The following is a 144,179-nucleotide window of genomic DNA, read 5'->3' on the forward strand; positions in this document are numbered from 1 at the left end:
AAACATAGTACCCAATAAGTAGTTTTTCAGTCCTCACCCTTCTCTCACACTCCCACCTCAAGAAGACCCCGGTGTCTATTATTCCCTTCTTTGTGTTCATGTGTACTCAATGTTTAGTTCCCACTTATAAGTGAAGACATGTGATATTTGGCTTTTGTTCCTGTGATAATTTGCTTAGGATAATGGTTAAACATAGAGTTACCATATGACAGCATTTCTCCCCAAGCAAATGAATATCTCCCCAAGAAAAATGAAAACATATGTCAACACAAAACATGTACGTGAATGTTTAAAGCAGCTATTCATAATAGCCAAAATGTAGAAACAACCAAAATAGCCATCAACAGATGGATAAATACACAGAATATCCTAACAGTGGGATACTATTCAGTCATAACTAGGAATGTATTGATACATGCTACAACATGGATGGACTTTGAAAACATGCTAAGTGAAAGAAGGCAGTCACAAAAGACCACGTATTACATAACTCCATTGATATAAAATGTCCAGATTAGGCAAATAGAATAGAGACCGAAAGGAGATTGGTGGTTGACTGGGGTGAGGTGTGGGAGGAGGAGAAACAGAGAATGACTGCTAATGGCATGAGTGATGAAAAAGGCCTGGAAGTAGATAGTGGTGATGATTGCACAACCTTGTGAATATACTAAAACCCACTGAAGTGTATGCTATAAAATGGTGAACTACATGGTATGTGAATTATAGCTCAATAAATCTGTTTAAAAAATAATAAATGGGAAATGAGAAGGAAAGAAAGAAAAGCAAAGGCTATGAAAAACTATGAAAAGAAAAGTATGCTTTTCGCTTTTGCCCTGAGGAATGCACACTGGCTGGCTCTAGTGGGAGAAGGGGCCTCTTCTGTCCCTCATCCAGACATTCAACTTAGTTCAATCTTCTTTGTCTTTGGAGAAGCCCTGGGTCTGGCTGAGGACAGCAGTTCACATAATTCCCTCTACAGTTCCCTCTACAGGCTGGCTGGCCACTAAGTAAATGGAGGGGTGTGTGTGTACAAGCCTGTGTCTAGTGTTTCCGTGGCCACATATCCTTTGGGACTCACCCTTATCTTTCCTGAACTCCAATGTAGCACTAATGTGACATATAGTGCCCATCTCTTTTCCCAGCTGTCTGCATGGCGCCTTCTCCAAGAGTGAAGGGGGGAGCATGCTTATTATACAGATAGAGTCGATTGATTTCCGTTCAGTGTGAGTCATGTTCACTTTAATTGGTACATAATCAATGTCTGTTCTACTAAGATAGTCAGTATGCTCTTTTGATGAATTGCTTTTAATTTTTCTCTGGCAGTTTGTGGATAGATTCTCAAAGGTGATATGACCTTGTTCATCTAAAACTGAAATTCCAGATTCATAGCCACATGGCAATGTTCTGACATTAAATTAAACTCATTTGAAGATGTATAATACTGATGTTTGAAATTCTCTATGCCAGTTTCTGTATTTCTCTAATTAAAGAAGGTAATACGTAGAAAGATACTAATAAAACACAGAGTCAGGGGAAATGACCATTCAATTGATAAATGAGTTTGTATCTAAGGTTGAATTATAGTGGTTAGAATTGAATTACTAAGAGAAGATTTAAGAGTGGGTTTTAAGGCGCCATTTGTAGTTGAGACAAATTGTTTTCCACTACAATTTTATTTAAGAATTAAATTTTTCATTCAGTAGCATAATCACAAAAACAAACCAATTTATCAGGATAGTATGAAAAATATTAGTCAAACATTGATGGCTTACAAAGATATTTTTTTCTCCCACTTTTGTTTTAAACAACTGAATAGAAGTAAGTAAACTATATTGTTAATTATTTGTCTGGGAAACATTTGTAACTTAAGTAGATTCTATCTACAATCAATTTTATTATCTGATTAGAGGATTTTAAATTTGAAAGAAATATTAAAATTATCTAACTTAACAGCACAGCAAGTAAGAAAGATGTAACTAATATTGGATCTCTTGAATCCCACAATTTCCACTATGTAATTTATAAAGCTATTTATTACATATTTTAAATTAATGCTATTATAATATTTTACTTGATTATTGAGCTTTTGCATTTCTTTAGAAACCTGATATATTCTCTAAACAAGAAAGCCAAATACTGTTATACATTAATTCAACATATATTTATCACATTACTACAAAACAAATCCCTAGCTTTACAGAATTTATGCACACTAGGGAGCAAGACCAAAAAGAAAAGAAAAGAAAAAATGCATTATATGCCTGTATCAAAGTATCTTATGAAAAAGAAAAGAAAAGAGAAAAGCAAGCACTTACAGTGGACCATGATAGGTGATAAAATATAAAGATCATCATATAGCATTTTGATTGCAAAGAAAGGGCACAGATCAAACTTTGGATGTGGTGGGTGCCATATAACGGGGTTAATTTTAACTTGAGTTCTAAATGATTAGTTGTTACCATAGTGAAGAAGGATGGAAATATGTTCCAGAATTAGTAAAGGAAGTGTGGAACAGAGTATGCAAAGGCTCAGAAGCAAACTGTGCAGTACTTTTGTTTCCATGGGGTGCTAGAAGACTGATTTTGCTGAAGCTGAGTTTGTTAAAGCTGGGTGAATAGGAAGATACATGAATAGAGAAGTAAGCAGGGGTCAGATAATACTTGGACTTAAAACTGAGGGAAACAGAGATCTGTTGAAGGGTATTAAGTAGAATGTACAAAATTTACTCTGATTTGGAGGGCAGGGACAGACACCCCTGTGGCCAGGGTGATTATTTTACTATGTGATGTTCTTGCTTCAAATCATACAATGGCTCCCATTCTCCGTAGGACAGAATGTAATATCCTGATAAAGTTTATAGGAATCTGCCTTGGTTTCTGTCATCAGTGTAGCTGATGACAACAGCTACACTGGAACAGACTGTTTCATGCTAAGAAGACAGGCCTCCAGAACATTGAAAATGCTGTCTCTGACCTGGGACACTTCTCCTTTTCCTCTTCATCTGGCCAACACCTCCACATACTTTAGCACAGAAGTTGCTTCCTCCAGGACGCCTTCCTTGAAATAACCTACTCTAAGCTGCTTTTCATCTACTCTGTGTCTTTGAGATTCTCTGTACCATCACTATTATAACATTGTCATCCTATAGTATGACTGCATTAAAATGTTTGTGTTCTTAAAAAAATTAAACATGAATAAGATGTGTGTGTGTGTACAATATAGGAAATAAGAATAACCACACCAGCACTAATGAAAGCAGAAGTTATGATTGCAAATTTACTTGTTTCTCTCCCCAGTGGTTATAAACTATGCTCAGTAAATGCTTGTTGAATAAATGAATTGGGATGGTATAAAACTGAGGCAGTGAGTTCAATAGGAAGCAGTTACAGATATTTGTAGGAACTGACCAAGGGAATGGCAGTGGAGTTGGATAGAAGTGGATGGGCTCTTGAGCTGTGAAGGAGATAAAGGGGAAGAATCGACTGGACACAGGTATCAGTTGTAATGGATGTTGGCAGAATATTGGTTGACCTTCAGGTTTCTGGCTTGCACAATGGATTGATGATGGTATTAGGCACTGAAATGGGGACCTCAGAGGCCAAATACTTACCGAGGCTCAAGATGAAGACTTTGGCTCTATGTGTGTTGCATTTTGGGGCCTGTAGGATATACAAGTAGAACTGTGCTCAAGACTATGGCAGGTGGGTCTGGAGCTTCACAGGATAATTTGGCTAGAAATGTGTGAGTTATTGGCATAGGAATGTCAGGGGAAGTATAAGAGAATGATAGAAAAGAGCTGAGGTGGCAACCCTACTGAACAAAGCATTAGGATTGGGAGAAGAAGAATAATGAAACTACAAAGGTGCAATGAGGTAATAATAATAGTTAACATTTATTGTGGGTTTACTATGTCCTACAGACAGTTAAAACCACAATAAACCCAGGCAAGTCCTGTGTCATTTAATCAATCTGAAAATACAATGAAGTCTATTACATCCCTATTTCTCACTTTCTCTTTCATATTTTACAGCTTTCAAAGTAATATATGCTCATACAAAATTCAAAATGATATAAATATACAATTTAGAAGGTAAATATCCTACGTAATTCACTCTATAAAACAACTTTTGGTAAAGCATAGTGCATATTTCTTTAATTTTTCCTACTCTGAACATTTATATTGCTATCAACAATTCTTTTTTTTAAATGTGTTGTTTTGTACAACTTACTTTTTCCGAATGATCATAACTGATTTCCTTTATACTTTAAAGTAGTTTCCTGAAATTCCTCTGTATGGATACAATAAGCAATCTGCTGCAATGAGTAATATTTACAGTGAAGAAAGTTAGGCTTATAGGGAAAATTAGGTTTAGAGTAAAATTGTAAAGAGAAAGTGGCTAAGTGGTGAAAACTGGACTCAGAAGAGAAAAGCCAAGTAAATATATTATTATGGAAGCCTAAAGATGACAAGATAATGTGACAAGAAAGATGGGAAGATTAACAGCGCAAAAGCTCAGAGATTAAGTAAGATTTAGCAAGAATTTGTTAGTGACAACTACTAACGCATGACTTCAGTGTTAATGGAGTGAGTCAGAGGACACAGCTGAGGATGAATGGAGAGTGGCTAAGAGGAGATGGTTACTTTAAACAGCTTTTTCAAAATGTTGAAGAGGAGACTAAGAAAGAGGGTGATAGTTAGAGAGGCTTATGGGGTTGAAGAAGCCTACAATCAATGCCATTTTTTACAGATGATAGATTTTGAAAATCTAAAGCCATTTCAATAGCTCACCAAAATATCTTTCTTTGATTTTTAATTAAATAACTATAAAAGCATCAGAGAAGAGGGGCAATCACATTCCTAAAGATAAAAATGTATACTAAATAAATGTGTAGCACGTAATTTGACCTGTATATAAGGTCACCATAGTATATGTATGAATGAAGTAGCTATGATTTTTCATCTTTCTTAAAAGCTTGCTATGAAACATTTAAGATAGATACAGATACAAAGAGTATTACAAGAAAATCTTTATACTCACCATACATCCTAAAATATAAAATAGTGCCAGATCATTTAAACCCTCATGGGATAACTCGTTTATCTCATCCCTCTGTCTTTACCTCAATAGTTACAAATATTATGAATTTAGCGAATCCTCTGCAAGAGGTCAGTTTTTTTCTAAGAATATATTCTCATTTTGTTATTTTCGTGGAGGTAAGATGACAGCTAATAAAAATTAGTATAATATTGTTCTACTATTTGACAGTATAAAAATCTCAATTTTGAAATGGTTCTAAAATATATTTTATACAAGTAGTAAAATGAACTTTAGAGGGTGACTTAAGCCATACCAACTAAGTGACTTTTCATGTCAACCAGACAGTCTGGGCATTAACGTGAAAGATAAAGCTTATGATTTAAGCTAAAATATTTGCTTTGTCTGATGCTCCTAATTTTGTATCATTTCCTTATTCTCATGGTATCTAATATAACATTTTATGCTCAAAATGACATTTTCCAAGGTAAGTCTCTCAGGCTGAAGCAATTCCTTCTGAGCTATGCTATTCATCTATTGGAAGGGACATGTCGAGTCTCACAGCAGTCTAAGTTAGGGCAGTGGACCACGGATGTGAGATGGAGGGAGGCTAAGACAGGACATTATTCCAGACACATCAGTAGATATTGAGCTCATTGCTCTTCCACAAAGTACTCCTTGTCCATCCAGTGATTTAAATCCAGGTCATATTGAGATCACTCTGCCACCAGAGTATAGCTAACTATTTCCTGTAAGAGCGGAGTGTTCGGTTGTGCATAGAGATGTCAGTAGTTTTTAGTGTTCAAAGAGAAATAGTACAATTTTACATAAAGAAAGAGGAACATTTTTTTACCAGATTACTTTTACTTTCTCTTTGTTTTTTAAAAAATTCTCAATTATACCTTGATTTATTGATCATTTTAAAAACAAATATAGCTCTCGACGCTGGAGACCCATTTATTTTCTTTGGAGAAATACTATTTTTAGTTTCATAACTATAACAAATCAAATCGATAGATATTTAGAGTCATATCTTTTGAAACAAGTTTGTATCCATTACCGGAGAGTCAATGATGAACAAGGTTGTATTCTTTTCTTGAAGAAGCTAAAGGAGCTTGTGGATGCAAGACAGACATAGTTGTGCCTGCTGTTTTTAGTTCATTTAAGCCACAGGATATCTCAAAGGCTGGAATTATACTCAAAGACACATTTAACTCAAACGTCCATGAAATTTCTCTGAACTTCCAACTCTTCACCTCCTTGGTTCCCTTTCATGAGACAGGGGAATGTCTTAGAGTCTCTGCCCTACCTCCAAAAGTAGTTAGGGCAATCATATAAGATAGGTCAGATAAGTCAAATGACTGCTTCCCAGCCTGCAGGCATCCTTATTGAGCTCCTATGCAAAGTCCCTCTGGAGTCCACTCCTTATATTCCACCCACTACCACTATCCCACAGTCTAGCAGGCTACTCTCCTGCAGACATTTGATCATCTGATCTGGCAGGTGCAGTGCCATCACCATGAGGTTGATGTTGCTAACCAGTTCCTTCCTGCTTCCATTTCTAGTATTGATAAAAGAGGCCCTGTCTTTTACTGTTAAATGTTACTCTTCTTTCTTCCCCTCTGTAGCCAACTGACTTTTCAACCAGGGTTGCTGGAGAAAAGATACGATGTCTAATTAGATTTAAGTTTAACTTTAAATTTTTAAATTATGTCTCTAATATTGCATAGTCCATACTTATTTTGAAAATTTTTATTTGTTTATCTAAAATTCAAATTTATCTGAGCATCTTCTTTTTCCTCCGTAAATCCTCCAACATGGCATTCAATAGCCCAGAGCCCAAGTGACCACTAAGCTTTTGGTCATGGGATGTTAGTCAAGCTCTATCAAGTTTACAGCTCCCTGTGCTGGGAAGCCACACCAAATCTTGAACTATAGCTCTGAGGCTGTGAGCATGGAGGAATGGATGGCACTGGGAGAACGGATATGTTGATTACAGGAGACAGTGAGTGGATCACTTTGCATGAAGTAGGCAGTATTTTGAAGATTTGGGTTGAAAATTTTTTCCATAAGTTGTTTTATAGTTAAGAAATTATTACAGCCTTAAGTCAATTATTCTTTGACTGATTTTGAAATCATGATGCCAGTATTTTATTTCTTCTATTTGACAATAAATATATAACAAACTCTTTTGCTATTCCCTTGTACTGCCTTTCAGCAAGCTTGAAGCTATCTTTAGTGTCCTGTTTTGTAGCTTTTAGAGGATTACAAGATCAGAAGAAAGAAGTAAGATATGATTTTCAGGGATTATTATTCTAGCAATAGATAATTTGAAAGGACTAGATGGAGAAAATTGCTACTAACGGTTTAATGATGTAACATTCTTATTATGTTTTGCCTCATTGTGAGAGTTGCTTATATCTTTTTCAGAGTGACTTGATAGGCGTATGCTACAAAGTTTCTGAGTTGTAGGAAAGTATTTATAGTGAAGATGCCTCTTAACTTTTGCAACCAAGCAGTATGAAAATGGACCGCTCACAGTTTGACCAAGCAGCTGGCCGCTTTTACAGGGCAGAGTATCCTGGTCAGTATATTATGAGTGGTTTTCACTCTGGTGGTCAACAACAAATTATCCATAGTTTCTTCAAATGTGGAGAGAAACATACATAATTCAGAGGGTGGAAAACTAAAGTCCTATTCTGGCCTATCCATTGCATATTCTTGAATTACAGTTTTGGTGAACTGAGGAACAATGTTTGTTGGATAAAGAAGGAAGGATGGAGCCCTAAAATTTCTCTAAGATGCTGCTAGGCTTCAGGTGCTTGTATGGTGGGGATTGCATTCTTAGGTCACAGAATTAGAGGAGAGACCTGCTGTCAACCATGATTCTAGTTGCAGTAGATTCTGGGACCTGGCTGCATGTTCAGGTACACAGGGTGCAGCCTCCAGTCCCCATCAGGGTGGAAGAACATTCTGAAGTCGGTGGGTTTGTGGTCAGCTTCTGGAAAAATTGTCTATTAATAATGGGTGCCTAATTTCAGATACAAGGCAGTGTTCCAGCTGTTACAGGTAGATAGGCATGAGTAGAACAGCAGAGGTCTCTCCCCACACCCACTAGAAATGTCGGCTGATGATTCAGCAATTATTGTACTGCTTCTCTCAAAGTGTTACATTGTCAGCCTGCACCAGTGAGAGGCGAGTTTCTGATTGTCCACACCTGTTAACATTAAAGTGTTAATTAAAGGCAGACCCCAGGGAAAAGCAACTTCCTGGGCATGGACATTAAGAGACAAAAATGGCCGGGCGTGGTGGCTCACGCCTGTAATCCCAGCACTTTTGGAGGCCAAGACGGGTGGATCATGAGGTCAGGAGATGGAGACCATCCTGGCTAACATGGTGAAACCTGTCTCTACTATAATACAAAAAATTAGCCAGGCGTGGTGGCGGGCGCCTGTAGTCCCAGCTACTGGAGAGGCTGAGGCAGGAGAATGGCGGGAACCCGGGAGGCGGAGCTTGCAGTGAGCCGAGATCGCGCCACTGCACTCCAGCCTGGGCAGCAGAGGGAGACTCCGTCAGGAAAAAAAAAAAAAAAAAAAAAAAAAAAAAAGACAAAAATGGTGAAGTATGATCTTCCAGGTAGGTTCCCGTAGAAAAAGAAAGAAAGCCTCAGATGGTCATGTGTACAACTCCCTAAACACACTGCACGTGCTCACTTCCCAAGGGTAAGGAGGACTCTGCTCATGTGGGCAGCCCACCCTAAGGGAAGAATCATGGGAAAGAGGTGAGCCTATAAAGGTCCTAGGATCATGGCTAATGGGGACTTGACCTCTCTCTTTAACCTTCACATGTCCTCTTGAATCTCTTCCAAGTGAACTTTCCTTTCTTTCCTGTTCTAATGCCTTTTAAATTAACTTCCACTTCTGCTCTGAAATTTGCCTCGGTCTGGTCTCTTTTTCTGCTTTATGCCTCTCAGTTGAATTTTTTCTTCTGAGGGGGCAAAGGCTGAAGTTGCTGCAGAGCCTATGGATTTGCTGCCGGTAACTCGGAGTAACTTAGATCTCTTCCACTACTAACACAGTCACAGGGAGAGCAACCAGAAGGAGAAAATCAGAATAACAGGTGGCTAGCCAGTGTGTAAGGGTCTGGGGCATGCTTCACAGCTCAGTCCTGTGGATTGAGTCCACCTGTGGGTCAGATATGAGGAAGTTGTCAGGTGCTGTTGGGGGAGGTCAGTGTGAGTGCACAACTTGAGCATCCAGAAACTGGAATGGTCCCCAAAATCTCAGGTTTGAAGAATGAGAGAGGAGTAGCTTGGCAGAAGGTTTTATGTAATGTCAAGAGTTGCAAACTGGTAGCCCAGCAGATGGTTTAGTTGACTGTGCAGTATGAAAAGAAATCAGAATATGTGGAGGCTGAGCATGTTCTCTAGTTTGCCACAATTACCATCAGTTCTTGTGGCCTCACACAGGCAGCTTCATATCTTCAGATGCCCTGCTGGGCCCTTAATGACATTGGGGACCTTTGGTTTACACTTTACTTTTGTTTTGCTTGATCTGGAAAGCAAAGAAGCACCAGAATCTTCTAATGCAGCCAACATTGAATTCAGCTATGCAAACCTGGGTCAATCAGAGGCAGAGAAAGTAAAGTTGCTGCTGACACTGCTAAAGGAAAAACTGTCATCAAAAGTACTGTTATCAAAGACATCTAATTATTCACACACAGAAACTAGCTAAGCTTCAATTCAATTGATGAAGCCAAGGCCAGTAGCTCTTAATTACAAGGAGCTGACACACACACTTTGTGAATGATCAATTGTGGTGTATTGCATATAATGTGTTGCCACTAGGACTTGAAGGACCGAAGTTTGAAAATTATTGACCTTTACACATAAAATCGACAGTAAAATTCATGGTTATATTCTTATAACTCATTCTTTTTTTTCTGATGTACATTTTGAGTGGAAAAATACTGGACAAGGCAAGCTTTCCAGGGATTAAACAAAACCTAAGGCCTATTTTCTCTGTGGGTTCATGGATGATGTCCTCACATGTGTTGATATGCTAAACATGTTGAGAAAACATAGTTTGAGTGGCTAAGAAAAACGGAGCTGCTCCTGAAGGGATGCTGAAGGATACCATTTTGGTATAACATTGATTTGAAAAGCCACAGTATCACTGGTAGTGGCTGGTCGCTATCCTGACCAGTTCTGTTTGAATTTATAGATATGTCCCCATCTTAAACTAGAAAACATGACTATAGCAATAAAATCCTAAAAATGAGCTTTTGGGAAATAAGCCTCTATTAATTTCGATAATTTACCTGCAGCATATTCTACAGCAGTGAGCTGAAAATGAAGCAGAGGGGAAAGTTGCCTAGTACAAAGCCTGCATCATAACTGGTTCTCAACAAATATTTTGTGAAAGAATAAACACATTAGTAAGGGACTGAAACTCCATTTGTATGTTAAAACAACATCTTTTTCAAATTTCATGTGAGGATTCAACCCATAACTTTTTTGAGTGATTTTTAAAGTGGCCTTTAACATATGGCAGCCAAAAAACATATGAAGAAATCTTCAACATCACTAATCATCAGAGAAATGGAAATCAAAACCGCAATGAGATACCATCTTACAAAAGTCAGAATGATTTCTATTAAAAAATCAAAAAACTTCAGAGGCTGGCCAGGCTGTGGAGAAAAGAGAACATTTATACACTGTTGACGGGAATGTAAATTAGTAGAGCCACCATAAAAAGCAGCTTGGAGATTTCTCAAAGAACTTAGGACTGTGATTTGATCCAGTAATCCCTTTACTGAGTATAAGCCCAAAAGAAAACAAATTGTTCTATCAAAAAGACACACGCATGTTCACCACAGCACTATTCACATTAGCAAAGACATGGAATCAACCTAGGTGCCCATCAACAGTGCACTGGATAACAAAAATTTGGTGCATATACACCATGGAAGACTATGCGGTCATAAAAAAGGACAAAATCATGTCCTTTTCAGCAACATGGATGCAGCTGAAAACCATTGTCCCAAGCAAATTAATGCAGGAACAGAAAACCAAATACTGCCTGGTTCTCACTTATAAGTAGGAGCTAAATATTGAGTACTCATGGACGTAAAGATGGAAACAATAGACACTGGGAACTACTAGACGTGGAGGAAAGAAGTAGGGAAAGGGTTGTAAAACAAACTATTGGGTACTATGTTCACAACCTGGGTGACTGGATCGTTCATACCCCAGACCTGAGCATCACACAATACACTCATGTAACAAACCTACACATGTACTCCTTGAATCTAAAAGAAAAGTTGAAATTATAAAATAAAATAAAAATAAATCTCCCCTCCTGCTAAAAAAGTGTTTTTTTTAAAAATATGACTAAGGATGTTATCTTAACCCATCAATGAATATCCAACTGGACAGGCTCAAGGTCTTCTTGTACTGTATAAGCAACACTAGTTGCCTAGTAAGCCAGAAGATAAACAGTTTGGAAAGGCACATGAGTATCTGTAACTATTGCCAGAGAAAAGGTCAACCAATGGAAATCTAAGAGAAACAGTTTCAAAGGACTATTCAACTGAAGTGCAAAAGAAATCACAGCAATTGATCACACATTGACTCAAATGTCAAAAAGAACTACTTTAAATAATTTGAAATATTTTATTTGTAGATTATATGAAGTATTTTCATAATGAAAACATGGCCTATATCTGGAACGTACCACTTTTTTTTTTTTTTCACCTTCATGAGTTTCACTTTTCTTCCACTTGTTTCCCTACTGGGTGGCCTTTTGAGTGCTTAATGCATGCTAGACATGAGGGCTATGAGGCAAGACAAACAGACATATGATTTCCAGGTTTCTGGAACCCTGGAAACAAACTTACTTGTGCTTGTGGTAAAAATCATACTTCCAACGCTTATAAAGTTTAGCTAATCACGTTCCACTAAAACAAACTCAGGTCCTATTGGATGATTTTTAACAGATAGGATGCAATTACAAGATTGTCAATATTTTTGAGAAGAAAATTACTCCTGAGAAAATGAAAGGGTTTCAAGTTTGAACAGTTGGTAGGAAAATATGTTACAACTGAAATTACATGTCTTAAAACAAGAGCAACGAGGCAGAACTGACTTTGTTCTTATCTACTGATGAGACATCACCAACAGGGTGACATTTAGTCACAGGCATGTTTGCTGCCATTGACAGTCCTAGATATAACTGAATTCATTTAAGAAATGACAACTCTGGGAGAGTCAGCAAAATAGCAGTTTTCCATATGTTTATCTATTGAAGTATCTTCACCCTAAATAGGTGCTTTATGGGGGTCAGCATTGCTCATACCAAGCTGCTGCCCAGGGAGTGAGCACATGGTTGCTGATTATGTTAAAAACAGTTGAGCCTCTTATATATCCATCCAGACCTTCATCCGTTTTTGCCTGCACATGTGCACACACACAGTCACGCACACATACCCCTCTCAAACCTGTTAGGGAGTATTTTTCTTTGAGGTGGCCCTTGATGATTATTTCAATCTAGTTCTACCTGTATAATTATGTTGGAACTATTGACCCATGGAATTAAGTGACTCAAGCAAATTATATCCTTTTATGAAAGCCCTTATTAAAAGTAGAGTGTAACATTGCAAAATAAAATAAAATAACCAAAAAAATTGACTTAATATGATCCATGAAATGAAAACTGTTAAAAATATTTGTATATAGTATGTCTTATAATTTTAGATAAAACTCTTCAGACTAATAAGATTTAATACAATCACCTCCTTATTACCGCTCAGAAAGAAAGGAGAGCACTACAATCTCCACTGCATCTAACTGGGTATCTGGAAAGCATTTCTATCACGAAGGGACTAGCTGGATCAATTCGCTATCACTGGCTTCTGGGAAGGTGTGATATTATTGATAACACAACACTAAGATGAAATGAGAATTTGCCAACTATATCTGCAACATCTATTCTATGCAGTGCTTTTAAAGGCAATACCCTCATTTTAATTAACTTATCTGTAGTTCTACCTAGATATGAAAAAAAAAGAAAGAAGAAGCTGACGTAGACATCTGGAGGTAAGCAATTTGCCTATTAAATACAACAATGACAATGGTGATTATGAATTATTCTGATGACAATGATAATTTCCAAATTATTATTTCATTGTTCTTAATGTTCCCCTGTGTTTAGGAGACTACTAGTTATGAACTCTCTAGTACAGCAGGCCTCCCTAGATGCAGAAGCCACTATGCTCCATGTACAGCCTGCAGAACCATGAGCCAAGTAAACCTCTTTGCTTTATAAATTACCCAATTTCAGATATTTCTTAATAGCAATGCAAGGAATGGACTAATACACAAAACTATAGTACTCAATCAGGATATTGATACTGATACAGAAAAGAGTCTGTTCTGAGAATTTGCCAACTACATCTGCAACATCTATTCTATGCAATGCTTTTAAAGGCAATACCCTCATTTTTAATGTAACTTATCTGTAGTACTACTTACAGATAATTTTGGGATCTGTTGTCATTTGTCTGTGGGTGATACCTGAAGATGATGAAATAAATAAGCACTGAAAAAATAAATGCTAAAGGGAAAATTTAGGAATATGTTTTAATGCTTAAGTAAAATGCTTTGTTGTTGTTATGAACATGTGAGCTTCCAGTAGTGATTTAATAATGTAGACATAGTTTCTTTTGGTGAAATAGTTTCTAAATTATACATTAAATATAGATACAGATATAGCAGAAAGAAGATTCGAAAGTCTTTGGTGCCTTTAGATATATTAGGGGAACTGGTCTTTTGGGGTCTGAGGGCTAAATAGAGCTTATAGGAAGTAAGTTGGCTTTAAAAGGGCAACATAATGGATCCCGTGTTGACTGTTTTAGTCAGACTCTTTTTTGTATCAATATCCTGATTTTAACACTGTATCATAGTTTTGTGTATTAGTCCATTCTTACATTGCTGTTAAGAAACACCTGAAACTGGGTAATTTATAAAGAAAAGAGGTTTAATTGGCTCATAGTTCTGCAGGCTGCCTAGAAAGCATAGTGGGTTCTGCTTCTGGGGAGTCCTTAGGAAACTTACAATCATGGTAGAAGGCAAAGAGGGAGTAGGCGTCTTACACGGCAGGAACAGGAGCAAGAGTTGAGGGAAGGTGCTACACACATTTAAACGACCAGACCTCATGAAAACTTACTATCATGAGGACATTACCAAGAGGGATGCTGCTAAACTGTTCATGAGAAACATGGTCCCATGATCCAATCACCTCCCATCAGGCCCCACCTCCAACACTGAGAATTATAATTTGAAATGAGATTTAGTGGGGACACAGATCTGAACCATATCATTTTGTAAGATGTTACCATTGGGAGAAACTGGGCTAAGGGTCCATGGAATCGCTCTGTATTATTTCCTAAAACTGCAGTGAATGTATAATTTTCTCAAAATAAAAAGTTAAATAATAATTCATAAATTTAAAGTTTAATTGAATTAAGTTTTAAACCTATAAAACTTTTCTCATACTTTTGGGATCAGCTGTCACTTGTCTGTGGTTGATACTTGCAGATGATGAAATAAATAAGCACTGAAAAAATAAATACTAAACGGAAAATTTAGAAATGTGTTTTAATGCTTAAGTAAAATTATTTGTTGTTGTTATGAACATGTGAGCTCCCAGTAGTGATTTAATAATGCAGACATAGTTTCTTCTGGTGGAATAGTTTCTAAATATCTTCTAATTATACACATAAATATGCATAGAGATATAAAATTATAATCTCTGACATTAAAAAATCCTCTACCAGTAATAAGAAAATTTGGAAACTGGCTTAAGTTATTCTTCAGTCTCGTAAGAAAAAAGAATCAGTTTAGGTATTTTGGAGATCAATCCTCTGGCTGAGGATGTCTAGAAGTGACAGTAAGTATAAGCAAATTCTGCCTAGAGATATCAGACAGTTACTATGGTAGAATCAGAGGAAGTTTAGATGAGGTAAGTCCAGTACTTGGGGCTACTTTTTTCATTGGAGACACTATGATTGAAGAGAGAGCAACTTAGAGTTTGAGAGGCTGACCACTACTTTTGACATCTTTGAAGTTCTAGGGGATTGGTTAGAGTCCATAGCTCATAAAGGGGAAGTGTATTAGAAGCATCTTAGTCTGTTTTGCCTGCTATAACAAAAAATACCATAAGCTGAATGGCTTATAAACAGCAGAAATTTATTTCTCACAGCTCTGGAGACTGAGAGGCCCAAGATCAAGCCACCAGCAGATATGTCTGGTGAGGGCTGCTTCCTTTTCCACTGATAGGCATCCTCTTGATGTAATCTCACATGGTTGAAGTGGTGAACAAACTCTCTGGGGTTTTGAAATATCAGCACTAATCCCTCCATTCATGAGAACTCTGCCCTCATGATCTAATCACCTCCCAAAGGCCCCACCTCCAAACACCATTACATTATGAATTAGGATTCTACTTATGAATTTTGGAGGGAACATAAACATTCAATTCACTGCAAGAAGTATACTTATCCTCACAAAGTGTGCAGCTCATTTCCAAACAGTTTTATTCCCTGAAATGGGATTGAGTTGATCTGCATTTCTAGTACCCAATTGTCCATGAGTGCTAGTGTTTTTAGGTGGCTGATAGAAGCCAGTGTAAAAACTCTTTGGAGACAGAGAACATCATCCTAGGCCTCAATTTATTTTGTAAGTGTAAGGACAAGTATATAATAAAAAGATAGAGCCATACACTGAAAAAGATAATGCAATACAACTTAAAATAAACACAATCAATAGATAATAAATAATAGAACATATCTACCAGGGACCCAAATATTAGAGTTATTAAAGACTTTAAAATAACTGATTATTATGTGCAAGGATATAAAAATATTTTTTGTGTGTGTATGTCTGTGCATGTATCAAGTAGAAATCCTAAAATCAGAAAATACAAAAATTAAAATTAAGAATTCAGTGAGGCTGGGTGCTGTGGCTCACGCGTATAATCCCAGAACTTTGAGAGGTCAAGGTGGGTGGATCATGAGGTCAGGAGTTCAAGACCAGCCTGGCCAAGATAGTGAAACCCTGTCTCTACTAAAAATACAAAAAAATTAGCAGGGCATGATGGCAGGTGCCTGTAATCCCAGCTACTCAGGAGGCTGAGGCAGGACAATTGCTTGAATCCAGGAGGTGGAGGTTGCAGTGAGCCTAGTTTGCACCACTGCACTCCAGCCTGGATGACAGAGCAAGACTTCATCTCAAAAAAAAAAAAAGAATTCAATGAAGAGACAGCTAAGACAGAGAACAGCAAATTAGAAAGAGCTGAAGAGTGATTTAATAAACTGAAAGCACATTAGACAGAAAATATCCAAAATAAAAGATGGAGAGAAAAAATGATGAAAAATGCACATGATACAGGACGAGATATAGAGAAAATAGTGAGGAGATACAATATGTGTATAACTGGAATTCCAGAAGCAGAGGAGAAATAAAATGAAGCAGAAGTGATATTTGAAGATGTCAAGACTTAGATCACTCCAAAACAGATAAGAGCCATCAAGATAGAGTCAAGAAGCCCTATAAATGCCAGGAAGAATTTTTAAAATGTATAAAAAGTAATAAAAGAAAGAAAGAGTGATAAAAGAGTAAAGTAATAGGTGGTTGGCAAGATGGCCGAATAGGAAGAGCTGTGGTCTGCAGCTCCTAGTGAGATCAACCTAGAAGGCAGGTGACTTCTGCATTTTCAACTGAAGTACCTGGCTCATCTCATTGGGACTGTTTAGACAGTGGGTGCAGCCCACAGAGGGCAAGCCAAAGCAGAGTGGGGTGTTGCCTCACCCGGAAAACACAAGGGGTTGGGGAACTCCCTCCCCTAGCCAAGGGAAGCCATGAGGGACTGTGCCATGGGGAAACAGTGCATTCTGGCTCAGATACTACACTTTTTCCACTGTCTTCACAACCTGCAGACCAGGAGATTCCCTCGGATTCCTACAACACCAAGGCCTTGGGTTTCATGCACAAAACTGAGTGGCCCTTTGAGCAGTAACCAAGCTAGCTGCAGGAGTTTTGTTTGTTTGTTTTTTTCATGTCCCAGTGGTGCCTGGAATGCCAGTGAGACAGAACTGTTTACTCCACTGGAAAGGGGGCTGAAGCCAGGGAGCCAAGTGGTCTAGCTCAGTGGATCCCACCCCCACAAAGCCCAGCAAGTGAAGATCCACTGGGTTGAAATTCTCCCTGCCAGGACAGCAGTCTGAAGCCTACCTGGGACACTTGAGCTTGGTGCAGGGAGGGGCATCCACTATTACTGAGGCTTGAGTAGGTGGTTTTCCCTTCAGAGCGTAAACAAAGCCCCCAGGAAGTTCGAACTGAGTGGAGCCCACCGCAACTCAGCAAAGCTGCTGTAGCCAGACTGCCTCTCTAGATTCTTCCTCTCTGGGCAGGGCATCTCTGAAAGAAAGGCAGCAGCCCCAATCAGGGGCATATAGATAAAACTCCCATCTCCCTTGGACAGAGCACCTGGGGGGAAGGGGCAGCTGTGGGTGCAGCTTCAGCAGACTTAAACCTTCCTGCCTCCCAGCTCTGAAGAGAACAGCAGATCTCCCAGCACAGTGCTCAAGCTCCGCTAAGGGACAGACTGCCACCTCAAGTTGGTCCCTAACCCCTATGTCTTCTGACTGGGAGACACCTCCCAGCAGAGGTCGACAGACACCTCATATAGGAAAGCTCCAGCTGGCATCCGGTGGGTGCCCCTCTGGGACGAAGCTTCCAGAGGGAGGAACAGGCACAAATCTTTGCTGTTCTGCAGCCTCCACTGGTGATGCTGAGGCAAACAGTGTCTGGAGTGGACCTCCAGCAAACTCCAGCAGACCTGCAGCAGAGGGGCCTAACTGCTAGAAGGAAAACTAACAGACAGAAAGAAATAGCATGAGCATCAACAAAAAGGATGTCCACACAAAAACCCCATCCGAAGGTTACCAGCATCAAAGATGAAAGGTAGATAAACTGACAGAGATGAGGAAAAACCAGTGCAAAAAAAGGCTGAAAATTTGAACTACCAGAACGCCTCTTCTCCTCCAAAGGATCACTACTCCTTGCCAGTAAGAACAAAACTAGACAGAGAATGAGTTTGACGAATGGACAAAAGTAAGTTTCAGAAAGTGGGTAATAACAAACTCCTCCAAACTAAAGGAGCATGTTCTAACCCAATGCAAGTAAGCTAAGAACCTCGAAAAAATGTTAGAGAAATTACTAACTAGAATAACCAGTTTAGAGAAGAACATAAGTGACCTGATGGAGCCGAAAAACACAGCACGAGAACTTCATGAAGCATACACAAGTATTAATAGCCAAATCGATCAAGCAGAAGAAAGGATATCAGAGATTGAAGATCAACTTAATGAAGTAAAGCATGAAGACAAGATTAGAGAGGAAAGAATGAAAAGGAATGAACAAAGCCTCCAAGAAATATGGGACTATGTGAAAAGACCAAACCTACGTTTGACTGGTGTACCTGGAAGTGACGTGGAGAACGAAACCAAGTTGGAAAACACTCTTCAGGAAATTATCCAGGAGAACTTCCCCAACCTACCAAGACAGGCCAACATTCAAAGTCAGGAAATATAGAGAACACCACAAAGATACTCCTCAAGAAGAGCAACCGCAAGACACATAATCATCAGATTCACCAACGTTGAAATGAAAGAAAAAATGTTAAGGGCAGCCAGAGAGAAAAATTGGCATACCCACAAAGGGAAGCCCATCAGACTAACAGCAGATCTCTCTGCAGAAACCCTACAAGCCAGAAGAGAGTGGGGGCCAATATTCAACATTCTTAAAGAAAAGAATTTTCAACCCAGAATTTCATATCCAGCCAAACTAAGCTTCATAAGCAAAGGAGAAATAAAATCTCTTACAGACAAGCAAATGCTGAGAGGTTTTGTTACCACCAAGCCTGCATTACAAGAGCTTCTGAAGGAAGCACTAAATATGGAAAGGAAAAACCAGTACCAGCCACTGTAAAAACATACCAAATTGTAAACACCATTGACACTATGAAGAAACTACATCAACTAATGGGCAAAATAACCAGCTACCATCATAATGACAGGATCAAATTCACGCATAACAGTATTAACCTTAAATATAAGTGGGCTAAATGCCCCAATTAAAAGACACAGACTTGAAAATTGGATAAAGAGTCAAGTCCGATCGGTGTGCTGTATTCACGAGACCCATCTCACATGCAAAGACACACATAGGCTCAAAATAAAGGGATGGAGGAATCTTTACCAAGCAGATGGAAAGAAAAAAAAAATCAGGGGTTGCAATTGTAGTCTCTGATAAAATAGACTTTAAACCAACAAAGATTAAAAAAAAAAATAAGGGCATTACATAATGGGAATGGGACCAATGCAACAAGAAGAGCTAACTATCCTAAATATATATGCAACCAATACAAGAGCACGCAGATTCATAAAGCAAGTTCTTAGAGACCTACAAAGACACTTAGACTCCCACACAATAATAGTGGGAGACATTAACACCCCACTGTCAATATGAGACAGATGAACGAGACAGAAAATTAACAAGGATATTCAGGACTTGAACTCAGCTCTGGACCAAGAGAACCTAATAGACATTTACAGAACTCTCCACCCCAAATCAATAGAACATACGTTCTTCTCAGCACCACATCGCACTTATTATAAAATTGGCCACATAATTGGAAGTGAAACACTCCTCAGCAAATGCAAAAGAACAGAAATCATAACAAACAGTCTCTCAGACCACAGTGCAATCAAATTAGTACTCAGGATTAAGAAACTCACTCAAAACCACATAACTACATGGAAACTGAACAACCTACTCCTGAATGACTACTGGGTAAATAACAAAATTAAGGCAGAAATAAATAAGTTCTTTGAAACCAATGAGAACAAAGAACCAATATACTAGAATCTCTGAGACACAGCTAAAGCAGAGTATAGAGGGAAATTTATAGCACTAAATGCCCACAGGAGAAAGTGGGAAAGATCTAAAGTGAACACCCTAACATCACAATTAAAGGAACTAGAGAAGCAAGAGCAAACAAACTGAAAAGCTAGGAGAAGACAAGAAATAACTAAGATCAGAGCAGAACTGAAGGAGGCAGAGACATGAAAAACCCTTTAAAAAATCAATGAATCCAGGAGCTGGTTTTTTGAAAAGATTAAAAAAACAGATAGACTGCTAGCCATACTAATAAAGAAGAAAAGAGAGAAGAACCAAATAGACACAATAAAAAATGATAAAGGGGTGATCACCACTGATTCCACAGAAGTACAAACTACCATCAGAGAATACTATAAACACCTCTACTCAAATAAACTAGAAATTCTAGAAGAAATGGATAAATTCCTGGATACATACAGCCTCCTAAGACTAAACCAGGAAGAAGTTGAATCCCTGAATAGACCAATAATGGGTTCTGAAATTGAGGCAGTAATTAATATCCTACCAAACAAAAAAAGCCCAGGACCAGATGGGTTCACAGCCGAATTCTATCAGAGTTACAAAGAGGAGCTGGTACCATTCCTTCTGAAACTATTCCAAACAATAGAAAAAGAGGGACTCCTCCCTATCTCATTTTATGAGGCCAGCATCATCCTGATACCAAAACCTGGCAGAGACACAACAACAACAAAAAAAGAAAACTTCAGGGAAATACCCCTGAAGAACATCATGAAAGAATCCTCATTAAAATACTGACAAATCAAATCCAGCAGCACATCAAAAAGCTTATTCACCACGATCAAGTTGGCTTCATCCCTGGGATGCAAGGCTGGTTCAACATACACAAATCCATAAATGTAATCCATCACATAAACAGAACCAATGACAAAAAACACATGATTATCTTGATAGATGCAGAAAAGGCCTTTGATAAAGTTCAACACCGCTTCATGCTAAAAACTCTCAATAAACTAGGTATTGATGGAATGTATCTCAAAATAATAAGAGCTATTTTGGACAAACCCACAGCCAATATATTGAATGGGCAAAAGCTGGAAGCATTCCCTTTGAAAACTGGCACAAGACAAGGATGCTGTCTCTTACCACTCCTATTCAACATACTATTGGAAGTTCTGGCCAGGGCAATTAGGCAAGAGAAAGAAGTAAAGGACACTCAAATAGGAAGAGAGGAATTCAAATTGTCTTTATTTGCAGATGACATAATTGTATATTTAGAAAACCTCAGCGTCTCAGTCTAAAATCTCCTTAGGCTGATAAGCAACTTCAGCAAAGTCTCAGGATACAAAATCAATGTGCAAAAAATCACAAGCATACCTATACACCAAAATAGACAGACAGCCAAATCATGAGTGAACTCCCATTCACAATTGCTCCAAAGAGAATAAAATAACTGGAAATACAACTTACAAGGGATGTGAAGGACCTCTTCAAGGAGAACTACAAACCACAGATCAAGGAAATAAGAGAGGACACAAACAAATGAAAAATCATTTTATGCTCATGGATAGGAAGAATCAATATAATGAAAATGACCATACTTCCCAAAGTAATTTATAGATTAAATGCTATCCCCATCAAGCTATCACTGACTTTCTTCACAGAATTACAAAAACTACTTTAAATTTCATGGGGAACCAAAAAAGAGCCCATATAGCCAAGACAATCCTAAGCAAAAAGAACAAAGCTGGAGGCATCATGCTGCCTGACTTCAAACTATACTACAAGGCTACAGTAACCAAAACAGCATGATACTGGCATCAAAACAAATATACAGATCAATGGAACAGAACAGAGCCTTCAGAAATAACACCACACGTCTACAGACATAGGCATGGGCAAAGATTTCATGACTAAAACACCAAAAGCAATGGCAACAAAACCCAAAATTGACAAGTGAGATCTAATTAAACTAGAGAGCTTCTGCACAGCAAAAGAAACTATCATCAGAGTGAACAGGCAACCTACAGAATGGGAGACAGTTTTTGCAATCTATCCATCTGACAAAGGGCTAATATCCAGAATCTACAAGGAACTTAAACAAATTTATAAGGAAAAAACAACCCCATCAAAAAGTGGGCACAGGATATAAACAGCCACTTCTCAAAAGAAGACGTTTATGTGGCCAACAAACATGAAAAAAAGCTCATCAGAAATATGCTGAAAATTAAAGATGAGAAGAGAAAATAAAATCAGGTAGAGACAAATAAGAGATTACTTTCAAAGGAATAATGAAAAAATTGAGTTAACTTCACTACAGAAATAAGACAAGCCAGAAAAAAAGAAACAAAATGTTTAAAGTATTGAAAGGAAACAGCTGCTAATTTAGAATCCTATAGCTTACAAATGTTTTTAGAGTAAAAGTAAAATAAAGTAACTTTCAGACAAATAAAACAAATAATTTATAACCCTCAGATCTGTACTAAAGGACACATTATAATGTGTTCAAGTGAAAAAACAAACAAATCACTACTATGTGGAAACTCAGAGATACAGGAAGGAATAAAGAAGAGTAAAAAGGATACATGTGGGGTTAAATCTGAAGCATTGATTCTCAAATTTCAGTGTAAATTAGAATCATTCAAAGGACCGAGCAGAAAACTTTGTGAGTCCCTGAATTTTAGGGAGGATTTCTGATTCAATATGTCAGGCATGGGAGTTTACATTTCTAAGAAGTTCTCAGGTAATTCTAATGCTGCTGGTCTGGGACCCACACTTTGGGAACCACTGAGGGGAATATTGGTTGTATAAAAAAAGGTGGAGTTTAAAATTTACATTAAATCACAATCTACTCGCATGTGAAAAATTATTTTTGTGTGACAACAGTTGTTGTCTAGTAGGGAAAAAAAGATGATCTTTTTGATAAATAGTCTCTGTAAATGGTACTGAGTAAACAGGTTATTCACATAGAAAAAAATTACTTGACCTATTTCTCACATTATGTGCAAAATACAGTCTGGTGAATTGCAAGTCTAAATGTGAAAGGCAACAACAATAAAACTTCTAGACAGTAAACTGGAGAATAAATATCTGAGTAATTATGGGATATTCTAAGCAGGACCTAAAAAGCACTATTCATAGGAGAAAAACTGAATTACCTAAAAATTTAAAATTATGTTGATTAAGAGACAGGGCTAAGAGAGTGAAAGAAACAAGCCATGGACATGGAGAAGACATTCACAACATGTGCAACTGACAAAGGGTTTATATTCAGAATCTATAAAGAAGCTCTACAATTCAATATTAAAGCAATCAACACCCCACTATAAACATCAGCAAAATCTCTGAAATGACACTTCACACAAATAATGTACAAATGGTCCAAAACAACGTGAAAGATGTTCCCATCATTAGTAGTGATGGGAAAGCATACCAAAACCATAATGCAATACCCTTGTTCAAAATCAGAATGGATAAAGTTAAAATTATAGACAATAATAAGATTTCTGAGAACATGGCACAGTAAGTACACTCGTGTATTGCTGGGGGGTTGGTGAAACAACCATTTGGAAAACAGTTTGGCATTATTTACTAAATTTGGAGATGCACATCACATATGACCCAGAAATTTTCATTCCTAGGTCTCTCCATGTGCACCAAAAGACATGTACCAGAATCTTCATACATCATGGTTCATAAGATCTCCAAACTGAAAACAACCCAAATTTCCCTCCACAGTAGAATGGACACGCATATTGTAGTAGGTGTATAAAAATGCAATTCTACGGCTCGGTGCGGTGGCTCATGCCTGTAATCCCAGCACTTTGGGAGGCCTAGGCTGGAAGATCATGAAGTCAGGAGTTCATAACCAGCCTGACCAACATGGTTAAACCCCATCTCTACTAAAAATACAAAAATTAGCCAGGAGTGGTGGCGTGTGCCTGTAATTCCAGCTACTCAGGAGGCTGAGGCAGGAGAATCACTTGAACCTGGGAGGCGGAGGTTGCAGTGAGCCAAGATCACCCTATTGCACTCCAGCCTGGGTGACAGAGGGAGACTCCGTCTCAGGAAAAAAAAAAAATGCAATTCTATGCACCATTACTGAATATGAGGGAGCTGCTACATACAACAACACTGACAAATCACACAAATTTAATATTGAATAAAAGAGGTCAATCATAACATTACATATAAATGATTACATTTAAGTTCAGAAACAGAAAAACAAAATTGTAGTTATTAAGTTGGTAAAATTTAAAAAAAACAAACAAGGATTACTTTTAAAATAAAGACAGTGTGGCTTCCTTTGTTGGAAAGAGGCCAGTAGTTAGGAGGGGAATGGGAGAGGGCTTTCTGGCTACTGACAATGCTTGGTTTCTTAACCTGGTTGGACACTTACATGTGTGTTTTCCTTGTAAGATAGAATTGAGCCATACATCTTTATTTTGTGCCCCTTTTTGTGCATATATTTTATTTAACAATAAAGGGAATAAAATGTTTTAAAAAGTAAACTACTTACTCTATTCATTTTTAATTTAGGCAGTAAACCAAACTTTTCTTTCTAGTTACTTGAAAACACCTGAAGTCCTTGATTTAATTATTTTTCCAATAATGCTTTAATTAATCCTTTTGTTTAGATAATTTATTCTCATATTCCAGTTCCTACATTACTTTGCATTAATTTGGCAAGGTAAATTAATATTGAATGAAAATCAAATGCTGTGATGTCATCTGAATAAACACCTTGTTTAATTTTAGATGCCTTCGTGTATTCATTTTGGTTTCAGAACTGAGTTCAAATGTATAAGTAGAGAGAGAATAACAGTATAATCACTAAAGATTTGTAAATATGATTTAAAACTCTTATATATACCTAACTGACCTACTCCAACAATCCTACTGGGTGATAGAGACTATTTCTATCATATGTAGATATGTTAAAATAAATCTATTTGAAGCAATTCTATTATTGATAAATAATAAATAATAAAAATGTCATCCTTCAACCTTCAATACTGGTCATATCATATTCTGGGCCAAAAAATACATTTTATTTTATAAATTCCCTTAAAAATATAGTCTAATATGTCCATCTCAGAGAACAAAATTAAGCAATTGTTTTTTCATCAAGGTGAAAGATCTCAGTTTTAACTTTACTTACAGGCTAACAAGTTAGCTGGCTATAGTTTCATGGATGCCGATGGAAGATGCAAAACTCCTGGCTTCGAGATAAAGGATTTTGTCACTCAGGCATAGCGGGCAGTATGAGCATCTGCATATCTTGCATTGACTGGTCCCCTGAGCTCTAATTCCCACAGATAGCTAAGAAAAGAGGATCAAGTGATACTGGCTTAGACAATGGGTGGCATTACAGCAGAATAGCTCTGAGTTTAGGGAATTCAAATAAGCCTGCCTACCTTTTGGTCAGGAGAGAGATATCACAGCTTTCAAGGCTTTGTTTCAGATGGAGGTACTATCTCTATCTTCCAATATCTTCCAAGACTATTTATTGTACAAATACCCTTGAAAAGACAGTCTAGAAAAAAGGGCAATTAGTGCCTTGCTCATAAGACAGGTAGAAACACAACAGATCCAGGGAGAATTGTCTCTCCATGTTGGTGATGACTAAAACTTCTTCATACAGTTGATATGAAACATAAATTTTCTTCAACCTTTAAAATATTAGAAAAAAATGATTTTTTTCAAATTTTTAAAAATGAGAACAAAAAATTTAACCGTTCACATTGCATTCAGAATGCTCGAGAAAGTCATAATCACTTAAAATCCTAGAAGGACCTTATATATAGTGCATATATATAACACACATATACACACACTTAAGTGGTTTATTTTCTGCCTTCCCCATGTAAAACATAAATTATTTGACAATAATGACTGTGTGTGTGTGTGTAATTTATTGTCTTATTTGGGTTCCTACATTAATTTGCATTAATTTAATTAATAAATGCCCTAGCTGTACCATACAATCCTTTTCCTTCTTTCTTTTTGTCAACACCATTGTCATGAGAAGAGCAAAAACAAGTGTGCCTGTATTTTGAGGGTTCTCATAGTCATCAACATTGAAAATGACAAGATAAGAAATGTCAAGATAAGAAAATGACAAAATTTGCTTATCTTCAAGACCACCTCCTATACACAGAATGCAGAAAAATGCCCCACACCTCGTGGAACTCAGTAAATATTAGTTGCATTGAATTAACTTCAATTCAAGACCCCATTCTACAGTTTTTAAAGTCAAAAGTTGCTCTTAGTAACATGCTTAGTAATATGTGCTGTGTTTTGAAAATAGAAAATATCCCTTTTCCTCAAATCCATAGATAGTCATATTAAGTGCAAGGACTCCTGTTTATTTATAATGATTCTCATATACAGATGCATACAACTGAAGGAAGGATGGTATGTGTTTCCAGAAATATTTGCTTTATGATAAGATATGAGTGAAGTTCCTATTTTTTCTTCCTTTGAGAATTATGTTTTTATTATCATTTACCCTAGTGCTCATTTTCATCCTCTTCAACAGAAATTTAGCAGGGAGACTGGTTGAAAAACTATTCATAGAAGTTCCTCCGGAGGCTTAATCATCAGTACATTGCCTTGGAACCACTCTGGTCTTTTCTAAATTAAATATCTCTGTCTACAACAAATGCGAAAAGTACAAAATGTTTCCGTACTCCTTCTACATCAAAATTGCCTCCTTTAGGAACGAGAAAATGCGTGTCAATGTGAATTACCGTCTACAACAGCTACTCTCCAGGCCGATATGGGGTCTTGCGCACAAAGGGCGAGAGAGGGGCGTGGGGAGGCTGGAAAGCATGGTTGCCCCGCCTGGCCCGGCAACGCCCGCTCAGCAGCCTGCTGAGGAGTGGGGACGAAGAGCAGCCTAAACTTAGGGCTCGGGATATTTCGATGCCACCCGAATTGCCGTCCTACCCCAACGAGGCAGGGAAAGGAGCGGAGCGCGCGCGCGAGCTGAGTGAGTGCTTACGTCGCAGCGAGATCTGTGCTGGGATAATTAGAGAGGAGTTGGGCTGAGCCGAGTCCTCTTTCAGCAGCAGCAGCCGGAGCCGCCGCCGCAGCCCGGTGGGGCGCCCCTGACTCAGACCGCTCGGGAGAGCCCCAGGAGAGGCCAGCGCCGCGCAGCAGCCGCCCCGCTGCGCCCACCTCCCCGGCTGCTCCCGGAGGGCGCACAAAGGCGGTGGCCGCCCGAGTGGCCTTCTCCATCCAGGCGTTCGTGTCCTCCTCCCCACCTTCTCTCCCGAAGGCGAAAATGGCAGGGCCAGGCGAGGACCTGGGACAGCGGTGGCCCTAGCCCTGCGATCCTCACCCCTCCTGCTGGGAGAGGCTGCGGGCTGCCCGCGGACGATGTGGCCGCGGCTGCTCCCGAGCGCATCTTCGGCCCGGGTCTCCGCCGCCACCCCTCTTCTCTGCTCCTTCCATCCCGCCCAGAGGAGTTGATGCCGCTGTCGCCGCCGCCGCCGCTGCTGAAGCCGCGGCTGATGGATGCCAGGGAGTGCCGCATTGCTTAGCGACCCCGCCTCCGGGTTTGCTGGTAGGAGCGGCTGCTCTTTCTTCTTTCTTGCTTTGGGGTTTTATAGAAAAGATAAGGACATCTTTATTTTATTCTCCACAACGTCCTCCCCTTCTCTTCGTTTTTGAAATGTGCATTCCCAGAGATATCCCCGGTCCCCTCCCTCCCCCTCCCCCCTTTTCTCCCACCCCGCTGCAAGTCCGTGGAAATGAAGGGCTAGAGGAAGGCAGAAGTTGGGGGTGGGGTTGGGGGAGCCCACGCTGGTACCAACGCCACCAGAACCCCTGCTGGTGCCTTATGAGATCACGGTGTATCTCAGACGGGAGGTGGGAAGGTGCGCTATCTGCAGAGTCTTCACCTAATTGGATCACAATAATCTTAAATAAATCACACAAATTTGTCTTTTAAAAATAGCTTCTTTGAATTAGTAGAGGGAGAAATAATCTCCTTTCTCCCCCCTCTTTCTCTCTGTCTCTTTTTCTTTCTGGCAGAGATGATCTCTCTCCGCCCTGGAGCTCAGCGCTGAAGAGCTACCTTATTATTAATCAGAATTTCCATCGCCACCCCTGGCAGGCGTATCCTTCAGCAGCGACCGCAAGAACATTCACAGTGCAGGGGCTGAGATGTGCGTGGGGGTTGTTTTTGTTACATCTTGGAAGAGAAGAGAAGAGGACAGTACCAAGATCAGAAACACCCGTGCTAGGTGGAATTAGGGGTGATTTGTTAGGGAAGAGAAACGACAAGAAGAGGAGTGCGGAGCCCTTCAGGGATTCACATCTCTTTAAAGGAAAGGGAAGAGGGAGCCAAAGTGGGGTGTTGTATTTTAGGGGGCGGAGGAAGAAGTTTACACCCCCCAGCCCCCCAGCAAAGCTGGGGGAAAGCAGGAGCAACAGGGCACTTGATTGGACACCAAGATTATTAATTTCCTGTAGGGGAGAGGAAGCAGGCAGCAGGAGGTCTGGGGGCTGGAGTCTGGTGGTGGCAAGGGCCAGGTTTGCTTTGGGACAGTCAACAAGGGGTTCTGAGGGAAACCTCGGGGATAGGCAGAACAATGACTCATTTGCAAGCCGGTCTCTCCCCTGAGACCCTGGAGAAAGCTCGCCTGGAGCTCAATGAAAACCCAGACACGCTGCACCAGGACATCCAGGAGGTGAGAGATATGGTCATCACCAGGCCGGACATTGGCTTTCTGCGCACGGATGATGCCTTCATCTTACGCTTCTTGCGGGCTAGGAAGTTTCATCACTTTGAGGCCTTCCGCCTCCTGGCGCAGTACTTTGAGTACCGGCAGCAGAACCTGGACATGTTCAAAAGCTTTAAGGCCACCGACCCTGGCATCAAGCAGGCACTGAAGGATGGCTTCCCTGGGGGCCTGGCCAATCTGGACCACTATGGCAGGAAGATTCTAGTCCTTTTTGCTGCCAATTGGGATCAGAGCAGGTAAATCCTAAATCCAAACTTGTATTCTCCTTTTACTCTCCCATTTTCCAGAATTTACCCCGAGTAGTGTCATAGCTTTGTAGATTTGATATTTTTGTTTATTTGGCTTGGAGAAAAGAGAGACAAACCAGGAGATGAGTTTTTGGTGGGCATCCTGGGAAGGGAGGAGGGCTTGTATTTTTACTTTTAAAACTTACTTCACTAACACTCACTTTCTACTGCAGCTTTAAGGTGCTACCTTAACCACATTATTGCAGGGAGATTTAAATCACTTAACTCGTAAATAAAGCTTCTCTATATGTTTCACCTTCTGAAAAAGTTTATTGGGCTGGATAAACCAGTATGAAAATGGGGACAACTTCTCGTCCTTCTTCCTAAAAAAATTCTTAAACTAGACCCATCATCATGGTCATCATCATCATCATCATCCTCTCTCTGGTACTGACGTTTTATCTTTTAAGCATAGCCTGGTGTTCGACCAAAAGCAAGTAGTTTTGTTGCTTGGAAAGTTCTCTGCTTGGTGATGTGTAGAAGAAGGAATAATATGATGTGTTCCCTTCAATGAAAGGAAGAGTTGCATCCTCTGTGGCTGAGCATGCCTGCTGACACTGAAAATGTACACTGACTGGTGTATGTGTTCTACACCTGCCACTAATCTAAAGAATCTGTTTCCTGTCTCATGTGATTTTTCATCTTTTGGAAAGAAGTGGAAAATATTCTGATGTGTCAGTTGGTGGACTTTTTGAGCTCATGTGCTACTTAATAGAGAAGAAATAATATTCTTTTTATCTACATTATTATAGAAAAATGTAGACAATGACACTTCTCTGTCCTCCATGAGAACTGTTTTCTCAGACTGAAAGATATAAGAAATTATAAAAGGCTCTTGTGTAAGGTAGTTTGAATTAAGTTCAAAGTTAAATATATTTCATGGGACTTAAAATGCTACCAGAGCTATGAATCATAAGAAGCTGCTTGTTAAAACATTGGTGTATTTTTAGTTCTGTGAATGGTGACTTTCAATGCATCTGGTTGGTTTAAATTATCTCTAGAGCCATCGTACAAGACATTTACAGTTACCAAGAGGGCTTATGGATCATAGAGATTTCCAGGTAGGCTTCTGAGTCTTGGTATCTTAGAATGTAAATTAATATTTTTAATTATTTTTTCTCTCATTTTATTGTGATGTTTTCCCTGTAATTCTAGGTTGAGAATCACTCTGATTTTTTTTAGGCAAATAGAAAGACAAACTACTACCTGAAGATTCATAATGCTAACAAACTCATACAGAGTTAGCCATTCAGAGGGAATGGAGTTTTGTTACTTATTTTGGCCAGTTATAGAGATGTTATTTCACTTTTTATCAGGTAGCTTAAAATTTTAAAGAATTACAACGTTTTATCCATTGACCACAATTTTTGTTTAAAAATGTTTTCTTTTCATCATGAAAGTACATTGTAGGATCATGCAAATCAATGACTGTGTATAACAAAACTGAAAAATTTTATTCAAGGAAAAAACTAATATTCTGTATGTCAGATTGGAACTTTGTTAATTGAGCTGTAGTGAAATGGAAACTGGAAATTTTATATTTATATAAATCTCGAAGTCTGTTAGAGATACCATTATGGAGGCAGATTGCATTCAGAGAGGCATACATATATATCAGACCTATTTTCACTAATTTCTATAAGTGAACTAATATTCATAATGATTTGTAAACCTAATTAAGATGAAAGTCACTTATAGTTTTCATATATATGAGAAGGTGATAATTCTGAATTTATTAAAGACACTGGGTTTTAGTTGTCTATCTCATGCTTCCACATAAAGGGCAGATAACTAGTAATCAAATTCTTTTTCCCTAGAAATCTATAATGGAAAGGGAGTTAATAATTGGTATATAGAATTATATTTCATTAGACTTACACATAATCTTAAATACTAAAATGTTGTGTATTAGAACAAAATGAGAAGCTGTGTTCTGTAGAAATACCCTGTCAAGATGTCTAGACTTGTAATTATGAATTCTATTTCTATGTTGGAAATAAACAGGCATAATCAAGAAATTATAGCACATCAAGGTGAAAAGGTATACAAGTGATTTAGAGCTTAGTCAAAATTTCAGTCGAGTTTCTTCTTACATTAAAAAAATAATAATTCCCTCTTCTTCCCCATCTTCCTTTTATCCCAAATCTACATAACCCAATGACAGGGACTAGTAGACAAACAGATCTGTCATCTTTGCACCCTCTATAAACCTTTATCACTGGAGCATGTGCATAAAAACTTCCTTGGCTCCTGCTCTGAAACTCAAAGGACAGCTGCCTTTCTGCCAATGCCAGGATGTTACCAACCCTTCTCAGCCTGAATCCCTTTCCTCTACCCCGAAGGCTCCTTGACTCCTACAGAAGTCTGCCTCTTTCCCTAGGTGTTTAAGTTACTATTATTGCTCTGTTAGGTGGATAATGTCATGTGCTAGTTTCTCTTATCCCTCATCCCTCCTCTGTTCTGTGAGTGAGATGTTTGTTCTCACCTTCCAGGCCCTGATCCCGCCAATCCAAAGCTACCTGGATTTCTCCAGAAGACTGCATGTCTGAAAATAATCCTGGCAACATTCTTTGAGTTGTTAAGTGAATCACCTGGCTTTCAACAACTTTCTTAAAAAGTAGCCTGTTTTAAAGAAACAGTGTGTGAGAAGTGTAGATGATTACATAGGTCAATTCTAGAAATGAGACAGAAGAAAATGCCTCAGTTTATTTGGAAAGCAGGTTATTTATAACTTTCCAACTACAAAAGGAAAAACAAGATTTTATGAATTTTGAAACAATTCGTAAAGGCCCCCAACAGAATTGATCTAACAAAAAGACTGTCATGTTATTATATTTAGTACAGCACTTGAACCAGAGTAGATGCTCAATAAATATTTGAGTTGAATTGAGTTATGCATTTGTATAAAAAGAATTCTGAGTAGAGATTTATTTGATATACGCTTTCTCCTATATCAAATTTGTAGGACAGTTTTCTATGCTCCTCAGGACACTGAAAACAGTAAAAGCGTGGAGACAGTGACTATAAATAAAATAGGATCTGTTTCTGCTGCAATATAGTGTAGCTTAGTTTTAGGTTATTGTAAAGAATTGGATGATTTCCAAAGCCTTTTTGAGAGACATGGCATCGTTAAGAAGACTAACGTAAAATCCTAATATTTACAGTATGCCCACCTTCTAACAAATCTAAAAAAAAATGGAAATACTCAAATGTCAAAATGACTTGCAGTGTGGCCTGTGGGTCTTCCAAAAAAGAATAGGGCAAGCCCAGATGACCTGTTACATTTATTGAGCTGTACGTTGGAAAAGATTCATATAATTTTATCTCGTTTTAGATTGCCTTACATAATTTCTGACAACAAAAGTAAATGCCATGGAATTAAAAACAATTTGACTGTTACATGGCATCACAAAGATGCCTTCGTCCTCCATGTATTGCGTATTGTTTTCCTTCCTAAATGATAGTGACCCGCTTAGGACTCAGCACATACCTTCAAATGGTTCGCAGGATCTTATCAACACAGTGTGAGGATAATGTGCCGTAAAGCTAGCAGAGGTAACACTGCTGGAGAAAAGGAAGCTTGGAAAGAAAGTACATGGCATTTTAGGTCCTAGAGCGTGCAAGCATGTATCTAAGAAATTGAAATCCACTGTCACATAATTGTTGGAGATATTCATGAGTGCAATTGTGTCACCTGAAACATAATGATGATAGGAAGTGTCAGAGTTCACCTGTAAGTTGTCAGCCTGCAAGTCATATTTATTTCTCATTAGAAGTATATACTTCACTATACTTTAGTACAGCAAACAACCATTTATCTGGAATATGGTTAATAGTCATTAGAAACAGTAATTCTCAGTAATTCTCTGAACTTTAGTATAGCAAACAACCATTTATCTGGAATCTAGTTAATGGCCATTCAAAAACAAACACAGTTAGAACCAAAATGATTCTTAGTATGGTGGCAATCCAGAAAGCACTGAAGCACTGGCCACATTGCATGGTCTTTGGCTTATCATAGTGGACATTGATTACCACTTACAGTAGTGAAGCTCTGGAAGGGGCAGAAAACTGATTGGTCAGACATTGATATGATCCTCTAACTTATCCTGGAATTTGCCCAAAAAACTTGTCAGTTTGCTCCTATTGTGTGGCTTTTTCATACAAAAGCAAACATTGTATGAATGGTTCCTATTTTGATTTATTGATTTGATTTATTGAATGGATGCTATTTTGATTATTTGAATTATGATTATGCTTACATTTACTAAAATAATACGGCCAGTGTTCAGAATAGAAGGTTATGGTGATGATAACTTACAATTTAAAACATAGCCATAGACTACACAGATGTGCATTAATGCCAGTCACAAAGCTTCGCTGATCTCTGGAATTGTACTAAAAATAAGAAAATAAAATAAAATAAAGTAAAATGAACAGGAATAGATTAAAACAGTCCAGGGCAATTATCCAGATAATTATGGAGAAATATTTTTACTCAGCAAAAAAAAAAAAAGCAAAAAAATAAGAAGTTTAATTTTTCAGCTTAATTTTTCAAGAATTCTTTTCTCAGTTTATTAACATATTAAATAATTCCCAGCTTTTTGCTTCACATTGTCATACCTACTGGCAGAGTCTGGAGTCTAGGAGTCCTTTTCGTAAAAATTCCGGAGGCATGGCTTTGCTGTCTTTTGGTTGGATACTGGTTAGGGCAAAACCACAAATGGCAGATATGTATTCCATGGGACTTCTGTCCCAGCAGAGCTTCCATCTTGCTTCCTTTCAGGGAAACTCTTTTAACAAATCCTCTGCTAACTGCAACTTATTCCAAACTATACTCTTGGTACATATCATGGCAAATAGGGGAGGAATAAAGTTGTCCTGAGAAATGTTGGAGGAATACTGTGATGCATCTCTGCAAAAATAGGACAGTCTCCAAAAACTGGGGCAATTATGAAATAATTAGTAAAATAATCCCAAAATAACAGCAAAGACTACAAGTGCCAACCTTCAGTAGGACGTTGACTAAGTCTGGCCTGAGCCAAGCTATTTTCATGTTTCAAAATCAACTTTAAACAAGGTCGAGAAGCAAAGGACTTGAGGTTACTACAGTGTCCTGAAAGGATGCCTCAAAAGAAATGTTTAAAGATATTTTAAAACGTGAGCCAATAGTTAGTATATTAACAAGTTATCCTTAGTAAATTAATACATCTCCTCCTTTCTGTGGGAAATATTAAATTCTCTGACTTTACTGAGGGCAGGTACATCTATTTCACTATCATAGTAAGTGGCTATTACACTATTATCGTAACATGAAGGAAAGGATACTCCTGTATGTGGGATCCTTATGATACCATATGACAAACTGAGTGATTAATATTTTGGTCAAATTAATTGAAAAAAAATACACTTTGGTTGAGAATTTGTTATGTACATAGCATGTTAGTAGGTGCTGGGGGCAAATAAAGACACATACTTTGTACTTTAAGCGATATGTAACCTCTCTGGGAAGAAAAAACATGTAAATCTGAGTAACTGTCAGAGGTCATATGCAGCTAATGAGGATACTGTTTACCAGTGCTAGAAATTGGGGACAGGTGGGCAGCTATGGGCTACTAAGTGTTGTGTAGGAAAGACATTGCCTGCTTGGTTAACTGAATTCAACATTTATTGTTCCATTTTATTCATTATTCATTTTAAAATAATTCTACTGTGTGTATTGTAGCAATTAAGTACTTCACTCATGATCATACAACTGGTAAGTGAATTAGTCGCTTTTCTGTGTGTGTGTGTGTAGACAGTTACCAACCTAAATCTAGGGAAAGGCAAATATGTAGAAAAATCAAATTCTGTTAATTAAAGATAATTCCATCTATGGTTTAGAAAATCTCGATTAAATATAACAGAACAGGCAATTAGGAACAGAATGTTAAGATGGACGAATAAACTTTCTGAAGTCAAAGACTTTACTAACTAGATGTTTGCTTAGAGTACTTGGCCCTGATAAAAAGAGTTGCCTTTCTGATGTGTTTGTATTCTCCCGGCACAATTCTGTTTTATTTTATTTTATTTTTTGGTGGCAATAGATGCAAAAGTTTTTTCTTTACCCATCTTCTTCAAAGGAAGACGTTTTGCCCATAGATGTTTCATTTCCAACAATTCTCTTGTTCTCACTCACCTACATTCCCACAGCAGTAAAATTAAAGCAAGGCTCAGACATCTAATCTTCTGTGCTCAGTAATACAAGCCAGACAGATGAAATTTCAAGAGTTCATATTTATTCCAGGGATTGTAGATTTAGCCATTTCTTATTCTGAGTCCTAAGGATGTCTTATTGCTTTTCCTCCACCAAAGCTCCCTATTGTGGTGAGGCTGGAGAGTGCCAGGATATTGACTTCCTGATCTCCTATTTTCTGACATATATATTATGCTACCATGAAAAAGCAGACCAGGCCAGGCACGGTGGCTCACGCCTGTAATGCCAGCACTTTGGGAGGCCAAGGCGGGTAGATCACCTGAGGTCAGGAGTTGGATACCAGCCTGGCCAACATGGTGAAACCCCGTCTCTACTAAAAATACAAAAATTAGCTGGTCCTGGTGGCAGGCGCCAGTAATCCCAGCTACTTGGGAGGCTAAGGCAAGAGAATCACTTGAACCTAGAAGGTGGTGGTTCCAGTGAGCTGAGATCGTGCCATTGCACTCCAGCCTGGGCGACAAGTGCAAAACTCCATCTCCAAAAAAAAAAAAAACAAAAAACAAAAAACAAACAAACAAAAGACCAATTATCTATTCATCAAACTCTGTTCTGAGTAGGAGGCACCATGGAGAGGGAAAGAGCATTGGTCTGTGTGGTATTAGAAAGATTTGGCTTCAAATCTAGGTTCCCCATTTTTCCTAAGGTGATTTAAAGCAAACTGTTTAATTTTCTCTGAGACCCTCTGTCCTCATCTGTAAAATAATAAGAACAAATCCAGCTCAGAGATTTTGCAATTGTTTTGAGATTAAGGTAATGCATTTGAAATTGCTTTGGATATCTTAAACTATTACCCAGATAGACATATTATTATTATTACCACTCAGTAATATAAAACACCAAGAAGGCTTCATCAGCTTTACCACTAACAATACCCTGAGGCATTAATAAAGGTAATTCTTCTCCTTTTTTCCCCTCCCCTAGCACCTTCTACTATGAAGTGCTTCAGACAGTAGAAAATGTGGCTTAATGAAAACTGAGGGGTGGGGGAAGCCTTAATAAAGAATTTAATAATGGCTGATTGATTTAGTGACAAAGAGAAATTGCTGGTGTTATGCTGCTCAATGCGATGCCAAGATGCTAGTTTTTTCTTGTCATGCTGAAAAGGTTGAAAAGTAGAGGGACATGACCTATTTGTCATTAAGTTGATCTTTGCACTGATTGAAAGCTGTGGTAGGGGAGGAGATGCTGAGAACCCCAGCAAAGAAGCGTGGGTCAGGTAGTCACCAAAAAAATTGCATGGCCAGAGGCAGGAGAAGAAGCTTCTCTGATCTAAAAAACTGAGGGGGCTCCTGGTTGCAGGCAGGGTGCCACCCCTCCACAGTGTGGAAGGACAAGGCTCTTGTCCTCTTTCTGGTCCAGGAGCATGTTTTGTATTGGGCTGACAGGGAAGCCTTAAGTGAATGTTATATTTAAATGATGCCATTATGGCACTTTGATGACTGTTGTAGGTAAAATAAACAGCGTGGTCTATGCCCTTGGGAAATAGTTTTAACATATATTACTGTGCACCCACAGTGTGCAGCACACAGTATTTGGTGCTGAAGATAGAAAGTGGTATCAAACAGTGAAAGAGTTTTTAAGCTAAGCTTATATGTCTGGGGCCATAGAACAAACACTGAAGCACTATAATTTCAGAATACGAGAGAGAGGGAGCTGAGGTCTCCAGCAGGTAGAGACAATCTTGCAGAGCAGGGAAAGCTGGTGGTGGGCCCAGAGAAGGGTAGAACTTAGGTGAGGTGAAAAGGAAGGGGAATGTTCCCCTAGATTTAAATGAACGTAAAGCATCGGAGTGTACCAGCTTGTTGGGGGTTGAATATGACAAGACCTTGACGGCTGGGGTGAGCCTATGCATGGGTGTACAAAACAAGAAGTATGGTTATTAAGGGAATGGTGCAGTTTTGAAAGAGCCATGGGGGAGTGGTGTTGTGTGCAGGACAATTTTTCAGGCCAATTAATGTTTTAGGACAATTTATCTCACAATAGAGGGTAGGCAAGATTTCTGGAAGAGAAAGATGGGAGAGAAAGAAAAAGAGACACAAGTGCCATTATATTAGGAAATAAAGCTAGGACTCTAGTAGAAAGAGTTAGATGCCAAAGATGTATAAATATATAAAAGACAAAAAAATATTTAGGACTTGGTGAATAAATGTAGAGGGAGAAGGAAAGGGAATATTTGAGAATGATTCTTCATTAATTGATTAATGTAGGCAATCCCAGAGGAAAATGGGAGACACTAAATTGAGTTACACTAATATACTTCAGGTAGCAAGGAGTCACTAAGGTGCTGATATTCAGATGGCAACTAGAAAGATGAGGATGTTGCACAGGACTGACACTAGCTCTGTGGATATCAAGCCATCACCAATGTATTGGCCAAGGGGATGAGTGCATGATTTGGTAACTCCAGGAGATACTATATGATGACAGCAGGGGAACAAAGTCTTATTTCTACATTTGGATGATAGCAGCAGGGAACCAAAGATGAAAGATAACAGACTGACCAGAAAAGTGGAAAGAAAAAAAGTTCAATGCAGCATCACAGAACCAAATAGAAGAGTTTTAACAGCAATGATCGCAGAAAATATTTATGGTTTCTATTATATGTCAAGTACTGTTAGAAACTTTACATATATTATTTTGTTTCATTTTGTCCTCACAACAATTCTATGAAGTTAAGATTAAGTGGTTAAAAAGTACAAAAAGCAAGTATAGAATATGTGATTGTTGAAAAGCAAAAGTCATACAATTGTAGAAGTCACAGAAGTTAACATTTATTGTTTGCTATGTGCTACCCATTGGGCTAAGTATTGTTCATTCTGTCCTATGAGGTAACTATTATTATCATCATTTTCAAAACAGAAAATGGAGACTTAGAAAAGTTCAGTAACTTCAAGGTGTGTGAGACCAAGCTGAGATTAGACAAATAATCAAGGATCCCCATTTTATTTTGTATTTGTTAATAGCTGTGAGTTTTACTTTAAAAAAGGCTTTTAAGTTACATAAACATGCCCCAAATAATTAATTCATGAATATATATCCTACTGTGCAAGGAAGACTGATTTCATAACTGAAAAATTTCAAGAGGGATTAGATATTTTCCTTCTGATTGCACAGGTAGTACATAGTTGCTATGGGTATTAAAGTCTTCTCCATATGTTGCTTATGTGTTCTAGCAGCTTTTATTCTTTTCAAGAGCAGTATTCTACATAGTCTAGTGTCAGTTGTAAAATTTCTTATTGATGTCATGATTTCTTCTTACTATATGCTACGCAGCATTCTTTTCACAAATTCAAATTTTACTTAATGCTATTTTGAGAAGCACAATCAGGAGTCAAGAGCTGCAATAATGTGCTAGTTTTTATTTATAGCTTTCTTTCAGCATACAAGAGAAGAATAACAATGGTGGAACTCACACAATTTCAATGTAAACCCCAAACATGAACAAGTAGAGTATTTCATTGTAGTGACCTCTAATTTGTAAATTATAACAGTTAAAATAATTTTAAAAAGGAGAATATGGCAGGAGTCCTGAAGAGATAAAATTCATAGATGCTACATTTCTTTGGAAGATATTTTACAGATTCTGGCAAGATCCTGTGTAGTACTGTTCTGCTGAGGAATAGCCTGCTGAGCTGCTAATGGTAATAATGTGAGATGTTTGACAATAGACGACTGGAGTTAAGTCAAGAGTGGTTTTGACTTGCCCATTGAATGGAGTTAGCTAGTGTATTTTTATGTTTCTTTTTCTAAACTTCTAAATTAATGTAATTCTTTAAAAAATCATTTGATTCTCTTCTTGAAGCCAGATATTGAATTAAAAAAGTGGTTAGACTTACTCTTGAAAATTTTGCAAACCTACTTTTCTTCATTGCTGATTTTGGGATTTGCCTTATATTATTTCCTTTGGAGTAATGATATTTGTATCAACGTTTATCTTGATTTTGAAACAGTTTAGGAGAACCATACTTCAAGTGTGTTATTTAAAACACATTGCCTCTTGTTTTCAGTCCTTACTGGTACCCTGATTAATTTTTACCACATACAATGTATCATCCTTCCAAAGCTGATTTCAAATTTAAATTTTGTTTAATGGCATTTTGATATTAATGCTATTTGATTTCTTATGGATAACGTAAGAATGGTCAACCTCATAATGAGGGAAACCTTTGAAGTTGGACTTTTTGAATTCTTAACTTTCTTCACCATGATATTATTATGAATTTCAGAAATTAAAACTTTTTTTTTTTTTGGTGGGGGTCTGAATTTCAACCAGAAATACAGTCTTCCTGCTCCAACCTTCCAATGCCTGTGTTTATAGGTTTCAGGTCCTGACAGTGTGTCAGGCCATTATGTTTAAAATGGAGGTAGGCCAGCCATAAAGGGACTTTTAAAGGTGTTCACCCACACATGTTTCAGAGATTTAATAACAAATACATAGTAGAGCTCTATAAAAAGTTTTATTATTTTATATATTCAGGTAGTTTTTTGGATGCTGTATCCCTAGGCCTTTTGACTTTTGCCTTTTATAATAGTAATAGCCTATCCTAAAGATTATAATTTCTGATTTATACTCTGCCTAGTAATCTATATCTATGCTTATCATTCTAACAAAAAGTATGCTATGTGTGTATTCCAACCAACATTTACTGAACACCTGTTTATACCTAGAACTGTGAAAAATTGTACAAATGTTTTCACCTGAGTCATCTCTTTGATGACTCTCTGGTGCTGCCCCCAGCCCTCCCCCAAAACACAGCCAATGAGATAATGAGAATAGCATGAGATAGGGACAGTTAACTGATCCTCAGAATTATAAATCAGCGACATATCCAGGACCATATGGCTAATGAGGCGCTGGGCAGAGATTGCATCTTGAAGTCTTCTGACACCATGCCCTGTGCTTGATTAATGCTAGGATTCTAAACAAGATTCTGTTCCCAACTGCTGATTTTACAGGTGAAGAAATGAGGTCCTGAAATGGTGAGAAATTGCCTGAAGTTCTAATGTTAATTATTCTTTCCTTTCTGAACTACTATGCTTTCTCCTAGCACATCCAAGTGTTTTTAGAAGTAAAAATAGACATACTCCCTCATATATCTTCACTGTATCATACTGCCTTCCTAACGAACTCATCATTTCCACTAAATGGGAATGATTTCGACTCCTAATCCACTCCCCTCCCCATCCTGCCTCTTCCCTGAGGTCCAGATCTCTTTCTCTAGCTATTCCTGAAATCTCTCCTGAGTGTGTCCGGAGAAAAAAAATTAAAATGCAAGGTGTATAAAAATTGAAATTGTTAACATCTTCCATAAAATTTCTGACTCCTCTTAAAGTGCTGAGATTTCTAGGGATTCCCTTTTTAGAATAATTATCTGATATTTCTCTTAGCTCTGACTGCATTACCTCCTTCACTTCATTGAACTTAGAGTCTATATGCTTTTAATTCCAGAATTTTCAGTTTTGAGCTCTCCCCTGAGTTTAGGATCCATTTTTTTCAGAAGCTTGCTTGATATACCTCTCTGGATATACTACATGTTTCTCAAATACAATAAGTTCTATTCAAAACTTTGTATTTGCAGCCATTTCCAACAGTATCCTATTTATGTGTTATTGATATTGATTAAAAATTTTACTATGTATTCAGGCTCTGAAGCTAAAATATGTGTCATTTTTTACTCTTCCCTAATTTCAGTCCTCAGATTGTCACAGTATAACAAGATTGTCTAAAATACCACTCAAATTTGGCTTCTTATTTTTGTTCTTAGTTCCGTTGCCTCCATTGAAGCAGTGTCTTAATCTCCAACCAGTGTCTTTCTACTCTAGTCAAGTCCCTTTCACAGTAATATAAAGAGCATTTATTGGGTTACTGGAATGTTCCAGGAACTAGCCTGCTAAGGTGAAAAGCAGAAAACAAAACAAAACAAAAAAAAGATCCAGCCCTTGAATTAGGATGGCTTGTATTATTGTAGGTAAATTTCCATGACTTTTCTCACTTTTATTTATATTTGTCTCCTTCTCTTTCTATCCCTCCCACCTTTCCTTTTCTTTATGATACAAACTCAGTACAAGTAATTTGTATTGAGTAACTTTTATTAATAGCTGTCATGTACAGTGTTTTCATTTATTGATGAGACTCACTCAAATCTCATTCTCGGTTTTTTCAAATACGAAGATATGAAATGTCAGTATTACTGAAGGCATTCTTGAACCACTTAAAATGTGTGATGCCTAGTTTTGGGTTAGTTGAATGAGATTTTAGAAAATCATAAGAAGGCCTGGAGGTAAACTAAATGATGATAAAATATGAAAAAGCATTTCCATTTGTTTGGGCAGAATACATGTTAAATTCGATTATGTTCTTGGAGTACATATAAATTAAACCTCTTCCTAAAATAGGTTTTTAAACAAAATTATTTCCTTAAGATTCTGAAGGTATTTTAAAGTGAATTTTTAGTGTGTTAGAAAATATTTTATAGCTTTTTGGAAAAGTGGTTGTCAGACCTAATTTAGTACTTTTCTGTTGCCGATAGGTACACACTGGTGGATATTTTGCGTGCCATCTTACTTTCTTTAGAAGCCATGATTGAAGATCCTGAGCTTCAAGTGAATGGGTTTGTTTTGATCATAGACTGGAGTAACTTCACTTTCAAGCAAGCCTCTAAACTCACACCAAGTATGCTACGATTAGCTATTGAAGGCCTGCAGGTAGGATATGGAAATTACCTACTTCCTTGGTCTCTTGTGTTTGACTTCTCTTGTCTAATGTGTTAGAATGAAGAAATGTCTTACTTACAGAATAACAAAAACAAAAAAAATTTGTAGTTGTTGAGCACAAAAGTTAAAATACTAACTGAAGAAAGGATTATAGAAGAAACGCTGAAGGAAGAGAGTTTGTGACACTAGTACAGTGCTCCCTGTCTAAACATAAATACAGGTAATGAGCTGAGATTTTTAATCTGAAAATCAGAACAAGCAACATTTTTTAGATTGTAATGATTAGCTATTTAGGCTTGTTTTTGTTTCTCTTTTGTGTGCCTATTAATTAGCTAAATGTTTTCTTCATTATTTCATTTAACCTGGTGAATTTGGGATATGATCAGCAATATGTTCAACTGTTGGAAAGTCAATCAATATGTTTTTTGGTCTCTAAGATGCAAAGATCATCTCTCTGAAATTTTCTTTAGACTTCATTGGGTTTTTTTGTGAGTGGAAGGGGCTGTCACATGGAATTTACATAGGAATAGTGCTTCTTCCAGTGAATAATGTTTAACTACTTGGGAATTAGAAGATGGGAAACATATTATTATTTAGTGGTCTGTCATAAACCTGCTATTGTCAAGTTGCTTTTAACTTCCAGGGTGTTCTTCTATTCTCTCTCTTTGCTTTATGCTACTTTGTGTACAATACTTATGGAACTGAATTTAAACTTCTAAAAATATTTGCAAGTTAGTCCTTGAGTGATGTCATTCATTAGACTGGGGCATCAATGTTGAGTAAGCCCAAGTCATCTACATTTTTACTCATTAGCAATTTCTGACTGCATCTATACACACCTAAATTGATAACTGCTGACCTCTTAAAAGTGAGCAACTTTTCCAGGCGCTGGAAATCTTTGATTTCTGCCTCTGGACTGAATAAGACACACTGATGTTTCTTCTCCGTATAGGTTTTTCCTGATGTAGGCTTCGTGACTTGCTCTTGGTGAGACAGCCTTGCTCCTCTCTTATCTTAAACAATGCTTTTTAAAAACCTCCACAGGGACAGTTAATACAGGATGGTAGAGAGCATAAGATAATGCATGTTTGGAAATGTGTATATCATATAGAATCAGTCCTAACTCTGCCCTTTTTCCAGCAATGTATATGGTATTCTTCAGTTTGTGAACAAGATTGGTTACCACCCACTATGTTACCTAACACAGAATGGTAACCTAGCCTTTTATAATTGTTATCCCTATTTAACCTGTGTCTTCTCTCTGCACTAGAGCTAGGCTAGGCCTTCAGCTCATGAAGGACTGGAGAACTCATGTTTTTTTTTCCCAAGAAATTAAAAAAAAAAACACTTCAAGAATAGACTCTTGCTATTTTCCAACCTGCTTTATGGAATCTTTTAATAATACTGTGATAAGTCATTGCAGGAGAACAAACTGACAATTTGGAGATGTTTGGGAACTTCCTTGTTAGCTGTAACTACTATCAGAAGTTCTTTAAGTGCTACCTGTGAACACCACAGGAACTACACTCAGATGAAACCTCTGTGTTTATGTCTAGTGAAGGAAATAATCCCATTCACTGCATGGACCTGTAATGGCTGCACATTTGGAGCTGCCTTCTCTCTGTTCCCCACAAATATCTCAGCCCCTTTCTCCTTTTTCCCAGGACACAAGACAGAGTAAGAAGGGTTGATTCCTCCTAATTTCCAATTAAGAAGCCACTTAAGAGAAGAAAGCTCTTCCTGGGAATAGATTTGATGTGTTACTAACCTTTAAACTCATTTTTATTTTAAGTTCAAATTGACTTTTTAATGCTATATAATTACATCTATACCTATGTCTGTGTCTGTATCTGCGTCTGTGTCTACTATATGTATATCTAAAAACAATGGTAATTCTGAATAAGAATATAGGATTGCTAGAAATGTTCCGTTGTGACATGCATGATCTCATATTTAGTCTCGTACTGAAGTAACACTTTCTGACTTTTTAAATCAAGTCACTGTTTTACTTTGCATTTGCTGTGTGACAAATATTGTGTACCACTATATGTTTCATTCAGAATATGAATAGACATTTTTTTCAATATCAACATAAGACCACAAAATGTTTGAAGTAAAGATACATACACAGTTTTAGGTTACTAAACACAGCCACCACCATGCCAAGACCATCAACAACACAACAGTAATAAACCTCTTCCAGTCAGTAAAATGAAGAAATGAGAAGATTTTAAATAAGTCAATTAGAACTTATGCCATAATTCTGCTATCATGTCACCTTTATTTAGACAAACATAAAAAAATATTATAGGGTATTGAACCAAAAGTAAGAAAGGCTATCAATCTAGCAGCCAGAGAGGAAACTTAACGTGCATTATGAATGGGATGTAACTCTGTTTTGAAGACTCCTTGTCTCTTTTCCTCTTGAGTTGGCTGTAACCTATCAATCCACATCATAAACCTACTTTTTTTTTCTTGTATTTTATTTCATTTTATTTATTTATTTTATTATTATTATACTTTAAGCTTCAGGGTACATGTGTACAACGTGCAGGTTTGTTACATATGTATACATGTGCCATGTTGGCGTGCTGCACCCATTAACTCATTATTTAGCATTAGGTATATCTCCTAATGCTATCCTTCCCCCGTCCCCCCACCCCACAACAGGCCCCGGTGTGTGATGTTCCCCTTCCTGTGTCCATGTGTTCTCATTGTTCAATTCCCAGCTATGAGTGAGAACATGCGATGTTTGGTTTTTATCCTTGCGATAGTTTGCTGAGAATGATGGTTTCCAGTTTTCATCCATGTCCCTACAAAGGACATGAACTCATCATATTTTATGGCTGCATAGTATTCCATGGTGTATACATGCCACATTTTCTTAATCCAAGCTATCGTTGTTGAACATTTAGGTTGGTTCCAAGTCTTTGCTATTGTGAATATTGCCGCTATAAACATATGTGTGCATGTGTCCTTATAGCAGCATGATTTATAATCTTTTGGGTATATACCCAGTAATGGGATGGCTGGGTCAAATGGTATTTCTAGTTCAAGATCCCTGAAGAATTGCCACACTGACTTCCACAATGGTTGAACTAGTTTACAGTCCCATCTACAGTGTAAAAATGTTCCTATTTCTCCACATCCTCTCCAACACCTGTTGTTTCCTGACTTTTTTTTTTCTTAAGCAAGAGTATTTAAAGTGACCTGGCTAGAGATAGCACCATATACCTCGTATAAAGATACATGAACCATTATTATATATATTCATACATGAATATAGTATAAGATCAATTAAGGGACAAGGTGGAAGGGTAGAAATAGAAAAGGTTCTAAAGGCCGACAGAACAGGATTTGGATGGCAACCCTGCCATGCATCAAATACTTGGGCACTTGTTTGGATCTCAGTCTATTCATTTATACCAATTTTCAAGTGTTATTATATTAGAAATGATACGTCTTCTACCTGGCAGGTAATATCAATGATTAAAGTAATTGATGTGGATCAGCTCATTTTTCAGGTGCCATATTTTTCTGGATGTGCGCTGCCTTTCTCACAAGTCAGTGACTACATAAACTGTGATGAATTAAAGTTGAATGACTTTGGGAATCTGAATAATACCATAGTATTCTTTTGGCACTCAGACTTTAGATACACAGACTGTGGTCTTTTCTACAATTTTTGTGTAGTTAAATAGCATCTAGATATTTTTATGTTGGGTGGCAAATAAAATACATTTTCATGTTAGAAGCAAAGAATGAGATTGTTTCACTTGGTGAAATTTCACCTTTGTTTCTTTTGGAAGAAGCTCCAGGCATAGCTGGAAAGGTGGGGATTGTGGAGATATCCTTGGCTTTGAAAGTTGAGTGAAAGTTTGCTAAGTGGACAAAAACAGGTAGGACATATTGATCAGAGCAACATTGGGGAAGTACTCTGAACAAACATGCAGCTATAGGGGGCTGAAAACACAGGATGAATCTGTGTTAACATGGCTAGAATGGGAAATGAATTGAGGAAAATAACCAGAGATGAGGCTGGAAGGGCAGGCTGAACCCTGGCTCTATGGCAGAAAAGACTGCATACTATATGGTGTGGCTTGTGCTCTCCAAACATAGGGAGGTTTGGGACAGGAAAGCGTCCTAATCACTTCTTTGGTTTGGAAACATCCTTTGGATAAATGAGCTGACTTAGATAAAAGGAAAGAGAAGTTACATCTGGAGAACCCCATACCACCTTTGAAATAATTATAAAAGTCTCATTTTTATAGGATAGGAAATGAAACTTTAAGGAGTTTAAGATGCTTAATCAAGTTTTCTCAGCTGACCTCAAGGCTTGAGTCCTGGTTGTCTGACTCCAAAGGCCAATGTCTTTCGTGAATCTTGTTTCTATTGTTTCCAGGCCTGTCTCAAAGAAACAGTAGGTAGGCTCAGATCAAAGTAACTTCTCCCACCAATACTCGAATTCTCACATATTAATATAGGTGAAATTTATTTATTGGAATAGACAGTGCAATTCTAACTAAAGATGTCACAAATGGCTGGCCTGTGGCTTTGGACTTTTTTGACACCGCATGGCAGAACCATGTTCTTTTCCCAGTGAGCCATCTCTTTAAGTGACTATTAGCCTCCCAGTTCTCCAGGATAAAGCATGAAGGCCAAGGGGAAGCCACTTTGCTGATCACCAAAGATAACTTTTATTAATATAACAACAAACTGATAAGCCATTCATAATATTGGTCCAAGGTAAGTTTATATGCTTTCTCTGTGCAAAAATCTTCAAATGTTTTCAAATATGAAAGACAGCAACCATTTTTACCAACAAAATGTATTTCCTTGATAGGTAAGGCACAACATCAGCCTTTTTTTTTTTTTTTTTTTTTTTTTTTTTGTGTGTGTGTGTGTGTGTGTGTGGAAAGGGAGTATTCAGGGTGGCAAACAGAAAAAAAAAAAAGAAAAAATTAGAAAGTATTCGGCTTTGATAGAAAAGAAAAAGAGAAAATTGTCTTCCTACTTATAAGAGGTTAATTGATTAGGGTAGTCATAGAAACAGGAAGTTTCTTAGAAAATCAATACAAGATTAAGTGAATGTGACTGGTTGGCTAAGATATCTGCCTGGAAAGCCAACTAAAACACAAACTGTTTAGAAATACCTACAACCTCTTAGACTCTGAATTTACAGTAAAATTACGTGCTTTTTTGGGGGGAGGGGGAGGATTACTGTGTTTTTTAATAAAATATCTCTAAAACTCTTTATCAATGAGAAACTCGGACTGTTTTATAAATCCAGAATCTCCCAATTTATAGATGATTTTTAGCTTATCCTAGCCCTACCCTGCTGCCCTTGAGACATATTTATCTGTTTTTCTCCCTTGGCTCTGCCCTACTGGGTCTCTGTGCTTTTGCCTTCACAATTTCACAGAACTCCCCAAACTCCATCTGCCAATAAGTACATAATGTAGTCAAGGCATGGCTTGCTGGCAAGGGGTTTGGCTGTAACAAGGGATTGAATAGCTCTTTGAATTGCTACATAAGACTCAGATGTATGGCCATCACAAAATTCCTAAAATAGTGCCAGATAGTGTAAGAGCCCTTAATAAGTAGGACTTGTGACAGAATAAAGAATATGTAATCAATTCACTGGTCCTTTCATTTGACTCAAGGGCCCAGTGTTACCAGCAGCCACCAATCTGCTAGCTCTGAGAGCTGTGATCATTCATGCGGAAGGCAAAAAGTGCTGCTGCTACACATTCTGGCTCTAAGCGTTTGGAAGCCCAGTCCTACCTAGGGAATCTTGCCAAAAACGCAGGACATGCTAATGACTTGGAACATCACTGTCCAAGGCTGGGGCGTGAGGAGCTCCCTTAGCTTCACTATAGCATTTGCTTATTCAGTCCTTCAAGTCCTACCTATTTGTAATTTCTAACAGCTTTGAAATTGCATGTGTGTGTGTGTGTGTGTGTGTGTGTGTGTGTAAGACGGTTAAGGGAGAGTGTAGAAAAGAACTTAGTGAGATATTGACTAAATTAGGAATTCATAATAAAACAAAAGGAGTCTGTGTTTTACAACAGTGTTCTTTGCAGTGGTTGTTAAGCTGCCAATAGTTTTCAGGCTTAGAATGCTTTAGACAATAGCAGAAACCTCTTGTTTATGAGCTACATTTTAAGCTTAAGGCAGCATTATGATACATTGATGGGAGGGGGCTGAAGCAATGCCTATCTTTTTGAAAGTAAACACACAGACTCATGAACTGTATTCATTCAGGCAGCCTGGAGATGGGAACATTTATTTCTACATTTTGTATGCACAGGCATTACCACATTGAGAAACAGTGACAAGGGTAATGTGTAAAAAAAGTGACATTTTGTTCGTCATATACATAGCTGACTGAGCTAAGTGTGCTTCCTCTTAGTTGTTACTTAACCTAAAACAAAATGAATTAAAACCCTAGAGTTGCTTTATTTCATGGTGTGAGAATGGAGTTTGGCTGAGAGGTTTAGTTCTCAGAAGTAGGACGTTGTAAGTCTTTCTCAAAAGCTGACAATAGGTAAAAGCTATATATAATATTCAGTTCAGCAAGCAGGCTAAGGATTATATAATCTTTGATAATGGACTAGATTAATTCTGTACATATACCTATGTATGTATGTACATATAATTGATGTATTTTTCTTGTGTTAAAATTGCTGTTCATTTCTTTTGATTAGTGGCTAAATCTGTTAAAAGTGTCTAGTTGTAGGAAGCAGGTGTCAACCTTGACAAAAAGTAAAATAGAGAAATGAGTGCTCTAGGGTTATTTAACATTTACTGAATTAAAGAGAATTATTAATTATTAATAAAATGTAATACTTCTACACCTTCAACCACTGACAATGTGACTTGTTGTCATTTTGCTTCAAATAATAGAATAATTGAAGTAACACAAGGGAAAGAAGAAAATAACACTTTTTGGTCTGAGTCATTGAGCTAATGACAAATGGATAGAAAGTAATTATCTATAATGAAAAACTGAACAAAGCATATGAACTACTCTGGATTTCATTTTATTGGCTATGTTTAGACATGTCCTGAACTAGAGAACAAAAAAGATGAGTGAATGCAGGCCCTCTCTTATTCTTTTCAGCAGCAATGTAAATGCATCTTGATGTGTTCTTCTTTCCCAGCAAAACCTTGTTTTTTTCTCTCTTCAGATCAAAACTCCAAAATGTGAACATCAATTTATCCTTTTAAAATACTAGGACTCAATGGCATCGGTTTCTTCTGTAGATACTGATGAAATTGACATACTTGTCTTTTAAATGTCTATTCATTTCATTTTTATAAATCTTATTTCATGAATAATTAAAATCTTTCAAAATATCAATTTAAAGGGTTAGTTTTGTTTTCTTATATTTAAAAATTCTGGTACTATATTGCCAGAATCTTAGAAGTGAGTGATTCTCTCTTATCCATGAATAGTACTCTTGTTCTATTCTCTTAAGATTGTTCTGAAAACTAAAATACTCTTTTTTCTTTATATTCTGAATAGCTTTTTTTTAAATGGGCTTGGTTTTCTTCTCGTCTGCATTTGGAGAAGCCACAATAAACTCACAAGAGGAATCCCTCCTTGGATTCATCCTGGGATACCATTTGATGCACAATTAATAACAGTGTGTTTCTATGGCCTAAAGTCAACTACATTTTGAAAGTCTTCAATTTGAGTTTTAAAATATGGATGAGTGTAAGGTCATTACTTAATAATGATTAAGTAATGATAGCTGCTGTAACAAACAAGCCAAAATGTGTACATTGACTCAAGCATCTCTCATATGAAGTCTAAGTGATGGTGCTGTTCCTTTTGATTCAGTGGCCCGTATTCCTTCCACCTTCTTGCGCTGCTGTCTTCTCCATATGGTTTCCAAGGCCACTTTGCTCAATTTTATTCCTTTTCCCTGTAGGGTAAAAAGCAGGGAGAATCACATGTGATAGATTCCTATGGGTCAGATCTGGATGTGTTGCACCTCATTGCCTTTTGCATTCCACTGGCTAGAACTCAGACAACGGACAATCATTATGACAAGGGAGGCTGAGAAATTGAATATAACTTGGTCTTAGGAAGAGGAGGAATGGGTGGGCACCTTGTACTCTCTTTCACAATGCTGACCCTCTAAAACAATTTTGATGATTCTTCAATCGGCCCTGTAAGGGGTGTTTTGCTTATGTTCTGTGAAAGGAAGAGTTGATAATCAGGCAGTGTTTCGAGGAACTTTAATTCCTACATTCAAGTACAAAGGAATAAATTTATCATCCCTACAATTCATTCTATGTACTGACTGTTCTCTGTACCTGACTAGCTTTGCATAGGTTAAGGGGCAGGCAATTTCTATTTTTTTTGTATCAGTATAGCTATTTCTCTGTAACAAATGCAATGCACCTGTGATTCAATCAATTCTACTCTCCACAAATTTCCCTGGCTCCTGTGATGAGTATTTCCAAACATCCTGAATTTAAAAAGAAAAAACGGTTAATTATTCCTGTAAATTCTTAAGACTATCTCCAGGACAGCTGCATTAGTCTGGGTTCTCCAAAGAAATAGAACAAATATATAAGGCGATTTATTATATAAGACGTTGGCTTATGCAGTTATGGAGGCTGAGAAGTCCCAGAATATGCACTCACCAAGCTTGAGACCTAGCAGAGCTGATGGTATAGGTCCAGTTCAAGTCCAAAGGTCTGAGAACCAAAAGAGCCTATGGTATAAGTTATAGGCCAAGTTCAAGTTCAAAGGCAGGAGATGATCAGTGTTTCAGCTCAAAGACAGATAGTTAGAGTGAGACTCTTACTCTGCCTTTTTTTTCTATTCAGACTTTTGACATATTGGATGAGGCCTCTCCCCCCTGGGGAGGGCAGTCTGCTTTACTCAGTCTATCCATTCAAATATTAACCCTATCCCAAACACCCTCACAGACACCCAGAATAATGTTTAACCAAATACCTGAGCACCCCTTGGTCTAGTCAAATTGATACAATAAATTATCACAATTGCTACACAGGTTGAATATTCCTTTATCCAAAATGCTTGGGATCAGAAGTCTTTTGGATTTCAGTATTTCTTGGAGTTTGCATCATGCTTACCAGTAGAGTATCCCAGATCTTAAAACCCAAGATCTGAAATGTTCCAACAAGCATTTCCTTTGAATGCCATATCAGTGCTCAAAAAGTTTTGAATATTGGAACACTTCAGATTTTGAATTTTCAGATTTGGGATGGTCAAACTGTAGCAATATAGCTGTTGCTTTGCCTTGAAGTTAGAAATCATCCAAATTTCAGATTCAGTTGTCATACAATGAGAATAAGACATTTTTAAAAATGAGGTGGCCTAACAAGAGACTTTCAGAAATGAATACTAGCTGCTACAATACTGAGAGAGTTTCACGATAAAGTCTTGTTATATGTGTGGACTTAGAGAATAGAATCACTGTTAAGCTTCAGCGTGTCAATAGGATTCACCATATTATCAAGATTTATCAAGTACTTTAAAAACTGGTTGGAGGTTTACTTAGTGTTTAGCCACATACTGAAAACATGCAGAAGTCAATGCAATTTTAATCAGTATAGAAATTAATAAATAAAATTGAAAATTACATTATCATTACTTAGTCTATCAATTATATTGTATACTTCAAATAATCAACTTTCCTCTTGGGAATATTCTAGAAGCTCTTTATGTTATAATTTTTCCCTCTTTTTATTAGTCCTATATTAGAGCTGTCATCCTAGAAATTTAAAAAATTTCACGTTTGTGTCATCTTAGCTCTTTCTCGAATTTCATTGCTGCAAATCTTAGAACTCTTTTCTCTCTCTTTCTTTTGTTTCGTTAGACTCAATCTCAAGGGCTTTTGTCATTGTTCACTTATCTGAAAGAGTACGGGGGGTAAAATTGCAGAATATTTGCATTCTCTAAAATGTCTTTATTTTGTTTTCACATTTGTTTGGCAGTTTTACTAGATATACAAATATGACTTCAAAATAATTTTTTTCTTAGTACTTTGAAATTATTATCTTATAGTTGTTAGGCATCCATTATTTCTGATGAGAACTTTGAAATTATTATCTTATAGTTGTTAGGCGTCCATTATTTCTGATGAGAACCTTGGCTTCAAACAAGTTCTTATTACTTTGTAGGTAGCTGAAATCTCTCTGTAAAAGATTTTAATATCTTTTTTGTTGTGTTTGGCATTCAAGCACGCAACCAGGAGGGGATCTTTTTATGTGTCCACCAGACACTTAATACATTCTTCAGTTAAAAAAAATTTATTATTTTTTCCTCTGAATTTTTTTGGTGTTTCTATAGCATGGATTTTGTATTTGTGTTCTTAGTCCTCTGTATATAATAACATTTCTGTTCTGTAATTACATATATATGATAAATGTTTTATTTTTATTTCGAGACCATTGTATCATAGATTTATATGCAGTTGTAAGTAATAATGCAAAGAGATCCCATATACATCTTTCCCAATGGTAACATCTTCTAAAACGATTGTATAATATCACAACCAGGAAATTGGCATTGGTACAGCAGGAATGAAGGACCTGGTTGCCTATGCAGCCTTCTCTGGCATCACTCAGATGGGGATGAGATGCCTTATTACAGCTTGATGAGGGTGTAACTGTAGGCTCCCCTCTCAGCCTTTGCTGGTATGGATGAGGATGAGGCCATATTTTTTTTCTGATATTTGGCTAGAATAGTACAGTTATTACCTAAAATTGTTGCTAGTATGTATCTTTTCTGGTTCTTTGGTTAGGGAGAACAAGCTTTTCTTACAGCTTTTAGTCTTTGTGCGCCCATAGGATTTTCCAGTTTCTTTAGCTTTAAATTTGGGATCTATGAGGCAAAATCAAACTAAGGAAGCTTACCACCATGTCATTCTTTGGGTATCAAGGCCCCTAGCTGGTATGCCTTATTCTCCTTACCTTTCAGAGCATTCTTATGTTTATTTTATATATAATGTTTAGGCATTTTAGTTATACTTAATGGGAGGAATGGGGAAAATTATTACCATCCCATCTTTACAGAAGCAGAAGTTAGAGCCACACGTACATTTTATCTTCTAAAATTTTATCAAACTGTCTGATTTACTAATGTTAGTCTGCCTCATTTGGTTTCTAGTAGTGTTGAAAATTCATCATAGTTTGTACTGTCTACTGTCATTTAAGCTTGTGGAGGGAGGTAAGGAAAGTGTGCTTATTCAGTCTGCCATGTTGACTTGGAAGTTCCTTAATGCCTTAAAGCCAGTGATTAGTTTATGATTACAAGATGATAAAAATGAAGGTCATTAGCCACCATTTTTACCTTTGCATAACGGTGCTAGGAGATAAATTATTCTTTTTCTATATGGTAATTGTTGTATGGTGATGATGATAATGATGATGATAAAGATGATACTCTTCGATCTGGATCCCCAGAGAGGTCTTTTTTCCCCCCCCGGGGTAAAATATGGAAGAAATTTATTTCCAAAATCAAAATTCTAATACATATACTTATAATTCTTGGCAAATAAATGCAACCAGGCTTGAACTAAGACTCTTAGGCTTAGAAAACCATGCTTATTTGTAGCTGGGTAGTGATGCAAGCAGATTGGCAACTTTATCACTTGGTTTCAAAAGACCTCAGGGAGATACATCTGGTCAGCCCATTATTTCTCTTAAGATGACTAAGGGAAAGCACATTCTGCCTCACATAGAACAATGATGGGTTTCTGCAGGACTGGACAACAAACTATATTTAATGGTAACTGAGGCATGGTGTCTTAACGTAAGGTGGATGATAAACATCAAAGCAGGTCTTATTAAATGCTAAATGTGGAGACATAATTTAGCTAGGGAAAGGGAAGTGGAAACACTCTTATGTAAATAACAGGAAACTGTGTTCCAGTTTTATAGATATTTAGAACTAGGAAGGACCTTAACTCAAAAAGAGTAAAAGTAACTTAAACATTGCTTAGGAACCGTCAGAGGAAGCCTAGATTGACTTGAGCAGCACCATGGAGAGCTCTCTGGAACGCAGTTGCTGTGGTGTGTCCTTTTCTCCTTTGCAGTTCTGTTTCTCTCTAGCCATCAAGGCCTTTAAAGAAGGCCCCTGTCTTAGAATAACTTGAGGCTGCTGCAGAAGTAGGGCTTTCCTGCATTGTCCCTGAATCTCACAGTTTATGTGTTTGAGTTGCCAAGCTTCTCCCTACAAGAGTGCTTGTTTTTCATTATTCAGCTCTTGTTTTTAGAGTGGGTGGAATTATTTACTGGAAGCTCATGTGTTGGTATTAAGAATAGAATTATCCCCTCCCTTTTTTTTCCCTTGGAGGCTTCCAATAAGGTTATTTATAACCTAATTTACAAGCACAAAACATTCTTAAGTTATATACAATAAGAGAGAATTGATGTACTGTGATTTGAGTTTTATCATGAGGCCATATAAAGAAGAAAGAGATTTACTTTTTCTCATCCAAGCAAGCTTCTAGGAAAATCATATTTTGATTATCTCCCTTCTTCATAAAGAGATTTTGGAGAACAATTACACAGGATATAGTCCAATCACAGTTTTCTCTTTTCTTGACAACTGCTAGGGCAGGTTAGACTTTAGAATCAAGCATTCCGGGGCTTACATCTTACCCCTATCATGTCCAGATTTTAATTTTAGATAGAATACTTAACTGATCGAAGTCTTTGTTATCACATCAAAAATAGGGCTAATGCCTCTACCTGGTATTGTGATGATTATATGAATTGACATACATGAAAGAAATTGGCATGGTACCCAGTCCTATAAGGTTAAAATCAGCCTTGGTCGTTCATTTCTTTTTTGTCCTATGCTCAAGAAGAGAATGTAAGTAAACTTATGTAACAAGAGGATTAACCTTCAGGCTGAAATTTTTTATATAATGTAATTAATCAGCCAAACCTGGCACGTCATACAAAACTCGCCAACAGAAGTTTGATATGAAGAACATATACCATTCCCATTTTCTGAAAATAATGTTCTTTTTAAAAAACCATAGGAAGTCATAGGCAGTTTTTCTCTTAGAAGTTGATAGCCACTGGCTCTGGCCTTCCATGTTGTAAGATAATGATTAAAAATGATTATCATAGGTATTAGCTCTTTACAACAAATGGAAAGCACTGGTTTATTCCTAGGACATAAAAGTTGAAATTTTCACTTTTGGGAATGTCACAAATATTTTCTACTGAAACCACATGAAGAGATTTGTAGAGACATGATTAATATACACATATCTCCTCAATGTTCTCAACTAGATGAAGAGACCCTCAATGGTAAGAAAAACACTCAATTCAGCTAACTCACCAGGTGGCAGCAAGGAGGGTCATACCATTGGCTCTGGGTGGACTAAAGGCATATGGTAGAATTTTGATTATTAAAACTTCCACCTGACATGAAATAGGGTAGGATTCTCTTCAGAGACCATACCCTGGAGGGTTCAATATCTCAGGCATTTGAAAGATTCAGGATAAGTAGTCATCAAAAGGACTATGAGAAAGATATCTAATGTATTAGAGAAATACTTTCTTGAAAAATGGTGATAATAAGATTTGGAAATAATACTGGCCAGGTTGTGGCATTTTAACATCAGAAGTGTGTTGGGTGCAATTATTGTAATGAGTTGTCACACTTGGAATGGCAGCATAGGGGATGCCTAGTACTCAGGAAGCTTTGGATATAATTATTAAGCCATGTGTTCCTATGAGAAATATAAATGGGAAGACAATAAAGGTATTAAAATAGTCAACCAAAAGAAATCCAAAGGATGAGGGCGGCCATCCCAATATAAGCTTAGGATGCCATGCCTACTTTCTTCACCTGAGCCAGTTCTCAGACTCCAAATCCATGAACTGAAGAAGAATATAGATCCCCATGAAGAAAGACCCTGCAATACCAAGGGTATAAAATTACTTCATCAGTTGTTTTCAAAGAGATTTACAGTCATTCACCTGGGTAACTATACACAGGAATAAGGGGATTGCCCAGCTATTTAAAGGTCTGTTGGACACAGGAATTAAGCTGACATCTATATCCGGGGACCTGGAAAGCTGTTATTAAGCACGCCTTTCCCCCCACATTAGAGTGGGAGTGAATAGGTGCAAAAAAATGAATAAATGGAGTTTTAGCTGTGATCTGATTCACAGCTGGTGGACTGAATCCATAGCCCAGTTCTTGGGTTCATTGTCATTGGTTAGGAAAAAATTCATTGTAAGAAGGAAGTGCTTTGAGACCAGCAGCATCTGTGAGAGCTGTGATTTGTCTCACTATCCTGTTTTAAGTTCCTCTCCACAAGATAATATGAACTTATATGAAGCAAGTGAATCTGAGTGGTGTAAAGGGTGAACTGTAATGGATAGTGTGGTGTGCTGCCTAGATTCCTTTCCTTCGGACCAAGGCAGTTATACTTCCAGGTACCAGGAATGTTCGCTGCTGATAGCTCAAGCTGAGTCTGTCTCCAAGAATTGCCCTTGCTTAAAGGGAGCTACTTTGCCAGACTTTATGTCCCCAGGGAACATAAGTAAACATAACGTGATAGGTTCAATGCACAAGTACAAATACGTTACCCATTTCCTCCATTATGGACAATTCTGAGAGACCACCTCAACTCCAGAGCTTTCTGTGGAGTTTCCTCTGTTGTAACTGCATCATAGTTGAATGTCTCCCTCTGCCTAGTTTCTTTCTCTTCCTTATGAGTTTTGCTCCTGAGATCACTCCCTGATAAAATTTCTGTAAGCAAATACTAGTCTTGGCATCTGTTACCTAGGAAATGCCACTTAAAACACATAGCACTATTTAAGATATTTATTATAAATTTATAAACATATTGATAATTTTAATGCTGAAAATTGTGACCCACATAGTAGGCATATAGTAAGGAAATAGAGTGAGACAGATTTCTACGAAGGATGATCTTTCCATGTTAAGAGTAATATTTGCAAAGTGTAAAAATATGAACAATGATTATGCATAATATTAAGTGGAATATGTGCAATATAAACAAATGTAAAATATTGTCACTTTGATGTAAATAATACATTCAAAGACAGAAGAAAAGGCATTGGAATGGACACAATGCTTATATGATACTAATAGGACTATGGTGAAATTTTTTATTTTCTGCATTTTACATATTTTGCTATTTGGAACATAATATTTTCAATCTAAAATCTTTATTTCAAAGAGACATGATATATGGTAAAAAGTAAAGCAGATTATTTTGCAAATAAATATACAATGCATTATGTTAAAAAGGTTAGTCTCTATTTCAAAAATAATATTAGCATAGTTTGATGAGCAAATTTATAGAATCAGGCAGTTGCAGCTGCTCATCTTAAGAAAATTATGCATTGTGAATACATATAGCTATGATGGGTCACATTTGGGACCACAAAGGAAATTTATAGCAAGACCTGAGGAAGCAGAGTTAGTGAAAATGTAAATACTTAGAGAAAAATATCAGACATCTTTTGAAAAACATATTTTATGAAGTTATCAGATTCATATAAAATCCCAAATATTATGCTAATATTGTACCTGGCATGTACTGATCAGTTTTTGGTAGGGGAAAGGAAAGAAGTAGAATTCAGTCTGGTAGCCATCAATAAACACCATTTAAAAATAGTTTTATGAAAATCTAGAATAAGATAGCCATGTATGAAGTTAAAACAAAAAAGGGGAAAAATTACATCATATGAAGACACTCACACTTTTAAACAATATGTATTGTTCTTGTCTGTTAGTTATATTCTTATGTTATTCAAATCAATTCAACAGGTGGCAAAATAAGTTTTACAGGATTTTCTTTGGGTATGTGGAGAGATGTAGGGAGGGAAACAGCATGAGCTAAGGTACAGAGGCGAAAATGCATATATTGCATTATGGGTATCGTAATGAGTCTAGGCTGCCTGATGTGAAGAGCTGATCAAAGGCAAGCAAGATAAAGTAAAGAAGTCATCTGTTAGATAAGGGTCAAAATGTGATGCACTTTGAATTTAAACTCTATTTTATGAAGAATGGAGAATCAGTGACATCTTGAGTAGAGGAACAAATCATGAAAAATAGACAATAGAAAAATTAATGTGACACCATTCATTTGTTTATACTTTCACCCTATAAATACTCATAAAATGGGATAATTTTAAAGAGAAAAGTTCAAGAAGTAAGAAGTTTAGAGACTTTCATAACAAACCAGCCCAGAGATGCTAAAAGTCCACATTAGTGCAGGCCAAGCGATAATGAAAAGGAAGGGGGAGATAGTTTTGTCTATGTCCTCTCCCATTCACATTTTTCTTCCATCCTCATTTAAATCTCTGTTTCATCTCACCTTGGTTACCTCAGAACATAAGGACATTGCCTTGCCTTTAGCCTGCCCCTGTTCAGTCTCTCCTGTGCATGGTGATTACAATTGTCTTCTGAAAGCATGAGCTCTCTCACAGTCACTCTCTCTGGTCCACTGGTTTTCTCATCTCGTTTCTTCTGCATAGACTAGAAATAAGGGCTCTGCCATACTATGTGTACCTGCAGCTCATCAGGCTTAACTTAAGTGAAATAAACCAGGAGTTTGGGACTTACTTTAGAATGCTGCTTAAAGAGATTCTTTGAAAAAAAAATTAAGTTGTTATGCATGTTAAAATCTCTTGTGGAAAGGATTTGCTTGAGAAGGTTTATATTTGCATTAGCTCTGTAGCTGATGATAAATTGTGTTTATTATATTAATGTACTGTGCATTTACAGAGAAGTACATTAATAGCACAATATCTTACATGAATTTTTAATAATAACATTTATTTTCTTCTAAAATCCGATCAAATGTTGGTAAATCATAAGCAACTATTTGTATACTTTAAAGGTTTAAGGGTTACAAATTCACAGTTGGACAAATTATTTTTCATTTAGACTTTCTAGACCAATAATTAAGTGCACATGAGCGAAAAACTGAGTATTAAAATATCAGAGAGCATCTGAATGTGATTGTTCTCATTTAATAGGGATTCTATTTCTTGGCATTTTGTGTTGAGCTGTTGGCTACGCTATACAGATCTAAATCAGTTTTAGCAGATAAGCGCATGCTATATTAGATCCTGTATGAAGAGTTTAGTGCAAACATGTCTAGAATCTTAGAATTTTAGCATTTGAAGGAAACTTAGAAATCACTGAACATCTTGTGTACACATAACTTCCAGGCACGGTGGCTCATGCCTGTAATCCCAGCACTTTGGGAGGCCGAGGCAGGCGGATTGCTTGAGCCCAAAAGTCCGAGACCAACCTGGGCAGCATAGCGAGAACTTGTCTCTAAAAGACAAACAAACAAACAAGAAACAAACAAAACAAGGTCATGCAGCTTTTGTTTGTGCACATTCGGAGCATGCTAGTGTACTACTTCACATAGCAGCTCTTTTCATCTCTGAGTTTGGCAACAAAAGTCTTTCCTAAATTTAGCTAAAATCTTGAACACAGGATTAATGCCACTCTACCGAATGCAGTGTCTCGTATGAAACAATTTTTCAAAGACATAGGCAGCCTGTTTCTTTGAACACTGGAAGCTGTCTGATATTATTCATTTTTATTTTTTTTTCCAAATGTTTATGACCTGTTTCTCTATCCCTTTCTCCTCATGACATAGTTTTAAAATAGTGTGTTATTCACCTTCTAAACTCACAACATTTTGTCAGTTTATCGTCAATGCTAGGGACTGAATGTTTGTGTTTGCCCTACCCCCAAATTCATAGGCAGAAACTCTAATCCCCAGTGGGGTCATTGGAAAGTAATTGGGTCATAAAGGTGGAGCCCTCATGGTAAGACTAGTGCTCTTATAAGGAGAGACACACAAGAAAGTTTGCTTATCTTTCTCTCTCTCTTCCACATGAGGAAATCAAGAAGGAGACCCTCACCAGAACCTGGCCATGCCTGCACCCTGATCTTTGACTTTCCAGCCCCCATATCTGTGATAAACAAATGTTGTTTAAACCACCCAGACTATGATATTCTTGTTATAATTTTTCATACTAAGATACCAAAGTAGAAAAGTAATCACTCCACTTGTGTTTTGATCAGTGTGGTACACATTTCCCACTATTAGAAAAGTATCTCATTAAAAAGCTAAAGACTGTGTTAATTTAAAATTTCAAATGCTATGTAAAAGTGCAAACAACATACGAAAGGAAAAGGAAGTAAAGAGCCATTAGATCTTACTCAGGGAAAGGACTGAGAAAAGAGGTATCCATAGAAGGCCCTTTTGAAAGAAAGAAAATGCATTGTTGGAAGCATTGCAGACTAAGAAACAGTTGATGGACAGATAATCATACACTTGATGCATTTGGGTATTAGGAAGTAGGTTAGTTTAGTTATATCTTGGTATTCATGAATAAATAGGAAATAAGGTTGGAAAATTTAGTTGAAACAAAATAGTAGAAGGACATGAATGCCACTGTAAAAAAATAAGTTTTTTGTTTGTTTGTTTTGTTTGTTTGTTTTTGTAGGAGAGTTATTGACTTGACAGGACAAGTGTATTTTAATAGATAAATCTAGCATCCCTATGATAAAGAATGTATTAAACAGGGGAAGATATTATAACAGTTGCAACATGCAGTTGGTTCACTTTAAGTATGTCAGCAGCCATATTTCTTTCAAATACTGCCTGATGATGGAATTCGTAGGTAGCAAGGAGCCTGGGCATTAAAACAGATCGATGAAGCAGTTTTTGTCAAGAGCATGGTGTGACCAGTTCTTATGCATCGTCCTACGTGGAGAATGGCTGTTAGACCTGAAGATGCATCACCTTCACTTAGTGAAATGCTCATAAGCTCTGCACACTGGACATTTACCAAGTCATACAGAAAGAGCAGAGTAAAAACTGTGCAAGCACTGTCTGCCAGAAAAAGAAGTACAGTTTATCACCATCACAGTGTTGTCTTGTAATATTCCATTGTCTCCTTTCATATCATTTTTTCTTATTTCTTTGAAATAGAATTTTAAATGGGCTGTTAATAAAAGGGTGTAAATTTAGTTCTTTTTTTGTTCATTTCTATCCGTGTTGGATCTTTCGTCTCATCACTGTTCCTGTGGAGCTATTATAAGAGACAGATAAGAGACTGGATTCTTGAATTCATTGTGTAGTGTTTAATCTTCAGTGGAGTCCCAGTTATCCAAGAACCTTGTCTAATGTTCTGTTTTAATGTTTTCAGTGCTCTAGCAGGGAGAAGAAGGAATGAGTCATTTTGAAGTCAAGCTTTATGCCACCTAAAACTATCTGTTGTTCAGATTCGTGTATGATTGCTTGTTTGGAGAATTGCTCATTCCCTGCTGGCTGAGCATAAAGGTCAGCCCTATCTTCAGTAATATTTTCTCCAGTTCTGCTTCCCTTTGTCTCTTTCCATAGCTCCAAACTGGACTTTGCAGTCCAGGTAATATTGAAGTGGAACTAGGCTGTAGACTGTGCATATCCAAATGATAGCATATACTTTTTTCTTCATGTTAATATCTGAGAGTAGCACATACTTTCTTCTTTATGTTAATATAGGAGTAGCTCAGCCAAACTACATAGAGTTAATCCTAGGGCTTTAAATATTACTTTGTTTACTAGCATTAGGGCAGAGTCAAAGTACTTTAGTAAGGAGGATATATATATATATATATATATATACACACACACACATATATTCTCATATATATATTTTCAAATATATATATCTCTCTCTCATATTCTCAAATATATATCTCATATATCTCATATATATATATATATATATATATATATATATATATATATATATTCTTATTTGAGGCAGGGTTTCACTCTGTTGCCCAGGCTGGAGTGCAGTGGCACAATCATGGCTCTTTGCAGCCTCAACCTCCTGGGCTCAAGTGATTCTCCCACATCAGCCTCCCAAGTAGCTGGGAATATGGGCATGCACCACCACTCCTAGCTAACTTGTTGTATTTTTTGTGCACCACCATGCCTGGCTAATATTTTGTACTTTTTGTAAAGACAGGATTTCGCCATGTTGCCCAGGCTGTTCTCAAACTCCTGGGTTCAAGTGATCCTCCCTTCTCAGTCTCCCAAAGTTCTAAGATTGCAGGCGTTGAGCCCCTATGCCTTGCCTAGAATCTCAATCCTATCTAAAATGTTATCATTACCTCTGTTTGCACAAGCAAATGTCAGTTCTAACTCCAGCTCACACATCTGTTAAAGGAGGGGGAAATGAGGAGCTGTTGGTCAAAAGAGACAAACTTTCAGTTATGCAAGATGAATAGTTCTGGAGGTCTCATGTACAGCCTGGGGACTATACTTAATAGTAACTGTATCATATACTTGAAATTTGCTAAGAAGGTAGACTTTAAGTGTTTTTACCACACGCATATACAAATAGTAACCATATGAGGTGATGTATATGTTAATTATCTTGATTATAGTGATTATTTCACAAAGTCTGTGTCTACCAAAACCCTAAGTTGTACACCTTAAATAGATACAATTTGTATTTATCAATTATGCCTCAATAGAGCTGGGGGAAAAAGAATACAATGATCTTTTAAGTGGCTGTTTCCAGAAGATTGTCAGGGAGTAAAACTCCAAACTCTGCTGCTAAGACACCCAGGGATGTATTGGAAGTCTACCAGTAGTACTTTTCTTTTTTAATTGCCTTAGCCTCATTATGAGGAACTTGGTCTTATTTTTCTTTCTTTGACACTTTACTTGATTTAATATTATATCAAGTAAGATACTTACCTCTTCATGAAGATTAAATAGAAGAGATTATACTTACAAGCCAGAACCCCCTTTTCACTATTTACTGCCAATATCTTATAGTTAACTTTTCTTAACATTTTTTGGGAAATTATTTCTATTCTTTTAAAAATTATTCTTTTAGCCCAGTCACTTTCTTTTCTAATTTGTCTGATTGATTCCTGGTCTTGTTGCAGGGCTAATATCCTAAATTGGGTTCGCTTAACTCTTCCCTTAAACCTACAGTTTCTTGTTTAATTCATGTACCTTTTCCCCTTAGTTTTTGCATCTGTAGGGCCTCTGATTTTTCCCAGTAGGCTTTTATTTCCTTTTCCTATTTGAAAATACTTTGAAATGATTGATATGATGATGTTTTTCCTCCAGTTATCTCACTATTTGTGCTTTTCTTTTAAAAATATTTTTCCTGTCATTTTAAATAAAATCTCAGGAGTAGGGGAGACAAATATGTGTTTTCAGTCTGTCACTTTAAATCAGAAATACCTACTTATAATGGTACTTACTTTATCAAAGGCATTCTGGTAAAATATAGAGTAAAAAATCTTATTTCAATTAGAAAGGAAAATCCATGGAAACAGGCATGGTGTCTTACACTTACTAGGTGAGTGGCAAAAATGGCATTTAACAAATATTCCTTAAATTACTTTATCATCAATAAAATACGATTTTTTAACCTAAACAAAGAAAATTATAAAAGTGAGTGTTGGTTGTAGAGTGGTTGAATACTGCATGGCTATAGAGTATGTGAAGTAGCATATCCTTAGTATGATACTCAGCTCTGGTTTAATATTCAAATTTTGATCTCTTTCCCACTTACCAGTGAATACAAAAATTATAGGCAAGTGGAGTAAGCAGTAGATTTGAAACTAGGGTCCATGCTTACCTTGATCAACAACAGCTTGATTATATCGGCCTTTAAACTTTCTGTGCCTCAGTTTCTTCAGGTATAAAATTAAGATCATACAATGACAGGTTTGTCCAAGGCATTATGGGTATTCTATAAATCCAGACCAGCAAAGATTTTTTTGTTGTCTATTGTTTCTTTATATAGGTAAGAGATTTTGAATTAGTCATTTCTTAGTTGTATTTTTTTCTACTAATTTTTCTCAGTCTTTAGATAATGTATCTTTGACTCAGGTATATGGTTTATCATTTTCATGGTGGCATATTAGCCATTTTTGGTTTAAAGGAAACATTTCACACTATTATTATTTGGTTTATGAAGATGAAAGATTTAAAATGACAAGATAATTTGTCAGCTTTGGGGGGTAAGGAATTATTTTATTAAAAATCAACTTTATCTTTTAGAGAACAACCTAAGATTATATTTGAAAGATATTTTTAATGTACATAGTGAAAAGAAGATTTTGTTCTTTTTTGTCAAATTGATATAGCAGTAATAGTATTAGAGAGATAAATATTAGAATGTGGAACTAACAATGGGATAAACGCAGATCAATAGAACAGAATAGAGGACCCAGAAATAGACATACACAAATATGTCCAACTGATAATTGAGAAAAGTGCAAAAGCAATTAAACAGTTGAAGTATAGCTTTTCAACAAATGTTGCTGGAAGTAATTGGAAAAGCATAGGCAAATGAAACAAAAGAACCTCAACTTAAAGCTCAAACCCTAGGCGAAAATTAATTAATTCAAATGGATTATGTATTTAAATGTAAAACTGCAAACTGTAGAACTTTTAGAAAAAAATAGGAGACGATCTTTAGGATCTATGGCTGGGCAAAGAGTTCTTAGACTTGATGCCCAAAGCATAATCAAAAAATAAAAAATTGGTAAATTGAACCTCACCAAAATTGAAAAAAATTTGCTCTGTGAAACATCCTGTTAAAAGGTAGAAAAGATAAGCCACCGATGGGGAGAAAATATTTGCAAACCACATATCTGACAAAAAACTTGTATCCAGGATCATATAAAAAATCATTAAAAATTCAACAGTGAAAAAACAATCCAATAAGAATATGGTTAAAACACGCAAACAGACATTTCACCAAGGAAGAGATACAGATGGCACATAAGCACATGAAAAGATGTTCAACATCTTTGCCATTAGGGAATGCAATTAAAACCACAATGAGATATCACTACATACCTCTCAAAATCATTTAATTTTTTAAAAAGTGAAAATAGTAAAGGCTAGCAAAGATGAGGAGGAACTGGCTCTCCTTATTCCTTGTTGTTAGGAATATAAAATGGTACAAGCACTCGGGAAAACAATTGGCAGTTTTCTGTAAAGCTGAACATGAGACCATATGATTCAGCAGTTGCATTCTGGAACATCTAATGCAGAGAAATGAAAACTTATTTTCACACAAAAACTTGTACACAGACATTTATAGTGGCTTTATTCATAATAGCCAAAAACTGGAAGTAACTCAAATGTCCTAAAATAGGTGAATGGTTAAAGCTGTAATACATTCATACTATAAAATACTACCTTGTAGTAGAAGGAAAAACAAATAAAAAAGCTATTGATACACACAACAATTTTTGTGGATGTCAGGGGCATTATGGTAAGTGAGAAAAGCCAATCTCAAAAGGCAGCATACTGTATCATGTACATAAAATTCTCAACAAAATCCATCAAAATTACAGAGCTAGAGAAGAGATTAATGATTACTAGCGGTTAGGAATTGAGGTCAGATAGATCGAGTGTTACTCTGAAGGGGTAGCATAAAGGAGCCCTGTGGTGATAGAACATTTCTGTATCTTGAATGTGGTAGTGGTTACACAAAGCTACATAGATAATAAATTGCCTAGAAGTACACACATGCGCACATTCACAAATGAGTGCTTGCAAAATTGGTGGCATATGAACAGGCTCCACAGATCGTACCACTGTCAATTTCCTGGTTTTAGTCGTTATTCTAGTAATTTCACTGGGAGAAGCCGGGCAAGGGGTGCATGGGACCACACCCAGCTCAGTTTTTGCCACTTCCTGTGAATCTATTATTATTTCAAAATGAAAAAAAATAATAAATCAATAGATAGATTCAGGTACTTTCTGAGTGGTGATAAGTAAAAATATACAGTCAGCATCCCACTGCTAGCATTGTGCCAATACAGAGTATAGCAGGCACAATAAATACTTGTTGAATGAGAAGAAAAAACATTTTATTATATCTTTTGAAGAACACCATGGCATTATCTTCAGAAAGCATTTTTTGTTTTGCACCATTAAAAGAAATAGGGTATTTTGTTACTGTTTTGTTTTTGGTCAAATCTATATGGCAGAGAGAATAAAAGGGATAAAAGCAGAATTCTTCAAAGTAAAATCTACCTATTTGTTAACTTTTACAAGTGAAGGGTTTTTGATTTTTTTTAAAAAAAATGTGAGGATTTTTTAAGGATTAATACATAAATCTTAAAATGGAACTTACCATTGGGTACACACATACATACCTATACAAACATGAACACATATAAGACTCATGTTCAAGGAATCAGAAACAGATGGTAGAAAAAAAGAAATATTATCAAAATCTGATCCAATGACAATCTACATGGATGAGGTCGGTTAGAGTGTTGAAGATGAAGATGTTGGGTAAAAAGTCTCATATTTTGTCTTCAAAAATCTCTGGAATCTACCTAGTTGAGCTACATTATCTATTCTAAAGAGTAGAGATTAGGTTTCAAAAAAATGAAGATTGCAATACCATAAATATGTCACATACTTCCATGTTTGAAATGACATGCATTGCCCCAGTGGCAGTCAGATTCTCATGTTCTGTAAAACAGGTTATTGAACCAGCTTTTTTTTTCTAGTTTCGGAATTGCTTTGTTCAGTTAGGTATCAAGGGTGGGTGGAAAGGCAAGGCATGTAATCTTTTTCACTTCTACTCATACATTTCAAGGAAAAAGTTGAAGCTAGGGAGGTCTCTTAACCACACAAACACACACCCATATACACAGCAACTGTTGGAAAGAACATTTCTTTATTCAGAAGATCTGTTCTTCCTAGAGGATTTTATGCAATAGTGATGTGGCTGGGGTGGACATTTTTTCTTTATATGACTGAGATTGTGAAAGGAAAGACTGTAGATGTGTGTGGTTGTCCTGATGTGTACGCTTGGACAAACAGAGATGCTTGCATATCTTCCACATGCGTATTAGTAGGCCAAATACTAGTATGAACACTCCAATTCCATTGTAAAATTTGAGGGAATGGAAGCATTGAATGCGTAATAATGCTAGGGGCAGACAGTAAGTGCTAATCATTGACATCTCCACTCCCATGAACAACAACATGGTTCAACAATTTGTTGAATATTATTTCCTGAGAAGCTTTATTTGTTGGAGGACTTTATAGCAATGTAAAATAAAACTTCTAGAGAATAGCTTTGGGTGATTATTACTTTCCAATAAAGTCACAGGGGGTAAAGCAAAAGGAGGAAGAATTCTACTAAGGCCATCTGAATTTCCTGGTGTTTTAATTAGAATCTACTCCAATTAACCAAAATTAATAAATTTCTGTAAGTTTTTTTTGTAATAAATCCAAGAAAAGCTCAGTAAAATCTTTGAAGCATTGAATTAGATGTTATTTTTTGTGTTTAGAGGTACATTCATTAGGTGTTTCTGGGTTTTGAAAAGAGGGTAATGATCCCAAGCTGAACGCTTGCTTCTTTCTTGTTGTGTTAAATAAAACTAACAGACAAGAGGAAGTAGATCTTCTCGGATTAGCTAAACTGAGGTACCATCCCCTTTTCCCCTCACCTTTTCAGGAAACATTCAGAGACAGAATTAGAGTTCCTCATCAGCACTTTCAGACTGAGGGGCTGCCTACACGCTGAGCCCCAGTCTTGCTGTTGTTCATGTGTGCTTTTTTGAAGAACATGTGCCTGAAACATCTTTAGATCCTCTCAAGCTATCTTTATAATCTACTGCCTCACAATCCATATGGACACCACACAGTTCTGAAAGGAGGTGGTAGAGCTAAAAGCGTTCTGGCAAATGATTGGAAATCATCACTCTGGCTCAGTAACCTCCCTCTTCTCTCCAACTCCTTAGTCGAGCCATCTCCGTGATATGGGTAAATAACTTAAATTAGAGAGAAAAATGTGTTTTCTTATTATTTTCAAATATACAGGTTACTGTGGCACTTGAAAATGCCTTTACATGTATTCATGAATCTTTTATTTTTTATTTTTTTTCTGTGTTTCTGCTTTTCTACATCTCTACCCTGGCCTGAGCTATCCCAGCTCAGGAACATCTTCATGTGTGTGGTCTACAGACACTTGAAATTCACATCACTCTCTCAAATATGATTCTTTTCAGTTTCTAGTACAATTAGTGGTCTCTCAACTAACCCAGATTAAACTGTGGCAAACTGCTTTCAGCTATTCTCTCTCACGTCCCCTCTGCATACAATTGTTTGTGAAGTTGTAGAGTCTCATGTCACTCATATGTTCAACATGGCTACCTAATTTTTCTTTTATAGTTAACCCCTTGGTATGACTCAGATTTGGGCTCTGGTTACCCTGCCAGTACTAACAGCTTTGACTTGACATCTCCAACTTCACTTTCTCTCTACTTGAAATCAAGTAAAGTAGAGAATTTTGCAGGTATTTAGCAAACAACCTTGGCAGGCCAAAACATAAAATCACCATCTTCTGCTCTAAGAAATGCGCATCAAAGACACCTACGACCCTTATTCCACTCATATCTCCATCAGTTCTCAAGTCTGACTCCAGTGCTTACCCAGCCCTGACCCTCACTGCCTTTACTCAGATTTAGATGGCCATGACGTGAATTGGGGGATCCTGGTATATGGATGTCTGTCTCACACATTACTTAGTCATTAAAAAAAGCTAAATTAAACTAAAATAAACTAAACTAAAACTCTACTTGCTACTGCTGTTTTTTCTTTACTTGTGACTCAGTGTCTCCACATTAAATTGGTTGCACTAAAATATAAATATTAAAATGTGAAGTTTCTATATCAAGCCACATGTCCCTACTAAATCAATGTTCCCACAACACAGCTTCAATGTGTCACTCCCTTCTCAAGAATGCCCAGTGCCTTTAAGATATGCATAAACCTTTCTGTGAGGCAGCTGGCACTATCCAGGTAGGCTCCACATTGTCTTCTCAGCTGTGCTGCCAAGACTTCCTCACACTTACCTTCAACTCCAGACAAACAGTTCTGACAACTGGATCCTAAAGGTGGCCTGATCTTTCTTGTTTCTGTTCCTACTGCCCCTTCTTCCTGGGACACTCTTCTACCAGATTCTTATTGACATTCCTGAGATCCATTCCTAATGCTGTCTCTTTTGTGAGTTCTTTCCTCATCCCTCCAACTTTTAAATCTCTCATTCTTTCTCTTCTTTAAGCCTCTTAACACCTTATGGAAGTTATCTTTCCTTGCTTTATGTTACTTATTCTCTACCAGAATATAAACTCCTTCAAGGTAAATACTACTTTATTCACATTCCCCTTACATTTCCTATCCTTGAGTAAGTCTTAGTAAATATTTGTAAAGTTTAATTAATGCTTAGAATTCTACATAATTTGTCTTTGTGCCAATTTTTTTTAAAGGATGTGATATTTTTCTATTATACATATCTGTAAATGTGTATACATGCATGCATGTGTACAGTACATTGGCCATTTCAGAACATTTGCAAAATATAAAATGTACAAAGAATAAAGTAAGTCATCTATTATTACACAAATTTAATCAGGTTAATATTTTGATGTATTTTTTCGAAGCCTTTTATATTATTTTTTAAATAAATTATTTTTTCCTAATTTATTAACCTAATATTGTATATTGATTTTTTTTTTGGTCATTAGGAATTCTTTGAAAATGCCACTTACTGGCTTTTTGATATTACATATTATAAATACATTATCCACATATTCTTTTGTTGAAGTAAATTTAAATTGATTCCGACAGTTTTCCTAGTTACAAAATGTAAAAATGAAACAAACATTCTTGCACAAAACATTTTGCCCAAATTAATGATAATTTCCTTATAACTGATGTCTGGAAGCAACATTACAGACATAACAAGAATGTTTTGAAGTTTATTTCAATAATATTTTACCAATGTATGGTCCCTCCTCAGAATATGACAGTTCCTGTCTTGCCAAACCCTTGCAGCACTGTTTCATCATTAAATTCAATCTTGGCTAGTTTCACATGCCTGATGTAGGCAGAAGTGTCCTGGAATATCCACTAGAGACTTTAGCCTGATTCTTACTGTAATTTTTTCCTCTCAGTTTCTCTAGTCTACATTCTGCCACTTACCTCCCTTTTGGCAATTTTAGATATGAGAACATCAGCACTTCTAAATGTGTGTTATCTAAAGTAGCTTGAAAGTCAAGTAGGAGACCCAATCCATTATTGATATACTAGCTGGAGTAATAGTAAGACATTTTTGCTGTCAGATGACAAACTGGAGCTACAAGCCTCAATACGGTTCATAGAAAATTAATACCCTCACTCCTTTGATTAAAAGTGGCACAGTTATTTGTGACCCTTACTGTGCATTTAGTTTTAATAAAGGAGCCTGACTTAGGAACACATTTTTATAAGGCAGTAGTTTTTGCTCTGCGTTCTCTCCTGCTGTTGTACTTGATTGAGACTGGTGCTTCCTAGACTGCTGAGGTGGTCTGAGAATGACTTTGTGTCACATTCTTTAGGCTATTTTACTCCTGATTGTATCAGGCACACACCAGCAGCAGCTGACTTAAACAAGCCCTGTGTCTTCCTGTTGAGGTGTGTGGCTGTGACTTGCTTCCAATTGTTTTCAGCCTTCTCTGGCAGAAAAGGTAACTGGTGAGAAGGCCATGTATGTTTTGCTCACAAAAGAGATCTTCTTGCCCATTCAGTTATGATGACTAAACATGTTACAGATTAGTTTTTAGTGTTGGTTTTAATAGTTAGCTAGGTAAAAATTAGCTCTTTAGCTATGTAAAACTCCCTCTTTCAAGGAGAATATTTTATATAGTATTCTACTTTAAGTTGTCTATATTTTACTGTACTCAGGACTCAGATATTTCACTCCATATGCAAAGTTGATGTCATTGAATCACAAATAAAACAGCAGTCACCAAAGCTGAGAGTTTTATCCTGGTATAGAGATCTATCCATACAAATACATTAACATCGTATCAAGGGTCCAAGCTTGGGCAGGGGGTGGGCTGTATTTGAAGTGTTGTTAGACAGCACCAAGTGATCAGCTGTAGGCACAGAAAAACTGTAACAAAAGAATGATTTGTCAATAATTAGAATATGCCTCAGATTTTGAGATAGCCTAATCATGTCTGGCCCACACATGTCAGAGGCCCTGTGCATATGGTCATAATATACTCCTGTAGGTTTTCCCCATAATAATTCCTCTGCTCTATTTGGTAATTCTGGGTATATGGCTGAGACTGAAAGGCAGGGATACCTTTGCTGATACAGACACATTGTCTAATAGGTAAGTGGATTTATTACCAGAATCTGGGAGTCAAGAATGTTATAGATTATTTCAGTACCTGTGTTCAAAACAGAGGAGAAAAAAAAAAGAGTAACATTGTGTCCTCCCCACCATGGAATCAATATATAATTGTTAATTATGCGCCAGGCACAGTGGCTCATGCCTGTAATCCCAGCACTTTGTGAGGTCGAGGCAGGTGGATCATGAGGTCAGGAGTTCAAGACCAGCCTGGCCAAGATGGTGAAACCCTGTCTCTACTAAAAACACAAAAATTAGCTGGGCATGGTGGCAGGTACCTGTAATCCTAGCTACTTGGGAGTCAGCAGGCTGAGGTTGCAGTGAGCTGAGATCGCACCATTGCACCCCAGCCTGGGTAGCAGAGTGAGACTCCGTCTCAAAAAAAAAAAAAAAAAAAAAAGGAAAGAATTGTTCATTACAAGTGATAATTAAGCGGCAAAAGAGGAAATGAAGTTATTCATTGTATATTTGGACTATTCATTCAGTTTTTTTCAGATTTTAAAAAATTAAAAATTTGGAAATGATAGTCTACATTAAGGTTACAATAATGATAAGACCATCACAAAACTCTCATTTTTCCATAGGCAGGTGACAGTCATGTGCTATCTTGTATGAAACAAGTGGAACTCATGCCATTGTATGGGCCTGCGTTTTCATAAACTGGAGCAGCTCTAAGCACCATGGTGTTTTTCAAAGTTAATTAGAAATAACACCCAAGCGCAATGATGTTGTCTGATAGGCTCCTCTACAGGTTGCATAAAGAAAAACTTAAAGGACTTAGTAGAAGGACAGTTCTGAGTTGCAGGGAAAATTCCTTCCAGTCATCTTGAGTAGAAGTTGAAAACTCTCCCTGTCCAAACTATAAATAGTGATTGTAGAATCACCAAAGCAATGCAGCCAAATCCTTCTGCCTTCAAAATGTTAGTGTGAGACCTGTTCTCCCTACAGTAAATGCCCGCCCACAGTTTAAAGAACACGATTTTGTAAAACCTGAAGAATCCATGGCAGATTTTCTAGTAGTGTGCACTGAGAAGATATGTCACTTGGGCATTATCTCTAATTAACTTTAAAACAGCAACAACAACAACAAACACCCTCAGACAGAAATGAAACAGAGTAAAGCTGCAGATCTCTATAATGGGAGCTGAGTTCTCTAAAAGGAGAGTGACAGGGCAAAAGAGAGATTTTCTAGGAGTCACAGTGTTGTGAAGTCTTCTTTAGCCAATGTTAACACATATAGAATGGGGAAATGATTTTTTTTAATAGTAATGGCAGAAAGGATGTGTATGTCTTTGGATAGAGCAGATTCTGTTGACTACACTTAAGAGAAATACATATTGACACAATTATATTCATGATGGAAAATTTAAACAATAACTGGCATTTGACTGAGGGTCTTAAAGAGATACTATAAAGTATCTAGACGTGAACCTAGAACATTAATTTTCAACTTAAAAATTAATGCTAAAAAGTTGTCTACATTCTAGTGCATATTTGGAATTAAGATTTTAGCATTTGAGAGGGCACAATTATTTCAAAATATATTCGTATTTCAAAAATTGAATATTCTAAAAAAATTTACTTACAAAGCCACATATTAATGGGAAATGATTGTATCATTTTAATCACTATTTTAAGTGATTCATCATGGTAAATCCATATTATTTCTTAAGACACTTATTAAAATTGAGACACTATTTTTAAAGAATCATGAAAATGTAAATATGTGATTCATGTGCATTACGTTTAGAGAATGCTCATCAAGTAAAAACCCTTTCTAACCATTTATTTTAAAATACAGTGTTGTATATCTCTAGAGACTAACGTCTCCTGTAACAGGAATTGACTATTCATTTTTTAAGCCATTCAATTATCTTTTTTTCTCTTTTCTCTGACGGCAAACTCCTAAGTGTTAAATAACTTGGTAAGAAAAAATATTATTTATTATTACTTTCCTATATATCAGATTAATTACTTTTTTCAGGTGAAATTTGGCTTCTACACAATTCCTTGCATCTAATCAAGTTCCTTTATTGTGTGTCTGCCAGGACAGCATGAGATTTTAATGAAGAATGAAAGTTAAGTGGACAGAGGTGGAGCTTCCTCTGTCATGTGTACAATCCCAATTTAAACTCTTATCTCTGTATGAAGGATGAAATCTTTTGTTTTCAATCTATTCATTCAAATATGGCTCATTACCAGTTATAAGTGAGGCACAGAAAAAGACATTCCGATTAGCTGGTAATTAAATAGTTTCCTGGCCGTCTCTTCTCAATTTGGCCGAAGACACTGGTTGGAATGTTTTGGTAAAAATCTTTGCTTTCGTCAGGAAAGCAAGTGAATGGCTTGCCTGAATCTGTCTCTCCACTAGTGATTATGAGCAGCGATTTGGAACTGGGAAAAGCATGACTTTCTTCAGGAATCAGAACCTTCCAGAAGATGCATAAGACCTGTATACAAATAGCTAATACAACATTCTAAAAAATGGATACAAGGTACACAAATGCTGTTTTACTATCTAGAAAAGATACCCCCACAAGTCATATTTAGGGAATCACGGTGTGGTTAGCATGTCAAGGCAGACCAAACTTGAATTCAAACACATCTGAAGGAAGCTAATAGTGATGTTCCTGAGGGAATTAGCAATATCAACTGCCACAAAATCACTTCTACTCTCTAAACCAAATCACTTTCAGAAAGAGTGATATTATATACTTTGTACACCTCTGAGCCATTACCAATAACTATTATCATAATTCCAGGCAGGTATATCAAGTTTCATATCATCTATATAAAACTCGGAAAAAAACTTGAGAGCATACATCAAGATTCTTAGAGTATTGTGTCTTCCTCTGGTTGGTAAAATTATGAGTGATTTTTTTAAATTATACTTTTTTTGTATTGAAAATGTCTAGAGTAAGTATCTTTGATATTTATACACATAGTGTATTCCTAGTGTCAAGTAGGAATAATGCAGTATTTTAGGTCCTAGTATAATTTTATGGGTAGAGTTATGGAATTAAACATGTAATTTCTAGGTGCTGGGTGCTACACCTTATCACTATATGCCCTTTGCTATGGAGCCTATAGTAGTTGAAGCTAAATGTTTCAAAAAAGTGCAAGAAAGTGATTAAACAAAAATATTTTAAAGGCTGATAGATTTAATTTTAATTAAGTAAATTACAAATACAATTTCTGCTTATGTTCACACTGAAAAGACATATTAACACAACTGATTGGTTTAGGACCCTAGACAGTGTTACTTGTGACCAAAGTTGTGGATTTAATTCTCATAGAAAAGTTCATTTTGCTTTCATTTGGAGCCATAAACTGTATCCTGATTGACTGTACTGGAAGTTATACTGATTTATTTTCTTCATAAATCAGACAATATTACTTGTAACAGTATTTATCTTAACCCATCATTTTTGTGTTTCATCAAAATTTATTTAAAAGTTAGAATAATATGCTATGGTTCAGATTCTTTACTTTTTCTTTTTGAATAGTTAGATATGTGAGGCAAACATGTTTTTGCTAGAAATATATGAATAATTCACTGATCCACATACACACACACATATAATGATACATATCAATTAATTTACCCCATAAATGACATCCAACTTTCCATTAATTGAAGCATTGAGGCAAGACAATCTTTGCGTTAGGCACAAAGTGCTTTGCTCAAAGGAAAAAGAAGGAGTGGAAGCAGGTGAATTGGCAAAACCATTTGGAAGTTAGAAATTTTATTACCTTTTTTCAACCCGTCTTGGCTGCACTCTTCCTGATTGCCAGGCCATTCTGTTTCATTGTCTCCAGTGAAGAACTGTGTAGCCAGCAGAGTCAATGATTGGCATATTGTATATTGTGATTTTTATTTTTACTTTGTACTTTGTAGGTCAAACAACTGTCACTTAAACCACAGTGTAAAACTACCTCTGCAAAACCAAAAGTGCTTTAGATAGATCTCAATCAATTTAGAGCCTTATTTCACCAAGGTTGAGGACGTGCCTGGGAAAGGGAGACCCAAGCCACAGTAAGATCTATGGCCTGTGTTTTTTTCCAGAGAGCATTTTGAGGACTTCAGTACTTAAGGAGGGATGAGTGGGCAGGAGGGAAAGGGGAAAGAAAAAAAAAAAAACAAGGGAGAATAAGTAGTGAGATAAGGGGTCACATTCTTGTGAAGCTTTGATTAGCTGCCCACTGAATCTACATATTAGGTGTGAAGGCAGAGTCTAGAAGAACAGTCAATTATGCATTCATCTCCCGCTACTTGGTAAATCTGCATTTGTCTTGGCTGGTAGAGGGATGATTTCTAGTCTTGTCTTTGTCCTGGACCTGTGAAGATAAGCTGTTAATTTAGATTGTCAGGATGAGGGAGACCACTTGGGAAGCTATGTGGCCTTCTATCTTGCAGCTATCTATTTAGGAACAAAGGTAGTTTTTTGTGTGACTCAGTTTCCAAGCTTAACTTTTCCCTTTGGCTTACTGAGTTTGATGTCCTGACATTTTATTTTCCTTTCACTCCTCCATGGTCATTTCCACATTTGTAAGATGGGGCTGGTGGTTAATATGGTAACCCTGTATCTAGAGGGTGTGCTGAATAATTAACAGATATTGTGAGTGATCAGTAATCCTATTAAATGTTGTTCCCATTTTACAGTTAAGGAAATTGTGAATCAGAGAAGATAAATAGTTTACTTAAATAGTTTGTATCTAGGCCTATTCAGTGAACATTTATCTACCTCTTCTGGGACACTCACACACACACACACACACACACACACACACCACATTTTTGAAATTCTGGGAATATGAAGATGAATGAGGCACAATCTGGCTCAGAGTTCAGTACTACAAAACAGAAATCTCTTTGGATAGTTCAAGAACAAACGGATTTAATACGGGGAGTTAGTGTTTAAGGCCTCGTTGGAAAACCTAGGGCAGTGGAAGTTAAAGAAGAAGTACAGCTGAATCCTTGGTTTTGAGGCCACATCCCTGTGGAAGTGATTCAGAGTCAAGAAACTAGTGCCCACCTTGGCTACTGCTGTCCCGGAGGCCTCTCACCTCTAAGTGACACCTAGAAAGAGGAAGGTGGGGTTCAGACATTGCTGCAAACAATCTCTCAGCTAATAAGGTGCTTAGCAGCTGCCACTGCAACAAAAAGGTGACTGCTGCCTCCCTTTGGTCCCTTAAATATTGCTCAGGTACATCTCATTGGCAGAACTCTCCCATTTAGAATGCTATGTTTAACCTTCCATTTCCACGTTATAGGGTAGGGAATGATGTGAGTGGAAATGGATTACAGGCCAGGCACCAATAGACGGTACAGAACATGTAACCTCTGCATTTAAGGAGCTCACGGTTTAATAGTGGAGGCAGACAAAGAGACAGTTTCAGAGTCATATGGCAAGTGCAGTGATGGACCCAGGCTTTTGCTAGTGATGGCAGAGAGTGGGCTTTTATGAGTGAGAAGTGAGAGAAGAGATCAAAAAAACTTCCTGGAAATGATGTTTTTGGAGCTAAGTCTTAAGGGATTAGTAAAACCAGATTATACTCAAAGGGAGGGAACGCCACAGTAGGTGTGTGGGAGAGAAGAGTTAACAAGCCGTAAAACAGCATGTTGACCACAGAAGTGAAGGGGAGGCCGGAAAATGACATGCAGTTGGGGGCATGATCGCAAGCGAGGAAGATCACAGTGAGGGAAAGAAAGAAATCAAGGACTACCTTCTTGTTTTGGACTTTGATGCCTGACAGGTGACACTAAGCCAGAATTTTAAGCTAAATCTACTTGATTGCAAAGTCAGAGATTTCCCTGCTCTTTCACTCTGCCTCAACTGTGATTGGGTATTGATCAAGTATATCTAAAGATGTGTCCAAGAAAGCCCATGACATTGCATTGTGTGCGAGTTATGTGTATACGCTTGCATATTCATGTTTTTCAGGAGAGAAGAAGCAGCATGACCTTCTTGTGATTCTCAAAGTTTAACAATCATTTGAGCCGGCCAGGTGCAGTAGCTCACGCCTGTAATCCCAGCACTTTGGGAGGCCGAGGTGGGCAGGTCACCTGAGGTCAGGAGTTTGAGACCAGCCTGACCAACATGGTGAAACTCTGTCTCCACTAAAAATACAAAACTAGCCGGGGGTGGTGGTGCATGCCTGTAGTCCCAGCTACTCAGGAGACTGAGGCAGGAGAATCGCTTGAACCCAGGAGGAGGAAATTGCAGTGAGCCGAGATTGCGCCATTGCACTCTAGCCTGGGTAATAGGAGTGAAACTCAGTCTTAAAAAAAAATAAATAAAAATAATAATAATCACTTGAGCCAAGACTTTTGGCTTAATAGCTGGTGTTCCTTTAGTTTTATTCTAGAGATTGCTTCAGGTAGAGCAGCAGGTTAACAATTTTTAAAGATCTTTTTGCCGTAAAGTACCAAGATGTTGGTTTCATCACAATAAAAATATTTCCAAGTGCATTGCTGAACTCTCAGGAATGTGAGACAAATCCTTCTAAGCCAAGCACACACTAAAATCTACAGGAGGAAAACAGGAGAGCAGGTGAAACCTGGGAGGAAATTCTTAACTACAGGAACCTAGAACTTTGGAGGATAGTGGGTGCCTGAATTGTAGGGTGCTCAGGAGGAAAGACTAGGCTTGCACACATTGAGGGCAAGTGGGGGACTGGATGCGAGACCTCATTCCTATAGGTGCTACATTCTTAGGGAAACATTGAACTAGGAAAATACCTGCTGGCCAGGAAACCTGTAAGGAAACCTCTCTATCACTCCCATATCCAGGTGAAATAATAATTATTAATAATAATAATAAGGTACGTGAGTATTTGTCTTAGTATTCTCTTTATTATTTAGGTATATACTATCTTCTTTTTATTTATACATATTTCATAACTTTAAAATATACTATGCCTGTATTTCAGATTCATTTTATTATTATAATAACCTCTCAATGAATGAAAACCACATATTTACAAAAGAAGTAAGACACTGGCATAAAAAGCAAAAGTTTTATCTTAAGCTATTTTATTATTTATTGAACTACTATTGCTTTATAGGGTATTATTCTCAGAGATAGAAGTTGCTTTGCAAAATGAAATTTGGAAGCTCTGCAAATCAATATGCAAATACTAGATTAATTCACTACTGCTCATAAGTGTCCAAAATAAAAACAAAATATTTTTATGGGGTTATGCCCTGCAAGTTTTTGACCAGAGACTCTTATTCAAGAGAACATTTAAATTGAAAAAATACCATTATTTTGGTTCCTTTACTTTTCTTTTCTTCCTGCTCATGCTCTAAATAGAATTCAGAAGAATGCCAGGTATTATGGTGCCACTTCAAAGGCACTTCTAGTAGGCTAGTTTTTTTTTTTCTTTTTAAAGAAGACCTTTGTAGTCAGTTCAATGTGTAATTTTGAAAGAGTAGCAAGGATCAGATCCATTTATGTAGAATCGTTAACATACTCAAGTGCAGTGCCAAATGTTGCCATTCATTTGGGTTAAGGGTTCCCTTCACATTTTGGAATGGGCTAGGTCTGTACCTATTTAATCATGGGTAGGAAGAGGAGGAGGCTGGCTTTACATTTTCCTCTTGTGGAGTGAGATCAGAGATTCGATTTTCATTTAACCTAGCAAAATGCATCCTTAAGTATCTTACAGTACAACTCTGCATTTTTATTTTGCTTAAGCATGTTACTTTTTTGCAGTTAAAATAAGGAAAAGATAATGTTTATAACAAAGTTGATAAAATAATAAGATAAAGAGAATAAAGTGAGTTTTGTGTCTGGCATTGCTCACACTATAGATGACTAGATAGGGATTTAATAAAATATTTTATTTAAAAAATAGATTTTAATCTAAATATAAAGAATTTAAATGAAACCTTTATACAATGTAGATTCGTTATTTGACAAATCTCTAATGACTTTTGTTTTTGTTTCTTGGCCTGTACTGACTATTAGCAGTTTATAGGCTTAAAATACAACCCTCCTAAAAATGCTGAAATTCTTATCAATAACCTATTCTTGGGAAGGATTTGATTTATTATACATTGCTTCAGTTACTGTATGAAAAGTACAATGTTTAACGTGGTAAGGTTCTTCTTTTCTCTCCTTAACTTACAGATAATCTCATCTAAGTATATGAAAGAATAAATTTGTATACCATATAACCTTTCCTAAACCTTCTCAGTCTATTAAAGCATATTTTGATTGCTTTTTTCTCCATGTTACTCTAGGATAGTTTCCCAGCACGATTTGGAGGAATTCATTTTGTTAATCAGCCATGGTATATCCATGCCCTGTACACCGTAATCCGGCCTTTCCTGAAGGAGAAAACTCGGAAAAGGGTATTCTTTTCTTTGTTTTTTAATCCTTTCTCCTCCCCCATCCAATGAATTATAATGCATAATGTGTATATAATGTTAGCTATAGTAAAATGTACTTCTACATTGTATAGAAATCAACATAGAAGACATTTTAAGATTCTTCCAAATCTTGTGGTTGTGAACAGTATATCTGTGAAAGAAGCGTTTAAAGGCTAGCTCTCCTACTTGCTCACAAAAAGGAGGACATTTTAGCACATTCATTGTATGTTAAAGACTCAATTTAAAGGTCAAAAATAATCTCTTATGCTGTGTTACTATAGTGTTATTGATGCACTTAATTTGAAGTAAAGTCTAAACAAAAGTTATAATTTCATATGCTGGTAAGTGGATGTTTTTTCACAGTATGTACTGCAATGAATGTAGTGAAATCTGTGGTATCTAATATAATTTTTTACAATGATTATCATGATCAATCACACATTTTGAAAAGAATGCTAATGTGTGGAAATTTTAATATTTCTTTAAATTACATGTTACTTGAAGTCTCTTTAAATTCACTTTCATCTAACAGTGAGGATAGTCAAAGTGCATAAAACAAAATAATTTTTCTGAGATTGAGATAATTTATGTAAAACATTTAATACAATGTAGGGCACAAGGTAAATACTGAACACATTATTTTTATTAAAATACAACTTGATGTATATTTCACTAATTCTTGCAACAGCTCTGAAAAGTAAATTTAGTAACCATTATTTCCTGTTTTAGAGCTGAAGAAACTAAGTCCTGGAATGGATAAATAACCTGCTTACTCACATACACAGAAGAAAAGTTGCAGAGCTAGTATACAAACCCAAATATTTCAGCCTCATGGATAGAGCTATTTTTACTTCCTGGTGCTGTTCCCAGTTTTCAAATGATTAGTTCCATAGCAAAATACACTTTCCTATAATTTATATGGAAGATAATTTTCCATGTTTCTCAATGACCTAGAAGGCACTTCAGGTAGAAGATTTATTGTGAGTGTGAAAGTGCAATGAGAATACATGCACACGGGAAGGAGAACATCACACACCGGGGCCTGTTGTGGGGTGGGGGGAGGGGGGAGGGATAGCATTAGGAGATATACCTAATGTTAAATGACGAGTTAATGGGTGCAGCACACCAACATGACATATGTATACATATGTAACAAACCTGCACGTTGTGCACATGTACCCTAAAACTTAAAGTATAATTTTAAAAAATGTGCAATAATTACATGTCCATATCAAGCATTAATGAACAAAGGGATTACTGTAAATGAATTTGTGCTCCTGAAACTGCAATAATTACATGTTCATATCAAGCATCAGTGAACAGAGGGTTTACTGTAAATGAATTTGTTGACAATGTTTTAGTAGTTTAGGAGGAAGAATTCTATAAACAATTACAATTTATGGTAAAAATTGTTTCTACCACCAAGTATTAAATTAATTCATATTTTGGAATTCAGAAAGTGTATTGAAGTGCCTCGCAAGTCCTTTTTCAAGATTTGCTTTAATGAAAGGATGATCAAGTGATCCAAAAAACCTGCAGGAGCTTTTAGTACAAAGTATACTGGTGAATGCTTATACAGTATTCACTCAATGCCACATGCTGTTCTCAGTGCTTTGCATACATTAACTCATTTAGTACTTACAACACCACTTTGGAGTATATATTGTTATTTTTCTCATTTTATGGATGGAAAATGAAGCTTGGAAGGTTGACCAATTTGCTCTGAATCACAGCTAGCAGATAGTAGAGCCAGATATGTGAATTTATGGGAAAGAGAGTTCCAGGCAGAAGGAATAGCAAAGACAAATGTCTTTAGGTAGAAACACGTCTAGTGTATTTGACAAACAGCAAGAAGGTAGAAAAGCTGGAGCAGAATGAGCTATGGGGGAAGATGATAGGGGAGGGAGTAGGTGGTAGAGGATGAAATAGGAGGGACTGTGTTGTACCAGATCGCGTAGGGACTCATATACCATTGCTGGAATCCGGGCTTTCAGTCAGAGTGAAATTTGAAACCCCTGAAGGTCATTGAATACAGGGGTTACTTGTTCTGAAATGATTTTTAACATGATTCTGCTCTGTTGAAAAAGACTGAAGAGGATCAAGTCTAGAAAACAAGGAGTGCACTGCGTTTTGGGGTTTTGTAATTGAATTGGACAGCTTTGACAACCTGGAAGTAGGCATTGCTAGCATTATTCCAGATGGAAGGAAGGTATCTAAACTTTACCATTTTAATTAAAATTATATGACTTGGAAATTTTCATATGAGAAAATAATTATATGTTTAAATACTTTACATTTCTGCTTATATAATCAATACACAGTGGAAAGCTATTAAATTTCTTCACTGATATTCCAAGTGAGTCAGCATCACAATATTACTCACACACCTTAAACTTTGGATGCTATAAGTCTGTGTTCTGAAAAACTAGTAAAAGAGAACTGAAGAAGCAGTTGTGAATCTTTTTCTACAAATTCAGGTGTGCAAGAATCACTTGCTTCTTCATTTTCTTAAATTAAATTTGACTTTGAGTCTCCAACTTACTGGGCTTCTGGGAATATCACCCTTAGTACAGGTGTCCTTTCTCCTCAAAAGCTCACCAGTATGTGGAGTCTTTCACGCAGAGCCAAACTTGCCATCCATCATGGCCACTTCTGATGTTCTCATTGTTCAAACCAATATTAGTTCCTTGAACTAAGGTCTCCTTCTGCTCCCAAGTTATCTGTGACAAAGGGGTTTCTTTGCAGAAGCTAAAATCCAACGAAACCCACTACCATAGTGCATTCTTCAGCAAGTCAACAGCTGTGCTCCTGCCACTTAAAACCTGATGGGAAACAGGTTTTCCTACTAACTGGAACAAATTTCTTCCTTTTAGTCAATATGGCCAATGTTGTCTTCTACTTCTTGGTGATTCTCAAAAGTCTTTCATCTATTCTCTTCCACTCCAGATCACCTAGCATAGTCTCTTTAATGGCACAGTGTAGAAAAGTAAAATAAAAAATGGAAGTATTATTCAGGCTAATTCTCAGAATTGTAAGGTATTCAGAGGCACAGGAACCAACAAGGACCAGCTTCTTGCCTGAAATGGAGGAAGAGAAAAAACTATAAGGAGAGAAAAATAGTAAAATGTTAATAAATGATGTTAGTACAGAGAACTAGTGAAAACAAAGAAAAATCCAAAAGTAGAAACTTAACAATTGGGCAATTGCAATTCATCTTTACTGCCTAGTCCAGACATGCAATTCACATGTAAGAGTTCTAAAAGAGCATCATCATATATATATTTTTTTTCAACAAATCTTGGCTTTGGAGAAATAACAGCATTACACTTAATGAATTGCCAAGACAATATATGCATGATTTAAGTACGGAAATTATTATGATATATTAGAAGATGGGAGGTGCTGTCAAGAAACATGATACATAGAAAGTGGATAGGCTTTCTAGTTTGGGCAGGGTTACAGTATTAAATAGGTTTACCAAGGAAGGCCTTCCTGACAAGGGGACTTTTAAGAAGAGATGTGCAGGATGTAGGTCAACAAGCCATGAGGACATTTGGGAGTAGAAATCTCCAGACAGAAGAAATATCCGTTATAAATGTTCTGAGGCAAGAGCATAGTAGGAGATGTGTTCAAAGAAGTAATTCTTATAGGACCTTATAATTTCATGCTAAGAGAAAGAAGTCAATGGGGAATTGTGAGCAGAAAGATATGACCTGACTTATATTTTGACATGGTCATTCTGGCTGCCCTGTTGAGAATAGAGTGTAGGCAGAAGAGTGGATATAGGGAGGACAGTTAGGAGGCTCACGCAAGAGCACAGCTGAAAGGATAGTAGCTGTGTTATGGGTGTAGGGATAGAGCTAATCAGAATGATTGGATTCGGGATACATTTTGAGGATAGCACCAAAAAGATTTACTGACAACTGAGATGATGAGGGGAGTAAAAGGCTGAGTTGAAAGTTTTGGTCTGAGAAAGTGGAAGAATAGTGATACCATTAACTGATGTTGGAGATAGGGAGGAGCATATTTGAGGTGGGGGAAGATTGTGAGTCCAATTTTGAACACATTAAATTCGCAGCGGCCACTGAATATTTAAGTGGATATTTTAAGTGGAGAGTGGAAATGCAGTTATGGAGGTTGAAAAAGAGGCCTGGATTCAAGACATATAGCTGTGCAGGGATATTATTTTAAAGCCACTGACTGAATAAAATGAACTTAATGAAGTCACCAATGAGAAGGTATAGTTAAAGAAGAGAAAAAATCCAAAAAGACTGAGACCAGTAGTTCTCCAGTTAAAATATTAGGAAAATCAGGCTGGGCGCAGTGGCTCACGCCTGTAATCCCAGCACTTTGGGAGGCCAAGGCGGGTGAATCATGAGGTCAGGAGGTCAAGACCATCCTGGCTAACATGGTGAAACCCCATCTCTACTAAAATACAAAAAAATTAACTGGGCATGATGGTGCGCCTGTAGTCCCAGCTACTCGAGAGTCTTAGGCAGGAGAATCACTTGAACCCAGGAGGCGGAGGTTGCAGTGAGCTGAGATCACAGCACTACACTCCAGCCTGGGTGACAGTGTAAGACTCTGTCTAAAAGAAAAAAAAAAAAAGATATTAGGGCAATCAGCAAAAGAGACTGCCAAGAAGTATCTAGGATGGTAGGAGAAAATCAGAGATGCATGAAGAAAATGTTTCAATAAACAGAGTCATCTATTATATCCATTGCTACTGAGGGTTAAAGATATATAAGGACTGGGAATTGGATACTGAATTTAGCAATGAGAAGGACCTTGACAAAAGTTGTTTTCATTCAGTGGTAAGAGACAAAGCCAGGCTGGATTCCATTTAGGAAAAATGAGGAGAGTATTTGGACTATGAATATAGACAACTCCTTGGGTGAATTTTGCTATAAAGAGAAGGAGAGAAATAGGAAAGCAACTGGAGATGGAAGTAGGGCTGAGAGGTTTTATGTGTCTGTGTGGGGGGAGTGGAGTCAGGATGTTCTTTCTCTGATGGGAAAGATCCAGCAGAGAGAGGAAATCTGAGAATGTGCGAGAGATAGGAGAGAACTGTTAAGAAATACAACTGAGTAGGGGAGAGAGGATGAATTCTAGTGCGCAGGTGGAGAGGTTGCCCTTTGTAGGGTTTATCTGTTCATTGTACTAGCAGTGAAGGCAAAATACACAGACACAGATGCTGGTGGGTGGGTTGATGTCATCTGGTTGTCCTATTTTCTTAGTGAAAGTGGAAGCAAGGCCAAAGCAGAAAATGACGCTGCGGAAGGAGGCAACAGAGTGTTAGAGAAGAGAGAGGAAGTAGTGTGCAAGGATTACATTGACTGCTCCAAGGATTTATTACCATGACTCTTGCATGAGTTGAAGAAGATTTCTTATGTGAATGATCCCATTTGATAAAATAAAAGTTATATATCTAATAAAATAAGGGTTGCACGTGCCATAACTTTCACAGGAAAATTATTTTCATTTCTTCTTATAAGAAGAACACAGGGGTGCACATGTGTTTTCCTGGATATTAATACTGGCTGTTGTGCCCTCAGACAGGAGGGGGAAGGTGTAAAGTTTGCAGTTAACCTGGTGTACTTTGGGGCAGATGGCCTCTTCCACCTCCTGTGGGCCTCATGTCATGTACTCCAGGCAGCTGTTTGCTCTGCCTATTTTGGCCAGTGACCTGCTATTATCTGCTTTTACTCCTCTATAATTTGTTGAAAATGCTTATTAAGTGGCAACTACCATCTTCTAATTTTATTTGATATTGTAGAGTAATCTTTCTTTGTTTTCCAATGTATTTACTTCAGTGGATTCTGAAGGTACAGAAAGCAAATATGAATGTGTTAGCTTATTCTTCTTGAACTCAAGAATGAAATTATTTTTGTTACTTATAAACTATAATTTTGAAATAAATATTATATAAATTTAGATGAGACAACAGTGTTGTAGCAGAGAAGGCCAATCTGTACTTTTGAAACTGAAATGAAAGAAGAGCAAAGGTAGCAGTTCATGGAAAAACAAATCTTGAGTATGTGGCTTGAATATGTCTCCAGTTTGTTTGTTTTTTTTAAAGCACTATCTAGACAAAATAATTAAGGTATGCATACAGCTTTACATTTTTAATTCATTATTTCTTTTTCTATTTGGACAGTCAGTATGGAAATCTTTAGTAGAGAAGATACTGGCAACATTACAGAACATAATGTCCTTTGGGACATGAACTTCACTCAGCCTTTCATTATGATGATGCTAATCTACTTTGGTTATTTACATCACCCACTTTGCATTATGAAACAGTAATTTAGTGGTTACAATATTCTTATTTTTATTGATGATAAAAAGAAAGCCTTGCAAGTGACAGCTTTTGGGTGTAATAACTTGCATAGGCTCTGTAATTGATGAGTCCCTTATGAGAAGGGTCTGTTTTCACAGCATTCATTATACACATCATCAAGTTTGCACAACTAACACCAGGATGATGTACAGATCAGCATGTACATATTATTCTGCCCATGTCCCTGCCTATGAAGCAGGAAACCAAATTTGTGGTTGCAGCTCTTTTACCCAATAACTCTCTGACCTTCCAGAAATTACTTAAAGTGTCTGAGCCTCAGGATTTTGGTATGAAATATTAGGATAACAGTACCAGCTCTGCCTGTTTTACAGAGTAGATGACTGGCTAAAGTACTTTAACAGACGTGGAAAACTCATATTTGCTATTGCTATCCTCACATCCCCCCGTAGGATTTAGATGGTATTTAGTTTCCTCTGTGTCTTTCCCTTCCTCCCGTCTTCTTGCATTTATAGATATTTTTGCATGGTAACAACCTGAACAGTCTACACCAACTAATTCATCCCGAGATCCTGCCCTCCGAGTTTGGAGGAATGCTGCCTCCTTATGACATGGGGACATGGGCAAGAACACTGCTAGACCATGAATATGACGATGACAGCGAGTACAATGTAGACTCCTACAGCATGCCTGTGAAGGAAGTAGAGAAGGAACTCTCCCCAAAGTCCATGAAGAGGTATGCTGGAGGTAGACTGGGGAGTGGGCTGGGCCAGGGCAGGGAGAGGCATCCTGAGTCAAACTCAAAGCTTTCTATTTTTCTGTGTATATTTTTCTGGTGGGATTTTAAAACTCTTTATGCCCTATGATTGTATGTCTAAGAGTTTTGAGTCAAAGATAAAGTCATTTTCTTATAGTGAGAACATTTAAAATTTATTCTCTTAGCAGTTTTCAAATACACAATACATTATTATCATATATTTGAAAACTATAGTAACCCTGATGTATGATAGATCTCCCAAACTTATTCTTCCTGCCTAATTGAAACTTTGTACTTTTTGACGAATATCTCCCCATCTACCCCCCGAACCGTCCTGCCTCATCCCAGTGCTTGGTAACCACCATTCTACTGTCTATTTCTATGAGTTCGACTTTTTTAGATTCCACATATAAGTGAAATCATGCAGTATTTTTCCATCATATTGTATTCCATAAATATATGCAATTATTTGTCAATTAAGGAAAAGATAAAGTAATTTGAGGTAACCTCAACTTAGTGTTGTTCTAAATTCACAGACAGTCTAGCAGGGCCCTTGGAAGTCACCAAATCTGGTGGTTTTCAAATTGTATACTGAGAAACCAAGGGTTTTGAGGGGGTGCCTCAGGCCAGGTAGGTGGAGTAGAGAGAGTGCCCATTTCCACTGTAGTGGGAGCTACTCTCCTATAAGCAATTTATTGGATTTCTGTGTAAGATTTCTTTTGAAGAAAGCAACCACACATGCCAGTTCAAACACTGTGTTCAAAGCTTGTGGTCCTTTTTCAATATCTCTGCCAAGTCTTTGTCTAAAGATCTAAACATTACTGATACAAAACATTGTATTTTACTTCAGTTTTAATCTTTACAGAGTTCATTGTTGAGTCAGAGTCCAAATACCTGCTTTGACTCTCACAGCACTTTTATGCCTTTCTTCTTTCAATCAATAGTCTGGGGAGTTGTCAGACATGCACAAATGCATACCTGTCTCTGAGTTTGCATTCTGTCACAAACAAGTAGATGTGTAATTCTCAGACTTCCCAGGCAACAACCACTCAGGGTCCATTTGGATAACAGTGACAAATATTACTTCTCCTGTTCATTTCACATTCACAGAAATATGGGCACTGTAGCCCCTGCAAGTCTCCCCTCACCTAGCTCAGAGAGGATACAAGGACAATGAACGGGTCATGCCAATGTCTGGCATCCTTCTCTGATGAAAGCCGTAAGGCCCTTTGCCCATAGCTCTGACTGATGGAGTAATGTTCCTGTTCTTTAAGGATGGTATTTTTTTTTTTTTTTTTTTTGAGATGAGTCTAGTTCTGTCGCCCAGGCTAGAATGCAATGGCGTGATCATGATTCACTGCAACCTCCACCTCCCTAGTTCAAGGGATTCTCCTGCCTTAGCCTCCCGAGTAGCTGGGATTACAGGCTCCCAACACTGCACCTGGCTAATTTTTGTACTTTTAGTGGAGACAGGGTTTCACCATCTTGTCCAGGCTAGTCTCGAACTCCTGACCTCGTGATCCACCTGCCTCGGCCTCCCAAAATGCTGGGATTACAGGCGTGAGCCACTGCACCTGGCCAGGATGGTCTCTTTTATGCTGTTGCCTCTGTTGTGATTGTTGTTAGTATGTGCATGCATTGATTTTGTCTCTCCACGCTGCTGCACAACTCCTTGGAGAGAATGGAAAGGCCAGAAACTTTCCCTGCTCTAATTTTCCACTAGTTAGCAAGCTTATATTTAAACCAACTTTAGTCTTCTTAACTCCCTTCTTTTAGAACAGAACTTCTTGAGATCTCTGCTCTCCTAAGGGGTTCATGGATGGGCTCTCAAAGGATTCTGTTAAGTGCTAAAAGTTGTATGCAAAATTTTGTGTGCGTAAGTATGAATGTACTATATGTATATGTCATGCATTTATTTTCTGGGGAGAAGTCATATATTTCCTCAAATTATTTAAAAGTTTTTAAAAACAATAGTGGTTAAAAGCAACTTCCCCTAAAATAGTTTTCTTCTAATAAAATAATCCTAATGATAACAGTTGTTATAATCTATCATTTACTGGGTACTTATCATGAATTAGGTGTCTTTTTTAACATTAATTTATTAAATCCTCACAACAACCCTGTTAAACAGATATTGCATCCTCAACGTTAGGTAGTCTATATATAGCGGAGCAGGGCTCCATTGCATGAGATGTGGAGTCCTTTGCACCACTGACATAAAGCCTGCCTACCCTTCGTGGCACAGAGGCCCTTTCTCAGGAACTGAACTACATAAGGATTTGGAGGCAGCTGTCATTGGTTTCCACTAGTGTTCTTCTTTGTCAGCTAATGAGGCTCTTTTTCTTCAGCCATTCTGCCTGAGGCATGATTCCTCATGTGGCCCATCATGTGAGCACATTTTTCTCTGTATCTTCTATACATCACCTGCACTCTGCTCAGCTGCACCCACCCCCTAAAAATTATTTAACTGTTCTTGTTGATTCCAGACTTACCTGCTCCCCTACTCCCAGTTTATTATCCACATGGCAATCCAAAAATCTTTTTAAAATATAAATCAGACCATGTCACATCTTGGCTTTATTTTTATTTTTATTTTTACTTTTTTGAGGCAGGTTCTCCTTGTGTTGCCCAGGCTGGAGCGCAGTGGCGTGATCATGGCTCACTGCAGCCTCCAATTCCCTGGGCTCAAGCAATGCTACCACCTCACCTCCACAAGTAGCTGGGACTACAAGTGCCTGTCACCATGACTAGTTAATTTTTATTTTATATTTTTTGTAGAGACCGGGTCTCACTGTGTTGCCCAGACTGGTCTCAAACTCCTGGCCTCAAGCGATCCACCTGCCTCGGCCTCTCAAAGCACTGGGATTACAGGTGTGAGCCACCATGCAGGCCTTGGCTTTATATTTTTAATGACTGCTATTTATACAATGAATAGAATCACCTCCTTATCATGGCTTACAAGATGCTACCTGATCTGACCCTGCCTCCCTCTCTCCTCCAGGTGTATCCCTTCTTCTTCCTCTTCCCCTGCTTTTCAGACACACTAGTCTTCTCTTTTTGCCCTTGTCACCGCCACCTGGAATGTTCTTTTCCTTCATCTTCAAATGGGTGGTCCCAATCAAAGGTCAGCTCCTCAAAAGAGTCTTTTGATCTTTGTCACCCACCTGGTCTTAGTCAGTTCTGTTTCCTCCTCATTCTGGTCACTCCCTGTCCATCACCCTTCTTTATTTTATTCTCTTCATAACACTTTTAGCCTGTGAAATTGCTGATTTTGTTTAATTTTATATCCGCTCCTCACTCCAAAGTAAGCTTCAAGGAGACCATATTGCCTATGTTTACCCTATTCTCTGAATCCCCAGTGCCTGGAGAAGGTCCTGGAAAAACAGAGGGTGCTCAGGAAATACCAGTTGAATGCATGGAGGAGTGCTCTGCTGCCCATCATTGGCCACCTTTAAGTGCAGTATTCATAACTGAATAGGGAACATCTAACCTGGTATTGGCACTTGCATTTAAGTTGCGGAGTTCTTGCTTTGCAGGATAGACCTCACTGGCTTCTTTGGGTTGCTGTTGTTGTCACTGTTGCTATCATTCAATCAGCCAAAACTGACTCGTATGGGTGTTCCTAAAACTGGAAAGTCTCTTTACTTACCAGTCCATATCCTCCTATTGTTTAGGTTTGTCCTCCAATCACATTATTTTAATTGATTAAGGCCCATCTTGTTAGATATAGCCTAGTCTATCCACCTTTTGTATCCCGATTCTTTTCTCCAATTAATCAGACCATTTTCTCCCCTGCACACTTTGCTTATAGCCCATTAATGGCCCCAATCCTGAGTTTCCTGCCGGTGTCATGGGCTGATTAGAGTTTTAGGCATTGTTTGGTGTATGTTTGGTATCATATGAAACATTTATGATTCTATGGAAAACTCCTGAAGAATGAGATTAAGAAAGGTGTTGCACTTGATTCTCGCGTTCTCTATGTCAGGGAATGGCAGTTCGCCATCAAGGACAAGAGAAGATTGCTCCTATGTTCCACCTGATTCCCCTTGGCCCTTTTCTTTTTGTAGTTTTATGATATCTTTAGATTAAGAGGGAGAAAACAATTCCATCAATAAAGAGTTGTGGATAATTCTTCTTTTGGGTAAATGTAGCTAGACATGCAAAAAGATGACTTTGCCTTTTGGTATAAATTTATGGAGGAACAGCATAGTCATGTGTAAAGATACAAAGTTCACTGGAGTATTTTAGAACTGGAGAGTGTCTTTTACCTTATGTCGCCAATGCCTATGATAGTGCCTGGCACATAACAGTAGTGAGTAACAGTACTTATTTTCATGATACGCACTTCTGATTATTGAATATTGAATAAGGTTAAGCATTTATTATTGCTCTGTGCCAAACCCTGTTCCAATGCTCTGTGTATGTTGATTCATTTGCTTCTTGAAGGAACTAATACAGTAGTAGTATCCCCATTTTATTGATAGAGAGACTGAGAAACAGGAAAGGTAAGTGACTTCCACATGTTGCATAACTACAAAGTAGCAATGCTAATATCTGTACATAGGCAATAGTATTCCATGAGCCATTTCCTTAACCATATGCCAGAATTTGTGCCGGGGTTTATGGATGCATCATTGCATCTGATCCTCATTATAACTGTATGATGTGGGTATTATTTTTCCATCTTAAAAAATAGAGAACAAAATCTTAGGAAGTTTAGTCCCATGATCACACAGCTAGTAAACTGCTGTTATTAGCAACTGGATTTATGATCTACTTCGGTCCAAAATCTAGTTTCTTAAACACTATGTATTGTAGATGCATGAGAAATGAGTATTGGATATCTAAATCTAAATTACTAGTTTTCAAGAAAGAAAGTTATTCATTGTGAAAACAATAGAAGCTGCATAGAAACCCGTGAGATGGGCTGGGCACAGTGGCCCATGCCTGTAATCCCAGCACTTTGGGAGGCCAAAGCAGGTGGATCCCTTGAGGTCAGGAGTTTGAGATCAGCCTGGTCAACATGGTGAAACCTCATTTCTACTAAACATACAAAAATTAGCCAGGCATGGTGGTGCACGCTTGTAATCCTGGCTACTTGGGGGAGGTGGGAGCATCAGTTGAACCTGGGAGGCAGAGGTTGCAGTGAGCCGAGATGGCGCCACTGCACTCCAGTCTGGGTGACACAGTGAGTTTTTGCCTCAAACAAAACAAAACCAAAACAAAGAAAAAAAAAACCCAGAAACTTCGAGATGTATGAGTTAATGGTAGCTCCCTCTGCTGTGGCTGGAATAAATCAATTCATTAATACTTCTGATCCTGCACAAATAATCCTGTTCTGTCATAAAAGACAGTAAAAAATTTGGACTAAAATAACTATACACTTGGGACAACTAAATACCAAAAAGAAAAAGAATTAATTGCAAATTGTTTCTGACTCACTTTTGTTCTGTGATTGAGGCATTGTTTCACATATGGAATCAGCATTCATCATCCAACAATCCTCATATCTGTAGTGCATGCTAAAAGCAAACTAGAAACTTAATCCCAGGTTGAATAATACACTGTAATTTAAAATATTTTGTTAAAAATGTCATATTCTCTAATATTGTTTTCAAAAACAGTCATGAAACACACAGACTTAGAATGTGTATATGTGTGCATGTCTGTATAATGTGTAATAGAATACTATGGCAAATGCTTAACTATTGTGCCTTGTGCAGTCTGAAGAGCTTTGGTATGTACTTATGGAATATTATTAGGATATACCTCAATATTTATATAATATATTTAATTTTATGAAAAATTTAAAATTTATTTTCTATAAAGAAAATAGAATTGCTTTCTCTATTATCCTCATTACTCTTCATTTTGAGTGTTTAATACTGAAGTTCTTTCAATATGGAAATTATTTACTGGCTAGAAGTCAAGACATGAAGATCTTACTCTTTTCCAAGCCCTATGATGCACGTTGTATTCACAATAAGGAAAGAAACTGATAAAGTCCCTGCTTATGGAACTTGCAGTCTAATGCATATCAGTTGTCAAGTTAATACTTTAGCACAGGACATTAAATGAGCCTCTTTCTCTTTGAACGTGAATTCATCTGAGAACCAATTTGCTTGGTTGGGTCTTACCTAAAAACAAAGTTGAAAGTCTAATTACTTAGTCTTTTGTGCAATTGTCTCCTTTGTTAAAAAGTACTTTATTCATGTACTTTAAATAAAGATGATTATGTATTATTGCGTTTAAAAGTGACACAAAATCTCTATTCTCTCTATTCTTTCTGCTTATTGTCCTTTTCCTCATCCTATTCTTATATTCGTATCTTATCCTATTATTATCTTATATCCTCATCTATTGTCTCTTATGCTCACACACACAACTTTAGTAAGTCTTTTTTTCCATGATAGGCATCTAATGCCTATTTAATATTGAGATAAAATAGTGTAAATGACACTTAGGAAACAAAATCTCTCAATTTTTTAATGCTTTCACCTTCATTTTCATTCCCTCTTTAGGAAATAATTTAAGTTTATTTAAATTTAATCAGTTTATCAGTTAATCCTGTAATTATTTTTTCTTTGATAATTAGTTCCATTACTGTTCTTTTTCATTTGCATGTGCAGTTGTGTTTTAGCTTATAGTCTTTTCAGAAGTTAATGAGGTCTGCTAAGAGGCATATTGCCACAGCAAAAGCCAATTGGCTGGAATGCAGCAGCAGGGGAAGAATTCATTACCAAGGAGAATTCTAAAAGGGCAGCTGCTTACTAAATGCTATAGCTATGAAGATGGCAGCTTCCTGCCATGACAGAGCATGTTTCATTGATTTTCCTCTTTCCCACTCTCATATTGTTTCCTAATGACAAATTGAGACAGAAGCCCCACCTGCTGTCAAAGGCATGTATAAGTGGGTTTTCAAATTATGTGCTTTCCTAATCATAAAGTGTTGCTGCCTAAACAAAAGGGGGTTTTACTTTTTAAAAATCTATAACTGTTCCATGAAATTTTCAAGATGAAGGTCGATTTTATTTGGATATTCTACTAGGACATTTAACAGAAACATACAAATTTTGATCTTTTTGTTGATACAATCATTAAAGTTAAAAAATGACGGTCAAAAAAAGGTGCATTCTTGTTGCATTTTTTTCATATGTTTTTTAAAGACTGGAATTAAGCCTCCTGTTATTTCTATTTAGTTTATCATAATAATCATTTGACTGTAATTTTTTTTCCATTTGGAGATGTTTTATTGGAAAACATCTATCCTGCACTAGAAATTTGTGATAGCTCAAAGAAAAGAATCTTGCCTAACTGTGAAGAGCTCTTAAGCCTCGTATTGTCTATTTAGAATCATTGGCGGCTCACTATTCTATTTAGAGGCCAGAGGGGATTTTTTCCTCACTCCAGTGCAAAACATCACCAGCAGTGGTTTTTCTCTAAATGTGCAACATCCACAATTCATAAATTTCTTGATATAGAGGAAGGGAATTCACATTCTTGGGAGAAATAATGACAAAAAGACAGAGGAGAGAATGCCATCTGCACAATTACCTGGTAATAACTCACTGACATTGGCTTTATCCTTTCCAGATCTCAATCAGTAGTGGATCCTACAGTACTAAAACGCATGGATAAAAATGAGGAAGAAAACATGCAACCATTGCTTTCTCTGGACTAATAACTTCTCTACATCCCCTTCATGGATTAGAAATGGAAAGTATTGGTTTTCAGCAACAGGGACAACACTGTGGAGGAATTACCAGCTGGAAACCGACTTATTCATGTTAATGTAGCATAATATATAATAAGGCATCAGGCTTTCCTTGGCCTGAACCATGGGGGCCCTGGGCTGGATTTTTAAAATGTCAGTAATTTATTCTGTAAGTGCCAAGTTCTTTGTAAATATAATGTAATCTTCATGTCAAGTTTGTAAATTTCGGTAGTAACTCAGTTTGGAAAAAGGTTGGCTCAAAAGTCCATGCCAGTGATACGAACTATAACAAAAAGCAGAAAAGACACAATCAAAGCTAATTAAATGTAGCCCTCTTTCCTATGAAGCCATATTTCAGCTCTCATAGTGATTGTTTCATTGTTTTTCTCTGAAACTCTGTCAGTATTCAAACATACTCTTAACGGGCACACACAACTAAATGATTCTAGGAAGTTTTATGATTAATGTATTTCCTGTCTAGTGATTTTCATTTCAGAGAAATGTGTCTTAGTAACTATCATTGGCCTTGCATTTTGGAGGCAAGGAATGGCAGATGAGCTGGTAAACTGAACACTTGAACTCTTCTATGTTGTTTAATTCTTGGAATCTTGTGAAAAGATGTGTTTCCTCAATTAAGATGTAGAAATGTAAAAAAGAGTGGCTTCTTTTTAAATTGCTGTCTTCACAATGTGCCCTTTATTCAAGATCTCATTATATTTCTTCCTAATGTACTCTAAGTACATTTCCCCTCCAAAACTCTTTGACTAAGAGAATGAGAACTCATATATGAATAGTGTTTTGACAGCTAATTTTGAACATAAAATTTTCCACTTACAGATGAGGGGCTAATTTCTAATTGTTGTGCACTGGTTAAAAAGTATATATATATATTCACACATATATATTTTTACTGAGCTCTAATAAATCCTTGAGGTGACAGGCTTATAAAATAAGTCATAGATATTCAATGATCTTATAGATAATTACATGAGATAACTCTGGAAAACTACTTCCACTGAAGTTAATGAAAATGAGAAATAGTGAAACTGACTTTCAGTGTACCTATTTAAAGGAATTCCAAGTTAATTTATAATGCAATCTTAAATATGTGCCATCTTATTTGAACTATATTTTTCCTTCAAAGAAGCAATAGGTCTGAACGTAGTGTAGGTAGCATCAGGTGACAGAAAGCCAATTTTATTTTCAAATTTAAGTTAATTATCTTCGTGATCCTATTTCTCCACCATTTCTTTCAGAAAAGGCTGAAAAAACACATTATATTCAGGAGATATAATGAAATTATTGGAAGGCATCTACGACAACATGTAATCATTTATACATGGATTTAGAAATTTGCGTATTTAACATTTTATTTCATAAAATTTATACAATTACAGCAAATTTTAATTTTTTAATTTTAAATTTCAATGTGAAAAAATGATTTTTATCACCCATAATAAATTTTGAGATTGAGAGTTTACCATTAAAATATTCTTTTGGAAGAAAAATATCTCAGAAACTCTTGGAAACCAACAAAAATAAAGGCATGTGTCAGCCTTCACATTTTTTAGCCAAAAGCTCCCAAAATTTGTTATAATTCTGCAGCCAAAAATTGTAAAAGCAAGCTGAATACACCAATGTACAGTGTATCAATGGACTGCCTCATGTGTGTAAAAATACATTAATTAACACAAATGAAAGATACCTTAATAATGCCAACCTCCAGTCAAGTGCAGAAGAATAGTGACTGTCAGGCACTCTGCTCTCCTTGTGACTTTTAGAGATTGGAACGCACTGGGGACAACATGTCTCAGCAGTTCTTACCTTTATAAGAATTCTAACCATTGATATTCTTGCATTCTTGCCTACCTGACATATATTTTGTAGCCATGGGCTTTATAGACTATATAAACCTTAGGCAATGTAATCCATTGGAATAGAATAGAAACATTGTAAGTGTAGAGGGCAGTCAACTTTTCATTCTCATGAATTTCTCTTGATGTGTACCATTTATTGCCAGTTTTCAGAATTCTGCCAGTTTCAGATGTCAACCAGCATTGGCAGCTTCTTTCCCCTATCGTAAAGTTAGTGTCATATATAAAAATAACTAGAAAGGCATATTTTATGTGTATGCCTATCTAATTATAAGTATCATTCACACTGTCTCCCAGACCCACATTTGGAAAGTTTGCATTGCATTACTGCTCATCTTTAGATGAGCAATTGAGAGTTGGCTAGATTGTGTAAAATATTTTAAAATGAATGAACAAATTACAATGATGATGCCTTTTGAAATTACCATATCTAGTTCACTCTGTGAATAAACTCATTTTCTAGTAATGTTTGTGAACCTTAGTCAAGGGATATTCATTCAACTTTATAAATTTACCCCTCAGCACCAGCTAGCTAGCACTGTTTAGGAATTTTTCCCTCCATGATATTCTGTGTCACATCCTATATCTATGTATAACCTATACACCATAGTTGTATGCCTATAAGCACTCCTATACTCTTGTATTTTAATTGCAATAGTATACCTCCACTCTCTCTCTCTCTCTCTCATACACACACACACACACTCTTACACACACACTAACACACTAGACTGTTTGCCCTAATGAATTTTCCTCTGTACTTCGAGAGCTATTTTAGTTGTCTTGTCACTTGAAATTTGTGGGCTTCAAAGAATTATCGCATTTGACTTGGAATGGTCCAGTAATCCATTTACTTCTTTCACCCTGCCTGTTCCATCTTCTATTTCTGATATTTTTTCTTTCTTCCAATTATTTCAGGGGCAGGTGATTCCAAAGCTGGTTTAAAAATAAATAACTTCTCATGTTGTCAGTGATGTTTGCCCGCATTTTTGACTACTATTTAAGAAGGAAGAGATTATCATGAAAATATACTCTAAGAAATATGAAGAAGTGCCTCTTTGAAAATGGAATAAAGCAACGATAGTGGCATATGGATTTTATTTGTACTCTCTTCCAAAAAGTAAATACATAAATCTATATTATATAGGTGAAATATAGATATCATTTGAAGAAGGATATTTAAGGCCTTTATTTGAGCATACTCATACAGTATTAAGTCTCTGTTGTGTAAGTTAAATACAGTAACTTTAATACATGTTAATGATAAACGTGGCACTATGCTAAAACGATATACAAGTATTAAACAGAGTTTTGCAAGCAAGTTTTTGAAGTGGGCATGCATGAATTCTTTCATTTCAGTAATGGTTTGCATAAGTGTAGACAGAGATATTTCCTAAGTTTTTTCATATAGAATACTTATTTACTTTATAGTACCAAAAATTCATACATTCATAAGCAGGAAAGCCAAAACTTCATACATTAATACTTAGCTTTTTTAATCCTGTTAACTAGGTCATATTGTTAAACATGTGAAGCGTCTGTAATATTCCTGAGGGAACAGAAGTCCCTCTATTGCATCAAGAAATTGGAGAGTTGTTTTAGACATTGGGGAATATGTTTATGACTCTTCACAAAAAGAAACCTTCAGAGCCATGGAGTATGTCTTCAGGGACAGGGATCATTTGCTTCTACAACGTAAAGGTTTATGGACATGTCTGTGGTCCTTTAAAGAAGATACATTAAGAATGCTTGCTGAGAGGCCTGTACACTCTTCTGTTGTTTTATTTAAAGGTCTGCCTTGTGTGGTTGGTGAATAATATCTCAGCTTCTTTTTTTGTGTATATTTATTAATGATTACATGAAAAGTTGTCATCAGCCATGAGGACACTTCAAAAAATTTTCAACACACAAAATAAAATGAGCAGAGCTCTAGCATGATATTTGAACTTTCAGACATGGTATATGTACATTTTTTACAACAATAAGCTCATAGGCATATATTCCATTTTAGATCTGCTACATAAATACATAGCCTGAAACATAGTAATGCATTTGAAATTTGTGAGGTCACTGATCATACAAGAAGAGGCAGATTAAACCGATATAATGGAACAAAAGAAGATTGGTTAAATATGCAAGGTGTGTAATTATCTTCAGTAATGAAAATGATTTTTTTTTCTTGTTTTTGGTCTTTGGTTTTAGTTGAAAAAATAGCTTCCCATATGCTACTGGAACTATTTGACATTATTTACTACATGAAAAGGGGCAAATAAGTAAACATACAAAAGAAGCTTGGCTTTGTAACATTGTTATATTATGATCTCAATGGCTTAGAGAATAGAAACTTTTTTAAGAATTTAAGATTTTATTTTATAAATATTTGGAGGTTAACATCAGACATGAAAGTAGTTCTGTGGATTCTATTATGTACTGAATATGGGAATGAATTCCCCGGTACTGTAGGAAAAAAATATAAAATAACAACTTTGTGGATTGAAACACTCAAATTAGCCTTTTTTTCAAGGAAGCAGGTGTACAAATGATGCTATTGAAATAAAAAAAAATGTAGAAATCACTTAATTATAGGAGTTAAATATAATCAATGCACTCATGGTAAATAGTGGAAATTGTTAAAATTTAGAAGATGTTTTGTCATTATTGACTTAGATTTAAGTCTCAATGCAAATATGTCTGTCCTTGATATAGGCGCATTTATTCTGTAAGACTTATTTTACCTGGTGAACGAGATGGACTTAGGTGAAAATCAAAATAAATTTTAACCACAGTTTTAAGGGTCACCCAATCCTCAACTACTTTAAAAAATTGCAATGAATTTTAATTCATTTACTTTTAACGGAGATACAAAGCATTGTCTTGTTTCTAACCCAATTGTTCAATTTTTCAGATTTTATATTTGCTTAAACAATAAATAAAACTCAGAAAACCAAATAGTTTTTGTTTTCAAAGCTATCCAGGAAAAATAAAAGATGTCTAACAGGAAATCATACAAGTCCTTGAAGAATACTGAGTATATTATTTGCTATTTTACTCCAATGTTATTAATTTTTACTACTACATAGTACTTATTTAGTACTACACACTATTTGTTATTTGGCCTTTTGAAGGAGCTGTAAATTCCAATACACTATAATATAATTTTTGGACAGGTATACATTTCTGTTTAAAAGAAATGTATACTTTTATTTTGTATATTTTATATTTTAAATTTATACATTTATTTTGCACATTGTTAATGTTAAATTTGGTAGTCCTGGATCTGCTGCATCTATAAAATGGAGATTTCTTTAAAAAATCATCTGAAAATTAACAATATTTTTATTTTGAGAGAAATTGTGCTTAGCTATTTAAGATTCCTTAAATTTGTGAAATTTGTATGTGTGGGGATCAAAGAGGAAAATATATAGTAATTTGTTTCATCAAAATGACATATTCAATATTCTATAACTTCTAGTCAAACTTTCAAATGAAAGTTTGAAAGAAGTAAACTAATGTTTTAATTACATATAGCAAAGGAATGATCAGTAAATAAAATAACTAGGGTTTTCACATTTGCAATAGAATGACTGGATTAGGCAAGAGATTGAATTTAGAAATTTGAATTACAGAAAAGCATTGGTTTAAATAAATCCTCAAAAAAGTAATCCCAGGTCAAAATATGACATGAAATTAAAAAAAAAATTCAGCCTGATTTGAGAAAGAATGCTTACTCAATAAATATATATTTGTGTCTTCTGTGAGTTTCCCTCATTTATCCTATCTGTGGATGAAAAGTCATCTAATAAGGTATAAGAGACTCAATTACATTTACCTAGAACCATCTACAAGTAGACTTCATGAATTTTTTTGGCTCAAACTCAGAGGATTTCCTTTACACAGGATTCTTGAGGTTATCAAGAATCATTATTGCTGCTCCCTCCTAAAGGCAGGCCACGAGAAGCCACATTTCCAGCAGTAGTATCCTCAGTGGGAATGAACCAGAAAACAAAGAAAAAGCCAGAGATATTGTCCCCACTCTCGTTACCAAAAAGTGAGTTCCTTCTTCAGGAGGATCAAGTAGAAAATATTTTTAATTATAAGCAGAAAGCTATTTCAAAATGTCAGGGGTTTCTAATATCAACAGTTAAATACTTGACAAGTGAAAAGAGGCCACGGGGAAGTGATGGTCAAATCTCTGCTGTGAAGCAAGTTTCCACACAGAAACATCATCAAAAACACATACCTCTGAGCATCACTTCTTTCTCTAAAAATAAAAATAAATATGCTGTTTTCCTCCCTTTTTTCTAATTGGTATCATAAAAGTATAAGAAGCCACAAATGCATTGTTGCCACTTAAGAAAAAAAATCCTATATTATACATATATGAACATAATTCACTTAGTTGCATATGATTGAAATACTTGCATGCTGGTTTATAAATTACTACCTAAAAGTTTTATGAAATGTAATTATAAAGTTTTAGTGCTAGAAAAATTGTTGTTTTTTTTGTGTCTTGTATTCATAGGGAAGACTGGTAATATCCCTTACTCCTCATTCATATAGCTAACAATTTTAATTGGATGGCTAATGGATACGGCGGATTTAACATTTACAAAACCAAACTACTTTCACTCTGACCCTGCTTCCCCTTTAGCCTTTTCATTTCACTATGTGTCCACCCCAATCTTCCAGTTTCTAGGAATAAAAATTTTGGAATCATCCTCTCTTTCCGTCCTCTTTTTCTCTCAAAACTACATCCCATCAGCTAGCTCATGCTGTTGGGTCTTCAAAATATATCCACACTCTAACCACTTCCCCAATCTTCTTCATCACTGTATTGGACCAAGTCTTCAACATTTTCCATCTGGAATATTTTAATAATCTAAAAACTAGTCTCCTTGCTTCCAGAGTCAATTTTCAACACATTAGCAAGAGTGAGTCTCTTAAAATGTAACTCAGGTCATTTTGTTCTCAAAACCCTCTGAAAGAGTAAAAGCCAATGTCTTTATATCGGTGTATGAGAAGTGTTGATATGAAGGCAGTAAGCACCAGTACAGCAACATACCATGGTTTCTGATTGGGCTGGTATTTTTGCTGGTACTATGCAAAAATAGTTGTTAAATACTTGAATTTCTTGCTTTTGAAGTTCTCTACCCCATTCTTGCCTTTTCTTAGATCATCTCTTAAGAATCTCTCCTTTATTTACTGCTGCCAAACTGTCATCTTTGCTGTTCCAGGAACTTGCTAAGCATGCCTCTACCTCAGGACTTTCGCATTTCTGTTCACTTTGCCTCTAATTTCAGATATCCACGTGGTTTATTCCCTCATCTTCTTCAGGTATTTGCTTAAATGTCATCTTCTTTGTGAGGACTCTCTTTCCCCATTTTAGATGAAACAGCCCTGTGGTTCTTCATATTCTCCTTTCCTGCTGTATTTCCTCTCCATAGCATTTATCACCTGATACACCATACAGATTATTTATTTGCTTTGCATTTTCCCCCAATAGCAATGTGAACTCCACAAGAGCAGGAATTTTTGTCTGTTTACTACTGCATTACTGGTGCCTTGAACAGTTCTTGGAACTTAACAAATCCAAAATGATTTCATGAAGATACTAATTTGTTTCAGCAAGTTATATAACAGCCAATAGTATGAATTGAAAGAGTTTCTTGTTGTCTTAATTTTAAAAATTTTGTTATTTATCTTCAAAGAGGAAATTTTACCCTCTCATGATGACGGAATCATGAATCAAAAATGATATCCTCTTCTCCCCAATTGTGGTCTCTATCCCTGAGCCTAAGTTTTACATCAGTGTTTCAGTTTTGTCTTTAGAAGTTACTCAACGATCACTGGACTCTAAGTCTATCTACATGGCTTACTCTTGGAGAGACTACAAGATAGCTCAGGGGAAAAGTCATTTTGAGATTAAAACTATATGGAATTGTTCTTTATGGATTATCATAGTTAATTTCAATTTTTAAAAATATGCAGGAAGTTAAAAGACTATAATTCCAGTATTGGAAGCCAGTTTAAGAGAATATGACTATGTAGTTACTTTTAATGGAAAGGCGAAGAAGAGGAAGAAAAAGGAAAGGCATTGTGTTTGTACCTTCTCTACAACAATTATAAAATGAATGAGGAAGTATTTTGGTGTTTCTAAGGTCTTTCCATGATCTTGAAATCTATATATTATAGTCATTTAGTCCGTGAACCATTTTAACAATTGGGTTTCATGTTACATATCTTTAAATTTTTATGTTGAAAATTTATAGCTGTGACACAAGATGATAGAAATTGCTCATGCTCACATATATTCGAACTGGCTTTTCAACTTGCTCCCTTCTCTTTTAATTTCAGCTATCATTTTTAGAGCCTTAACAGTCACAATTGTTCTTAACTATCCCAAGTTTTTACTTCCTATTTGGACTGACTTCTCCGTAATTTTAGTAACTAAGTGACCTAGATATTGGTTCTTGGTGTGATAGGTTTCTGATTTGTATCCTTTGCAGTTTAACTTTTAATCCTTACCAAATATATGTTATTCCTTTTCTTCAGCTACATTGTTGTGCCTTTCCCAACACTGTAATAATTTAAGCCTCCTGTTTTATAATCTTCTATCAGAACCTATATTAAGAAGACACTGAATTTAAAGAATCAGCAGGTGATGTTGAAGAAGAAATATAACCTGAAGAATAGGAATAGATGTTTGAAAATGTTTCAGAAGTTAACCAGTCTTTTAGTGGCTTTGTGATGGGTAGGGGTTTTATTCCTCTTTGTGTACTATGTAGGACAGTGTTAACCAATATAGATTATGTTTCTTGTCAGTTACATAAGGATATGGTAATCAGGGTTAACAGTTTGGAAAACATTCTCTAGAGAAGAGACTAGTGATTCTTGCTCACAAACAAGGCAGAATTTCCTTATGTTGCTTAATATTTGATCCTTGATAGTCTGTACAGTGGAAACCATTTCCCTCTGTGACATCCTTTTTTGCCAACCTATATGAATGTGTTTAGCGTCACTTCAGATATAGAGTTCAAGCTCAAGTATACACAGCACATGAAAGATCCTATAGTTCGTGTTCTCTTAGGTTGAATTTTCTTTTCATAATTTTTTATGATTGAATCCTAAGGGTACGTTCCTTGGTAAATTGTGTTAATTATGTCCACTTTATAATGGATTTAACAATTTTACAGAGCAGATCATTGTTTATTATATTCTGAAAACCATTATATTAATATTTTATTTCCTTTTTTGCAGAGAAACTATTGTCTTTTTTGATTTCTGAGGATGAATGAAGTACTGTTAAATAAAATGTTGCTAAATGAAACTTCAGATTCAGAAATGCGTGTGCGTGTATATGCCCTTTCAGTTTTTTCATCATTAACTAAATTTCTGTAAATTTAGAAAACATCGTATCAAATAGCTATGAAGAAATCTGTCATATAGAGACATATGAATTTGGTGCTAGCATTTGGACATATAAAATGCTTTAAAAACTGACTTTAAACATATATGGCTATGTTGTTATATTTTGAATTTATTGTTGATTTGATCAAATATATTTGATACATTGGTATGATCTCCAAGTCATTAGAAAGAACTTCCTGACTTCTAGAATGACAGAATGGAGATACAAGAAAGTGTCAGTTATATATAAGGTCTTCCCCTTAAAGCAGTGGACTGGGTTGAATAATGATTTCAGTTTATTTCATTTTTTACACTAACATTACCTATGTTCTGTGTACTGGGGGTATGGGAATAAACAAAACAAAGTCTTTGCCCTTCTGAAAGTCACACTCTAGCAGAGTCAACATATAAAAAGCCAGTAAGAGTTACAAGTGCAATGAAGACCTACTAGTTTAATTGTGTGACCTCCAGCACACTGTTTTCTCATCAGTAAAATAGGGCAATAATTGTACCAATAATATGAGCTAAGTTTCCGACGTATCTTCTTGAAAACTTGGTTCCTTCCTTTTTATGGAAAACCCCAATATAATCTCCCCTTATCCATGCTCTTTTGAGGATGGCGTTAGGGTCATGTGGTTTCTGTCTTTCTGCTCAGAGGCGGCGGTGATTGCCAGGGCTGTAGATGCTCAGGGCAAATGCATCTCCTAATCAGTGCTTTTCAGGGTCATTCAGAGGTGCTGGCTCCTGCAGAGTTTATCTCTCTTGAGGTAAATTCTATACTCATTTACTTCATTGTAACTGAAAAATAAACTTTGATTTACCATCAGAAGACAAAAAAGAACAAAAGATTTTAAAATTCTGGAAATTGCACAATTTACTCTTTCCATTTAATTTGTTATTCCCCCTTACCCACAGTCAGAACCACAATTCCTGGTTTCCATTGATGGGCTTGAGTTTACTTTATGTAATACAACTGATGGAAAGCCCAACCATTGTGGTTCCAGAAATGCTAATTTAGGTAGTATTAAAAGGATCATTTTTGCTGGTATGTGAAATGTAATGAAAACATTTGCTTTTTGTATGATGATCATACTATAAAACCTCTTGAAAAACTCATAAGAAAGTTTCAAAGTATGGGCAGAGTACAGAAATCCCATGAGTACTGATTGTACTCATCTAGGAGGAGCCATGAGTAAACAAAAGTTTCTCTTATGAAAAAAAAAAGTAACAACCAGCAAATGATATCTATCTTAAGGAAACATGTCTATTTCTCTTCATATAAAAATATTACTATAGGAGAGTTTCTATGTTAGTGCAGGCTGGATGCCATGTTAACTAATGAACATAAAATTGATTCTTCTTTCATATACTGATTTTCATAAAGCAATATTTTAGGCCATCAACGATTGAGTCACTAGATTTACAATGGAGAAAAATCAGAGCATCCATTATGATCATAGTAAAGAATACTATTTTTGGAGTCAGGAAGGTATACATACCTTTCGGATTGCTTTTTAAAAAAATAAATAAACTGTTTCCTTTATGAAGTCTTTATAAATTTATTTCCATCATTGATTGTGTACTGAAGATTTAAGCCAGTCTCTGAAAAAACAAATAAATTGTGATTTTATACAACTTATTTACTAAAAGACATTTGAAAGCATTTTTTGAGATGAGAGAATTTTAAACCTTATTTTGCCACAGTTGACCTTTTATCATTTAGTGAACATTATAAATATGTTTTAACAAGTTTCTCAAAAATAGTAAAATAGGCCAGGCACGGTGGCTCATGCCTGTAATCCCTGCACTTTGAGAGGCCGAGATGGGTGAATCACCTGAGGTCAAGAGTTCAAGACCAGCCTGGTCAACATAATGAAACCACATCTCTACTAAAAATACAAAAAGTTAGCTGAGTGTGGTGGCACATGCCTGTAATTCCAGCTACTTGGGAGGCTGAGGCAGGAGAATAGCTTGAACCCACAAGGTTGAGGTTGCAGTGAGCCGAGATCCCACCACTGCCCTCCAGCCTGAGCAACAGAGTAAGACTCTGTCTCACAAAAAACAAAAAAGTAAAATAAACTGTAGAAACAATTAAATACTTTAAAAATAACTAGAAATATTTAAGCAAAAATATTTTTAAATTTAGAATAATGATGAGGATATTTAGCAATTATATAAAATATTCAAATAGCAGATACTGCCAAGTAGATAATTATCAACATCTAAGAAAATACACAAAGTATAAACTTTCCTATTTCTTCTCACCCCATTGAACGCTACCTCTTTTCTTTCTTTCTTCCTTTCTTCCCTTTCTTTCTTTTCTCTTCTTTCTTTCTTTTTCTTTCTTTCTTTCTTCTTTCTCTTTCTTTCTTTTTCTTTCTTTCTTTCTTTCTTCTTCCTCCTCCCTCCCTCCCTTCCTTCCTTCCCTCCTTCCTTTATTCCTTCTTTCCTCCCTCCCTCCCTGCCTCTTTTTGTTTGTTTCTTTCTTTTTCTATCTTTCTTTCTCTTTCTTTCTTTCTTTCTCTTTCTTTCCTTCTTTCCCCTTCCCTTCCTTTCCCTTCCTTCCTTCCTTTCTTTCTTCTTTTTTTCCTTCTCTTTCAAATAATAGATGCTATTGCTAGAAGTTCCTTTAGAGCTTTAGAGATAATCAAAACCTGTCTGGGTGCAGTAACTGACAGCTATAATCCTAGCACTTTGGGAGGCTGAGACTGGAGGATCACTTGAGCCCAGGAGTTTGAGACTGCAGTAAGCTATGATCATGCCACTGCACTCCAGCCTGGGTGACAGAGCAAGACCCTAAATCTAAAAAATAATCAAAATCAAAATCTTTAATTTTATTAGTATATAAATAGAGACATACCAGGTCTGTCTTGATAAAAGTGACATCACTAGTTAAGAGAAATACTAGTACCAGAACCAAGATTTCAGCTGGTCCAGTTATCCTGCTGTTCCTTTTAATAATTTTCCCCTGGCTCTCCTAAAACCTTTTCTATTAAATTCTGTTCTACTTGGACATGACCTCATTTCATTTTCTCTATATCATTAATTGTGCTCAGAATTATTCATAAGTATTATATTAGGTAAACATCTACTAATGCAAAGGGGGACAACACTCAGGAATCTTTACACTGGAAACAGATTGTACATATCCGCTGTCTCCAGTCTTTCAAGATTTTAGCAATCAATGGATTTAGGATGAGTTCAGTCCAATAGGAAGATGAGATTTCAATAGGTCTATGTCTAAATCAAATGATAGTCACTCAAGGAAGCCAACTTTCATGATTTTAGAAGCATGTGCTCCCTAACTTCAAGAAGAAAACTGTATTCTCTGTGCCCTTTTCACTTTCCCTTGCGAATAGCCTTCATTTGGCTGATCAAACAGGGAGCAGCTCAACACAGGTAGTCAATTTAGCTCCTGACTTTCTTCTCTACATTTGTCAATGATTTAGGGCAAGTAGAAGCTCAGGATGTTGACTTTTTCTATCATTACAGCTGCCAAGCAACTATGTAGTGTATCAGAAAGCTTTGATACTGCATGGGAGAGAGTCCTTCCCAAAGGTTGATTCAGGAATTTTCCCCTATTAAATTAACTTATGAAATGCTTTTCTAATAAGACTTGCCACAGTAATTTTATGGATTAGACTGTTAACACATTGGATTATCTTAAGTCTTAAAAAAATAGAGAGAAGTAGATCTTAATAGATTGGTTTAATCTAAGCATACAAAAATATTTAATTTGATTCACTACAAGGTAATTAAAAGGTTCTGCATCATATATTGCTTGAGATTATTTTAGCATTGCTATTGTTGAGTTTGGAAAAAGGCAGCCTTGGAGTTACTTGGTCTCTCATTTTATCTAAATTTTAACTGCTTTTATATGGTTTTAAAAATAATGTGTGAAAACATTGTATTAGACTCACACCAAGGATATAAACATCACAGAGTCATACTCTCTTAAAATAATGCATTTTAAAAAACAGTATTTATCATACTATTCTCTTCTAAGCTGACAGTAATCTATTTTAAATAGGATTTCTTTCTGAGAAAAGAAATTATGTTTAAAAACAGCACAACTCCATGCATTATACCATACATTATAAACTCCAAATGTATTAAAAATTTCAAATATTAAAAAAGAAAACCATAAAAGTATCAGTACAAAGCATGAAAGAATGTCTTTATAATCTTGGTGTAGCGACCTTTATGCCAATTATTCAAATTCCAAAAGTTAAAAAAAGAATACATTTCATCAAGTGAAATTTAAAATTTCTGTATGAAAAAAATTATAAGCAAAACCAAAAGACAACTGACAGACTGGGAAAATTTTTCAACTCATATAACTGACATAGACCTAACATCTCTAAATTAAAAAGCTTCTAGAAATTAATAAGAAAAGAAAAACACTTAATAGAAAAATAGCTAAAACTGCTGGGCACGGTGGCTCACGCCTGTAATCCCAGCACTTTGGGAGGCGGAGGCAGGCGGATCACCTGAAGTCAGGAGTTTGAGACCAGCCTGGCCGATATATAGTGAAACCCCGTCTCTACTAAAAAGTACAATCATCATTCTCAGTAAACTATCGCAAGAACAAAAAACCAAACACCGCATATTCTCACTCATAGGTGGGAATTGAACAATGAGAACACATGGACACAGGAAGGGGAACATCACACTTCGGGGACTGTTGTGGGTTGGGGGGAGGGGGGAGGGATAGCATTGGGAGATATACCTAATGCTAGATGACGAGTTGGTGGGTGCAGCGCACCAGCATGGCACATGTATACATATGTAACTTACCTGCACATTGGGCACATGTACCATAAAACCTAAAGTATAATAATAATAATAATAATAATAATAATAAAAGAAAAAAAAAGTTAAAAAAAAAAAAGTACAAAAATTAGCTGGTTGTGGTGGCGCAAGACTGTTGTCCCAGCTACTTGGGAAGCTGAAGCAAGAGAATCGCTTGAACCCGGGAAGCGGAGGTTACAGTGCGCCGAGATCGCGCCACTGCACTTCAGCCTGGGCGACAGAGCGAGACTGCATTTCTTGAAAAGAAAAAAAAAAAGAAGGAAAGAAAGAAAAGAAAAATAGACAGCTAATACGAACACACGGTTGAGAAAAAAGAAAATATAGTGGCTCTAAAAATAAGACAAGATGCTACACCATACTCAAGACTATGCAGTAGTTTCATAACACACTCTCAGAGAGGCTGTGGGATGCATCTTTCCCCTACCTTACTATCAGCAGACTACATTGATACAATTTCTGTGGATGACAATTTGGCAATATCTATTAAAACTACAAATGGAAGTATCCTTTCACTCACCATTTCTCTTCTGGAAATGTATCCTTCAAACATGCTTGCACATTTGAGAAATATATGTACAAGGATACTCATAGGTAAATTACAAGAACAAAAAAAAATTGAGGAAACTAAAAAAAGTTTAAAAATATGTAATGTAGCCAAAGAGAGGATACTATACAAATCTAATGTAATCTATTTAAATTGATATAGCCAATCAAAAGAATACTATGCATATCTAAAAATAGTGAGGAAACACTTTATGCACTGTTACAGATCCCTAAGATATCCTACTCAGAAAAAAAAGTAAGGTATGGCTACTGTACTACGTATAGTATATGTGATGTTTCATGTAAATATGTGGCAAGGAGGATAAAAATAAATGGTCATATTTACTTGTATATTCTTAAGGAAATGTAGAAGACTATAACAAGCTAATAACATTGGTTGTTTGTTGGGAAGAGTTAGAAATTGGGTGGATTGGGACAAGGTGAGAAGAAGATTTTCACTTTTCTACAATTTGTTTTCATTGTTGAACTTTGTGAATGTATTACTTAGTGAAAATTTTTTAAACGACTTAATCTTTTTTATCTTACATTATTTTGACATTGCAAATAGTTAAAGATTGTAATACAGATGTGTGTATATATTCTGATATATATATATATATGGTATTCCACCCATATATATATATATGGTATTCCACCCATATATATATATATATATATGGTATTCCACCCATATATATATATATATATATATGCTATTCCATCCATATATATATATATGCTATTCCATCCATATATATATATATATAGTATTCCATCCATATATATATATATATATGGTATTCCATCCATATATATATATAGATATATATGGTATTCCATCCATATATATATATAGATATATATGGTATTCCATCCATATATATCTATATATATATATATGGTATTCCATCCATATATATCTATATATATATATATGGTATTCCATCCATATATATATATATGGTATTCCATCCATATATATATATATATATATATATGGTATTCCATCCATTATATATATATATATATATATATGGTATTCCATCCATTATATATATATATATATATATATGGTATTCCATCCATATATATATATATATATATGGTATTCCATCCATATATATATATATATATATATGGTATTCCATCCATATATATATATATATATATATATATGGTATTCCATCCATATATATATATATATATATATGGTATTCCATCCATATATATATATATATATATGGTATTCCATCCATATATATATATATATATATATATATGGTATTCCATCCATATATATATATATACATATACTGCTCAGCCTAAGATGCAGACTGCTATACATAGTTTTAAATCCTCTTGTATGTCTCTGATTTCCCCTTGAGGCCCTCTGATTTCCACTTAAAGCTAACTATCCCAAATTACGTTTATTATTATTTTTATTTTTTGTATATCTTACCACTTATGTGTATATCTCTAAAAAATACCTTTGCATGCTTGAACTTTACATAAATGTCTTACTATATGCATTTTTCCACAACTTCCTATATTCACTCAATAGTATGTTTTTGAATTTCATTCGTGATGTTGCACTGAAGATTATACATTTTCATTCCCATAAATTTGATTATCCAAAAGAGCTCGTGTAAGACTGGAATGATCACTTCTTTGAATGTTTGACAGAACTCAGTTAAATTACCTGGGATTGGTGTCTTCGTTATGGAAATATTTGAATTATTAATCTCATACCCTCGATGATTTTAGGACTAGTATTATTTTCAGTTTCTTGTTGAGTCCATTTTGTTATTGTATTTAATTTTCTAAGAATTTGACTATATTCACTGAATTTTAAAAAATTATTGCTTGTGTTTTATATTCTCTACCTTTGAAAATATAAATGCTGCATTTGTCTTTATTGCTCCTTTCTATTCCTCATATTATTAATTTTTTAAATTAATATTTTAATTAATTGAAGCCTTCTCTATATGACTTAGTTGAAATTCTTGTACCTTTGCTTCCTATTCACTAATTCCACTATAATCTTTATTGTTTGCTTCTTTCTTGTGTAAAATTTTGTGAATCTTGTTTTTTTTTTATAATTTCTTAATTTGGTTCTAAACTATTAAATTTAAGTCTTTCCTATTTTCTAATAAAAATTTTTTGAAAGCGATGGATTTTCCCTTGGGAAATGATTTTTTTTCAAAATATTTTACATTTTTGCCTCTCATATCTAATTCTAGACCTATGTGGAATTGATATTTGTATATAGTGAATGGTACAGATCAAATACTGCTTTTCCCCCTACTGACCAGGAGATAGTGAAGCCTGAGGTAATTACTTATTGTTCTGTGTTTCAAATGACCCAGCTCTGCTTTATTCTGTACCTTCAGTAACTATTCAAACCAAAACTTTAGATGAAACAAAGTCAGCAGAAGATCCAGCTCTGTGGCTGTCATTAGTCTCTGATATCCTTCCTTGGATTCTTAAACCTGTCTTGTATTTATAGAGTGAAGATTCCCCGTATTTTCTTGCCAGTTTAGCTTTATGTAAACAGTGTGGGGTTTTTGTTGTTGTTGTTTGTATGATAGCATTTCTACTTGTGTTGTTGAAGGAGAAGTTGATAGTGTATTGCGTATGAGTAGTACAAGAAATCTATAAAATTGATTGTCATTATAAGAACTTGGAACTCCCACAGAATAAAGCCTTTGGGATAATGAACCTAACTTAGTTTTAAAGAAATTTACATTAATGTTGCTAATCCCTTTATGTGTTTTTTTAATCATCAACACTTTTAACATATGTCTCAATACAATGTGTTCTAATATTGTTCATTCAAGAAAAGAAAATTATGGGAGTAGGACGCGAAGTAGCCACTGATTTAAAAATATATATTCTAGACATTGTAGGTGGACATTAAGTAAGGTATTCCATATTGGTTGTAATTGACAGTAAGTTTTCTTGGAATCACAATTGCTTCATCATTTACTTTTCTCTTACAGACAATTTATGTATTGGCATAGGCAAAAAGCTTTGTCACCTGGTGCCTGTGTACTCTTCCATAATATTAGGCAGCACTTTCTAAGGGCATGGATACACAAAAAATATTCAACAAAGAGCCTGTCATTTCTTCTGGATTTCTTCTTTTTAAACAATCACGTATGAGAAACGAATTCATTTTGGGATTATAGGAGGCAATGTTAAGATAACCAAAATAATTGGGTAGGCTTCTTTATACTTCTATTTTTCAGAACCTTCAGGTTGTCTCTAAAGCAGTTTATTAACAAAATTATTTTATACCTTCTAGAATGAGTGGTCCAGAATTACACAATTCTCTTACAAAATTTTTGCCTTATAAGATTTATGATGATTTCTAACAAGATTTGTTATTTGTGGACCAACATGAAACCTATCAAACGTTGCTCAGAACCTAGGGTGACTTTTAGATTCCTAAATAGTTTTCTACAATTGTCCGGAGAAAAAGATTCACAGTGGGTATTAATAATACGAATAGACTAGAACAACTGATACTTATGAAAAAATCAGGGTCAAACTAAGATAACCATGAGAGTAAGCCCTGATACCCTAGAATGGTGGTTAGGTGGTTGCTCAGATCAGACTCTTGAGTTTAAGTCCTTTGTATTAGCTTACAAGGGCAGCCATAACAAAATGCCAAGGACCAGGTGACTTAGACAACAGAAATGTATGTCCTTACAATTCTAGAGTCTGGAACCCAAGATCGAGGTGGTTTATTCTGAGGGTTGTCTCCTTGGTTGCAGATGACGCCTTCTCAATTCCTTCACATGATTCTCCCTAGTGTTTTCTGTATGTTCAAATCTCCTCTTATAAGGATACTGGTCAGTTTGCATTAGGGCCCATCCTAATTGCTTCATTTTAGCTTAAATACCACTTAAAGGCCCTTTCTCCATGTCTTAGTTCATTTTCACAGGCTGCTGATAAAGACATACCCAAAATTGGGAAAAAAAATGTTTAATTGGACTTATAGTTCCACATGGCTGGGAAGGCCTCAGAATCATGATGGGAAATGAAAGGCACTTCCCACATGGTGGCAGCAAGAGAAAAATGAGGAAGAAGTGAAAGTGGAAACTACTGATAAACCCATCAGGTCTCATGAAACTTATTCACTACCATAAGAATAGCGAGGGAAAGGCCAGCCCCCGTGATTCAACTACCTCCCCCTGGATCCGTCCCACAGACATGTGGGAATTCTGGGAAATACAATTCAAGTTGAGATTTGGGTGGGGACACAGCCAAACCATGTTATTCTACCCCTGGATCCTCCAAATCTCATGTTTTCATGTTTCAAAACCAATCATGCCTTCACAACAGTCCCCCAAAGTCTGAACTCATTTCAGCATTAACCCAAAAGTCCACAGTCCAAAGTCTCATTTGAGACAAGTCAAGTTCCTTCTACCTATCAGTCTGTAAAATCAAAAGAAAACTAGTTACTTCCTGATACAATGGGGGTACAGGTATTGGGTAAATACAGAAGTTCCAAATGGGAGAAAATGGCCAAAACGAAGGGGTTACAGGGCCCATGCAAGTGCAAAATCCAGCAGGGAAGTCAAATTTTAAAACTCCAAAATGATCTCCTTTGACTCCAGGTCTCACATCAAGGTCACGCTGATGCAAAAGATGGGTTCCCATGGTCTTGGGAAGCTCTGTCCCTGTGGCTTTGCAGGGTATAGCCTCAATCCTGGCTGCTTTCATGGGCTGCTGTTGAGTATCTGTAGCTTTTCCAGGCACACGGTGCAAGCTGCCAGTTGATCTACCATTATGGGATCTGGGAGACTGTGGCCCTCTTCTCACAGCTCCAGTAGGCAGTGCCCCAGTAGGATTCTCTGTGGGGGCTCTGAGCCCACATTTCCTTTCTGCACTGCCCTAGCAGAGGTTCTCCATGAGGGCTCCGCCCCTGCAGCAAACTTTTGCCTAGGCATCAGGCATTTCCATGCATCTTCTGAAATCTAGGTGGAGGGTCTCAAATCTCAATTCTTGCCTTCTGTGCACCCACAGGCTCAACACCACGTGGAAACTGCCAAAGCTTAAGGCTTCCACCCTCTGAAGCTACACCCGAGCTATACGTTGGCCCCTTTCAGCCATGACTGGAGCATCTGGGACACAGGACACCAAGTCCCTAGTTTGCACACAGCAGGGGGACCCTGGATCCATCCCATGAAACCACTTTTTCCTCCTGGCCTCTGGGCCTGTGATGGGAGGGACTCTCATGAAGGTCTCTAACATGGCCTGGAGACATTTTCCCATGGTCTTGGAGATTAACATTAGGCTCCTTGCTACTTATGAAATTTCTGCAGCCAGCTTGAATTTCTTCTCAAAAAATGGGGTTTTCTTTTCTATTGCATCACAAGGCTGCAAATTTTCTGAACTTTTATGCTCTGTTTCCCTTTTAAAACCGAATGCTTTTAACAGCACCCAGGTAAATTTTTGAATGCTTCACTGCTTAGAAATTCCTTCCGGCAGATCCCCTAAATCATCTCTCTCAAGTTCAAAGTTCCACAAATCTCTAGGGCAGGGGCAAAATGCTGCCAGTCTCTTTGCTAAAACATAACAAGCATCACCTTTGCTCCAGTTCCCAACAAGTTCCTCATCTCTGTCTGGGACCACCTCAGTCTGGACCCTATTGTTCGTATCACTGACAGCATTTTTGTCAAAGCCATTCAACAAGTCTCTAGGAGGTTCCAAACTTTCCCATATTTTCCTGTCTTCTTCTGAGCCCTCCAAACTGTTCCAACCTCTGCCTGTTACCCAGTTCCAAAGTTGCTTCCACATTTTCGGGAATCTTTTCAGCAGCACTCCACTCTACTGGTACCAATTTACTGTATTAGTTCATTTTCATGCTGCTGATAAAGACATACCCAAAACTGGAAATAAAAAGAGGTTTAATTGAACTTACAGTTCCATATGGCTGGGCGGACCTCAAAATCATGGCAATAGGTGAAAGGCACTTCTTACATGGCAGCAGCAAGAGAAAAATGAGGAAGAAGCAAAAGCGAAAACCCCTGATGAACCCATCAGATCTCGTGGGACTTATTCACTATCATGAGAATAGCACGGGAAAGACTGGCCCCCATCATTCAATTACTTCCCCCGGGTCCCTCCCACAACATGTGGCAATTCTGGGAGATACAATTGAAGTTGAAATTTGGGTGGGGACACAGCCAGATCATATCACTCCAAATATATTCACAGTCTGAAGTCCTGCGGGTTAGGGCTTCAACATATGAATTTTAAGGGAACACAGTTCAGCCCATAACATCCGTCCTTGCCATTTAGCAACTGGAGAGACAGCAGGCCATTTTTTTTCCTCCTTTGTATTTCTTAGGATTGTTGTGACTATTAAAGGAAAAGGCACATGCTGAGCACTTAGCTTAATGCCAGGTAAAAGCAAATGTTGGTGATTGGTTTTAATTATGATGTAATAGAAACTTTGCATTTTTACCTTTAGGTGAAAAATTATAATATACAAAGAAATAAGATAATAGTGTGAAGTGTGGTGTTAATGTAAAGGAGGGCATCTAAAACTGGAGGTCATAAACCTAGTGTTTCTTTTGCTCCAAATTAGTCTTTTATATTTATAAATGTAGTAGGTTTTTCCCAGGTCCTCAAACCCCATTTGAAGACAGAAGAAACAAAAAGTGTTTCTGGCCTGTGTCTCTTGCCTTGTAGACCATCCATTTCTATCTTCTCTTACCACTGAGTAATTCTTGCCCCTACCCCCCATCAATGGGAGGTTGCAGCTTACAAAGGGCAAATGGGAAATGGAAAAATGTCAGCAGAGTCATGAAGCTGAACTAGAAGATGGGGAGACAAGACTTTTCAGTTTGAGATGAGCATTTTTAAGCAATATTGAAAATTATGTCAAAGAAAAGTCTCAAATAATAATGAATGTTGAAATAATATTGGTCATTGTGTTCACTAAGCGTCGTTAACAATACAGACAATGTAACTAATGATTATTGAATTATTAAGTCACTAAACACTGAATTATTTTACTTTATTTATTATTGAACATATAACATTCTACTTTTTAAACATTTTTAATAAACATGAAATAATGGAGACCATATTATGTGCCATGTACTTTTTAAATGAAAGGTCGTTATTTATATACTTTATTTTGATGAAAGTAAAGATTTTCTGAATATGAGTTCAGAGTAATAAGTGATAGAAGCAGGATTTTTTAAAAAGTACTTAGTTATCTAATACCTAAGATATTTCCACTACAGCTTTCTACTACCTACATGTACCTTGATATTACCAGAAAGTTAATTTAATTAGGACATTCTGCTTTTTAAAGAATTCTAATTCATAGAAATTTTGCAATATGTGTTATACTGTGCAGCATATCAAGCAAGTTATATATAACATATTTTGTGCAATCTACACAGATTAGTTGTTTAACTGCTAATGGAAATGATATTCAGTCATTTTATAGTAATAAAAAATTTCTCTCTGTTGTGTTTATTTACAGCAATTTGGCTTTCACTACTGATATATTTGCAGAATGTGTCAATAAAAGCAAGATCTAAAATACACAGAAGATCTATCCCATAAAAACAGTTCTATCTACATATTTTGACAGATTTTTAGTGCAATGTAATGACTAGTAATGTGAAAATTATGGTGTGTGAATGCCATTATTTCTATATCAAAGGCAAAGCTGAATGAAATATATGAATTGAAAATAAGAATGGACACTCTCAAAAAGGAGATTCATATTGGAAGCATATATTAAATCTAAGCCTCTTGGAAATAATCACCAGGAAATGGCTTCTAGTGTTCTGTGAAAACAGTACAAATGTGGCATATGCATTACATGTGTTAGAATTTTTTTAAGTTTACTTTTTAAGCAAAATCACTTTATAGGCTGGGCATGGTGGCTCATACCTGTCATCCCAGAACTTTGGGAGGCCGAGGTAGGCGGATCACTTGATGCCAGGAGTGCGAGACCAGGCTGGTCCATATGGTGAAACCCTATCTCTACTAAAAATACAAGAACTAGCTGGGTGTGGTGGTGCACACCTGTAATTCCAGCTAGTCAGGAGGCTGAGGCAGGAGAATCCCGTGAACCCTGGAGGCGGAGGTTGCAGTGAGCCGAAATCATGCCACTGCACTCCAGCCTGGGTGACAGAGCGAGACTCCGTCTAAAAAAAGTTTTAAAAATCACTGTAAAAAAGAAGAAAAGCATGAGAAAACTTTCTCTAACGTTTTGTTATTCACAAACAAGTGAGTTTTATTAAGGCATACATGATCTCCATTGCATGGGGCATGGCTCTCCTTTCTCCGGACAGGCTTGGCAAGTGAAACGGACAAAACACATGGCATGAGGAGCATTAAAATGCTCATCTTCATCCTTATCTCTGTTAATTAAAAAAAATCTCTTATGCTGGCTCTGTTTGTCTGATCTTATCATATTATTCTTCGAGATGACATAGTGAAAGAGACGTTGAATAGATTTCTGGGAACTCTAACAACTAAAGCCTACCGTTACTTGGTTGATTAGATTAACCATATGCCTCCTACCAGTTTCCCATAATAAATAGTAACAGACGTTTTGAAAAAATTAAAGAAGTATGAAGAGAGAAATGAGAAATATATAAAATAAAATTTTAGTCAGTTAAAAAAATTTGTGGATGAAGCCCTCTGGAATGAGAAACAAAAAATTGCATAAAGTGAATCATTTGATTCTTTCTATAGCTAGATAGGTGATATAAAGGATCTTTATAGGACACAGAATGTTCTTTATGGAACAGGGAAACATTGACATATTTTGAAAAAAAAATTAAATTGGCCCAGCTCTCACTCGCAAGTGGTGGGGGTGGAGAACATTGCTTGATAGCACAATATCTCAGTTGGGTATTTTTGCAATTTACATGACAAAAGTAATTTGGCTGCCAGTCACCGTCGATGGAAATTCTGAAAACTAATAATTCATAGTGCAGTGCTGTTTATGGGACATTATTACTAATTTTAAACTCTTTAATTTACCTCTCATGTGATTCCCAATTAGAAAGAAAATGCATAAAAATACTGAAAAGAAAACAGAAACCATAGGATAGAGAGTTTTTGCTAATTGTTTTTATAACATAAATCCTGCTTTTCCCAATTATAGTAAATCAGTGAGTCACTTGATTTATAATATTTATAAATAGAAAAACAGGATATTCATTTATAGCAACATGTACAAGCAACACAACTAGAATGGGTACGATACTTAAATTTTTTAAAATGAATACCTGAGCAAACAAGAAAATAAAGGAAATATTCAACATAAAATGAAAGTACTGAAGCATTTGCATTAAACTGGGTGGTGGGTGTGTGGAATGGAGAGGTGGGAAGTTGGTGGAGAACTTTGCTATTTTTGGGTGTAAGAAAAGGATGGCAAACCAGAACTGAGATCCTACACTAAGGTAGGTACCATAAAGGGGTGTACTCTCAGTAAAAGGTTAGAATAGAGAGAGCCCACCTCCCCCCAAAGGTAAACCTACCCTCATATGGAGCCTGGTAAGCCTCAGTCTGGCTTCTTGTGTCAAATATAAGTCTCCTTTGAGAATTCATAACCATCCACCTCCTTCTCTCTCGTGTGGACTACGGGTTCCAATTTATACTACATGAGTGGTCCAGAAAACCGTAATCAGAAATCTGATTTAAAAAGTAGTCCCAACTGGCAGCACCCCTGGAAGGCCTGTCAAAAATAAAAGCACCGTTCTGGAGACACGGCCAACCCATGTTCTCAGGATTTCCACAGAGAAAAGCTTCCTGAAGAGAAGTTCACCATCCAGTTTTAAAATCTAGGAGGAATAAATTTACCATGAACAAGAATCATCAGATACAAGAAACTGTAAAAAGCATATCATCTCCCTGAAAGTTTTAGATATTAAACTATCAAAGATTATAAAATAGGTAAGTGTGCCTACTGACTTATTTATTCAACATTCTTAATAGGTTCACACACTTGTTTTTGCATTCAATAAATTGAGGACTTGAATATGAGAATAAAACAAAAATTTTAGAAGAAAGTACAGAATACCTAATGCTAGAATAGGAAAGAATTTATTAAATCCTCCTTCCAAATAATTGTAAAGTGAGAGATAAGTTTGATTATATTAAAATTAAAATCCCCTATACAGAAAAAGACACCACAAATAAATGATAAGCTACAGACTAGCGAAGGCTTTTTGCGAAGAACATATCCAACAAAGATTTGAATCGGAATATATAAATAACTTCTGAAAATAAAAAGGAAGAGGTAGATAATGCAGCAGAAAAATGAGCAAAGATCGGCCAGGCACAGTGGCTCACGCCTGTAATCCCAGCCCTTTGGGAGGCCGAGGCGGGTGGATCATGAGGTCAGGAGATTGAGACCATCCTGGCTAACATGGTGAAACCCCGTCTTTACTAAAAATACAAACAATTAGCCGGGCGTGGTGGTGGGTGCCTGTAGTCCCAGCTACTCGGGAGGCTGAGGCAGGAGAATGACGTGAACCCGGGAGGCGGAGCTTGCAGTGAGCTGAGATCATGCCACTGCACTCCAGCCTGGGCCACAGAGCGAGACTGTCTCAAAAAAAAAAAAAAAAAAAAAAAAAAGTGATTGAGAGAAAAATAAGAAATCTGAATTGCCAAAAAAAAAATACATAGAAGATGCTCACTAGATATTAGAGAAATATGAGTTAAAGTAACATCATGATACTATAGCACACCCAAAGATTAGGAAATTTCAAAATATTTTATAATACCAAGTTCGGCTGAGGTTTCTGGAGAGAATATAATTAGTGTCACCTCTTTGGAGAGCAATTTGGCAATATCGAATAAAATTGGAAATATGGAATCCTTTCACTCTCAGGGGTACATTCTAGAGAATTTCAACATGCACACAATTAGATTAGGTACAACAATTCTCCTTGTATGATTTGTAGTAGCTAACAAATTAAAAACAATCTCAACATTCATCAAGGGAAGAACAAATAGTTACACTGAGATATATTTCACCCTGGAGTGCTATACAACAATTAAAATAACTGGTGCTCCAAGTATTAAAAATTTTGAAATGATACCTATATTATTATGCAACTTACGTAAAATTTAATAATAAGAAAAAGAGTATTGTATTCATATAAAGCAAAGCTATAACAACATAACAAAGTCAAAAAATTGATTACCTGTAGGGATGGAAAAAAGGAAGTATGATCAAGCAGGAATTTAAAGTAGCTTTAAATATTTGTATTTTTAAAAAAGAAATACATATTTTAAAAATACGTATTTTTAAAAAGAATTATCTTAATTTCTTTTAAGTTTTGATCAAGAAGTATGGTGTGGTATGTGAGTCTTTATTTTATTATTCTTTAAAATTTCTTGTATGTTTGAAATATTTCACTATAAAAAGGAATGTCATGATTTCGGCTTACTCCACCACTATATAAATATTGTCCTGACAATTAAATAATTTTGATGAAGTGCCATTCTGTTAACCTGCCCAAAAGGCCCACATGTGTCCATGTTTTCCAGGCCCTGTAAAATGTGGTTAAATTAGGTCCAGGTGTCATTTAAGTTGAACATTGTTCTCTGTGCAAGCTGCTTATAGGGTACTGTTTAGCCATCTCAGTTCCACTAAAGAGAGCCAGAGAGATTGATCCTCATTAAATGACTAGTCTGCAAGACTTTTTATGGACTGAATTGTGTTCCATAACCCCCAATATGACTGTGGTTGGAAATAGGGCCTCTAAAAAGATAATTAAGGTTAAATGAGGTCATAAGGGTGGGGCCCTGATCTAATATGACTGCTGTCCTTCTAAGATCTTCTTATAAGGGACATGAGAGATGTGCATATGCAGAGGAAAAAGTCACAGCAGGAAAGAGACTGTCACAGGAGAGAGAGCTCAGGAGCAACCAAACCTCCCAACACCTTGATCTTAGACTTCCAGGCCTTAGAGGTGTGAAAAAAATGCATTTTTGTTGTTTAAGTCAATGAGGTTGTGGTATTTTGTGGGATGGAATTTTGTGGCATGAAATTTTATGATTTGGAAGCCCTAGCAAATAAATACAGCTATTATAGCATGAAAAGATATGAGATTGAAAGCCCAGAAATAGTTGCAAGACCAGAAGTAGACAGGTTAATTAGTCTATGAAACTGAAGATATTAAAGGAATACCAAATGGCCTTTTTAGCAAAGTTGCTGGCAGTATCAGATTTCCTAATATAAATATTTCCTAGCAGCATCGGGTGGGCCATGGCCTTATTCTAACATCAGGTGATTGTCAGCATGGCTGAACACCCAAGTATAAGTCATGTCTGCAGGTGGAAATAAATTTTTTTTAGCTATTGTTACAAATAGCTTTCTTTGTTTTGAGTCTTATACTTTGTTTATATTATTTCTCACACAATACCCTATAAATTCTGGCATATTAGTAATTACTCCAAGGTTTAGTGCCCAACTGCCTAATTTAAGTCCATTTCTGTTGTTAAAAATTAGAAATTATAGAAAAAAACAAACAAATAAACAGAAACAAACAGCACAACCAGGTCTTAAACGGGCTTTGGGTTCCATTTTAATGATATGTTAGTCTTTGAGTGTGGTTTTTTTTTTTTTTTTTTGAGATAGACTCTCACCCTGTCACCCAGGCTGGAGTGCAGTGGCGCGATCTCAGCTCACTGCAAGCTCCGCCTCCCGGTTTCACAACATTCTCCTACCTCAGCCTCCTAAGTAGCTGGGACTACAGGTACCTGCCACCACGCCCAGCTTATTTTTTTGTGTTTTTAATAGAGACGGGGTTTCACCGTGTTAGCCAGGATGGTCTCGATCTCATGACCTTGTGATCCGTCCACCTCGGCCTCCCAAAGTGCTGGGATTACAGGCGTCAGCCACCACGCCCGGCCTAGTTTTTGAGTTTTAAAAAATAATGTTAGTGTTATCCATTACTGCTTCTTCTCAGACATGAGAAAATTTTGTCTTTATTCCTTTTGGATAAATGGATTGTTTCGAACAGAAAGAGAAGATTTGAGATAAAGGGGCATACTGAGGAGAGTTAAGCCTAAGGAAATGACTAAATAAGAAGAATGAATGAAGATAGTGACAGCTAAAAGAACATTGGATTACTATGGAAATAAGACAATTAATATAACACTCATAATGATATCTACCAGTTTTTGAGCCCTTATGTTACACCTGGGTCTATGCTCTGCCTTTTATATATTTTATTCAATTTAATCTTTAAAATCACCCTATAGAGTGGATACTAAGATTAGCCAAAATTCTCAGATGAGAAAACCCCCGTTTAGTGACATCAATTAATTTGCTCAAGGACAGTGTCAGGATCTGAATCCAATTCTTTCTGATTCATAAACATAGGCCTTTGTCTTAGTCCATTTGGGACGCCATAACAAAATACAACAGATGGGGTGTCTTATAAACAACAGCAATTTATTTCTCACAGTTCTGGAGGTTGAGAATTCCAAAATCAAGGCACCAGCATATTCAGTGACTGATGATGGCAAGCTTTCTCATAGACAGCTCCTCTCACTCTAACTTTACATGGCAATCCACAGAGGAGTCTCTCTAAGGCCTCTTCTATAAAGGCCCTAATCCCATTCATGAGTTCTCTGCCCGTATGACTTAATAACCTCCCAAAGACCCCAGTTTCTAATACCATCATCTTAGGGGTGAGGATTTGAACATACAAATTTTGAGGACACATAAACATTCAGATCATAGCAGCATCTTTAACCACTGCAACATATTGCTCCACAAAAGACAGATATTTCTTTTAAGAAATTACAGAAGTCGACATGAAGCACTATAATTGAAATCTCTTGCACATTATCAGCAGTCAGAAGACAGCAAAGCTGAAGACTGACTCTGCTTTGCCCTGCATAGTTTCAGAACACCTTGTACTTCAATTCATGTTTGCTGATGACTCAGTGTGGCTGACATCTCCATGACACACAAATTAGACCAGAGCAGCAAGGCTCTCCCTGAGCTGGAGCTGGCCCTCAAGGTAGTGTATACCAATCAGATATATCCTTGGAGGACTCCATAATCAGATTTGGGAGGTCTGGAAGGAGCCCAAACTTTCTATTCAGCAGGAGTGGGCTGAGATTCAGCTGTAAGTAGAAGAGAAAGGCTGCCATAGCAGTGGAAAATAACTATGTAGCCCTGGCTTGTCCATTTCGCATAAATGCCGCAATGATTCATCTTTGAGTTGATAAACATGTTTTCCTAAGTGAAAGTCAGACAGACAGGATGTGATTCCCAGCTAGAAGGGCTTAATTACTAAAGTATTATAGAGAGAAGCCGCTGAGCCTATGCCTTTGCCATGCTGGAAATGGATTTTTGCGAGGGGCACAGTTTTTCCTTTCAGTGAAATGCAGATAAGGGGAAATTCTGGCAGTTTATTGTAGTGAGTCTTTAGTCTTACTTTCCTTCTAGTTCTCATAGTGACACAGGTCCGGTGTCATATTCAGGGCTCACATTAAGAATATAAGCAATGCTCACTGACTTCATTGACATAGTCATCAATGTATTCACAAACCTGGGGGGGAAAAAACACCACAGACTCAGGATTTGAAATACAGATGACACTGTTAGACTCAGGATCTATGTTTAGAAAGAAATTAGGCACATAGCCACCAGATAGATGCAAGGAAAATACCACACCTCAGTTATTAAGGCATCAAGTTTACTTACATGCTCTTGTTTACAAGTACAACCCAAGTTCACCACCATCACCCCACACCACTCCAGACTTTCAAAAATCACTTTATAATTCCCAGGGGAGAATTATAAATCAGTAATGATTGACTGCTCTGTAGGATATGTAAACAAATAAAACCAATGGGCATGGGGAGCCCAATTCACTGCTTCCCTTGTGACAAGATTCATTTCAAGTCAACCCAGCACTGAACAAACATATATTGGACATGTAATATTTGGTGGACTCCATCTGGTTGCTGGGATAGGAGTATGAATAAGAAGCAGCTTTTACTTCTGAGGGCCTTACAACCCAATAAGGGAGACAGAAGCACAAACACAAGTCAGTGTAATGTGGCATGAGAAATTGTAGAATTAGAAAGTATGATGAGAAGAATAATGAAAGAATAATTTTTTCCTGACTGAAAGTAGAGTTAGGAATGAAAACAGAATTACAGAAAGCTGGAGCTAGGAGCTCGATAAGGTGTAAATGTGTGTCCCCTCCAAATCTCAAGTTGTTGTGTGATCCTAAATGTTGGTGGAGGGGCCTGCTGGGAGGTATTTGGATCATTGGGGCAGATGGCTCTTAAATGTCTTGGTGCCCTCTCCGTGGCAATGAGTTCACTTGAAAGCTGGTTGTTTAAAGACCCAGTACCTCCCCACTCTCTCTTGCTCCCTCTCTGACCATCTGACACACTTCCTTCCCTTCTGATTTGACCAAAAGCTTCCTGAAGCTTCACCAGAAGCTGAGCAGATCGCAGTGTACAGCCTGTGCAGCCTGCAGAGCTGTGAGCTGAATAAACCTGTTTTCTTTATAAATTACTCAGTCTCAGGTATTCCTTTACAGCAACACAAAATGGACTAAAACAGAGATGATATTGTGATAGATTTTAAAGCCTGAGAAAATCATTTTTCAGGTAGACTAGTGAAGTAATGCATTCTAAGCCTGGGGAAGAATATGGGCAAAATCATAGCAGAGGGCCTGTTTGTGGTATATTTTAGGAATGGTGACGCATCAGGCATGGCTGGAGAGTGAGGTTTTGTGAGGACAGTGTGGAGGCAAAACTAGAAAGGCACAATGCAAGTAGGTTGTGGGGTAAGTGGGGCAGGTTGTGAGTTGGAGTGGGGAGGTGGGGAGTAACATTGTTGCCTTTTTTGCTGTAGAAGGTGGAATACCAGCAGAGGCCTTTAAACAAGAATCTGACAGGATCTGAGTTCAGATGTAGATAAACCACCTCTATCCATTTATTTACCTTTTATTAAGTTATTCTGCATCTTTCTTGTATGTAAAACCTGCTTTTCATAAGGCCTTATTTTAATCAGAAGTGAATTTATCAGGCAGCGCCATCAAAGTAGAAGACAGAACATGGGAGAATGGAAAATCAGGAGAGTAATTTTATCTTCAGGAATGAAAATGAGCATTGAAAGGTCATTGTTCTGTCCTTTGCCTCTTGAGGCTGGCAAATCTAGACACAAGGAGTCAGAGTTGGTACTCTTTCTGGCCTTAATGATAGTAACATCAAGATTCTTTCAAAGCACAAAATTACACTCATAAGAAGGATCCTGCTTACCAGACAAGCCTCATTCTTCGGCACTGCCATGTGGGAACCCCCAGCTTCCGTTTTTCAGCATGAGTTTCAGGAGACTGAATTCACCATAATTTCTTCTTTCTGCGATTTTTCATATTCTGATAAATACTTAAAATAGTCTTTCATTTAATACTCTTTTTTACTGGATGATTCCTATTTGATTCCCATTTATTCTTTCAGCTCATATATAACCTGCTCCAGGAAGCCTTCCTTGAACATTCTGAACCTGGGTTAGTTCTTCCCTTGTGTGTCTCAATGTTATTTCACATATATTTTCATTATACCAATTTTCCTATTGTATTAAAGTTGCTTAACTTTTTCTACATCAAATTGCAAGTTTTTGGTAGGCAGGCACTTTATCCTACCACAGTATTCTTAATGTCATATACTGAGAAGATCCTCCAAATGTTTGTTAAATCTAATGCAAGAGAATGAAAAAAAGAAATAAATTTAATTATTTAAAGTCAGATAAGGAACTCTTCTATAGCCAAGGCCTGGATGGTTTTAGCAAGTAAATATAGGTAGATCATAAAGAAAGCCTTTTCTTTCTTTAACATGGCAGAAAAGTTGAATAGTTGAAGAGCAGGGCTAGCATATAATGGAGTAAAGGACAATAAATTAGCAATACCTGACAAAATGTATATGTGCTTGGTCAGGTTTAGGGAGAAGGTCATTAGCCTCTCAATGGCCCATTTTCATTTCCAGTGAGGAAGAATCTTTCAAGTTTAGGTGTAAATGGTGCCTGTGGGAACCTAAGATAAACATCATTATCTCTATATCCTTGTTTGCCCCTTAAAACCTTAATAAGCAATGGTTACTCTGTACAGAAAATACTGAAATTTTAATGTTTAACAGGCTTTTCAGGTGACACCTACTGGAAGAAGAAAAAGTTTATAGTTACTCTTCCAGAAACAGAAACTCATTGACTTGGATTTAAGTTAGAGATAGAAGCACAGTGCCTCAATTTTAGCTCTTACACCTCTCTATCTACACAGCATCCAGTTACCAAGTCATGTTGATTCTGCCTGCTAAATAGTTCTCAAATCCATTTACTTTTCTATGTCCTCTTCCTTAATCCTAGCTTTATGGACTATCTCAATAATCTTTTATTTGGTTTTTCATATTTGCCACATTCTTTTGAAGTACAAGACTGAGTGTACCAAACCTAAAATTAAAATCCTTCCAAAGAAGTCTTCCTAATGTTTTGGGATTAGATATAAAATGTGGAGTGTAGATCCTCCATTCTGGGCCCCAGCAGCTCCTGTCTGTGCTCTCCCTCTTGCACACTTTTACTACTACCCACCCAATCTCTGCCATGGTAACTGTCACAAACTACTTCTCATTCTTAACATTTTCTTCATCTGTGTGCTTAGAAAATATCCATGGGGTTTCTATTGCCATCTAATAAATCACCACAAATTTAGCAGCTTAAAGCCATAGTTTTCAAGAGTCAGGAGGAGTCTAGGCATAATTTAGTTGAGTGTTCTGCTTAGGGGCTCACGAGGTTGCAATTAAGATAAAAGCCTGGGATATGATCTCATCTAAGCTTTGGGTGCACTTCCAAGCTCAATGGTTGTATGCAGAATTCAGTTCCTTGTGACCATAGGATTGAGAACTTCAGCTCCTAGAAATCACCACCATTCCCTGCCACATGGGTCTCTCCACAGCATGGCAGTTTGCTTCTTCAAGGCCAGCAGGAGACTATTTCTGCTCTTTCAAGTCTGAATTCTAGATCCTCCTTGAAAATGCTGACCTGACTAGTACAGGCTTACTCAGGAAAAACTCCCTTTTGAGTCATTTAAAGTCAACTGATTAGGATTTTCATTACATCTGCAAAATCCCCTTACTTTTGCCTTGTAACCTAACCTGATCAAGGGAATAACATTCGATCATATTCACAGGTCCTACTCAAACTCAAGAGAGGGAGCTTATAGGAGTATAACTCCTTGAGGAGATCTTAGAATTTTGCTTAATTCCCTTGGATATATAATTTCATTTTAGTTCATCTTTCCTCATTCTAACGCTTACTGAAACTGTAATCAAATCAGATATCATGAGCTCAGATGCCTACAGTGACTGGCAGGTTTTGTTAATGAATAAAGTGACAGTAAAGAGTAGTAGTAAATGTGGTGATTTCAAAGGCTTCTGGCCATTAAAGTAACCCAAATCTCCTCAACTCTAATCAATCATTGCCTCGCAGAATTATGGCCCAGCAGCCTTATCTAATTTTTTCAGATCAGCCAGGAATCCAGATGTTTGTGTGTGTGTGTGTGTGTTTGCGTGCTCGCACATGTGTGTGTATGTACGTGTGTGTGTCTATTATGCAGTGTGTGTCTGTTATGCAGTGTGTATCTATTATGTATGTGTATGTACGTGTGTGTGTCTATTATGCATATCTTGAAGCCTGATTCCCTGATGTGATAGTATTTGAAGATGTGGATTTGGGGAGTTAATTAGGTAATGAGGGTGCAGCCCTTATTAATATTTGTGCCCTTATAAAAGGGATCTCAGAGAGCTCGCTCTCTTTCTGCTATATGAGGATACAAGGAGAAAACAACCATTTGCAAACCAGGAAGAGTGCCCTTATTATACACCATATCTGCCAGCACCTTGATCTTGGATCTTCCAGCCTCCAGACTGCAAAAAATAAATTTCTGCTGCTTAAATATTCTGTTTTAGTAGTTCTAACTGTCTGACACACTGTCTGAGTATAAAATATTCTGATTTACAAATGTTCTAATTAATTCTAACAATAAAAACTCTCCCCAGGCCAATAGTATGCAGAATAAATAAATATATTTGCAGCCAAGATTTTTCCTTGTGCTATTACTTTGAAACTTTTAAGTGATTCCATCAAGATTATAAGTTATATGTATCTTTTTCAATACATTTTTACCCTTGTAGACTATAACTCCATGAGAACCTGGATTATATCTCTCATTCATTTATATATTTCAGCACTTAACACACTGAGGACACATAATGGATGATCAATCCATATTTGTTGAATGGATTAATAAACGGAAACCTTGTGAATTCTCAGGAAGATAGGCCTAGGTTAAATTTTAACTCGCCAGCTAGGCAGTTTGATCTTTGATGAATTGTTAACATTCTGAGCCTTACTTTCATTATATACAAAATGTGATTATATATAACTACTAGTTTTATTGTGAGGACTAACTGGAATAATGAATATAAATTACAAAGGATAGCAGTTTCTCATTGTAGGATGATTTTTCTTTTTTAGAGATGGGTCACAGATATGGGTGAATGAGTGTACAGTATGTTTTAGCACTAAATACTTCAACCATATACCTTTGTACAATTTCTATGTTTTAGAGTTACAGTGGTGGATGGTCTTATCAAATTCAAGTATTATATAGGAAAATTATGTATGTATGTTACAATATATACATAGAAGATATATATATATATAAATTACATTGTATATATACAATTTACATATCTCAAAGGTTGATAGTTTTGGTTAAGGTAATAGAGTTGGATCTTTGGCAAGGAGAGCAGGGAGCAGGGAAAGATGTGATGCTGAGGAGAATGAGGCAGTATGATATTGTATGCAGAGCCTCTTTTCTGCCTCCCACACAGAAAGCATGAAAAAAGAGCTACTCTCTAGTAACAATATTCCTTTGAAATATTTTCAAAGGAAATGAAATCACAATTTGTTCCTAACGGCTTTATTTCACAAACACTATCAGGAAGGGAAATTCCTATTGTACTTAGTGGATGCATTAAATTCTGGACATTAGTATTGTGCTTTTTCCAGGTATAGTTACAAGCATTTTCATAAGTAGACAATTATAGACAGCTTATAATTTATTATTGTAGGGTTATAAAATAAAGGAACAAAAAAGAAAAAATCTTCTTTTAAAATAATGAATGCTTTAGTTAAAATGATCAGATAAATCCACATGAGCAAAGACAAAAAAAGTCACAGGAAGCACTTCTGCAGAAAGATCAGTCCATCATGTTAGAAATATTCAATGATATTGTCCTTATTTCATTTTTTAGGCTTCTACTGCGTCTACAGTGGAAGCTATTTTATTTTGTTGTACATTAGAAGGTGAGAATGTACTTAAGGGAATTTGATCCAATTAGTATTACATTGCTGACCTTTAGTAAGGAACATACCAAATGAATTCAAGAGTAGAATTGAAATATATTGGTTACACATAGCAAATATTCTAAAGGTTCAAGAGTACCAAAAATTTAACTTTGTAATTACAAGCAAATGCATTATAAGATTTTAGAATCTGAATTGTTCATAGCTGTAGGGAATCATTTCAACAAACGATTCTTGGGGAAGAAGTACAATCAAATGAAGCTGAACCATGTAACAAAATTAACAGTATGCACTTGGTAAACTCCTTCTTACTAAATGTGTTAATATCATCAAAGACAATCTCTCCTACCACCTGCAGAAGCAGTGAGAACCTACAAGAGTAAATAACTCCCACAATTGTTCAATTTGTTATTAACAAACTTGTAAAATTATTTTATAAATTTCTTTCTAATACATTATCTTTTATAATAATTAAAAATCTTACACTGCTATTTGGTGTATTTTTAAATGTAGATGCAAGCAAAAAAAAATCTAGCTGCAAAATAGACCCAAATACATTTCTGCTTTTTATTTTTTTCAAGGTCATAATAATTCAAATTTTACCTTTTGCAAGTACTACACTGGAACTAACCAGAAAAAATATTTATGACTACATAAAACAGGACAGATTTGGGATTAAGAAATAGGGAGTTTAACATGTGGACTTTGTTTTACATAGTAAATGTATTTCCAAAATTATATATTAATGTGAAGCAAGCAAGGAGTTATTTATGCATGTAAATGATGGCTGAACTTATATAAGTAAATGATATTGCCCAGGGAATATTAATACCCATCCTAGTGCCAACTGAGATGCCCACGTTTTTCCTTAGTCAGTGTAAGAAGGCATGCTCACAGTGGTCCGTTTGACCCACAGGGTGTTGTAGAAAATATCTGCTGCTGCTCTAAGCTAAGAGCTGACAATTTTGGAAGGAAACTCAGGCGTTAAGCCGGGGTGGCCTATGTGACCCTCACTTTTGCTTCAGGAGCTTGAAAATATGGCACTCCTCAATCCTATCTACCCAGATCAGACCACTTATGCTCTCAACATCTTTCTTTGTGTGCTTTCATCCTGGCATGTATTGCCTTAGTCAAGGACTTCACTCCAGTTTTCCCTTATTCTTGTATCACTTTCTTTTCTTCTCATTGGATCATTCACATCAACAAAAATATATACTGTTGTTTTCCCCTCCTTCAAAAGAGAACAGAAAACCTCCTTTGACCTCACATTCCTTTCTAGCTACTCCTGAATTCTCTGCTCTCTTCTAGAGCAGATCTCTTTTAAAGCACTCTTGGTTTTTGCAGTCTCCACTTATTTATCGCAGTTGTTTCTTGAATTTGTTCCAGATTTTTATCTCCACCTCTCAACAAAAATTGCTAGTGTCAAGGTCATCAATAACCTCCATAGTAATAGATCAATAAATTCAAATTCCAGCCTTCATTTTTCTTGATTTTTCAGCAACATTTGAAATACTCTCTCCTTCTTGTATTAAACATTGTCTTGTCTTGCCTTCTGGAAGAGCGTTCTTGTTTACTTTCGATTGTTCCACGTGGATCGAATCCATCTTCTTCACAACTAAACATGTCATGCTCCAGGCCTAGTTCTCAGCTATCTTCTGTTCTCTAACTGAATTTATGCTCCTTCATTCTCAGGATTTTAATATCATTTATATATGGATGACTCTCACATTCATGTCTTCGACCCTGATTTGCCTCTTAAGCTATATATTTTTATCTCCAAATTTATACTTGATTTTCCTTTAATATATGCAATACTTATCCCAAATTAGCTTAGGTTAAAATAAATTCTTGACAATTGTCTTTCAAATATCTTCCTTCTTTAGTCTAAAATAGTGGTTCTGGGGAATAATTTTGTCTTCCACAGGACATTTGGCAATGTCTGAAGATACTTCCAAGTGTCACAACAAGGGGTGTATGTTACTGACATCTATATTCAATATAGAGCCAAAGTGGAAAACTTCATTCTCCTCTTCCTGTCACCCTCATGTTCAACCCATTGGCAAACCTTGTCAAATCTACTTTGAAAATATATCTGGAATTCCTCATCAATTCCAGTGCTACTTCTCCATTCTATGCCACCATCAACTCTCACCTGGATTAATTCACCTCTTGTCCCAACTAGTCCCCCTTTTTCTATTAGTGCAGATGAAAATTCTACACATTAGCCAGAGCAATACTTTTAGAACACTCAGGAACCTCCAGAGACTTCTTGTCTACCTCAGAATGAAATTCAAAGCTTTTACTTTTCTCCATAGCCTATTTACATTTGTTTTTTTAAAAATTATTTGTCTCATCCTACCAACAGTATAAACTTAAAATAACAGTGACTCTGTTTTGTTTATTGCAGTATTCCAGAGCCTAAAAGAGTATAGTATACATAGCAGGTACATAATACATATTTATGGATTGAATAAATATCCACAAGGTAAGTGTATTAGTCTGTTTTCACGCTGCTATAAAGAACTGCCTGAGACTGGGTAATTTATAAAGAAAGTAGGTTTAATTGACTCACAGTTCCACATTGCTGGGGAGGCCTCAGAAAACTTACAATGATGGTGGAAAGCAAAGGAGAAGCAAGCACCTTCTTCACAGGGCAGCAGGACGGAGTAAGTACAAGCAGGGGAAATGCCAGGTGCTTACAAATCCATTGGATCTCATGAGACTCACTCACTATCACGAGATCAGCTGGGGAAACCGCCCCCAGGATCCAATGACCTCCCATCAGCTCCCTCCCTAACATGAGGAGATTACAATTTCAGATGAGATTTGGGTGGGGACATGGAACCAAACCATATCACTGAGTCATGCTTGATGACCCAGTTAGTAAGGATCTTCCAAACACTCCAGAGTGGACAATACTATGCAGAAAAAGCCATGAAGTTATATCAGAATGTGCTTTAAAAATATCCCTTTTTAGTCAAATAGAATGTTGGTAGCCCTATGGTAGCCCCCCATTTTAAAAAAAAGTATTCGTGTCTTATAAAATTCAAGTACTGGGGATCCTGGTATAGATTTTTATAAAGTCTTTCCATCCCCCTTTCTCTTTCCACAACTCTAAATTAGGACCAAATGCTTTCCTGTGTAAACTACTACAACATCCTCCTGACAAGACATTAACTAACTTAAATTCCCCATTTTCTGCATTAAAAATCATTTGAAAACTAACCTATTGCTTGTCAAATTAAAATAAAGAGTCTCTTTTTGGCATTGATGTTCTTGATGATACAAGTCCAAATAAATTTCCAATTTTAGTTTTCACTATTCCTTCAGACAGATTTGCCACTGAGCAATTCTAGGTTACCTTTTAAGTCTATGTTTTTTGAGCTCCATGTCTTTACTTAACCTGGTCTCTCTAGATAAAATGATGGAATTCTCTTATTACTATCTGCAACACCCCACCATTTGATATTCTACGGAATCCTTGAGGTTCATGTAAAATGACATTTTTACTTATAAGACCTCCCCTATACTCCCTTAGAAGTGACTTGCCTTCCCTTAAATGCCACAGAGCTCAATTAGTACTTTCTTTATGCTCTAGTCTTCCTACAACCAGGCATTGAAACTTACAGATTTGTCTTTTCTCTTAGATGGCACATCCTTGAGGAAAGTTTTTTCTTTTTTTTAAAGTTTTATAACTTTCTTAAAACTTATCAAAATATATGTGGATTTAATATAATAACATATAATGTGTGTAAGCTTCACATTTTCAATAGTATTGTAAGTTCCTTAAGGTCCAAAATTGTACCAGATCTTTTTGCATTGTATAAACTATTTTTTGAATACCATAATTCCTAGATCCATAGTAAAAGCTCAATAAGCAATTATTGAACAAAATGCCTGAAAACTTTTAACATTTGTAAAGAAAATAAGTGTGTTAGAAATATGTGTTTATATCTATGATAAACTGAATTCTAAATTTTATTTTTGAAGAAAGACATACAAAATACAAGACCTTGCTGTTTTTATTTATGAACATTTTAATTTACATTAATATTATGATGGTATTAGTTTTCCTTTTAACACAGCTAAACAAAACTCTTTTTTGGACTCAGAAGTTATCATTATCCTATGAACTGGATGTATTGAATCTTTCCCATATTGTTCATTCTCTTCTCCCTGCTGGGATAACTTCTATGAATTTCTAAGAATAGCTTAAAATGTTCTTATCAAGAAGCCTTACCTGAGCTTCTCAATATAATTCTGATAGAAGACTCTATCTAACTGCTTTAAAATATTAATAAAATGCTGTTTTATTATTTTTCTCTATCTCCAAACATAATTGAATGTCTTATGTAGCTAACAAAGTTAACATATGGAAAAATTAGCACACCACTGATGAAATCTATTGTCTTTGTGTTAAAAAATTGAAACTATATATCTTGGCTATGAAGAATTGTGCTGACTTTCTGTGCAAATTCTCACACCAGGCCAGGGTCTCTCTCCTGCCTAAGAGATCTTGTCTAGATATACATACCCTTCTGCATCATCCATTTTTCTCTTTACTGAATATTTCCCCCAGAATATAAATATGCCAAGTCTTTCCTATTCTAAACAACACACCACCCCTACACACAATTGCCTTAGAATCCTCTAGTTCCTGCTTGCTCCTCCCAAACCTTCTGAAGGAATAGTTAGAACTTCCTTTCCACTTCCCCAATATTCTTCAAACCAAGGCATTCTGGCTTTTATCCTCATGATGGTTGACTGTATGTGTCAACTTATCTGGCCATGTATACCCAGGTATTTGGTCAAATATTATTACAGATGTTTCTGTGAAGGTATGTTTTTTAGATGAGATAAACATTAAATCAGTAGACTGAGTAAAGCAGATTATCCTCCATAATATGAGCATACCTAATCCAATCAGGTGAAGGCTATAATAAAAACAAGACTGACCTCTCAAGAAAGAAAGGGAATTCTGCCAGCAGACTGCCTTTGGACTGAAACTGCAATGTTGGCTCTTCCCTAGGTCTCCAGCCTGTTGGCTGACCATGCAGACTGTGGACTTGCCATCCTTCATGATTGTATAAGCCAATTCCATAAAACAAATCTCTCTCTCTCTCTCTCTCTGTCTCTCTCTCATATATATGTCATATATATGTATATATTTATGTCATATATATGTATATATATATATAACTACCAGTGACTTCCTCTCTACCCACTCCTTTTAGTCAATTTTAAACTTCTTCTACTCTTTAAACCTTTCTAGTATTGGATTCTTTTTATTTATATGATTTTCATTAAATCTTATGGATTTCATTGCCACATGCATATGGATAGTTCCAACATCCATCTTAGGTCTCTTTCTGCAAGCATGTTTATATATGCTGGTGTCAAATAATTTGCTTTTCAGTTTTTTCCTCTTCCTATCCTTTTGAATTCTAGAACTGTTTTCACCATCCACTCCAAAATTGAAGTGGAAAACATGTTAGATGTTCACAACTCTTCATCAGTTTCCACCTCCAAACAAATATCAACTTCATTCACTTTTATTTATGTGTTTGTGTGTATTAGAAGAGTTTTAGATTTGTAGTTATTTTTTTCCACAGTCTAAAGATGTTTCACTATTTTCTGGACTCTATTGTTCATTGATAGGTCATCTGCCATTCTTGCTGTTTCTCTTGAAAATAATTCAATAATTCTCAGGCTACATTGAAGATCTTTTTTTTTTTTTGTCTTTGCTTTTAGACAATTTTACCCTAATGTTCTCAAATACAGGTTCTTTTTAAAAAATACTGCCAGTTTTGGAAAATGTTATGTCATTATCTCTTTAAGTTATTTATCTGTCCTATCTTTTCTCTTTCTGAAATTTTTGACATGTATCTTAGACATTTTCATGAAATCTCATAAATGACTTAGACCCTTCTTAGTGAATTTTTGTTGTTTTCTATTCATATTTCAATGTGAATATTTTCTATTGACCTATTTTCCAGTTTAGTAGCCTATGACTAACAAGCTGATAAATATCTATTAAATCTTTTTTTAAAATAATTTCAACTTATTTTTTTAGATTTAGGGAATACAAGTGCAGATTTGTTACATGGGCTTATTGTGTAATGCTGAGATTTGGAGTATAAATGATCCTTCCACTCAGATAGTGATCATAGTAGCCAACAGGTATTTTTCAGCCCCTGCTCCACACCCTCTCTCCTTCATCTAGTGGTCCCTAGTGTCTATTATTTCATCTTTATGTCCTTTTGTGTATGCAATGTTTAGCTCCCACCTATAAGTAAGAAAATGCAGTATTTGGTTTTATGTTCCAGTGTTAATTCACTTAGGATAATGGCCTCCAGCTGCATTCATTTTGCTGCAAAGGACATGATTTTATTCTTTTTATGGCTGCATAGTATTCCATGGTGAATATGTAACACATTGTCTAGTGAATAGTGCTGCAATGAACAAATGAGTACATGTGTCTTTTTTATAGAACAATTTCTTTTCCTTTAGGAATATACCTAGTAATCAGCTTCCTGGGTCAAATGATAGTTCTGTTCTCAGTTATTTGAGCAACCTCCAAGCCACTTTCCCTAGTGGATGAAACCATTTACATCCCCACCAGTGGTGTATAAGTAAGTGGTGTATAAGCGTTCCCTTCTCTCCACAGCATTGCCGGCATCTTTTTTTTTTTTTTTTTGACTTTTTAATAATAGTCATTTTGATTGGTGTGAGATAGTATCCCATTGTCATTTTGATTTGCATTTCTGTAATGATTAGCGATGATGAGCATTTTTTCATATGTTTGTGGGCCGCTTGTTTGTCTTCTTTTGAGAAGTCTGTTCATGTCCTTTGGCCATTTTTTAATGGGGCTATTTGTTTTTGCTTGTTGTGTTGTTTAAATTTCTTAAAGTTTCTGGATATTAAACGTTTGTCAGTTGCATAGTTTATGAATATTTTCTTTCATTCTGTATGTTGTCTGCTTACTCTGTTAACAGTTTCTCTTGCTGCTCAGAAGCTCTTTAGTTAAGTACCACTTGTTAATTTTTGTTTTTGTTGCAATTGCTTCTGAGGTCTTAGAATAAGTACTTTGTCAAGAGTGAAATCAAGAAGAGTATTTTCTAGGTTTTCTTCTAGGGTTTTAAAGTTTGAGGTGTTACATTTAAAGTTTTAACCTATCTTGAGTTAATTTTTGTAGACGGTGAAATGTGGGGGCCCTGTTTCATTCTTCTGCATGTGGCTAGCCAGTTATCTTAGCACAATTTATTGAATGAAGAGTCCTTTTCCCATTGTTTATTTTTGTTTGCCTTGTTGATGATCAGATCGTTGCAGGTCTATGGATTTATTTTGGGATTCCCTATTATGTTCCATTGGTCTATGTGTCTGTTTTGAACCAGTACCATACTGTTTTAGTTACTGTGGACATATAGCATAATTTGAGGTCAGGTAATGTGATGCCTCCAGCTTTATTTCTTTTGCTTAGGATTTATTTGGCTATTCAGTCTCTTTTTTGGCTCCATATGAATTTTAGAAATTCTTTTTAAGTCTGTGAAAAATAATGCTGGTAGTTTGATAGGGATAGTGGTGAAACTACAGACCGTTTTGGGCAGTGTGGCCATTTTAATGATATTGCTTCTTCCAGTCATGAGCATAGATTGTTTTTCTATTTGTTTGTATCATCTATAATTTCTTTCAGCAGTGTTTTGTAGTTCTTCCTGTAGTGGTCTTTCACTCTTTGGTTAGATATATTCCTAGGTATTTGTGTGTGTGTGTGTGTGTGTATGACTATTGTAAATGGGATTGCATTCTTGATTTGGCTCTCAGCTTAAACACTATTGGTGTACAGAAATTCTTCTAATTTTTCTACATAAATTTTGCATTATGAAACTTTATCGAAGTTGTTCATCAGTTCTAGGAGCCTTTTGGCAGAGTCTTTAAGGTTTTTTTAGGTCTATAATCATATCGTCAGTGAAGAGAGATAATTTCACTTCTTTTTCTATTTAGATGCCTTTTATTTTTTTTCTCTTGCCTGATTGCTCCTGCTAAGACTTCCAGTACTATGTTGAATAGGAGTGGTGAGAGGGAACATCCTGTTCTTAAGTGGAATGCTTCCAGCATTTCCTCATTCAGGATTACATTGGCTGTGGGTTTTCCATAAATGGCTTTTACTATTTTGAGGTATCTTCCTTTGATGCTTAGTTTACTGAGGGTTTTTATCATGAAGGGATATTGAATTTTAACAAAAGGTTTCTCAGCATCTATCAAGGCGATCATAAGGTTTTTGTTTTTAATTCTGTTTATGTCATGAACACATTTATTTATTTGCATATGTTGAATCAACCTTGCATTCTAGAATAAAGTCTTCTTGATCCTGATGAATTCACTTTTTGTTGTGTAGGGATTTTTGCATCCATGGTCATCAGGGATATTGGCCTATAGTTTTCTTTTTCTATTGTGTCTTTTCCAGGTTCTGGTATGAAGATGGCTTCTTAGCATCATCCCTCCTCCTGATAGCTGGATTCCCTTCTCCATTTTTTTTTTTTTTTTTGGAATAGTTTAAGTAGAATTGATACCAGCTCTTCTTGGTTCATCTGTTAAAATTTGGTTGTGAATACATCTGGTCCAGGTTAGTTGGTAAGTTCTTTATTACTGATTCAATTTTGGAACATGATATTGATCTGTTCTGGGTTTCAATTTCTTCCTTTTTTAATCTTGAGAGATTGTGTGTTTCCAAAAATTAATCAATTTCTTCTAGATTTTCTGGTTTGTGTGCATAGAGGTGTTGGTAATAGTCTTTGATAATCATTTGTATTTCTGTAGGATCAGTTATAATGTCCCCTTTGTCATTTTTTATTGTGCTCTCTTTTTTTCTTTGTTAATCTAGCTAGTCATCTATTGATCTTGTTTACTCTTTCAAATAACCAACTTTTGGCTTCATTGATCCTTTGTATGGATTTCTAGGTCTCAATTTTGTCCACTTCTTCTCTGATTTTAGTTATTTATTTTCTTCAGCTAGTTTTCTTGTTAATTTGTTCTTATTTTTCTAGTTCCTCTAGGTGTGTTTTTAGATCACCTATTTGAGATCTTTCTATATTATTGATGTAGGCATTTAGCACTATACACTTTCCTCTTAACACTGCTTTTGCTGCATCTCAGATATTTTGTTATGTGATGTCTCTGTTTTCATTAATTACAAGGATTTTTTTATTTCAGCCTAAATTTCATTGTTTACTAAAGAGTTATTCAGAAGCCAGTTGTTTAATTTCCAGGTAATTGTATGGTTTTGAAAGATCTTCTTGTTGTTGATTTCTATTTTTATCTCACTGCAGTCTGAGAATATGGTTGATATGATTTTAAATTTTTGAATTTATCATGACTTGCTTTGGGGCCAAGAATGTGGTTGATCTTAGGTATGTTCTGTGTGTGCTGATGAGAAGAATGTATAATCTGTGGTTGCTGGGAGGAGAAGACTGTAGATACCTATTAGGCCTAATTGATCAAGTGTCTAATTTAAGATAATAATTTATTTGTCAGTTTTCTGCCTTGTTTCACCCAGGAGAAACCGCAGCTACTGTAGCCTTCCTCCTGCCCCAGACCTGCAACAGGGAAGAGCACGTTCCAGGACCTATTGCTGGGGCACCTTCCACACTTGTCACACAGTTCTGGCTGCTAGACCCCCACCCTATTTCAGAGCCCCAGTGTTCCAACCTCTGTCTTGAGACTCAAATGCCTGTGTGGCCATGCTGCCAGATTGCCAAAGAATGACTGATTTGTATAAGCCTGGATTAAAAATGGTATCCTGCTGCCAGACCCAGGTCTGGGAAAATGCCTGCAGATTTTTCTGGTATTCTTCCCGCTCATTGTCTTCAAGCCTCTCCCCAAGTTTGTGCCAGAGCTCGAAAGAAAAGAAGAGTTCTCCCAGGGCCTGCATTGCACAGAACGCTGGGGGAAAGGTGGGTCACAGAGAGGGACACTCTGCCTGTCTTACATTCTGGGGCTTCATTAATTTTTATCAGCCAGATGCTGTCACAGGAGCTGTTTGCCTACCTACTTCTATAGGACTTCTGTGTTCTTTGCTATTGTAGTGGATTCCTGTTTTCCTTCTTAAAGCTCACAGTGTTGATCCTTACACACGATTTTGCTATTTCTAACTGGCTGAGGCATGTTAGAAGCCTCCAGTCTTTAATCTTGCCCAATTAAATCCTGAATTTATGTTATTATATTTTTTGTTTTAGAGTTTCATCATCTTTATAGATTCCAGATTTCTGATGAAATTTTGTATTTAATCATCTTTTGATCTTATCATCTATCCGAATATATTAATCACATGTGTATTAGGCTCTTCTTGCATTACTATAAATACATATCTGAGACTGGGTAATTTATTTTTTAAATTTTGTTTTGTCATTCTGAATTATTTTATTTTATTTTATTTTATTTTATTTTATTTTATTTCAAGTTCCAAATTACACATGCAGGATGTGCAGGTTTGTTACATAGGTAAACATGTGTCATGGTGGTTTGCTGCACCTATCAACCCATCACCTAGTTATTAAGCTAAGCATGCGTTAGCTATTTTTTTCTGATGCTCTCCCTTCCCCCAACCCAACCCCACAACAGACCCCAGTGTGTGTTGCTCCCCTCCTCGTGTTCATGTGTTCTCATTGCTCAACTCCCCCGTGTAAGTGAGAACATGCAGTGTTTGTTTTTCTGTTCCTGCATTAGTTTGCTGAAGATAATGGCTTCCAGCTCCATCCATGTCCCTGCAAAGGATGTGACCTCATTCCTTTTTATGGCTGTATAGTATTCTATGACATATATGTACCATATTTTCTTTATCTAGTCTATCATTGTTGGGCATTTGGGTTGTTTCCATGTTTTTGATTTTGTGAATAGTGCTGCAATGAACTTATGTGTGCACATATCTTTATAACGGAATGATTTATATTCATTTGGGTATATATCCAGTAATGGGGTTGCTGGCTCAAATGGCATTTCTTGTTCAATTCTTTGAGGAATCTTTACACTGTCTTCCATAATGGTTGAACTAATTTACATTCCCACTAATAGTATAAAAGTGTTCCTATTTCCCCACAGCCTCTCCAGAATATGTTGTTTCTTGACTTATTAATAATCACCATTTTGACTGGTGTAAGATGGTAGTTCATTGTGGTTTTGATTTGCATTTCTTTAATGATCAGTGATGTTGAGCCTTTTTTCATATGTTTCTTGGCTGCATCCATCTAACAAAAGTCTAATATCCAGAGTTTATAAGGAAGTTAAACAAATGTACAAGAAAAAACAAACAACTCCATTAAAAAGTGGGCAAGGGACATGAACAGACACTTCTCAAGACTGGGTAATTTATAAAGAAAAGAGGCTTAACTGGTTCATGGTTGTGCAGGCTATACATAGGAAGCATGGCTCTGGCATTTGCTCAGTTTCTGGGGAGGCTTCAGGGTGCTTACAACCTGGCAGAAGGTGAAGCGGGAGCAGGCACTTCCATGGCAGAAGCAGGAACAAGAGAGAGAGTGTATGGGGGTCGGGAGAGAGGCTACACACTTTTAAATGACCAGACCTCCAGAGAACTCAGAGTAAGAGCTGACTTATCAACAAAAGAATGGCCAAGCCATTCACGAGAAAACCACCCCCATGACCCAAATACTTCCCATTAGTGCCCCACTTCCAACATTGGGGATTATATTTCAATGAGAGATTTGAGCAGGGACAACTATCCAAAGTTTGTGTTTGTGTTATTTCTAAGTTTGTGTTTGATAACTCTAAATGTGTACCAGTGTATTAGTCCTTAATCTGTTGTCTAGTTTTGTCATCTTCTTTTTCTTAACTTGTTTTTGTTGATAATATCATACAGATTGCCATATTATTATATGAATAATTAGAGTTTCTGGATGATTTAAAGGTGATTTTCTTTTAACTCTAACAGAAAATTAGAGTAGAATTTATTATTATTTATTTATTTATTTATTTTAGATAGAGTTTCACTCTGTTGCCCAGGCTGGAGTGCAGTGGCATGATCTCAGCTCACTGCAACCTCCACCTCCTGGGTTCAAGTGATCCTTGTGCCTCTGCCTCCCCAGTAGCTAGGATTACAGGCGCATGGCACCACATCCAGCTAATTGTTGTATTTTTAGTAGAGACGGGGTTTCACCATGTTGGCCAGGTTCATCTCAAACTCCTGACCTCAAGAGATCTGCCCTCCTCAGCCTCTGAAAATTATATTAATCCAATCTTAGGTAGCAGTGATTAAATTCTTGGATTTCTATGTATGAATTGATCTATTTTCAGTTTTCCCTTGCTCCTATGGTGTATCTTTTCAGGTGACCATACTGATAGCCCAAGTTTTATTTTTCTGCCTCATTAAATTCTTGATTGAAAAATGATTTCAACAATGTACAAGATGGTTTTCATAATGATAATGTGATATTTACTGTAATAACCATGGAAACCTACTTTGAATAAGGCAGCAGTGAAAGCAAAGGGAGTATTAGCTAAAGAACCAAGTAGAGGCACTAAATCAAAGGTTTTTTTTCTGTTTTCTCGTGAGAATAAATTCTCCTCAAAATAAATAAGATTGTGTGGTGTTGGGAGCATAAAGGAAAAGACACAAAGGAGAAGCTTTGATGGAAAATTTAAGTAAAGATTAGAGATACAGTTGATAACTTTTATATCCAAAATTAAACTATCACTTTATCCACCCAAGACAACAAGAAAAGAAAACATCCTCAGAGTTTCACTTTCTATGTCTGCCAGAAAAGTCCCAGGAAAACAAATTTCCTACATTGCATTATTTCAGAAGCAGTACAGAGTTGTCTCTAGGGCTTGTAGAGCAAATGCCAGCTCTACAAGCCCTAAAAACAACTGTAAGACTTGAGAGATATCTTAAAACAAGGATAAGTGGTACCCTAAAACAAGCATAAGAGATATCCTAAAACAAGGGTACAAGACCTAGACAATGCTAGACCTGGGCCTCTTACTCTGTTTTCTATCATAGAAATATATACATATGTATTTATTTTGTGTGTATGTGTGTGTGTTCTGTCTGCTCAAGTTGGAAAATAAGCTAAATATATGAACATGATGGTATTAGACGAGTTTTTAATCAATGAATAATATCTACATTGTAGAGATTCAGTAATGTTAATAAAATTTCTCTGCCCCAAAATATGTACATAAGCACTGATAATAATACTAATTTGCACTCCTAGGAATGGTTTTCTTTGGGAATTGGAGATTCTTTTGGTCAGCAAGAATCTTGATAATACTCCTGAGAAATACATGTTACTATTGAACAGCTGGCATTATAAGGGGAATTATCTTGCTTCCTAAATTACTGGCAGTTAAGAGATCATATGCTACTGGGACTGAAAAGAAATGTGCCTCAGGTGGAGAGTAGAATTATTAGAAAAGAAGGGAACAATGGCAAAGACAACTTAATCCATTTCAAAATTCCTCTTAGGGCTGCTCTGAAAAATGATCTGTTATTGACATACTATAATTCTCCAGTCTTAAAATATAGTTTTAGAGGAAAGACTATCATACATCTAAGAAGACACCACTCCTGGATTTACATAGAATCAATGAAGGGTAGTTCCTGTCTTATTTCTTTAAGGAGTTAGTGACCATCTTCCTCAACCCTTTGACTCTTATATTCATGATGATTTGTACAAAACAGATGTTTCCTTGGTAAAGAACTTTGCCTATTCTTTACTAAAAACCTTGCTATAATCTTTTTCTACATTAAGAGGCTTGAAGTAGTCAACACTCTTTTAGAATTCATTAAATACAACCTATACTATAACTTACTTAATATTTTTCTCTAACTTGATTTAAATTGGCCCAGTTTCTTTACATAGTCTTATCCTAATACTTAAGGCTTATGTAATCTCTATAAAATTATTAGCCATGTATGTGTGTTTGTACCTGTGTATGTGTGTGGCAGGGCATGGCTTATCATGCATATATATGTATGTATATATGTATCTATAGTGGGCAAATTAAAATATATAACATATAAACTAAGAATTGTTATATTATGAAATTATAGACTATATTGAGAGGTGAAGCTGGCTGGGTTTCTGGGTTGGGTGGAGACTTGGAGAACTTTTCTATCTAGCTAAAGGATTGTAAACACACCAGTCAGCACTCTGTGTCTAGCTAAAGGTTTGTAAATGCACGAATCAGCACTCTGTAAAAACGGACCAATCAGCACTCTACAAAATGGACCAATCAGCACTCTGTAAAATGGACCAATCAGCAGGATGTGGGTGGGGCCAAATAAGGGAATAAAAGCTGGCCACCTGAGCCGGCAGAGGCAAACTGTTGGGATTGCCTTGCATCGTGTGGGTGCTTTGTTCTTTTGCTCTTCAGAATAAATCTGGCTGCTGCTCACTCTGGTTCCGCATTACTGCGAGGGTCTGTTGCTTCACTCCTGAAGTCAGCCAGACCACGAACCCACCAGGAGGAAAAAATTCGGGACACACTATCTTTAAGAACTGTAACACTCACTGGGAGGATTCGCAGCTTCATTCTTGAAGTTAGCAAGACCAAGAACCCATCAGAAGGAACCAATTCCAGACACAATATCATACTACATTTCAATAAACATTGTGCTATAATATAATGTGTTTAAAATATTTGGACTTTTTCAAACTTTCAACTTTTAGAAGACTAACTTTTTTTTAAAATATATGTTGCTTTTCTCTGTTGTTTATGGGTTATTTAGCCAA

The 144,179-nt window shown here is 36.5% G+C and overlaps 1 protein-coding gene across 2 annotated transcripts; it reads left to right on the forward strand.

The window, feature by feature from the left end:
* Positions 1-26,909: 26,909 nt before the first annotated feature.
* CLVS2 (clavesin 2) lies at positions 26,910-97,153 on the forward strand. 2 transcript variants are annotated; one of them, XM_054493007.2, is made up of 6 exons: positions 26,910-27,007; positions 28,054-29,002; positions 41,840-42,014; positions 79,513-79,623; positions 86,455-86,675; positions 94,290-97,153. In XM_054493007.2, exons 2-6 carry the CDS (start codon positions 28,614-28,616, stop codon positions 94,375-94,377), a joined length of 984 nt encoding a protein of 327 aa, XP_054348982.1. In that variant the 5' UTR covers positions 26,910-27,007; positions 28,054-28,613; the 3' UTR covers positions 94,378-97,153. The 2 variants fall into 2 exon arrangements, with proteins under 2 accessions (XP_054348982.1, XP_054348981.1); XM_054493006.2 differs by lacking the exon at positions 26,910-27,007 and adding an exon at positions 27,047-27,583.
* The last annotated feature ends 47,026 nt before the right edge of the window (positions 97,154-144,179 follow it).

Source organism: Pongo pygmaeus, chromosome 5 (genome assembly GCF_028885625.2).
Source record: "Pongo pygmaeus isolate AG05252 chromosome 5, NHGRI_mPonPyg2-v2.0_pri, whole genome shotgun sequence".
Lineage (NCBI taxonomy): Eukaryota > Metazoa > Chordata > Mammalia > Primates > Hominidae > Pongo > Pongo pygmaeus.

Coding starts and splice junctions, on each gene's coding strand:
- CLVS2 (XM_054493007.2), top strand. CDS start 28,614: ATGACTCATTTGCAAGCCGGTCTCTCCCCTGAGACCCTGGAGAAAGCT. Junction 29,003..41,839: donor GCCAATTGGGATCAGAGCAG/GTAAATCCTAAA, acceptor TGTTGCCGATAG/GTACACACTGGTGGATATTT. Junction 42,015..79,512: donor TAGCTATTGAAGGCCTGCAG/GTAGGATATGGA, acceptor ATGTTACTCTAG/GATAGTTTCCCAGCACGATT.